The sequence below is a fragment of the Bidens hawaiensis genome, unplaced genomic scaffold (genome assembly GCF_021521415.1).
Source record: "Bidens hawaiensis isolate Kalapana, Puna unplaced genomic scaffold, B.hawaiensis_p1.1 tig00018244_1, whole genome shotgun sequence".
Classification (NCBI taxonomy): Eukaryota; Viridiplantae; Streptophyta; class Magnoliopsida; order Asterales; family Asteraceae; genus Bidens; species Bidens hawaiensis.
This window is the reverse complement of record NW_027492761.1, coordinates 336,961-476,973: the sequence shown is the minus strand read 5'-3', so window position 1 is coordinate 476,973 and position 140,013 is coordinate 336,961. Positions and strand designations below refer to the sequence as shown.

Here is a 140,013-nt window from a genome sequence, read left to right as displayed (position 1 = left end):
AATCTCGGCTTACCTAGTAACTGGAACGGAATTGAAAATAACGGATGCTTGGGAGGTGTTTAGTGCAAGTTTGCAGTTCTTAAGAGAGAAGTTTGAAGTGTGTTTGGGTGATAATTAGGTTACATATTTATAGGCAAACTCAAGGGAACACAATCCCTTGCTTTAGGGGATTGTAATCTTTTCATATCTAGGTGTAATGATGATAAAGTATGGAAATTATTATTATTTATTGTTTATTTAAAAGTGGAGTAGTGGATAAAAGATTTTGATTTGATTTGGTCAGGACATGCAGGTCTGTGGTTGGTGGGAGTAGGGTGGCTGACAGTTGACTTTTCATGTTACAGTGTGCTTTTTCAGGTACTTTTGTCAGTGTACAGTAAAAAGTGGAAAATCTCTGAAACACGCTACTGTTTCCTTTTGGGCGGGAGTAATTTCCTTACGTCTGGAGAATAGACTAAGTGTTCTGTGCGTATCACTTTGTGCGCATAGCTTTCTGCGTGAAGGACATTTCTTTGCTGCGGGTAGGTGCGTAACCTTCTCGCAGTTAGGGACATTGAGTTTCATTTGTAGATTCTCCAGGTGGTCTTGGTATTTCAACATAGTGAATCAGTCATGTTGAAGTCAATTCCATCTTGGAGCTTCAGACAAACTAGCTTTCAATGTTCCCGCCATGCGGGGAGGTTAGTTCCCTTCCGCACGCGCATAAACGATTTAGGATGCACCCGCCTTAGCATCGTGCGGGGATGGTCGACCCATTAGACACATAACGTTAAGTTACATGAAAACATAAAGCCAAAACATTCGCGCATGGCGCATATAACATATGCCCAAGCTGGTTCTTAACACGGTGCGCTCGCGCAGGGCGCACATAATATGCCCGCGCTGACTAACATGGCGCGTTCGCGCACGGCGCATATAACAAATGCCCGCGCTGATTCTAACATAGCGCGCTCGCGCAGGGCGAACATAACAATTGCCCGCGCTGATTCTATATGGCGCGCATAATATTTACAATCACCTAATATTAGGTTGATTACTTAGTTTAAGGGATTGGGAATTTACCGGGTGTCACAATTTGGGTTTGGCCCGGCATAATCATTTCGCCCATGGTGCGATGAAGACTCGGTTCCATAAAACGGATCATTTGCTACTGGTGGCTGGTACGATGACGTAGCCTGACCTCCGTAATCCGACCAGGCGACAGATGACGGGTACGAAAGCTGTCCATCGTAATGCGACACGAAGTACTCCTACCATACATAAATTAGAAATTCAAACAACAGTGCCAGTGGTAATAATTAATAATAATAATAATACCTACAATAATATAAAATATAATATTTTAATAATAAATAAGAATATTAAAATAATAATAAGATAACCGTATATTTACAAAAAGACTGTATGACAAAACCTGGTTCAAGTTTGGCAAGCCCGGCGAGCCAGTGTTACCATAAAACTGTTCGGGCTAGGTATCATACCCGACATACTCCTAACACAAACGTAATGCAGCATGTGTTAGTAAAAAAAACTACCAAATTCATACTAAATAAATATATAATGAAACCTGGTTCAAGTCGGGTAACCATGACGTGCCAGGCTGATCGTTAGCAGCGTAACCCGGGTCCTCCTCTGGAAATAAATGGTTAAACCAAGACATTCTGGGTATATATAGTACAAATGTTGTATTGTTTTTCGTTGAACGATGAAACATAGTGTCCAACAACAACATTTATAATAAAGAAAGGAAATGAGGGGAGCCAGCCTCCAATAATTCAGCAACATCAAGACGCCACGTATAGACCTATACGTGGCGTCTAAGGTACGAGTTGACAACCTAGCCCAGCCTTTGCAGGGCAGGTTGTAAGGGTCCTGAGACGCCACGTATAGGCCTATTCGTGGCGTCGTAGTCATAAAAAGACGCCGCGGAAAGGTCTATACGCGACCGATAGGGGAGCTTTTCTAGAAAAACCCACCCGCTTGTCTTGTTATGTTTTTTTTTTTTCTTTTCTTTTTTTTTTAATAATTATTATTAATATTATTTTAATTATGAATAATATATTATTATTCACAATTCGGCAAAGCGTGTTCGGTAGCAGGCCTTATATGGGAAAATTGACATTGCAAAACGACCCTTCAATTTATTGGCTGCTATCGTTATGGACATCTTGAATCAGTTACGGTGATTACCTGGGAAAAACTGACAGTGCCAAACGAACCCTTTCTTGGATGCTCTCGGTATCGGCACCTCAAATCCGCCTCTTCGATATCTTCAAACTCCAACGCTCTTGACCTTCGGCCACCACCGGCAACCGTAGTTGTGTTCACTCAAACACATATCAGTCGTCACTAAGCTTAAGCTTAGGCTTGTTATTAGTTTTATTTTTAGTTATGGGTATTCTAAGTTGGTTATGTTGCGTATATTAAAGAATTATCGGCTTTTATATATACGTATACATATATAGTAGATGTGCGTTATAAGAATTCATTGCGTCGAGATAACCAGCACCAGATCGAGACGCTAGTTTGATGAGTTTCAATCTCTCGGATCTGCGGTATACGTTAACGGCAGCTAGAACATGAGCCCATATTTTGGACAGATAAGTGGAAATTCGGTCATTGCTCCAACTCAATGAGCACCAGACTGAGATATTAGCCGGGACCTACCTGAATCGGTTGACACGTATGCTGACGTGGATTTAGGCTCCGTGCTGGCGCTGATAATAACACGTTTGCATAATACACAATGAAAGCACAAAACTCAAACAACAATCCATACAATAGCAATTCTCTTTAACGACCAGTCAAACAAAAAGAAGAGAAAAATAACGAAGACAATTGCTATTGTATGGATTGTTGTTTGAGTTTGTGCTTTCATTGTGTATTATGCAAACGTGTCAACGAATGCTGTAAACATACGTGTTAATATCCGGGTCAGCACCGAACCTAAACCCACGTCTGCATACGTGTCAACCGGTTCAGCTAAGTGCGAACTAATATCTCAATCTGGTGCTCGTTATGTTGGAGTAATGACCAAATTTCCACCGATCTGTCCAAAGTAGGGGCTCCCGTTCTCGCTGCCGTTAGCGGATACCGCGGATCCGAGAGATTCAAACTCATCAAACTAGCGTCTGGATCTGGTGCTGGTTATCTCGACGCAATGAATTCTTATACCGCACATCTACTATATATATATACGTATATATAAAAGCCGATAATTCTTTAATACACGCAACATGAACAACTTAGAATACTCCCAACTAAAAATAAAACTAATAACAAGCCTAAGCTTAAGCTTAGTGACGATTGATATGTGTTCAAGTGAACACAACTGCGGTTGTCAGTGGTGACCGGCGGTCAAGACCGTTGGAGTTCGAAGAAATCGAAGAGCCAGATTTGAGATGTCGATAACGAAAGCAGCCAAGAAATTGAAAGTTCGTTTGGAAATGCCAATTTTCCTAAGTAAGCCACTGTAACTGATTGAAGATGCCCATAACGAAAGCAGCCAATAATTTAAAAGTTCGTTTCACAATGTCAATTTTCCCAAATAAGTCCTGCTACTAAACGCCATTTATCAATTTTCAATAATAATATGTTATTGATAATTAAATATTACTAATATTAATAATAATCATAAATAACATTAATAATAACAAAAGAAAAGAAAAGAAATAAAAAAAAGGAAAAAAAACCATAATAAGACAACACTGGTGGGCTTTTCTAAAAAACTCACTAACATAAATATAACATAATACAATATAACATAATATAATATAATAATATAATAAATAATATAATAATATTATTATATTATATTATATTATACAATACGCTATACAAACGTACCTCCGAAAGTCTTGCGTCGCCACCTAACCCCGACATCTGACTCTCTGGCGTACATCAGGTACCTAATAATAATATATTTTAGTACTAATAATAATCTGAAACTAAATGCTTTAATACTAATAATTATATGTTTAGAATAAAAATAATAATAATATAATAATTAATATTTAATAATATTTTACTATAATTATTTTAATAATATTTTAATAATAATAAAAATATAATAATTTATATTTAAATAGTATTTAAATATTATTATTTTAATAATAATAATAATACTATTTTAATAAATACAATAATAGTATTTTATTTTACTAACAATAATATTTTCATAATAACAATATCTTAATAAAAATATTAATATTTTAATAGTAATAATATAATAAAACTTTTAGCGCTAACGGTAACCATACGAGAAATCTATTTTAAGTTTAGGAGGCCCGGCGAACTAGGGTTACCGTCAAACGGTCGGCGCCTAGGGTGGTGGTGGGGCGGTGTCCCTAGCAGGACGGTCGACATGTGGACAAAGGCATGTTATTGTCGGGCACTGCCTGCTACTGTTGTCGAGCCTGTTAACCTCCAACGTGCGTCTTTCACGACATGTTAGCCTCTAACGTAAAGAGTAAAGTGCTCATGCTTTCATTTTTGTTGTCTTCTTATGTTAAACCCACGTGATTCAACTATGTATATTTGTACATATGTATTTTTAAATTTAAAAAAAAGTGAAAAGATGTTGTCTTTTTATGTTAACCCACGTGAAAGCTGATTGACCATACTTTTACTGGCCGTGGTTTATATCTCAATCAACCATGGTTAACTTAAATCCCCATTTAAAGTTTAGGAGGCCCGGCGAACTAGGTTACCGTCAAACGGTCGGTGCCTAGACAAATTTCTAAGTAAACTATTCACCAAATCTCTGTCCTAACATCTACAACTATGTCCTAACATGTAAAAAATAAAGATAAAACGAAACCTGGTTTAACTCCGATTGACCGTTAGCGCCGTCCGGCATCTCCTCGTCCGACTCCGGAAACATACATGGTTCAACTCCGACTGACCGTTACCCGTCCGGCATCTCCTCGTCCGACTCCGGAAACATATATGGCTGTTGGTGTTGGTTGAATGAAGAGGGTGAGGGTTAAGAAAAAAAAAATAAAGGAAGAAAGAAATGGTAGAGTGGGAGGGGAGGGAGCCGGGCTTCAAAAATATACAAAAGCCAATACGCCACGTATAGGGCTATGCGCGGCGTATAGCCCGTACGATCCGACAACCCTATGACACGCCAGACTAGGACGTCAAATTGTACCCTAAAACGCCGCGTATAGACCTATACGCGACGCCTAGGGTGGTGGTGGGGTGGTGTCCCTAGCAGGACCCAAAATAAATTCTCAACACACATCAACCTTAGGCTGAGGGGTGTGGAGCGCGACAGGGGGGCGCGTGAGCCCATCCGCTCGCGCCCCGGGGCGCGAGCACCACACCACCGAGGCGCGAGAGGGGCGCGAGAGGGGCGCGAGCGCGGAAAAAGAGGCAGGCGCAAGAGGGGGTAGCGGCTGGGAATACGCGTGATTTTGTCTTGGGTTGCGTAAATAGAGCCGTTGGGCTCTTTGTTTACTAAAAAAAAAATTTTTTTTCTCTATAAAACCAATATCACATACCACCCAAAACCAATATCACATACCAATATCACATACCATCAACCCATTTTAACCATATCAAACACAACTTCACATACCAATATCACATACCATCAACCCATTTTTTAAAAATAATGTCGTCGTACTCGTCTGATTCCGACTCCTCCGAAGAGGATGATTTGCTTCTTCATGTAGGGAGAGTTTTGACCGCAACCGTGGTCAATCTCTTGCAAAATCAAGCCCATCAACCCGACTCCCGAGGGTTAGAGCACCACCTCGTGATCGTGATCGATCGGGTGCTAACGATACTTTGATGAGGCATTATTTTAGCCCTCAACCGGTATACGCGGAGTCGGATTTTCGAACTCGTTTTCGAATGAGCAGGCAATTGTTCACGCGTATAGCGAGTGATTTAGAGGCACGGTATCCCTTTTTTCAACAAAGGGAGGATGCTAGGGGTCTTCCCGGTTTTACCCCTCTTCAAAAATGCACGGCTGCTATCCGTCAATTAGCGTACGGCATCTCGTGTCAATTAGCGTCGTCTACACGTGTCTTATCCTACACAACATGACGTTAGAAGACGAGGGCAAAGCTATATGCCAAAACTACCAAGGTGACATTCCGCCACAACCGTCCACAATCAGTGATCAACAAAAACTTCATTACATAGCAAATATCAAGAGCCGTGAGATACACGGGGATCTTCGACATGAGTTGGTTGAACATTTGTGGGCGTCGCGACCAGATGATCTTGTATTAGATTAGTTTTATTATTAAATATTATTGTTTGTTTAATTTTTAGTATGTTTTTTTTTATTATGAATTTTCAAAAAAATGTGTGTTTTTTTAAATAATTTCTTGTTTTTTTAATAATACGTTTTTTTAATACATTTATAAAAAAATAAAAAAATAAACCGCTCGCGCCCCCTCTCGCGCCCCTCCACACCAGGGCCCGGGGCGCGAGCACCACAACCAACACCCATCTTATCAAGTTTCTCTCTCTGCCACACGTCACAATATTATTGGCTGGCGCCCCCACTCGCGCCCCCTCTCGCGCCCCCCACACCCCTCAGCCTTATGCAAAAATATACAAAAGCCAATACGCCACGTAACGGGCTATACGCGGCGTATAGCCCGTACGATCCGACAACCCTATGATAGGCCAGATTAGGACGTCAAATCGTACCATAAAACGCCGCGTATAGACCTATACGCGACGCCTAGGGTGGTGGTGGGGTGGTGTCCCTAGCAGGACCCAAAATAAATTCTCAACACACATCAACCTTATAATAATAACTTTAAAAATGGGAGTGTCACTCACTCACTCACAAGTCACAGTAGCGAATATTACCTCCCCAATTTTTGACCTAAACCCTTTTATCTCATCATATCCTCACTTCCCAAACTAATCACAACCAACCAAAACCAAATGGAGCTGACACTCAACCAGCTGAAGCAATACGACGGCACCAATTCCTCCAAACCCATTTACGTCGCCGTCAAGGGCCGCATCTTCGACGTCACCACCGGCAGATCCTTCTACGGCCCAGGCGGCTCCTACGCCATCTTCGCCGGCAAAGACGCCAGCAGAGCCCTAGCCAGGATGAGCAAGGACGAAGAGGATGTTATCGGATCGCTCGATGGACTCACTGAGAAGGAGATCGGTGTTCTCGATGACTGGGAGAAGAAGTTCGAAGCTAAGTATCCGGTTGTTGGATCGCTTGCTGGTTAATTAATCAGGTTTATTATTATATATATGTTTGTGGTGTTTGTTATTAATAATCGATTGTATGAATAATCGAAAGGTTAATGTGTTTGATTTGGGGACAGTGTTGTTTAATGTTGGTATGAATATATTGTGGTCCTTTGGTGTTTGGATCAGTTGTTGGAAGCTTGTTTTAAAGTTTTTATTCTTCACTTGCTATTCTTGTTCTTGTTCATGTTCAATACGATAAAATGAAGTAAAGTTTATGATGGGTGGTTCATAATTTTTTGTCAGCATTGTCATTTAAGGTGTTCTTTGTTTTGTTAAGGCAAAAACTGTCTCCGCAGTCAAATTTCATGTCTGCAACTGAAATACAGTATGATGGTCTAAAATCTGATTTTATATCTGCAACCGAAATGTAGTATTAAGGTCTGTAATATGAAAATATAATACCGTTTGTTTTATAAACTAGATATCGTCTGCATAAGCTGAAAATTAGTTACCTATCACACATATCACAGTAGTTAGAAGTCATTTACGTCTATAGACTGCTAAAATAATTGGTGGTGGTGTACGAACTGTGAAAGTGGATGGTGGGGATGGACAATTATGGTGGATGGTAACTTAGGTTTATTGGAAACATTGCTTAATGGTACAATGCTCAATGTTAACGATGCTTAGGGGGTGTTTGGGATTGCTTATTTTCACCAACTTATAACTTATTAACTTTTTAAAAAATAATAAAGTGTTTGGGATTGCTTATATTGTGAGAGAAAAAATTCTATAAGTTACACTTTTATAATTTATTAACTTAATGAAAAGTTAAAGATGTAAAATAAGGAATTTCTAACACCCCCTTGGTACTAACTAAGAAGAGGGGTTACTCTTAGATGAAGTTTCCACTAATGCATTTATTATACTAGCATGCATCCTTTTTCACAAAAAGCTGTAATGCTTTGAAATAAAAGCTGTGTCAACCCCTATTTAATGTTAGTTTTTGGATTTTAATCAACCACCCTATTTATCATAAAGAATACATTTTCGGTTTTTTTTTTTCAAAAACTTTATAATGATATATCTCGTATTCACACAAAATACTTTAATACGAAAGTGAGTCAGGCGATTCAAAAAACTTAACACTGCATTTTGGAAACCAAACTTGCAATGCATTAGCGCTATCCAACCCACACAAGATTATGGATGGGTTCATTATGCTGAATAAACTCTACGCTCAAATAGATCGGTTTGGACATTCGATCGGATTGGTTCAAAGCTAGTAAAAACTAGTTTGGCTCAAATCTTTTCGGTTTCATGTGAGAAGAAAAGAATCAAATCGGTTTGAAAACTGGTTTTTATCATGTTTGGTTCGGTTTTTCCCGGTTTCAACAGAGGAGTTCTCAAACCCATTACAAACTGACGATTCAGCTTATCTCCAAACTGGTTTCTCCCAAACTGATTTCTACATTGAATCAGTTTCGCTGAATGGATTTTGAATCCGAAACCGCTTTCGATGTGCATCTCTCTAGTTATAAAAAAAAGGTCGGTAAAAATGTTAGTTAATGAACCATGGGACATTGGGAGTTGGACTTTGGGACAAGTCATTGAGATTTAGGGGATAAAAGAAGCCCACGTAATGAAAGAAGCCCATATTAAAGACGGACCAAACCCATGTGTAACCTCTTAGGTAGATTGACCCAGCCCACATAAAAAGCTTCCTTAAAAGTCAATTTTTTCTTTATTCAATTTTCATTGTATTTATATAATTTTTATTTTCTAATTCCTATGTATATTGTGTAAAATCGAGGGCGTGTCAATTTGGGAAGACCATTTTATTTTCATGTAGTTTTGATTTTTTTTCTCCAAACATTCCCTTTTTGTATGATTGATCTAATAATTTGTTGGTTAAGTTATGAAACAAGTTTACCTTAAAGCCCGCGTTAGCTAAAAGTTGGCCACTTGGTCAGCTTCGGGAGTTTCCAAAGATGATCTTATGGACTAACATTGTTGTTTTCTCTGTGAGTGGGGGGGGGGGGGGGGCAAAAATGATGTATTATACGTTATTAGATGAATACCTCAAACGCTCTCGGTTTAAACCAACACTAGAGGCCCCACCTATATGGTGTGTTAGGCCCTAGTATGCTATGCTACCTAAGAGCATTCCCAACCCATCCCCTAAAATTATGTGAGGAGGGTTTATAAATTATAGGGTGGGGTTGTGAGTGTAAATTATAGAGTGGAGAGAGAAAATGTAGTGATTTTCTGTAAATTTAGGAAAAAGGTAGTGATTTTTTGTAAATTATAGGGTGGAGAGAGAAAACTGTAATGATAAATGTTTAAGAAAAATATTATTTAATTGAATAGAAGAGAGAAATGTAGTATTTTTTAGTGTAATTATAGAGATAGGGATGAAGAACAGGCTGGGAATGCTCTAACGAACTACTTGCAACCTTAATGTGACATAACCCATCTAATAGATTAAGTGAACCATTTTAAATTTAAAGGGTTTTTTTTCAGCAATTTTAATTTCTTAGTATTTTTTTGTGTGCCTTTCTATCTATCATGGGTCATAATCTTATTTATAGAATGCTTTCAAGTGTTAATCTATCTATCATGGGTCATACATCTTGTTGTTAGAATGCTTTCAAGTGTTAATAATATAATTTTAAAAGACAACATAGATTCTTGAAGAGAGATGTTGCGAGCCACTAGACAACGGTAATTACATAAATTTCGAACAGTCAAAAAATTATATTTGATGATGCACCGTCCAAAAAAAGTGTGTTTTAAATTGATAATCGAAAGTTAGGTTACAAAATGTTAAAATTGAGTAAATTGTTGACCTAACACGTTTGTTATGATTAATGTTTCATTCGAAATACCCCACTTCTAAAAAAAACTAATTTTTCACGTGCTTGTATTGACCCTCGTGTTGTGCTACCACTTTTGGTTCGTATTCATTCAACTTTATTTAGCATATATCATTGCCGGCCATGACTTGGAATTTGTAATTAATGGGGCATTATGAACCTATGCATTAAATCAATGGGGACACTCTCCTGAAGGAGGCGCATGTGGATAGTGGCATCGTTTTGGACGGGTATTGTGGGCACCTCGAGTACCCATCTCAAATAGTATTTAATGGGCATAATCCACCGAAAAAGGTAGCAATTAGAAAACAATCTTTTTACCGTTGGATACCTTTAAGAAAATTAATAAATTTCTACCCCTTTAAATACCTTTTCTCGTGTATTTAAATTTACACCAAAAATTCTCTTCATTCTAATTTCTATAAATCATTTTCAATTCAATTATTTTATTTCACTAGATGGATAGGAACTTATACTTTGGCATATACTTTATAACACCACTTTTCATAATGCTTCATCTTAACTTGATGAAATATATGATTCTGTAAGGAAACTCAAAAACAAACTTTTAATAATTAGAAAATCGAAAAATTATAAATTTACATTTTTTGACTCATTCATAATATAATGAATTTTCTGGGATAAAAATTTCACAAAATTTGCTTAAGTTTTCCAAAAACTCATGTTCTACTCGATTTTGGATGTGGTAACAAACGCATTGACACCCCTTTTCTCATTGCTTACTAAACTTGCCGAAGTCATTTTCTATATGGTTACATCAAGTTTCCAAACACCACGAATTCTTTTACAATTAAGTTGATTGTCATGCGAAATTTGTCAGATGAGTACTTCTCGACCGATAGAAAACTCCAATTTCTTATGGATGTTGTCGCCCAAGCCGAAGGTGAGGACACGACAGCAGCTAAAATGAAATGTGTTTCACATGATCGTGTAAGAGCTCACTAAACTCTAATGGAAAGTTATTTCGTCGACTCAACAAAACACGACAAGGGGACGTTTTGAGTAAGGTATCGTATGTGGAAGACATTGTTTCTAAAAATTGTTGAAGATATAGAAGCAAGATTTGAATTATTTCAAGAAAGCTTAGACAGGAGGATGAAAGAGATTTTCATGGCATTACAAAAATGCACCTCGGCGGTTAAATAGCTCGCAACCGGTAATTGTCTTGATGAATACGATGGGTATTTTTGTATGTCTGCCAGGACTTCGCGTGAATTCCTAGAATAATTTTGTAAGGCCGTTATTAAGTTATACAACAAAGAGTTCTTACATAGACTGACTGACAAGCCACAACATTTCACTTTTGTACCAAGCACATGAAGATAAACATCACCTTTCAGGGATGCTTGGTAGCATCGACTATACACATATCATTTGACAAATGCGTCCTATCATGTTACGAGGACAATATATGAGAGTATCATCAATAACCGACGATCATACTTGAAGTGGTGGCCTCAAATGATTTTTTGGTTTAGCATGTGTTCTTCGATCTTCCCGACTCAAACAACGACGTCAATGTTTTCTGACAATATTTGGTATTGAACAAACTATGGACTAGACTCTAGAGGAGAGGAGGTGGCAGCGACAGTCTAGTCACAGAGGAGCAGCGGCTGTGGGTTAATGTTTAAAACTCTAAAAACATTAAAACCCTGCTTAGACCATGCTTAAAAAAAATCCAACCAACAACAAGAACCAAATACAAGACATCCATGTCAACAATCAATGCCTTAGCTACTCCATCACTTTTCTAGTTTTGTTAGAGAGGTGCACTCCATATTTTATATATAGCATTACACTACAGATTTAAAACTTAGGGGTTTCTGTACATCCCGTACCTTCAATGTAAATCTCCCCATGCACTGGATAACAATTTTTAAAGTTAAATCTACTTAACGTGTTATGTGATTACCAGTTAGGACCGTCAAACGGGCTCGGCCGAGGGTGTTCGGGTCATGGGTCAGAAATTGTTACGAACAAAACGCGTGATCCAAAAAAAGTTAATTTGTTTCAGGTCTGGTTGAGACTGGTTACGCGAGTACCGATATCGGATGCATGCCCGATGTCGTGTTAGACGCACACTATCGTTGGGTTACACACATGCCGATGCAAGGTCAGGCGCGTACTATCACCGATTACGCGTTTGATGTCGTGTTTGCACACATACCGCACCCAGTTAGTATATATAATGCATGAGTGATAGGCAAAAGTAAGAGTGTTGATTTTAATAGTTTTACTACTTATAAAGAGCATGGTGCAAGCTTAAAGATGGGTAAAATGATCATTGAAACATTAAATATCACGTGTATTTCCATTTTATTTAAATTAGTAACAATTTTTACCTTTTAACTTTAATCATCTTTTATAAATTTTAAAAATATTTACTTGATTGCCCCTGTCATCTTTAACCCTCAATTTGACAACTTTATTTAAAATTCTTACTATTTCCTTATCTTTTAATATATTATGATATATATAAAAAAACCGGCTTACCGTTGCGACGCACATATTTTTGTCGACATTTTGAAATTTTTGCTCAATACCGACTTATTAATTATAATATACAAGTCTACTATGCATCAATGTACAAGTTCTTGAAGATTATGTAAAAACACTTAATGCATATGCTATAAAGAAACATGTTTCCTTAAATCTAACAGTTAGACTTCATCAATTTTTTTCCCTCAAACCACCCTTCTTTGACCATGTGATCATAATATCCGTCTTTTTAATTTGATATCTTAAAATGATCACTCTAAGGCTTGTTACTAGAAACCTGTTCCCTTCAATTTATGTGATAAGATTAAAATTTTGTCGTCGTCGTAACATGGTGCGGGCTTACTGCTAGTATGTATAAAAGATATTCTAAGGTTGGTTACACATGATTATAATTTATTACAAGTTTTATTTACTTTATTACAGTTGCCCCTTTCTTTAACATCCTACTAACCTAAGTAACATTTTGGACGGTGAGTTGTAAACAGAAACATGTTTTTTTTTTCCTTTTCATTCATCTTGAATTGATTAACTAATTATTTTTCTATCAAACTTTTCTTCGTGGTCCTTTTGATAATGCACAATTGTTTTCAATGTCAAGCCGCTACTTTTGTACTTTGTAGTGTGACTAGTGTCTAAAGTTCTTCCTTAAAAACACGTTTCTTTTATTCTTCTAAGTTGACCTTCTTTATTCATTCAACTTTATTTCAAATTATTCTCTCTTTTAAAAGATGGTCAATGGGTATTTGGCTGTAACACGCTTAACGAATAACAGGCAAACGTGTTAACATGTGACTCTTTTTAATTATGGTTTCATTAATCTAAGACCTAACTCTTCTGGTTATTTTCTTTTAAATAGTATTATGATAGTTGTGTCATCTTAATATGTCAATATGGCTTTGTTTTCTTATAGAAAACAACAATGGACCATAACCCGACAAAAACCAAAAACCATAATCGATTGTACATTTGTGTCGAAAATATATGCGTCGATTACATGTGCTGCAAGTAAGTTTGATATAGACGTAGCAATACGGTCTCTTTTGTGTAATGCTAAACTAGTTCTACTAGAATGATAATATAACTACTGCTAAAAATGGCATGTATGTATAATTATTAACGATTTTTAAACCATTACGTGATTATATAATTGGTGAGTAGTAATACGTGATTGTGAAATCCGTTACTCAATAATATATGGATCTTTTACGCCTATAAAATATGCTATGAGATTATTTATACTGATGCAATTACAAAGTATATGTTACGTGGTGGTGAAACATGCATGTTATGTAGTTATATCTGGACATCTATACATTCTCACGTTAAAATAAGTGTGTCAGTCTGTTCATATTTACATGTTTTTCCTCATCACATATGATACAACCCTTGAATATGTAGTACTCTTACCCAAACATAATCTATCAAATCGATTCACCATAGTTCGGATTTATAACTTTGATATTCAAAAGTTAGCTAAAAGTTGAATTTTTAATTAGAGTTAGAAACTTTTGTTTATATATGATTATTTACTGGGGGTGCGTTAAATACATACATGCTTTCAAGTATAGAATTATGAGACCCGTATAATAGACTTTTAAGTAGCACTTGGTAGGCATAACAAAAGTTATAAAGAGAACGAGCTAAATAGTTACACAACGTCTTCAATCACATTAAAAGTAAAAACGTACACATGTTTATTCCTTTTCACATTTTTAAACTTTGTTTCCATTTAACATTACACTTATCTAGAGCATCTTAAGTATTTAGTTTTGCATTGTTATTCCTTTTAAAAAGAAGGGGCATGATTTGGAGTACAGAGGAAAGATAATCGGACTTTTTTGAAAGAATGTCCTCAAATAGGTTTATGTGAACGAAAAGTGGAAAGAAAGGAGGATTATATTTTTGCTGATTTTAGGTTGCAAAAGGGTCATCTTAGGCATATGGTGTCCTAAAATCGTTTTTAAGACCAATAATAATTATTATGGCTTGTGAGTGCTCTAAGAGCATCTACAATAGTGAGTCTAAGGGGGTGTTTGTTTTTTCTTCAAACATCTTCAAGGAGCTAATGTCTGCAGGCGCGCAGACATTACCCTTGAAGACTGTTTGTTTTTTTTCTTAAAACAGATCTGAAGTTATCTTCTTTCATCTTAAAAGAAAAGCAAGGAAATCTTGCTTAAAACATCTTCACAAAAAAACCCTACTCTTCTCCCTTTGCAGCCACCCTCTCATCCACTGCTCCTACCACCGTCCGCCAACACCACCACCCACCGTACGCCGCCACCACCACCCCCGTACCCCGCCGCCACCGTCCACCACCATCCACCGCCACCACCACCACCACCGTCCACCACCCACCATCCATCACCACCACCGTCCACCACCCACCATCCATCACCACCACCGTCCGCCACCACCACCACCATCCATCACCGCCACCACCACCATCCATCACCCACCACCACCACCATCCATCACCGCCACCACCACCACCATCCATCACCGCCACCACCACCGTCCACCACCCACCATCCATCACCACCACCGTCCACCACCCACCATCCATCACCACCACCGTCCGCCACCACCACCACCATCCATCACCACCACCGTCCACCACCCACCATCCATCACCACCACCACCATCCATCACCGCCACCACCACCATCCATCACCCACCACCACCACCATCCATCACCACCACCGTCCACCACCAACCAAAACCATCCATCACCACCACCCATTGTCCACCACCACCATCCACCGCCACTACCCACCGTCCGCCGCCACTACCACCATCCACCACCACCACCTTCCACCACCCACCAAAACCAAATCGGCATGGCAAGCAAAGACTAAAAACTAGATGTAACTTGAATAAATGACTTCTATCTTGTGAGATAAGTTTGACAGTTATGCAGACAGTATCAGCTTATAAAAACAAACAGTCTTATATTTTCAGCTTGCAGATCTTCAGACCACATCTTCAGTTGCAGACATGAAAACAGATGAAATCAGCTTGCAGACAGTTTATGTCTGCAAAAACAAACAGCACCTAAGATCATGATCACATTAACACATGCTTGTTTTAAAAGGGTTTTCTCCATAATAGCTAAAACTAGCTTCAAAACTTTTTTCAAAATGACCTCTCATTTTCTTCCTCTCACATTATCTGTTTTCTTTAACATTTTTACACAGGAACGTCCCTCTACATTGTCTATCCACGTCCATTCTATCTATCTTCATAAAACCTAAAAAAAGACCTACTATGAATACTATGAATGGTCTAATAATGGTTGGCTGCTAAAATATATATATATATAATAACCAACAAGTAAAACCCTAAATTATAGTAAGAGTTCACGTGGCCATAGAAAAAGTAACAAATTTTGGTTTCGTACTTTCAATTTGTAATGACTTAAGCCATTAAGAGCTTAGGGTCTGTTTGGTATGGTGTAATAAAATGGGCAATGAAATGAAATGAACGAGGTAATGGAATGGATAATTACCATTCCATTGACATGTTTAATTACCATGTGGGAATGAAATGAATTATTAGTCTTTATTTTCTGATAAACTAGAAAAGCTGAAACAAAATAAAAATGGCAGTGAGTGGCGGTGGGATGGTGGTGGTGGTGGATGGTGGCGGTGGTGGGCGGCGGGTGGCGATGGGCTGGAGCCGGGAGCGATTGTTGGTGGTGGCAGGTGGTGCTAATAGTGGGTGGTGGTGGCGGTGACGGTGGTAAGCGGCAGGTGACGGGCGGTGGTGGTGGCGGGAGCGATGGTTGGTGGTGGCAGTGGTGAGCGGCGCTGGTGGGTGGTGGTGACGGGCGGCGGCAGAGGGTGGTGGTGGTGGCCGGTGGCGGGCGGCGGAGGTGGTGGTGGTGGGTGGTGAGAGGGCAATGGGTAATGGTGGTGGGAGGGTGGTGGAGGTGACATAGTGTGAAAGTGAGATGGAATGAAAAAAAAAAAGCAAATTTTTTTAGGGGGAATGGAATGGCCATGCTAATGAATTTGAGGTGTTTTAGAGGGAATGGAATGACCATGGTAATGGGTGATTCCATTCTATTGACCTACCAAATACATTTTTTTTTTCATTCCATCACAATGGTCTATTCCATTCTGCCTCTCATTCATGCATACTAATGCTAACTCCAGTTTATAAAGGGGTAAAATCGTCATTTAAAATGAAGTTAACAAAAAAAGTTAACTAAAGTCAACCTTAGTGCCCAAACTCGTTATAAAACTGAAAGCACAAAACTTAAATTTGTTACCTTTTATTTTTCTTAATACTCAAACTTGTCACTTTAACCAAACCACATAAACCCAAATCTAAACGTTTAATTAACCAAACAAACCGAAAAGAATAAACCTAGTCACCACCACCGTCACCAATTTCCAGTTGCTAATTATTAACCCCACTGATATCATATCACGCTTTCACTCTCTTTCCTTCTGTCTACATTCCAACACACTACTATTTAACTTCCAAAATCCCTCGAATATTATTTCTATATTCCAATTCATACAATCTATGTGGCTACAAACCCATCTTCACATCCTCTCAAACAACACACAATCATCCTTAATTCCCATGTCAATTCACTCCATGAGTTAATTACTCTTAACAATTAGACCAATTTGTCGAAACCAACGATGCAGTCATCATCTTCATCGTCATCTGTCACCCTAGAAACCACTAATACCATCAATTTACTATCCAAATTACCCACCTTCACATTCAATTCCAACACCCATCACTTGAATTCAAATGGGTACCCTTCAATTCTCCCCAATTTCACCCAATCCGATAAAAAAATCGGGCCTTTTTCGGCCTGCGGGCGAAAGAAGTCGTTAAAGATTGTGGGTTCTTTGAGTTCTTCAGGAACTGGAAGTGGGTCTAGTTTCAGTAAGTTGTTTAATGAGTTTAATAGGTTTGTTAGCTTCCATTGTGATAGGATTCCTCTTGGGTGCGATTCGGGTAGGGTATATTCGGAGAGTGAGTGTGGGTTTGGAGAGCGAAACGGTGGCGGTTTGGAGGATGGAACATTGGGGTTGAATGGTGGTTTGGTGGGTAATAATAATAAGAAGAAAGTTTTGATTTTGATGAGTGATACTGGTGGTGGCCATAGGGCTTCGGCTGAAGCGATTAAGTGGGCTTTTAATGAAAAGTTTGGTGATCAATATGAGGTTGGTTTGCTGATTTTTTATTCTTTGAATTGGTGGAATTATAATTGGGATTTGATTGAATGTGTTTTTGTAGGTGTCTGTAACTGATTTATGGACCGATCATACTCCGTGGCCGTTTAATCAGTTGCCAAGAAGTTATAACTTTTTGGTTAAACATGGTTCGTTATGGAGGATGACGTATTATGCGTCTGCTCCTCGGGTGGTTCACCAATCGAATTTTGCAGCAACGTCTACGTTTATAGCGCGGTAAGGATTCTAAATGAATCACCTTTTTATTGTTTGTTGTCTACATGTTTTATTATTATCATCATAACTGCTTTAACCGTCATTTCTAACCGGTTTTAAATTGTGTATGATGACAGGGAGGTTGCAAGAGGTTTAATGAAGTACCAGCCCAATATTATCATCAGTGTGCATCCTTTAATGCAGCATGTACCGCTTCGAATCTTGAGGTCAAGGGGTCTTTTGGACAGGATTGTGTTTACTACAGTCGTTACCGATTTAAGCACTTGTCATCCTACATGGTTTGTTTAACATCCCAAATTTTCTGTTAACATGCTGTTTTGAGTGTTGAGACTGTGCTGATTTTAGTTGTGTGTGTGATAGGTTTCATAAACTTGTGACAAGATGCTATTGCCCTACAGAAGAGGTGGCAAAACGGGCCTCAAAAGCGGGCCTCCAATCTCCTCAGATAAAAGTTTATGGGCTCCCTGTTCGACCCTCTTTTGTTAAGCCCGTTCGGCCCAAGGTTAGTAACGACTCTGAAGGGGTTGTGGTCGACACGGGGTGGGTTGACCAAAACACTTTCTGTTATAAAGTTTAAACTTTGTATATATAATGAGTCTCAAATGTGATTACGAAATGATATTATTTGAATAAAGTGAATTAGGAGGTTTATGCAGAAAATGCACATTGGGTGACTTTTGACATGTTTGACCCACTTGACTCGTTCCCTTTTAGAAATTTTCTTTATTATTATTATTATTATTTTTTGTTTTGCTTGTTTGACTTGTTAGAGATAAAACATAACTCAAGTCAACCCGACTATTTTCTGCAATTTGTTTTTGAATATTTCAATTTCTCTTTCTCTCAAAAGTCAAACTCCTAAATAGTTAAATCACAAGTCTCAAATGTGATTACGAAATGATATTATTTGAATAAAGTGAATTAGGAGGTTTATGCAGAAAATGCACATTGGGTGACTTTTGACATGTTTGACCCATTTGACTCGTTCCCTTTTAGAAATTTTCTTTATTATTATTATTATTTTTTGTTTTGCTTGTTTGACTTGTTAGAGATAAAACATAACTCAAGTCAACCCGACTATTTTCTGCAATTTGTTTTTGAATATTTCAATTTCTCTTTCTCTAAAAAGTCAAACTCCTAAATAGTTAAATCACAAGTCTCGACCTTAATTCACTACTTGCGTTTAGATTTGTTTTTCTTTCATTATCTCCTTTTGGTTTATTCAAAGTTCAAACATAACATCAACAATTTTCGACGATCAAGATTATCAGTGAAAAATGAAAATTATTGATTATTATGCAATCAGGCATCAATACACATACAAAATCTCTGTATTTTACAAAGGTAACAATTAACCAAACAAAACATTAATAGCAATTTGAGCTTAACCGAAACAAGGTTGGGAATAGTGCATGCTTTGACTTTTTAGGTCAAACTAATGATTGCATGTGTTTACATAGGTTGAATTGAGGAAGGAGCTTGGTATGGATGAGGATTTACCTACCGTGTTACTGATGGGTGGTGGGGAGGGGATGGGGCCCATCGAGGCTACCGCCAAGGCACTTGGAAACGCATTATATGATGAGAATCTTGGCGAGCCGATCGGTCAGATTCTTGTAATTTGTGGACGCAACAAAAATCTTGTCAATAAGTTGCTTTCAGCCGAGTGGAAGATTCCTGTTCAGGTGAATATCCCATCATCATTATCATCATCATCATGATATATTCATCATATCATCATTATCCTCATATTTAGCATGGGTTACCTATCATTTAACTCCTTATGGGTTATTTATTATTTTTAAAGTTGTATTTTTGTCATAAATTTATTTGGATTGTGTTAGAAAATGAGTGATTATAGTTTAAAGGTTATTAATTAATTTCAGGTGAAGGGGTTTGTTACTAAGATGGAAGAATGCATGGGCGCTTGTGATTGTATTATTACCAAGGTAATCGGACACTTTTGATTATTGCAAGGTTTCGACTTGGTAATTTAAGAATTATAATTTCATATCAACTTTTAGTAGTTTTTAATCTCTAAAATGGTTAATTGAAAAAATCCATGTGTCCAATAATACAGCTGTCAGTTCTTTGTATGCAAAAGATAGATCCTTGCTAATTTTGAAGTTGAAATATGACTAATTTGACTCTCTAAAGTCAAATCTCACATTCTCTAATGAATACTTATTTAATTTTATTTATATGTGTCTTGTAGGCTGGTCCAGGAACCATTGCAGAAGCTATGATCCGAGGACTCCCCATAATTCTAAACGGTTACATTGCTGGGCAGGTATTTTTTGTTATCAAAAGTTGACTTTTTTTTCTTAAATTTCTGCTAGTATTTCTATCTTTAGTTATCGGGTGTTAATAATAATAGAACAAGAAACAACCTTCATACTCGTTTACACATTAATAAGTCGATTTGGTTATGTTTTACCTAACAGATCAAATGGGTTAAGTTAAAAAAGGGTAAACGGGTCAAACAGATTGAAGCATCCAAAATATATTCAAATGTGTAAAACCCTTTAAATTGTTTTATGAAAAACCCTTTAAATTATTTTTGTAATAACTATATATTTTTAATTATTTACACATAACTACTTTTTAATCATTATTTTATTTATTTTGCAGGAAGTCGGGAATGTGCCATACGTGGTGGAAAATGGGTGTGGAAAATTTTCAAAGTCACCGAAAGAGATTGCAAATATTGTTGGTCAATGGTTTGGTCCAAAAGCACATGAGCTCAAAGCCATGTCACAAAATGCATTGAGTCTTGCAAGGCCAGATTCCGTTTTCAAAATCGTTCAAGATCTTCACGAGCTTGTTAAACAAAGAAGTTTAACAATGCAGTATTTGGGTTCAAGTTGAGATTATTTATTATTAAGATACTTGTGTAACTTATGCAATTTTGACTTTTGTTAGTAGCAAGTTATGCTTTTAAGGGATCTTTCCCACAAGCAGTAAACGCATATAAATACGTGTTTTGAATCATATTATTTATGTTGTATGATTTAGGATTTGAATGATTGCTGCTGGAAATTTGTAAACAATGTTCATGATTAATAACATCTATTATTTGGATGATTTGTAGCTTGTGGTTGTTGAAATGAGAGCCTATTGGATTCCTGGAACAAGCATGAAACTGGAATTTGCATACAATTTGACTGTTGTGGTCAAACTAGGAACTTTCTAACTACAATATAAGCATGTGAATTCATATTTTTGAATTGTGTATACAGCAAACTAGAAAAGACATGATCATGCTGAGACAACCTTTACGTTCATGACGTTGCGACATAGGTGTGAAGATGGTTATATAACTAACTGTAAGTTCAACAACAAATATAAGGATGGATATGAAAATCAAATGATATCTAGAGGTGAATACAATGGTTCAGTTACTATAGGATAGGTGTAATCTATCAGTTGAGTCATAAGTTTTAATAGAACAAAACCGAAAAATCTACAAATAAGTTGATAAGTATCTTATTAAACCCAGTGAAAAGAAATTGTTTACGAATTGCCAGTGGGCCATCGATGGTAATCTCTCTTCTGTCATGTGCTCCCTTTCTTCTGTCATGTTCTTTAAGAGTTGTAACTAAAGTACAGATCGATCGATCGATCTTTTTGAGTTATCAAACAATGATGGTTCATTAAAATAATGATGGCGCTGTTTTGTTTTCATGTTTGAAAACTGCTTGTTTAGATTTTTTTTATTTATTTCCTTGTTTTGTTGCCTTTTTGGTGAAAAAGGGATTTTTATTGTAGTAAGCCACAAGAAAGACTACCGTCATCAAGCCTAATCGACGATTAAATTGGTTATGTTCGGTTAAACAATTTTTGATTATAGGGTCCTATAATCAAGTTATTAAAGTTAAAATTACAATGACTAAATTGCTAAACCAGTAAACAACATCAACCAAAATGTGTTTTTTTCCAGTGGCGGGAACGAGTAATTTTTTATAATCTTTTAGGATTCATATGTCTGAAAAATGATTTTATACTTTTGGTGGGATCACAGCCTTCTGGTTCTGAATATCTGCTACTGATGGTTGTTGCAGACTTGCAGCAACCAAGGTCCACTGCATACTCTTCTTATTATTCGAACAGGCATATAGTGTAGATGGTATGGTGGCACAGGGGTTTTCAGTTTTCACTCTTGGTGATAATATGCTATGTGAAGTACCTTCTGGAACTCAACCTGTGCTATTTGTGCTTGAAAGGTTAATTTTTAAACACACGTCTTTTAAGCCGATGATATATATATATTCTTGCCATTTTAACTTCAATACCATCCTTCACCAGTAGAGGTGGAAAGTGGGTGGGTCCGGTAATCGGTTAAAATGTGCAACTGTTTTGTTCATGTCAAAGCAAACGGGTGGGTCGGGTTTACCTGACACGCTTTTTTATCAATCTTTTTAGAATAAGGTCGAGCCAAAATGAGTAATTTTGTTGTGCAGGTTGAAATAGGCCGAGTTGGGTTGATGTGCCAATGCCTTATTTACCAAGGGACCATCCACAACAAGTTCGTTTATCTTCGCTCCAAGCTTCACGTTGAAGACCCATTCAGCTTACTTGCAGGGGCATGCTAGCCGATTTATATAACTGGTTATATTATGATAGTTGTCATTCATTATCTAGTAATTATATTTATCAAGTATTTGAATACTATTTAGATAGATATGATGTTAACTCTTTTATCTTTGTAACCCCCCTATATCAAAGCTCCATAATCATTTGATTTAATTCAATGAGACGCTAATCCGTTTATTAGTCGGTTTTTCATCTTCTTCTGTATAAATACAGCAGGTCACAAATCAAGCAAAATCTTTAACATAATACACAAAATATGATAAGAACCTAGAGTATATAATTATGATTGTTTAAAGTACCATTAATCGATGGTCAGTCATCTGATTCAGAGAAATAGCTGGGCACTGGCATATTCGTTGGAAGCTCAGCTTCGAACCTGAGCGCCCTAACTGCTTGATATTTCTTTTGCTTATATGAACGACCTCTGGTAAATGTAATGAGGTATTTAACAAATCTAGTAAACTTGTGCTTGTGAATACACGTAAAAGACACATGAGATTGTTACATAGTGTACATCCTTTCAATGTCAACATCTTCGGTTTTTGTCAAGGTCTGCTCTGTTGGGAATTTCGGTTCATGAACGTTACTTAGCGTCTTAGGTTAAGTAACATGATTTAAGGAGTGGATAACTATAAACAATTAAATGACTTTCTATTCGATAGGTGTAGTTATTTGGGCCCGAAAGAAAACTAGCCCAAAATAATAATGTTTGGCTAAAGTATTTTTGTTAATTGAACATAATACATTTGGGCAAATATGCTTAGGCAACATGTTTATTAAACTCTTATAAGTTAATTAAATATATAAAATATAAAAAGAAAATCTATAAATTATGTTCGGTTTGATTTTTTGGTTTTAATTACATGCAAAATCAAAATACTAAACCAAAAGTTTGGTTTTAACAAATAAATAAAATAAAACCAAACTGTTTTAAGTTTTTTTTCCTTAAAAAAAGAAAAGAAAATTGATACGCATTCGCGTGATGATCCATGAACTATTAGTCTAGTAGTATGGTGTCCCTCTCACAAATATGAGGTGGTAAGGACAAATTTTATACATGCATGGTTTGATAGATTTTATATGAAAAAATTTGTTTAGAAAAAACGTGTTTATGTAATGCTGCGTTTGTCGCTTCACAATTTGTGACACGTCATTGCAAAATGCTAAAAAACTTTGATCAATTTGAACGTGGTATATATATATTTTCTTAATTTTTAAATCGTTTTGTTTTAAAATACATTTTATGTAGCGAAAACCAACTGAGAGAAAGATTAATATATTAATAAAAAATATATCTATCAGATATTTGACCTGGTTATTAGCTACAGTTTACTAATCTAATCTAACTATATATTAAAGAAACATGATTTTCCATATAGCATCATTCTAGGGCTTCCACATAGGATGCCACATACATGCCATGTGAGCAGTTTCCTATTTTTGAACCCATGACCTCATGTTTCAAACTAAAGATGTATACCAACCCCACTTAAGTAGTCATTGTGTTGAATTTCTTGACTTCTAAATGATATATTGTTAATTCACTTATAATTAATGTATTACATATAACAATTTTTTATTTTTATTATATTTTTCACCCGTGTGGAACACGGGCTCTAACCTAGTATAATAATAAAACAAGAAACAACCTTCATACTCGTTTGCCCACTAATAAGTAGATTTTGGTTATGTTTTACCTAACGGATCAAATGTGTTAAAGTTAAAAAGGGTAAATGGGGCCAAACAGATTGAGGCATCCAAAATGTATTCAAATGTGTAAAACCCTTTAAATCGTTTAATGAAAAACCGAAGTAGATTATTTTGTAATGAATATATATTATTAATTATTTACACATAACTACTTTTTAATCATTATTTTATTCATTTTGCAGGAAGTCGGGAATGTGCCATATGTGGTGGAAAATGGGTGCGGAAAATTTTCAAAGTCACCGAAAGAGATTGCAAATATTGTTGGCCAATGGTTTGGTCCAAAAGCACATGAGCTCAAAGCCATGTCACAAAATGCATTGAGTCTCGCAAGGCCAGATTCCGTTTTCAAAATCGTTCAAGATCTTCACGAGCTTGTAAAACAAAGAAGTTTAACGATGCAGTATATGGGTTCAAGTTAGTTGAGAAAATATATGTTGTTAAGGTACTTGTGTAACTTATGCAATTTTGACTTTTGTTAGCAGCGAGTTGTGCTTTAAAGGGATCTTTCCCACAAGCAGTAAACATATATAAATACGTGTTTTGAATCATAGTATTCATGTTGTGTGATTTAGGATTTGAATGATTGCTGCTGGAAATTTGTAAACAATGTTCATGATTTATAACATCTATTATCAGCTTGTGGTTGTTGAAATGAGTGCCTATTGGATTCCAGAAACAAGTATGAAAGTGGAATTGGCATACAATTTGACTTTCAACTTTTGACTTTTGTGGTCAAGCTAGGAACCTTCTAACTAGAATGAATATAAGAATGTAAATTCATTTATTTGAATTGTGTATACAACAAACTAGCAAAGACATTTGATCATGCTGAGACAATCTTTTGTGTATGTTCGGCATAACGTTGCGACATGGGCATGGAGACGATTATATATCTATAAGTTTAACGATAGATATAAAGGCGTATATGAAAATCAAATGATATCTAGAGGTGAACACAATGGTTTGGCTACTATAGGATAGGTTTTCTACGTGCAACTGGTTATATTTATGATAGATATGATGTTAACTCTTTTATCTTTGTAACATACCCCCCCCCCCCCCCCTCTCTTCCAATCATTTGATTTAATTCAATGAAGATGCTAATCAGTTTATCAGTCGGTTTTTCATCTTCTGTATAGATATTAAATACAATAGGTCACAAATCAAGCAATCTTTAACATACATAATACACAATATATTATAAGAACTTAGGGTATATAATGTTCAACAATTATGATTGATTAAAGTACCATTAATCGATGGTACCAAAGCTGGGTACCGGCATATTCCTTGGAAGAATTGGGAGCTCAGCTTCGAACATGAGCACCTGAATTACTTGACAGATAGACGGCCTCAGACTAAGGTCAGGGTGTGAACACCATAACCCCACCATCATCAAACGCTCGACTTCTTTTGCGTTGAATTCATTGTTCAACTTCTGATCCACACCAGAAAGCAGCTCAGATTTTCCATGGAAACCCCAAACCCGCTCAACCAACCCAAAGTATGAGTTTAGGTCAACTTTATCAGTTGCCCTTTTTCCGCAAGCTATCTCTAATGCAACCACCCCAAAGCTATACACATCCGACTCTCTGCTAGCTCTCCCGGTCATTGCATACTCAGGAGCCATATAGCCTAGAGTTCCGCCTAAACCAGTGGTTTTTAGATCCCTTTCGTTGTCCAAGAGTCCAGGCAATCCAAAGTATCCAAGCTTTGCGATAAAGTCGGAATCAAGCATGATGTTGCTTGCTTTGATATTCCCATGCACCACTCATTGTTCACGCGCTTCATGGAGATATAGCAATGTACCTGTGGCGATTCTGTACCTCATGTCCCATGTAAGAATACTTCTTTTGTAGAATAGATGATAATCAAGGCTGCCATTTGGCATAAACTCGTACACTAGCAACAACTGAGTTTTATCATGGCACCAACCAATGAGTCTCAGCAAGTGTCGGTACTGTAATCTACTGATGATCTTCATTACAGTCATGCACTCTTGCTTTCTTAGTTTAAAACCCTGTGAGATGTTATCAGCAACTACCATAATATCACGTTCACCAGATAAGTAGCCCTTATAGACGCATCTGAATTCTCCCTCGCATAACTTCTGGTCATTAGAGAAGTTGTTGGTTGCCCGGGCAAGATCTCTGAGAGTAAATCTTCTTAGTCCTGTTCCTAAATGAACATCATCATTTACTGATGTCAAGGCAAGTATGTCTCCCCAATCTTTTCGGTCCTGTCCCGGGCTTCCATATTCAAAATGGCCTTTAAGTGAACTAACGAATGACCATACTTGGTTGATGTTGATTCCTGGTCCTTGTGTTGAAGAACCCTTTGTTTCTTGAAATGACAATGCCCGGACAAGACTGCCTACAACCTCAGACATTGTTGGCCGCTGATTTGGAAGACTAAGCAAACATCTAGCTGCAATACTAGAGAATTCCTTCAAAGAACTCTTTGAAATATGGTCCCTCAAACTAGAACTAATAAGCTGAGTGAGTTTTCCTCGTTCGATCAGGTCTTGAGCCCATATTGCTAAACCCTCTTCCAGACTCTCGTCCAAAGCGGGCCTTCCAGACAACACCTCAACCAATACAACCCCAAAGGCATAAACATCAGATTTTCTTGTCAGTCTGCCTGTGTAGAAATAATTTGGATCCATATACCCAAAGGTGCCTTTGACTGTGGTGCTAACATATGTACATGCCTGATTTGTCGGTCCTATTTAGCCAATCCGAAGTCTGCAATCTTGGCATCGTAATTCTGATCCAACAGAATGTTGGAACTTTTCACATCACGGTGTATGACTCCTTGTCCTGTGCCAGTACCCGTGTGCAGGTAATCCAAACCATGTGCAGCTCCTATGCAAATCTTGAGCCGCCGAGACCATGTCAGATTTGTGCCTTTCTTGTGAAGATGATCATAAAGGGTTCCATGAGGCATGTACTCATAAACAAGAGCCATCTCTTTCCCCTCGTTGCAATAACCAATCAAAGGTGTGATGTTACAATGGCGCAGCTTTGAAAGCATTTTAACTTCAACCCAAAACTCATTCGCTCCTTGATGAGAATCATAATGCAACTCTAGATGGCGTAGAGAAAATTAGTTGGTCCATCGGAAACCTTCCCTTTGTACACCTTACCAAACCCCCTGTGGCCAATGCACCATTTTTCATCAAAGTTATCCGTTGCTGAACTGAGTGCAGACATTGGAAAGCAGCGGCATGCAGGTTGCTCGTCTTTGATGATTGCAGTTAACATCATTTTGAGTCGATACTTGCAAATACGAATCAAGCTTGTTCACTTTATGTTTTCCCTAAAACACGCATAATCAAGATGACTTGAATTTTATGCAATTATCACTAACAAAACAAACCACTTTTGAAATACTTTCTAGCAAACAACATTTTTATGTTCTGAAGTTCTGTTTTATCAAATTTAGTTTCATGATAAACACCATATTAAAGCTGTAAACAGGGTAGTTTAATTTTGTATCGTCTGATGATCAATTAAACCGTATAGATGAAAGTAATACTAGTAGGTAGTAAGATCATTATGTAAACATGATTATATCATATCAACCAGACCTCGACAAAAACCGAAGAAGTTGACATTAAGTAACAATCTCATGTGTCTTGTACGTGTATTCACAAACCCAACTTTACTAGATTTGTTAAATACCTCATGACACAGAAAATGAATAGCTAAATAGAGCTATAGATAATAGAATGATAGCTGTAGGAACACGTACTGAAATTAGACTAATTATTATGAACAAAGTGATCGAAGTTGAAGAAGAAAGCCACAAAAGCAAAAGCATGGCTTCCTTTTGGTGGTGGACGGTGGGGGGGGGGGGGGGGGGGGGTGTATCACAATATTTTATTTGATCCAAAAGCTCACTTTAATATGTATGTCGATTTGGTTTTGGGTTCAAACTTCAAACAGAAATTTCAGTTCTATGTCTATGAAACCCGTTTGGATTTCAGGATTGTGTTCGGTCCTATTCGACAGGTGTAGTTATTTGGGCCCGAAAGAAAACTAGCCCAAAGTAATAATGTTTGGCTAAAGTATTTTTGTTAAGTGCATATACTACATTTTGGCAACATGTTTATTAAATTCTTATAAGTTAATTAAACATTAAGTAACAAATGAAAATATGTAAGTTTTGTTTGATTTGATTTTTTGATTTTAATTACATGCAAAATCAAAATACTAAACAAAAAGTTTGGTTTTAACAAAATAGATAAAATAAAACCAAACCGTTTAAGTTTTTTTTATTTCTTAAAAAAGAAAAGAAAATTTATATGCATCCACCTAATGATCCACAAACTATCAATCTAGTGGTATGGTTCCACCTTCACAAATGTGAGGTGACATGGTTAAATTTTTACAAATGCAAGATTTAAGAGATTTTATATGAAAAAATTTGTTAAGAAAAAACATGTCTTTGTAATGCTGCGTTTGTCGCTTCACGATTTGTGGCCCGTCATTGCAAAATGCTAAAAAAAAGCTTTGATCACTTTGAACGTGGTATACATATGTATTTCTTAGTTTTTAAATATTTTTGTTTTAAAATACATTTTATGTAACGAAAACCAACTGAGAGAATAAAAAATAGGTAAATTAGATTTTAATAATCCCAACTTAATGCTGTTGACGGATAATAATCTCAATTTAGAAAGTAGTTGTCACCGATCCCAACTTTCACACCAATTGTTTGCATTGGACCTCCATTAAAAAAAAAACTTAACGACATAAAGTTTTTTTCCAAATTTCAATCTAAAATTTAGGGCTTTTGATCGGAATGAGAATACAATTCGATTGATGTAACCCTTACCTCAAAAACGGTGGTTCAAACGACTAAAAGACGCTTCAATTCCGGTGTTTAAACTTTTAACTGACAAAAATCAAGCTGCTTGAAGCACCATTTTCGGATAAGTTTTATATCAATCAACTCGTATCCTCATTCCGATCAAAAGCCCTAAAATATTATTTTGAAATTTGGGAAAACCTTAGCGTCGTTAAGTTATTTTTAACAGATGTCCAATAAAAACAAATTGTGTAAAAGTTGGAATTTGTGACAGCTACTTTCTAAATTAAGATTATTATCAGCTAAGTGTATTAAGTTGGGATTATTAAAATCCAATTTACCTAAAAAATATACATGTTAGATATTTGACCTGGCTATTAGCTACTGTTAACTAACATAAAAAAATAAAAATTTTCGACGGGACTAAATATCTCAATTACACGTACTCATGACTAATATGTATATCCTAGAGATTGTGACATTGATGTTGTTTATATTGGCAACTTGAATTTTTTATATGATTTTTACTCTAAAAATTTGTGATCTTTCATATCATTTTTTTATCTTTCTTGTATTGATTGTCTTATTTTATATTTTTAAATAATTCATTTATATAATATAGGTAATTGTACTGTGGGACTGTTTGGTAATCTTTTTAATGATTTTATTAAAAAATTACATCTAAATCAATCATCACTAAATGTTTGATCCATCAAAATGACACATATGAATTAGTAAGCAACCTTCTTGTTGGAAATTTTGGACAATAATTAATATTTATTAGTACTTGTTACTACTTGTTACTAATAAATAAATTAATTAATAGTGTGTCCAAAGAGTAAAGATGAATGCGATATCGATACTCTAAAGTGTGTAGTTGAAAACTTGAGCATTAGTAAAAATATATGGGTTTGTCCCATATTGGTAGAACGCTTGAGAGCTGCCTTAGCATTTTGGTGGTTGAACCAAGTGATATGTGTCGATTGTGTACCGAGTGTGTGACAAGTGTTATGGATGATGCCATGTTTCATGAACTCGTGATGAGTCATCAGCTAGGTATCGTCTCCTGGTTGTCTGCACTCCACATGCTGCCAAGTGTCAGACTCATTGGTGAGTCGTGAGACACGTGTCGTCATTTGCTTAATCTTGCGCCAAGTGTCGAAGTCATTGGTGAGTCATGGGACATGTGTCATCACATACTTAATCTTGTTCCAAGTGTCGCGTAGATAGCTCTGGATTGACACGTGTCACGCTGACTCATGACGGTAAGTTTCTATAAATAGCAAGTCGAGGAGTTCATTTAGGGCATCTAAAACTCGGATAAGTCACATCACGTATACACACTCGACCTGACCACACAACGCCAAACCAATTCGTGTTCTCAATTCCAACTCTCTCTAGATCCCGATCTCTCGTTACAAATAACGTTCGGGTGCTCGGGTAATCCCGGCAGTACATACTGCTTCGGCTGTTGTACCCTAAGAAACAGACGCGCTTGTGGAGGTTGTCCAAAATCTGTTTTATGGGACATCTATTTAACATAAATCCTCAGCCACGACTAGGAACCACAGTTTGTTCAGTTTTGCAGCTAGATGGCTTCGGGTGGTCAAGACAGGTTCACCAACCGAACAAGAAGACATGACTCGGTGATGATGCTCGGATCTCTGCCAACATGAGCTAGACGATGAGAGCACGGTTCTGGTACGATTTCAACACGATGAACAACTCGTCTCCTGTCTAGGTTTCAACTCGCAAAAGAATTCGGCATTCAAGCACAAGTTAAGACTTTAGTATGAGTCAAGTCATATGTATATGTTGTGTTTTATTAAGTTTAATTGTGTTTACGGTGTATGTACTACAAATTCCCAATGATACAAAGAGATTTTATTAATATTTTTAAATAAAATCGTGACCCATGTTCTACACTTCTTACCTATTAAGTTTGAAAATGAAGCTAAATGAAAGTTTTACTAATGTGTCCCTTCATATGTGTTTATAACCCTTAGTCTGCCACTCACGCACCACCTCCTCGGCCAACTACCACCAATCATCACCACATTAGCGTACTCAACACTGGCGCAGCACTTACTAACTCAAAATTTTTTAACCATTCAGGCCTCTTACTCGTTCTGCCATTATTGGTACAGAGATTACCAAACAATCCCGTAGTATTTATTTTGATCGAAAAAATATTTGGCCCCTCTTGATTTATGAACATGCCCTTGTCCCCTCTTAGTTACAAAACTTAACCAAAATCAAAAACTAGAATCACATGGTTCCATTCCAATGGCCATTCCAAAATCGCAGTTGAAATCGAAATAGGCGGTTGGGACGACCCATCGGCTAGCTCTTGAATCGAAATCTTGAAATCGCAAGTCGCATGCATATTGTCCAAATTCGAAATCACGGGTCTCAAGTTCTTGACTTGAAAATTGAAATCTTAAAATAAAGTGATTGAATACCATCTCTTGACGTACCGTTGGGCAATTGTTTCACTATTGGATATTAATAAAATATATTGATTTAATGATATTGATAGCTAAGTTTATGCATCAAATATCATCTATTGATCATCTAAATTTATGCTTTGATAGACAGAAAAAAAAATAGAATAAAATAATAATAAATCTGTGAAGAACATCACGTACAAAATCACATTTATGTATTATTATCTGGTTAGTTCTCTTTAACTATGAAACCGAGAACTTGCAAGATGGTCGGGTCAGACATGCTTGGATTGAAAATTGGTCATTGTTTGTGTTGGAATTATGGACCAGTTCGGATAAATCAATACGGCCAACCGAGTTATAACCCGTGAGAGTTACACCGTGAGGTAACGAACCATTAACCCGCTTAAATTAGTTAACCGGGTTAGACACTTTAACGAGATAAAATTACATGGAACGGGCTTTGGAGCAAGAGGTAGACTTATTGGCCCATTGGGTTTATAACTAATTAGATTAGTTAAACTTAATTAAAGGGATATATAAATATATGATATTTTATAACCTAAAGACTAATCCTAATAAGTCCATCTTCTTCCTCCTATACCCTAACCGCTGGGTCACCTTCACCATCGGCTACCGCCGCCGCCTGCTGCCAGCCGCCTACCGCTGCTGCCACTAGTCGCCGACTGCCGCCGCTGCCGCACGCCATCGCTGCTGCCGCCGCTATCCGCAGACTGCTGTCCACATACCACCGCCGCTGCCGTTGCCCTTGTGCACCGCCACCGCCGGTCGTCTGTCTCGTTGTGTCACCTAGCTCGTTTCGTTAGCCTTCGGTGTCTCAACCGGTTATTTATTAACCAAGGTAAACTTAAATATATCGTCAGTTTAATTATATATTAATAGTTCGACTCGTACTCGTATTGTCTGTAACCGGATCCTGTCGGGTTTAGTTTCGATGCTGATTAACTGTATACTTTCTGCTGCGTATAATTATTAATTAATGAGATTAATTATTATTTGTCACGTTTATTGAACCAGTTTTAATAAACAAAATTTTAACTTATCACTACTGAAACCTAACAGTTTGTACGGATTATAATGCATTAACTAATGAAAGCATAAAGCTACTTGGTTCAACTATGAGCTAAATTCGTCCCAGTAAATGCCTTGAATGTTTCAACATAAAGCAATCTCGAATATTTTTCTTAAAGTTGCATGATGTATTCCATTGACGCTAATATCATAGCTTTTTGTGAGGAATTATGTTCGAAACAATAACATGCCAACCAAAGATCTCAAGAATCTTAAAAGCAAGTTAGACAAAGGGAATATTTAAAGGATTAGATAAGAAAATGTATTAAATTCTTAGTGAGTTGGTTCCTCAAGACAAGTATTAGTCAACCCACGGTTAATATGAACAACTCGATTAAGGATCTAATGGTATTGGGGTGTTGGTTAACGCTTTTTCATACATACACTCATTTGACACATAATCTGAGGCCACGTGTGTTGTAAACAGTTTCTACGTGGAAATAAAAAACGTAACTAGTTAATTAGCAAATGCTGTATCGTAAGGATTTTTGTTTGGAAGCTTCGTAAACGTAAAATTAGATTTAAAATGTGTATAGAGTGTGAAATTAATATCACAATATTTGTAACTGATTAAAGCATTTCGATCTGTGTATTATGATTTTTAATTCTGTATGGGATGAGCAAATGCTTTAACATATTTGCATCAAAATTTAATATCACAATATTTGTAACAAATTACTATCACAATATAAAAGGATGCGTAAAGTACCGAATCAGGTAGTCAGTATCAATTTAGTACCCATTTTTTAGATTTCAAGATTGATACAGTGTAGATTATTTTCGATACCGGTATCGAGCTTATCTCTAGGCTGGAATGTTTTCTTTTTTTTTTTAATTACTCATTTAAAATCATTGGCGTTGTTTGCATAAAAAGCCGAACCAATAGAAACAATTATGTTTATAGCACATATATTTAACTGCATATATATGGCCCAAAATTAAAATAAAATTGAACAATGAAAGTTAGATACTAGGTTTGATTTACTCAATTGGTTATAAAGAGCATTTACATTTCCTTCATCATATTTTATCCTATAATTTAATAAAAATTTAAACTTTTCAAAATTTAATACTTATTTTTTAAAATCTCTCACAACCCATTCATTATTTTTTCCTGAGTAAAGTGTCATTTTCATCCTTAAGCTTTAGTCATTTTTGCCGGCTTCATCCAAAATTTTTTTTTTGTTTTTTCATCTGGACCACTGAGGTTTCATAATTCCCGCCAATTTAGTTCAAATCGTTAACTCTATTTATTTCTATCGTTAAGTCATGGGCCTTTCCATCTTACTTATTTTTTTAATTTATTATTTTATATATATCTTTATGCTATCATATTATATTTTATATATTCATTCATAAATCTAAAATTTAGCCATGGGGTTCAAGAAATTATTAAACATATCTGTATTACTACTCCATGAAGGCATCATCACCACCATCTCTTGTATTACTAGTCCATGAAGGCATCATCACCACCATCTCCGGCCGTCTTCTCAGGCAAAATTACCACCTCCTGTTTTCTCCTACTTCTGACACTAGCAAGCACCACCGCTATGAACATACACTCGCCGCCATTTAAACCCTTGACCAGATCGAAAACTTATAGACTCAACAAAAGTCTTGTTGGAAAATTTTTGTGAAAAAAAATATATATATGTTTAAACTTTGAATTATTTTATTTAAGGTTGTTAGTCAATTAGTCAAAACCATTAAAATGTCCTTTAATTTGGTCAAAAAAATTAAAGTTTTAGTTAATGGTTCCTTTAATTTGTTAAAAAAATTAAAGTTTTGGTTAATGATGGTTGAATGGTTTCAACTTTCTACTAGTATAAATACCAAGGGAGCTCCTTGGTTGTAGACACACAAAAAACACAAAATTAACACATTCTCTCTTGTGTTTTCTCCAACTTTCTCCTTAAAAAAATCCAACATTCTTGATCATCTTCATCATTTTCTTTAAGGTACTATTTGGGTGCTAGAGCCCTCCCCGGCAGTACATATTGCTTAGGCCATTGTACCCTGGGAAACAAAACGGGGAGAGACCCAGAATTTGTTTTAAGGGCCCCATGTAAAACACGATCCATATCCATGGTCACAAAGACTACGACACCATTTTTCTTCTACACCTTTCTTGCATTATTTTTTTTCAATTGTATTGTAATTTTGATATTTTTTCCGGTGTAATTCGTATTGTAATTTACTTGCTTTCCTAAATAGGTTTGATTCCTTATATTGTAATCATTTTATTAAAAGTGTTTTATTTTTATACGCGAACGGTTTCCTACCATCTTAAAACAATTTTTTTAAAAATCACCGTTCGTGTATTCAAAACATTCTCGTGTGACTCAAACTAGTTTTGTTTCACCCGGTTGTGTTTTTAAAAAACATTTTTTTTCGTTTATATTCAAAGGAGCGACTTTATAGAAACGGAAACCGGTTACAATTCGGATTTTTTAACGCTAAACTCTTGGAAAAAACCCATTGTTTGGTCCCTTCAAAGTTGGACTTAGAACACCTTCGGTGGATTAATTCTTGAGTACGGATTAAAAAGTTTTGTGTAACTTTAATTTAGCGGGAGCGACCACTATTAATATTTCCGAAACACTAACTTAGCATAGTTTGTTTTTCAGAAAAAATGGCATCACCATCATCGAGCAAGGTTACCGGTACGCCTTTGTCCGTTATGGTAGGAGCGACTACCATGGCTAATCACGCTGAAAAACCCGAGAAGTTCTCGGGTTTGCACTTTAAACTGTGGCAACAGAAGATGTTCTTCTATTTGACCACCTTGAACCTTGGGAGGTTCTTAACAGAATCCACTCCCCTAGCCACTAACGCGGAGGGGGAGACCGACGCTTAAACTTTGTGTGCGGTAGATGCGTGGAAGCATTCGGAATTCTTATGTCGAAACTATATGTTAAACGGTTTAGTTGACGCGTTGTATAACGTGTACTCTTCAATAAAGTCTGCCAAAAAATTATGGGAGTCTTTAGACAAAAAGTACAAAACGGAGGATGCGGGAACAAAGAAATTTGTTGTCACCCGTTTCATGGACTATAAAATGGTTGACTCTAAGACTGTAATTAGTAAAGTCCAAGAGTTGCAAGTTATACTTCACGACATCTTTGCTGAGGGAATGACACTTAATGAGACATTTCAAGTGGCAGCGATGATTGAAAAATTGCCTCCTAGTTGGGTCGAGTTTAAGAATTATCTTAAACACAAGTGAAAGGAGATGACCATTGATGATCTTATTGTTCGACTTCGAATAGAAGAAGACAATCAGAGAGCTCAAAAAGGTAGCCTAGTGGATGTTTACTCCATGGCTAACTTAGTCGAGTACGGTCAATCCTCCAAAGGGGACAACAAGGGCAAAGGCAAAGGTAACAAAGGGAAAGCGAAAATGGACCTTGGCGTGAAAAAAAGGGCTGTGAAAAAAAAGCCTCCATCATTCCAAGGACCATGTTACAACTGTAACGAGATGGGGCACTGGGCGAACCAGTGCAAGAAACCGAAGCGCAAGCGCGCACATTTGGTGGACGAGGATGACACTCCTCTCGTGGCGATGATTACCGAGGAAGCGGCTTTGATCGAGGAAGTGAACGTTGTGGGAGACGCTCCCAAAGGGTGGTACGTTGACACCGGCGCAACCCGCCATGTTTGCGGTGACAAACAACTCTTTAAGAATTTCAAAGAGGTGGCGGGTGACCAGAAGCTTTACATGGGGAATAAAGCGACTGCGGATATCATGGGGGAAGGCGATGTGGTCTTGAAGTGGACTTCTGGCAAGGAGCTCACATTGACCAAAGTTCTCTATGTTCCCAAGATTCGCAAGAATCTTGTCTCGGGATGGATGCTCAACAAGCACGGATTTCCCTTGGTGATTGAATCGGATAAATCTATTTTATCGAAAAATGGAATGTTTGTCGGCAAGGGTTATGACGACAATGCTATGTTCAGATTAAATGTAATTGTTGTAAAAAATTCTATGAATAAAATTGCAACTTCTATTTACATGATTGAGTCGTCAAATTCTAATTCTTGTGTTTGGCTTAGTAGACTAGGACACGTAAATTTTAATTCAATTCGACGTTTAATTTAATTAAATAGCATTCCATGTTTTAAAATCGATTCAAAATATCAATGCGAAACATGTGTTGAATCCAAACTAACGAGAAAGCCTTTCAAATTGGTTCAACGAATAACTGAACCCCTTGATTTAATCAACACCGATGTGTGCGATTTAAAAGCCACTTCCATAAGAGGTGGAAATAAGTATTTCATCACATTCATTGATGATAGTACTCGGTATTGCTATGTATACTTACTTAAAAGTAAGGATGAAGCAATAGACAAGTTTATCTTGTATAAAGATGATGTTGAAAATCAACAAAAACGGAGAATAAAAACTTTGCGAAGTGATAGGGGTGGTGAATATGTTTCACCATTTGCGGAAATATGCGCAAAAAGTGGCATAATACATGAGTGTACACCACCTTATTCTCCACAATCAAATGGCATTGCGGAACGAAAGAACCGTACATTAAAAGAGATGGTGAATGCCATGTTGATTAGCTCGGGCGTGAGCTATGACTTGTGGTGGGGAGGCTATTGTCTCGGCCAATTATATCTTGAATAAGATACCCCGCAAGAAAACGGACGTGACTCCGTATGAGTTATGGAAGGGTAAAAAACCTTCATACAAATTGTCACACCCCGACTTAGGGCCTGGATGTAACGCCCGTAGTTGGTACCTGTTTTGAAAATATATCTGAGTTGCGGGTTATTAGCGGAAGTATATGATTTTAATAAAATATTAATTTATTTGAAAATCTCTTGGATATAAATATCCAAGTATTTGGTTTACAAACCTTTGTTTATTCTTGTTTACCATATTTTATTTATTTAAAACTGAGCCATCTCTACCTGCGAGCATCTAACTTCATGAGTAACTCTTATTCCCTTGCTATCTAAGCTATACTTGCTTTTCCAGTAATGGGGGGAAAAATACGTCAGCGATATGCTGGTGAATCGTTGACTCTGAAACATTTGACTGACAAGATAGTTTTGGAACAAACTCAGCAGAAACGTCTCTTATTTCTAGGAACTTGTGCCACTGCCATACACACACAATTATGGTTCTCCAATAACTGATGCATATTGGAGAACTTTCGTTATGACTGTTTAGCCTGCGGCCACGTAGCCTTGATTGATAGACTAGACAGTTATGTTTGGATCTAGACACACGTGTACTCGGTCTGAGTTGCTTTTATTATCTACTTTGTGACTTAGGGATCACGTAATCCCTTAAAATGTAGAGATCACGTAATCTCATATTTGACTGACTGTTTAAGATAAACAACCCGTTTATCTGACTGTAAAAGATTTAACGTATTCACCTTTGATTGTGATTATTTCTTCTGAATGATGTGGTGATCTCGTTTGAAAACCCTTGTGAATGAATGATGATTAATCTATAATAAAATATGTTTGTATAAATACCCGGATCGTCTCTTGATCCAGCTACAGACCTTTAGTCTGGTTTGATAGCTTTAAACCTTGACTGGTCATTTGTTTGAATAAAATATTTAGACCCGTAATCTTTTCATTTGTTTACAAATCATATGTTGAGTTTCTTCTTCATGAAGAAACATCTATTGATAGGTTTCCTCTTCAAGAAGAAACTTTGAATTGACTATAACCCTGGTATGAAAAATCTTATGTTTCTTAATCATGAAGAAACATTATTTTAACTATAGCCTTTGCATGTATAATGCTATTGTAAACATAATTAGGATCAAGGTTTCGGGCTATACCCTGACTATGGTCTAAGCCATATAATATAATAAAATAATATTTAGGCAAAACCCCTACCTTATGCGGGTATTTGGAGTTTATATGTCTAAGCTTGTACGAGCAACACTTCTACTTTCTATCGCGTATCGAGGCGTACATGAAATTTTAATGAATTTGAAAGAAATCGTATTGATAAGTAATCTCTATGAAACTTGTGAGGCGTCTATTTGTGTCAGGGGCCCTGGATATGTAACTGCTCAAGATATCATCTTACCGCCTTATGTAGAAACTGTCGATAATACACAGCATATAGCTAGCTTAACGGAACCCATTGAGTTGGTTATTGGATTACAAATAGAGAAGAATCGTGGATATCTTATAAAAGTGCCAAATACCTTTCAAGATGGAAGTTATCCCATAGATCCTGTATTCATGCCTGTTCGATGTCTTTCCTAACGATTTACCCGGATTACCACCGAACCGAAAGGTTGAATTCCGCATAGACTTAATTCCAGGATCAGCCCCCATTGCTAAGGCACCTTACCGGTTGGCACCGTCTGAAATGCAAGAACTATCCAACCAGTTACAGGAGTTGTTAGATAAGAGTTTTATACGTCCCAGTTATTCTCCTTGGGGAGCACCGGCATTGTTCGTAAAGAAGAATGATGGAAGCTTTAGAATGTGCATCGATTACCGAGAATTAAGCAAAGTTACCATCAAGAACCGATACCCTCTTCCACGAATAGATGACTTGTTTGACCAACTCCAAGGGGCAAACTATTTCTCGAAAATTGACCTTCGATCCGGTTACCATCAAGTTAAAATCCAAGAGGAAGACGTGTCTAAAACGGCGTTCCGAACTCGCTATGGCCACTACGAATTCTTAGTTATGCCGTTCGGACTAACTAATGCTCCCGCAGTTTTCATGGATCTTATGAATCGAGTTTGTAAATCGTATCTCGAGAAATTTGTTATCGTCTTTATTGATGATATTTTGATATATTCGAAAACCAAGGAGGAACACGAGCAGCATTTATGAACTATTTTGGAGCTGTTGAGGCAGGAAAAGTTGTGTGCCAAGCTGTCAAAGTGTGAATTTTGGCTACAAAAAGTACAATTTCTAGGGCACGTTGTTAACCGACACGGTATCCATGTAGACCCGAGTAAGATTGAAGCCATCAAAAACTGGCAAGCCCCAAAGTTACCAAAAAGAAGTTCACTAATTTTTGGGTTTAGCTGGGTATTATCGGCCTATTATTGTTAACTTTTCAAGCATAGCCCAACCTTTCCGTGATGCGTCCCGGAAAGGTTTAGGGTGCGTACTTATGCAAAGAAACAAAGTCATAGCATATGTTTCTCGACAATTAAAGGTGCACGAGAAGAATTATACCACCCATGATTTGGAACTGGGCGCTGTTATTTTCGCACTTAAAATCTGGAGGCACTATTTGTATGGCACCAAGTGTACAGTATACACCGACCACAAAAGCCTACAGCATATTTTTGACCAGAAAGAGCTAAACATGAGGCAAAAGAGATGGGTAGAACTGTTGAACGATTATGACTGCGAGATTCGATACCACCCGGGCAAGGCTAATATAGTGGCAGATGCTTTGAGTAGAAAAGACATGATCAAACCACTACAGGTCCGAGCACTTGGAATGATCGTCCAAACCAGTCTCACCGAACAAATTCGTATTGCTCGAAACGAAGCTCTGAAAGGAGATCACTTGGAAGATGAAAACTTGCATGGGACCGAACAACATTTTGAAGAAAGAACTGACGAAATTCTATACTACAAAAATCGAGTTTGGATTCCCACTTTCAGCAATCTGCGTAACTTGATCATGGACGAAGCCCATAAGTCCAAATACTCCATTCATCCTGGAACGGATAAGATGTACAAGGACTTGAAGGAGTATTATTGGTGGCCCGGTATGAAGAAGGATATAGCCACGTACGTAAGTAAATGTTTAACGTGTGCGAGAGTTAAGGCTGAATATCAAAAACCTTCGGGAATGTTGCACCAACCGGAAATACCACAATGGAAATGGGAACAAATTACCATGGACTTTGTAACACATCTCCCAAAAACCTCCCGAGGAAATGATGCAATATGGGTGATAGTTGACCGATTAACCAAGTCCGCACACTTCCTTCCAAATCCGAACCACTTACACAACCGAGAAACTTGCTCACATCTACATCAATGAAATCGTATCCCGACACGGTGTACCCATTTCAATCATCTTTGATCGTGATAGCCATTTCACCTCTCATTTCTGGCAAGCAGTACAAGAAGCTTTGGGAACCCGAATTGACCTAAGTACCGCTTACCATCCCCAAACCGACGGTCAATCTGAGCGAACCATTCAAACCTTAGAAGATTTGCTTCGTGCTTGTGTACTAGACTTCGGTGGGAATTGGGATCAACATCTCCCACTAGTTGAATTCTCATACAATAACAGCTATCACAGTAGCATTCAAGCGGCACCGTATGAGGCGCTGTACGGGCGAAATGTAGATCACCCTTGTGTTGGACTGAAGTGGGAGATACCTAAATTACACGATCCGACTCGATTCAAGAAACCACCGACAAAATCCGTAAAATTGCAAGCAAATTGAAAATCGCCCGAGATCAACAGAAAAGCTATGCTGATGTTCGTAGAAAGCCGTTATCCTTTGAAATAGGCGACAAAGTTTTTCTGAAAGTATCCCCGTGGAAAGGCGTCGTTCGATTCGGAAAAACCGGTAAACTAGCCCCGCGATACATTGGGCCATATGAAGTCATTTCTAAGATAGGTCCGGTAGCTTACCGACTGAAACTTCCTGTGGAGTTGAGTTCTATTCACGATGTCTTTCATGTTTAGAACCTGAAAAAGTGTCTTACTAATGAAACCGAAATCGTGCCATTAAAAGACTTAGACATAAACGAAAAACTGAATTTCGCTGAAGAACCGGTGTAAATATTAGAGGGAAAAATAAAACAATTAAGACACAACAAAATTTTTCTAGTAAAAGTTCGGTGGAATTCACAAAGGGGACCCGAATTCAAGTGGGAGCGGAAATCCGAATTCAAAAAGAAATACCCGCACCTGTTTCCAAACAAAGACAAAGTTGAATAATCAAATTTCGGGGATGAAATTTTCTAACGGGGGGAGAATGTGACATTTGAGCCAAAACAAGGTACACCTCAGTACGTATTTACCGATTAAGCAAATAAACGCCTTTTGCGTAACAAACGAATGATTAACCGAACGGGTCGGGTTATGACCCAGATATCTCGGGGGGGCCATCTATAAGTGATATACGATCTATACAAGCTAAAATATTAGAAATATGGTCTTAGTTTGATAGCAAACAAGTTAAACGAAAATATGCTCGTTTAACTACCCGCTATAGATTTAAACGCGAAAGATAGTTACAAACCAAGCATTGTATCATCCGTTAAGCCGAAAAAGACTTACCAAACACTTATTTGAAATGTTTTAAGTGATCTGTGAAAATATTTTTGATTTTTACAAACATATGGTATGTTTTTATAATTTTACACAAAACTAGCCGAAAAACACTCGTTTCGCGCTGTTTAACGCACCCGATAAGTTTTTCGCGCCAAAAACCGAACCCGAACTAAATTTGGACCGGGCTTTTCGTATTTGGGCTTGAGAAATCAGAAACTTGGGCCAATATGGGCCCAAAATGGGCCCATGGAGCTCCGATCGCAACAGCAGCCCCCACCCCCCTTTTAGTTCTTTCACATATAAACTAGATCCAAGATATTTTCAACATCATTTTCTTGAAAACTCTGGACACAAGTTCTTCTCCAGCCAAAAACAAGGTAAAGAGGTCTTAAGTAATCGATTTTCGGCTTGTTTAAACTCGTTTAATACCATTAAAATATGTCTCGATTACTAAAAATCATTCCTAACCGTGTAAAAATCTTAAAAATGGTCCATAAACATGTTTTGATCATAAACACGGCAAGGAACCTATTTTGATAGTTTTTTTGGCCATAAACACGGATGAATGGGTTGAAACGGCGTTTTTACGGTTCAAAAGTTTGTTTTTCTTCCCTAGCTGAAACCCTAAATTAAGAGCAGTTATGTTGATGAAAAATTTCTTGGTTTGTGATATAGGACTTGTAACTAGATTTCTTAGAATCACAAGAACCTGAAAACTTGATTAAAAAGTCGGAAACGAGCCAAACCCGCTAAGGTAATGCCGAAACACTCGCTTACGGGCTATTTAGGTTAAGGTTGTGATGTGCATATTGTTAGCCCTTTAAATTTTTCAGGGAAATTAGAGACCATGTCAATGAGTCTCTGTTAAAAGTTGGTAATTTTTCGACCATCCGAGAATATTTGGCGAATTTATTACCGAATTGGAACGTTTATTTGGGAAAAATAGCTAAAATACTTCAATAATTATGAAAATTTTCTGGGAACTTATATTTGATGTATTTAGATCACATATGAATTTTGGGATCATTTTGAGAAGTTTGAAGGTGTTTTGTTTATATGCGTTCGTGTGAATTTTTATAGCCGAATTTTGGGCCGAAAAGAATATCGCACGAACTTTTTACATTTTGAAATTGATACAGGTTGATTTGGGACATGATTTGAGCATTCAGGAATTTTTGTGGAATTTTTGGAAATTGTTTGCGATAAACGGACGATTTTCAGGCGAATTATAACTGATAAAATGAATTCTTATAAATTAATAAATCAGTAATTAATTCCAGAAAAATTTTTATAAAAATAAACATATTTTAATTGATAAGTGGCTAAATTTTCATAATTTAATGATTAACCGTTAATTAATTATGCTAATTTGAATATTAAACAAATTCAGTTTTTAAAAAACCGGCAAGTTTGCGACTAGCGAATCTGCGGGAATATCAAATTACCAAGAGTGATCAAAAATCATATTTTTGGACTAAATAAGTAAAAACGGACTTTTCTATGAAAAACCTGGACAATCCGGATGGATTGTGCGCGTTTCTTCTTAAATTAAACTGAATAAACGGAAACGGGCTTTGTAGCTAATCCGGGACCCCAGTATGTGATCTTTCTTTATAACTTAATCATTTTGTTAACCAACACATTTACCCAAGCTTATTTTCCCATAACTGTTTTCTGAACGTGTAAACGAACAACTTGGCCCAGCTAGGAAAACGGGAATCTGAGCCAAGTTCGGTTTTAAGTATTAGACATTGAACAACATCACAACCTAAGCCTATTGCCACTTTCTGGGCGTTCCAGCTACACCCAGATTAGTTATACAGCCCAGTTTAGTATTGAGATTATAATAATATTAAAATATTAATATTATTATAATATTGATTATAGGAACTATTGATAAGCGGACCGAACAAACCACGAGCTGATACAGTACTGATAATCTACTAAACCGTGAGTTTCATGACCCCACTTCTAAACTGTTTTACGAACTTTTGGGGTGAAAAACATGTTTGCTTATATCTATATACTTATCTGAAACATGTGATGATGTGAATTATCTAAGTGCTAACACATGAAAGTCCCCACTAACACAGTGATTAACTTCGAGCCGGTGGCTTGTAAATAGTACTATTGGTTTGACAAACCTAGACGGGGCCAGCACGGTTGCTGAGACATTATCCCGTTTGCACATGTCCATATTTTTACGAACCAGCTATGTAGTGTTAGGCATAGCTACCGGGGCATGTTGTGGGCGGAAAGGGGCCACAGCGGTTGATTGAGCGTGGGAAATGGAGGCACGCAGCACGAACAGTCCAGGCTTCACTGTAGCTTAGCATAATTACATCACATACATCATTTACATACATACATACTTATTTCATGATTACAAGTGTTGACTTGTGAATACTAATTACTGATTTCTTAAAACTCGTGAAACTCACCAACTCTAGTAGTTGACTTGTTTTAAACTGCTTTTCAGGTGTACCTAAATCGGAATGATTGGGTGATCTGTTACTTTCCTGAAGTGTGTGGTTGATGCTATGTGAATAGAAGCAAGGGCGTTATTAGTAAGAATGTAAAGTTAACGAACTAGTTTTGTTTGTATCGCCTAGACTGTAAAACAATGATAGAACGAAGAAATGTAATATATTGTAAATTAGTTTGTAATGTTTCTTTATAAACAATGTGTTGATATCAGAGGTGTCTGTTACATTCCCGTTTTACGCTTACGCATTGTGCTAGTCGGGGTGTGACATTACGCCCATCGCCCGAGTCCGAGTCCTGCGCGTGCGCGTCAGGTGATTCGCACCCTCCGCTAGGACTATGGAGAGTGGTTAGCCACGTTAAAACATTTATATGGAAACTTGCTTCCTTATAAAAAGCTTCCATTTCTTTTCTTGTTTCCATGTGGGATGAAAGTTATCTTCCTTATTTATACCCATGTGGAGTGCTTCCATTTTCTTTCATCTTTCCATGTGGGATAGAATTTTCTCATTTCCTTAACATGAGATATCCTTATTTTTCTTATCTCATTTTTCCCATTACTTGTCTTATGAATATGTTAATTTATTTTAATCCTTCAACTTTCAAAGTTGACATTTTTAGTCCAAATTAAATATGGGATTTTCAAGGATGTTACACATATACATTCGAGTGTGGGGGTGCCTTGCCAAGGTGACGGTTCCGCCACCAAAGACACGAACGATAGGACCTAAAACCGTGGATTGTATATTCATTGGATATGCACACCATAGTAATGTGCATAGGTTTCTTGTACATGAGTCCAAGAATCCCAATGTACATGAAGGCACTATTGTTGAGTGGAGGACCAACGATTTTTTCAAAAATAAGTTTCCCTGTTTCAGGAAAACACATGCGAGTTCATCAAGAGCAGTTGATGAAGCAAGTACATCAAGAGCGATTGATGATACTGTTCATGATGAGAGACATGAACGACCCGAAATTGAGGAAGGTGAGCTTAGACGAAGAAAAAGACCAAGGATTGTAAAATCCTTCGGTCCTGATTTCGTGAGCTACATGGTTGAGGGTGAGCCCAATACATACCGCGAGACGGTTACCTCCACGGAATCACCTCAATGGAAAGTGATGTGTGTCTAATAACCCTATAATAATGACCCTCACAACTAAGATTTAATATTAAAACGAAAATCCTAAAACCACACACAACGGCAAGTGTACCGATCGCAAGTAGTATAGACCTAGGAAGTCCGAGTATCGAACACGTGGACACGTAAGACGCTAACGATTACTAACCCTAGACAAGACCTACCTTAGAATAATATTTAATTGGTTTTTGATTTCTTTTAACTTAACTGAACTAACCTAACTGACTGACAAAACTTACCAAAAATAGAAAACTAAACGGAAAACTAACTGTGTTAACTTAGGTTGGAGAAAAACGTCTACCTAGGTCTGAATCAAATTGTAGGCCTAACAAGCTAATGGATTGGATGACTTCAAGACACCGGTCCCTAAAGATGACACGACTAAGGATCGCTCGGGCTCACTGGATTACCTCTCGGTCTCACTCAATAAACCCTAACTACTCAAAATCGGCTAAAACGACCAAACCGGGAAATAATTGCTAACGTGTCCTAATGCTAGATCACCTCTCGGTCTCACCAACACTCGACCCTAATGGCTATGAATACTACACAACCAAGGATAGAGGAACAATTCAACTTAAACTAAAATAGATCAACTAGTCACTCAAAACACCTAAACCTGACAAGAAACGAACTCGCTCTCGCGCAATCCTTATTCTAGCATGTAAAGGCAATGAGATGACCCTAACTTCTTATCACCTCTCGGTCTCAAAGAAGGTGCCTAACTGCTGTACTTAAATCAATTAATCATGCAACAAAACCCTACGGTTGTTCCTACCGCAAACAAACCCTAAACACCAAGTCTAGAATCAAATAATGCACCAATCAATCAATACAAAACTAATCAATCAACACACGGGGTTTATGCAATAAATTAACCAATAATTCCAGCCCTTAAACACAACCTATTTGAAGTCTAAATCAAACTTTACAATAGCAAAATACGTCTAGCAATCAAACAATCCAACAAGCTCATCAAACATTAACGATAATTATCATTCCTAGGTAGAACTAACAAGTTTAGCCAAGAATCATAATTGGACAGCCATGAACCTTTAATAAAACCATTAATAAACTCATCTTAAACATCAATTCAAACATTCAATAATCAATACTAATCAATAACAAGTCAATATCTCAAGTAATTGCAAAACTACTAATCAATTGAACAAGTAAATCAAAGTATATGAACAATGAAAAAGGTGTAAGGATATGGATGATTCCAGGGCTGCTCGAGGCTGTAACAATTGATGATAATCGATCCCGGGGCTTGTCCTTTACTCCTTCTTCCTTCCTAATCCGTCAAAACTCCAAGAACCCTAGCCGAAAAAAGATTTTCTTCCCTTGCTCTTGCTGCTGCCTGCGATCGCAGCTACTGCTGCCCTCCTAGGGCTTTTTATTTTTTTTTATATATTATATTATAATGTAAGATTTGGGCCTCCATGATGCATACGGGCCGGGCCTTGAGTTTTCGTAAACCACTCCAAAAGCTCGGTTTCTTCTTCCTTGTAACCCATAACCTACAATATGAATAAACTTACGTAAAACCTATCTAAAACAAGTTAAAACATATAAAATATAATATAATACGTAGATAAAATGTACGGAGAATACGTGTGTTTTACAACACATCAGAAAGAAACAATTAAGAATGAGATAGATTCTATATTGCAAAATCATACTTGGGAGTTAGTAGATCTTCCGCCGAGTTGTAAACCCCTTGGATATCGTTGGATATTCAAAAGGAAGATGAAAGCCGATGGAAGTATTGATAAATACAATGCAAGGTTAGTGATCAAAGGGTATAGACAAAAAGAAGGTCTAGACTATTTTGATACTTACTCGTCGATCACGCGAATAACCTTAATAAGGTTGGTTCTTGCAATCGCGGCCTTACGAAATTTGGAAATTCACCAAATGGATGTAAAAACCACATTTCTAAATGGCGATTTAGATGAAGAGATTTACATGGAGCAACCCGAGGGTTTCTCCGCCCCAGGGAAAGAAGGAAAAGTATGTAAACTAGTCAAATCATTGTATGGTTTGAAGCAAGCTCCAAAACAATAGCACTTAAAGTTTGATTATGTCATGCTTGAAAATTGTTTCAAAATAAACGAGTGTGACAAATGTGTCTATGTGAAGGACACGCCAGGAGGTTATGTGATTTTATGTCTTTATGTAGATGATATGCTTATCATTGGGAGTAACGATACTATGATTAAATCTACAAAAAGATATGTTGAAAGCGAGGTTTAACATGAAAGACTTGGGTCTCGCGGACGTGATTCTTGGGGTTCAAATTACTAGAACCCAAAATGGTTTTATCTTGAGTTAATCTCACTATGTGGATAAAATTCTTGAGAAATTCAATAAGGATGACACGCGTGTCGCGTCAACTCCAATTGATACGACCCACCATCTATCTAAAAATAGAGGCGAGGGTGTTGCTCAGTTAGAGTATTCAAGAATTATTGGTAGTCTAATGTATCTTATGACATGTACTCGACCCGATCTAGCTTATGCCGTGAGTAGGCTAATTAGATATACTAGTAATCCGAGCGTGGAACATTGGAAAAGTATAACACAGGTTCTAAGGTACTTAAGATACACAAGAGACTATGGACTCCATTATAATCGAGATCCAGCTGTGATCGAAGGATACAGTGATGCAAATTGGATTTCAGATATAAAAGATTCTAAATCAACAAGTGGATATGTATTCACACTTGGTGGTGCAGCTATTGCTTGGAAGTCTTCTAAGCAAATGTTATAACTATATCCATGATGGAATCGGAGTTTATCGCCTTTGATAAATGTGGTGAAGAGGTGGAATGGCTACGTCAATTTATGGAAGATATTCCAATATGGCCAAAGCCTTTGTCGGCTATTTGCATACATTGTGACAGCCAATCAGCGATTGGTAGAGCCCATAGCGTGATGTACAACAACAAATCAAGGCATATTCGATGTAGACATAACACGGTACGACAACTACTCACAACGGGTGTTATCACGATAGACTATGTGAAGTCAAAAGATAACATTGCAGACCCGTTAACAAAAGGCTTAAGCAAAGAGTTAGTTAACAAGTCGTCAAAAGGAATGGGACTAAAGCCCATGGGAAAAGGGGACATGAGGGAAACCTAACCTAGTTGACTAGAGATCCCAAGATCTAGGTTCAATAGGACAACTTAATCATGAAACCAAGGGTGGTCACTGTGTGGGAGTACCCCAAACCAAACTAAAGGGCGTTGCGTGCGCACGCGTCTTAGTCCATTCCAATCAGTGACACATGTTGTAAGGATAAGCATAATAAAGGTTAATGATTTGTGGAAATCAACAAACCTATTGCTTTAATGATTCGAGCGAGAATCACCTATGTGAGAGAGAACTAGGGTTGGTTCGAATGGATTTTGGGGCAAAAATCCTAAAGCTCTCGCAGAACCAGGTTAGTGTTCCAGGACCATAATAGGACACGACAGTGAGGGGTTGGCCAGACCAGGGAGAGTGTTGTGTGAAGTGTATTGTCGTCTACATATATGGGGGTATGTTCAAAGGCATCGTGTCTACACACCGCTAGGAGACTAAGTATGCTTCACAAAGGAAGGTTCAAAGGGTAACACCTACCTATCCTGCAATGCTCAACCGTTGAATTGAATCTAAGAAACTTGCATGTATGGATTGATCTCAATGTGAAAATAAATGAGTTTTGTTTTCACATGTGGGGGATGTTGGAAAATATGTGGAAATGAATAAGTTTTGTTTTCACATGTAGGGGATTGTTGGAAAATTTTTGTGAAAAAAAATATATATATGTTTAAACTTTGAATTATTTTATTCAAGGTTGTTAGTTAATTAGTCAAAGCCATTAAAATGTCCTTTAATTTGATCAAAAAAATTAAAGTTTTGGTTAATGGTTCCTTTAATTTGGTCAAAAAATTAAAGTTTTGGATAATGATGGTTGAATGGTTTTAACTTTCTACTAGTATAAATACCAAGGGAGCTCCTTGGTTGTAGACACACAAAAAACACAAAATTAACACATTCTTTCTTGTGTTTTCTCCAACTTTCTCCTTAAAAAAAATCCAACATTCTTGATCATATTCATCATTTTCTTTAAGGTACTATTCGGGTGCTAGAGCCCTCCCCGGCAGTACATATTACTTAGGCCGTTGTACCCTGGGAAAAAAAACGAGGAAAGACCGGGAATTTGTTTTAAGGGCCCCGTGTAAAACACGATCTTCAGCCACAAAACTACGACACCATTCTTCTTCTACACCTTTCTTGCATTATTTTATTTCAATTGTATTGTAATTTTGATTTTTTTCCGGTGTAATTCGTATTGTAATTTACTTACTTTCCTAGATAGGTTTGATTCCTTGTATTGTAATCATTTTATTAAAGGTGTTTTATTTTTATACGCGAACGGTTTCCTACAAGTGTGTCTAAGCCACTGCTGCCGTTTTTCCGGCAAACTAAACAACCACCACAAACTGAAAATAAACCACCTTCAACTCTCTTTCTCCCTCTATAAAATTGACCACAGCCGCCGATAGATTTGAGATTTCGCTTCGTCATCCGAACCGCAAAACCTTCCTCGACGTGTGTTTGCGGTGTTCGTGTATGTCGAAGAAGCATGTTTCACCGCATTTGAGCCAAATTTTGAGGGTTCTTTTGGCCGGCGATTGAGCCATGAACAGTGAACTGTGGTGGGCATCTGGCAGCTGTTTGGTGTAGGGAGGTTGGAGTTTTCAGGATCCGGTGATCGTTTTATGTGAATGTGGAGGTTGGTGGTGGAAATGGAGGTGGCTAGAGCTGGTGCTGTGGCCAGTCATGGTGGTTCCAGGGTGTGCTGGTGGTTAGTGATTTGCCAATCCTAGGGTTTCAAGTTGTTGAAGATGACTAAGGGGGTGGGTGAGTTTTTAAAACTTGCTTATTTGCTATTTGTTTCTTGAAAAGCAAAAGATGTTTGGAAAAGCTCCTCCAAAAGCTTCAAATTGGAGAAGTGGCTTTTGTTTTTTTAAAAAGCAAATCAGCAAAAAAGCAATTTTAAAAGCTCACCCAGACACTCGTAAAAAATTAAAGGGGTTAAAAGATTAGTAATTACTTGTTTCTATTTAATTTTGTATTTTAGTATTAAGGGTAGTTTAGTAATTACACCTCATTTAAATTAAGAAATGGATGGAGTTAGTGATTTGGACGAAATTGGCAAAAATCGTGAAACTTTATTTTTTGCATCTCAACCATTGTTTCACAATTTTTGTCAATTTCGTCCAAAACACTAACTCCATCTATTTCTTAAGAACGAAAATGACACTTTACTTTTTTCTTTATTTTACTCAAAAACAATTACATTTTAGTATATTTCTTGTTTTATACAGTCAAAATAATTTAAAAAATGATAAATAGTAACTTCTTATAATTTAGAGTTAGGGTAAACAAATGATGGATGAAACAGAGTTAATTTTTAGTAGATTTTTTAAAAAATTAAATATGGGAAAGAAGATGATGAATAGGATGAGAATGCTCTACATTCCAAATCGAGCCAACCACTAACCGGCAAAACCGAACTATGAGCTAAACCACTTAGACCTCAAACCTGACAAAACAGACCATGTGTTTGGTTTGGATGATTCCGTAGGTTTTAATAGTTTATAAAACCCCCTTATCTTCTTGTTAATCGGCCGTCATAGTCGACCACCGTGGTTCTGTTGACTCGAAACCAATCTGTCTTGTCATACTCGTTCTAGACAAATGGTTAGTTAGTTGTTACAATAAAACAAAAATAATTCAAAAGCCACACAAATATTTTGTTTTCTTTCCTTTTGTAAATCACCAATCAGGCATCTTTTTTCACTTTTATTTTACAAATACAATGTGTCTCCCGTGGTAGACTTTGGCGAAGGTGCCTTTGCCGATGAGTCTGCCTTTCTCGTATTTGCCTCCTAATAGCAGTTGTTGCTTTTCGTCCTCCATTGTATTGTATTGTATCAGAGGTCTGTGAATGACACCATGGAGGAAAATTAGGGTTTTTTTTTTGTGTTTTTGGGTAGAGAATGGGCGGCACGAAGTCGGTTGATATTAATTTATTTGATTAGCTGGAAGATATTTTTTTCGTTATGGGATTAGATAAATAAGAATTGCTTATTTATTAATTATTATTTAAATAATCATGAATTGATGTTTTTCCTTTTTTTAAAGGTATCAAATAATTGATTTTTATTGAGTGGGCTCGTAAGGGTTACGGAAGAAAATTTATTTGGTTAGAATGGTTTGGTTCAATACATGCTCTAAGCAAACTGAGTTCGGATCAAGTCAATATCATTTTAAAAGAATATATTGACTTGGTTTTAGACAAAATTGGTTTTTGACAAAAACGTAGTTGAGTTGAAATGAGTCGTTTTTTAAAAAGTACTGAAATAGGTTTACCGACTCTATTTTAATGGTGGTTAGTGGCTACAACGATTGTGGTGTCGGTGAGGAGAACAGGGGTGGGAGTGGTGTCGAAGGCGGAGGCATTGGTGGCAATGGGTGGTTGAGACAGCGACGGGCGTGTTAATGGTGACGGTCGGCCATCTATTACATGAAATTATAATGCGTAAAACATGTTTGTTTAATGGTTGGAAAGAGTAATACCACTCACAACACAAGGTTTGTGGGTGCTTGTCCGTCCTCGGCAACCAACAAACTAGCATACAACAAATTTTGTGTTGTAGCGAAAGCTTGTTGGGAAGGAATAAAGGGGGAAGGAGGAATTTATGACCATGGGAGAGAACAAAGATTTAGCAAGTGTGTTCTCCCCTTTGCTTTTGATACCTCTAAATTCCTAGCCCCAAATGTTTTGGAATTTATGACCATGGTTCAGCGAGTCGTGCATGGTAATTCTTCAGACCTTAAGACTCAAAGCTTCATTTTCAGTAGGATCGGTTCAAAAGTGGGGTTATGACATAGCTTGTTACCTGTTTATCTACCACTTTAATGTAATCGTTTTAGGTTAATGAAAAAGTTATTTATTTAAAAAAAAAAAAAAACTATTGCTTAGAGCATTACCAGCCCATTTCCTACAATATATCCATATATATAATATAATTACATTAAAAATAACTGTTTTTACTCTCTCCTGTTTAATAAAATAATACTTTTTATACCTTTATCATTATATTTTCTCCTTCCTCCTCTCATAACCGCTTTTAAAAAATGTTAAAAAATTATACGGTATGAATAGAAAAACACCAAATTTAATTTTCCCATATAACAGTTTCTCTCTCTTCTATTCATAACCACTCATAACCATACCATATAATAACCATACTATATAATTTACAGATCTCCCTCACACATTTTTAAGAAACGAACTGAAAATGCTCTTTTATAGTATATAGCAAAATGAATCAATAAATTATTTTTATAGTTATCCCAAACAAAACTGATCAACAGTAAAGAGTCTTTTTTTCTTTTTTTTTTTTACCTTTATTTTATTTTATTTTATTTCATTATTATTATTATTTTTTTTTTTTGCGTTTGACTAATTTTAAATACAATGAATTGAGAGTTTTTGGTTCCGTATGAGACATCGTTACCACAAAATTATGTTTTATAGCAAAATAAATCAGTAGGAGAATTTGATCGCGCTTCCATGTATATATACATTCAAAAAAAGAAAAGGAAAAAAGTCACAGCAAAGCTATAAACTAATAATAAGTGAATAATAAAAGAGGATTTAAGATAAGAAAAAAAACAAAAAAGTATAAGATTGATCCGCATGTAATATATTGAACAATATCATGCTCCACATGTTCTGCCTTTCAGAAATACATGCCCTGTCCCTCTCCAATAATTCGTTATAGAATAACGATCATGGTATAAGAATTATAAAATAATAAGATAAAAATAAGATATTAAGATGCTCTACGCTAATGTGTCTTGTCCAGAATTTTACGGTTTCAATAATACATGTGCCATGTCTTATTCACCTTTAATTTTATTCTTTTAAGGATAACCACTGTATGTTTTAATAGTTTGTGTTTTGACATTTTGATGATCAAATCGGTTGTAGACTTGCAATTCGTATGATTTTAATTATTTAAGGAATAGAACATACATAAGATGTAAATTCAAATAATAAAATGTTATCGTTAAACCTACCACCCGACAATTTGCTGGTTTATGCTAGTTTATATTCTGTATAAACTAAACTAGAAGGCTAAATAAATCAGATGGAGAATATGTTGGGCAGCACAGTTTTAAACATTTTATTTATAATTTTTATTAAAACTCGATCACTATTAAGATTTTTTTAAAACTTTAACTCTTGCAAGGCTTGTATTTTTCTTTTCAACAGCGTTTGACACTACTCCATTATCCAAGTAAGCCTCTCTAAGACGAGATATAAATCGTTTATAATTATTTTGACGTTTCAATTCTAACTCACTCAATAACACCATCAAGAAGAAAACTCATAATAGAAAAATGAGTTTTGAGTCGGGATTCAAACCTGAGACCTTAAGAATCTCAAGCATTAACCACATCTAACGAAATCAAGTAAAAGTCTTATCAAGTTGTACACAAAGATTAATTCCTTATTTTAACATTTTTTATACAAACTTAAGCAGATTTGAAACGTATGTCAGTTGAAGACTTGAAGTCGTGAACATCAAGTGCAACTTATCACTGTCTTTTTAACAGTGTTTAAAACTACTCCCCAAACTCTAATAAGCCTTCTTGTGACGGGGTGTTCTCTCTACTGATTTTGATGCTTCAAGCTTCTACTGATTTTGATGCTCCAGGTTTGACTCACCCAAGAAGTAGGAACATCAACAAACCACCATGAAAAACCTTCTGAGTCAGGTTGGAACCTGAGATCTTATCAGTAGATCAGAGCATGTGCATATAAATCGTAAAGACAAACGTCTCACGTTAGTTGGTTTGTTTTGCTAAATCTAGTTTTGGCCAAAAATTTCCGCCAAATCAATAAATAAAAACCTTAAAATCATGATTCTTTAGGTCAGAAAGAAGACAAATTTGTGTATTTTTGACATAACATGGTGCATGGTAGAACCAGAACCAGAACCAGAACCAGAAACAGAAACATTAACTAAAGAATCCTTGAACTTGATACAATCCAAACAGTCTGAAAATGAAGACAAAGAAAGTAAAAAGAATCCAACCCTAACACAGGGATAATACTTGTACACTGCCACCACCAAATACAACCCAACCACTAAGAGCAGCATCCACTGTTCTGCGACACGGGTTGACCACGAATGTTGACCGTTGGAGGCTTTGAAGCATTCAAAGCTGGTTGACTAGCCATCCTACAATTATGCAAACCAAACATTAACTATTTGTAAACCCACTTCACCGTTTACCCGCTTTGACCCTTCATTTAATAAGATCACTTACCTATCTTTGATGGATGCAGTCATGGCCATGAAAGCCTGCTCAACATTGGTTGCATCTTTCGCACTTGTTTCCAAGAAAGGAATTCCAATTTCATCAGCAAATGCCTGTTTAATATTAGAAAATTAATAATTCATTTTATGAAATTAACAAACTGTAATCCACTTTCAGTTCTTCTTTACCTTGGCGGTTTCAGTAGAAACAACCTTGTTTGCAACAAGATCACATTTGTTTCCAACAAGAATCTTGTTGACATTCTCACTTGCGTATCGGTCAATTTCACTTAGCCACTGTTTAACATTATTAAAACTCTCTTGATCCGTCACATCATAAACCACCTGAACAAATACAATGTTTCACTATTCCTGTTAATAAAGGGAACTTTTTAAGTGACAAAAAAACCGCAAGTAAACCACTTACTATGATGCCGTGGGCCCCTCGGTAGTAGCTGCTTGTGATTGTCCTAAAACGTTCTTGACCTGCAGTGTCCCACTAAAAACGAAATCACGTTTGAAAATTTTTTTGTTAATAGTTAATACAATATATATATGCCTACTAAAACATCTAACATGGAGCTACAAGATCATAATGATATAAACCAAAATATAAACTTACTATTTGAAGCTTAATAGTCTTGCCATCTTGCTCCACCGTACGGATTTTCTATAATAACAAGCGTAAAAAAGGTCAAAATCAAACTTCAAGATCCTAATTTTAATTATCAATCCACACTAAGAAATTTTAACTTACAAAATCAACTCCAATGGTGCTTATGTAACTGTCCAAATAAGAATCATCCTGCAACAAGTTGAAAACAGAATACAAGAAAACTTGTCAATATCGTTCACTGTTCACTTCACTCACATGTGCATCAAGAAGTACTCAACATCTACAATCTTGATCTTAAAAGGCAAGGATCCATAACTTTTAGTCAGTGGGGGCAAAAGGCCATGTATGCCAAAAATGGATTGATCAAATAACGATAATTTATTTGAGTAGGCATCTTAAAATTAACTATAACCTAAAACTATAAATCTAATTAATCGAAAAAAATATACCGAGGACCAACTAAAACGATAGGACACCAATTAAGAATTCGATTTGCTTATCTTTTTGGCTTGCTTGACAACTACTCAAGACATGAAGTTAGCAATTCGGTTCAACTACTGACTTCTAAAAATATATTATTGAAGAATGACAGCTACAATATAACAAAATACGATAAATCAACAATTGTTAGTAAACATCAAAAAATAAAACAAGTTAATTAGATTAAGCAACAATAAGCAAATAAAACATTTCTTTCAATCTTAAGACATAATGATTAGTTTGTATTTATGCCTAAAGATCAAAAGAAGTGTTCAATTTGCCTATTTTGCGTAACTTCATTAATTTTTACAACTCTCTGATGATCGGTGAACATTGTTAATCTATCAAACTTTGTTATATTATAGTTCTCATTCAATAACAAATTTCCAATAGTGAGTAGTTTGAACTTTGAAGCCAGTCGCTAACCCCAGGCCTCAAGTAGTTGCCATGCAAGCCAAAAAGGCAAATTCTTATTTGTTTCATGTTGTTTTAGTTGGTTTGCTCGGTATATCTTTTAAATTCATTAGTTCTATCGCTTTAAGTTGCTGTTAGCTATAGCATATTTACCAAAATATGCCATCATTATTTGGTCGGTCCTTTTATGACACATCAGGCCGATTTTGATCGGTCCACGTTTTCCCTCATTGACAAAGTAATATTGGATCCGCCACTGTAAACTAGCATGAATATTTAATTGAAAGCATAGCAAAAACACATACGAATAGAAAAGTATCTTAAGAAGCTAATATCTAATCTTGGAAAAAGCAAACTTGGTACAAGATTCAAGCGCACTTACAGCAAACCTCAAAAGCAAACATGACTTTCCTACACCCGAATCTCCAATGAGCAAAAGCTTGAAAAGGTAGTCACTGCCAAAGATGATGATAATGGCAGTCAATAAACACATTTTATGAGGCCACGTGTGGTTATTCAACGAAGAAAACAACAAATCCAAAGGCACTATTTCATGTAGACATTGTACATATGGATTTATAAGGATACAATACAATCAAACAAAATAAATAAATATATATGTGTTTGTGCGTGTGTGTAGGGGCGAGTTAAAATACAAATTGAATTATTGTACAAAGCATGCGAACTGAAAGAAATATGAAAAAAGTGGCGGTGGCAATTTTGTAATTTATATCAAATCTAAAGAACACAAAAGTGACTCGTTCATCTGAGTGTTGCGTCAAGTTGCGATCAATAAATGCTAGCTTACTAATGAAATCGAAGCTTTGCGAATCATTGATTGCCTAATTGAACCTGCGAATACTAATCAATCTATTGAAGCTACCAAAGTAATTACGTAGAATAAGAAGATGGGATAATTACTCTATAGTGATTATGTTACTACTACAGAGTAATTGTTTAGTCATAACTAGAGTAATTATGAAATCACATATTTTGAATATGATGAAGTTTTGAGTATGTATTTACATAATTACTATACTTATAAAAGCAATTACTCTAGTTATATATTTAGTCACAATATTTAGTACATAATTACTCTATACATATAAAAGCAATTACTATAGTTATATATTTAGTCACAATATTTAGTACATAATTACTCTACTTGTAAAAATAGTTACTCTAGTTATATGTTTAGTCATAACATCTAGTTATATAATTACTCTAGGTTACATATTTAGTCATAATATCCAGTTACATAATTACTCTGGTTACGAATATAATTACTCTAATTGTAGTTAATAACTAGTTATATAATTACTCTACTTATTGTAACTTTTTATCTCTTCAAGCAAATCAATGATATGCTACGATTGAAGAAATCAGAATCAAACAAAAACAAATGGGTTATTTCAGTTGAAATCGAGCTTTGTTATTTCAATTGATTGATTTAGTTGATTTCATATGAACCCCTTAAAAAATTGATGATCTGTTTTTTAATATCAAGTTCTATTATAACTGAATCATGCAATTCAATTGATTTCATCAAACAACAGGTTCCAGTGGATGATACAAAGAAGAGGAAGCGATGGAGCGATTAGAGAAGTAAAGGTCGATTAGTATAGATTTTGCAGAAGAGGCGTGGAAACGATGGGTTGCAGATGAATGATAAAATAATCCTTTAATTACAAAATTGTCACTGTCAAATCCTTCAATTCGTACGATTAGTACATTTATTTTATTTGTATTTGATCCAAACCCTCTCTCTCTCTCTCTCTCTCTATATATATATATATATATAACAATAATAATCACAAGTTTACAACAAGAACATAACAAAACGTTTAGTTTAGAACGGTTTAAACTTATTTTTTGTTAATGCTTTCAAAGGAGGCGTAGATTCATAAAACCTTGCAAAGTTGTATTTCAAAAGATGTTACTTCACATAAGGCATCAACAAATGCTACCAAATAACAAACACTAGAAAACCATAACTACTCACATGGAAATCTTATTTGCTTTCTAAACGATAAAAAGACAGAAAAAAAAATCCGAAAGAACAATTGTGTGATGCACTTAACACCAAAGGTATTTAATTTCTAGACGTGAGCTACCAAATCTTAGAACCATTTAAAACAGAATCATAAGCACGTGAACCTAAACGTCACTTAATAACTTCGCTTCCAATACAGCATCATAAAGATAAGATTATGACTTAACAAATATTTGCCGTATCCTAATTGTATAAGTTAAACCATTAACTCAAGCCGAAAGCATTATCCTTTTTCACTTAATTATCAGACAACTTTGACTAAAGTCACGGCGCTTAACATCAGGCCTTAACACTGCAAAATTCAACCCCATTCACACGTGCGTCCAGCATCCAACAATCAATTCATAATATGATTTTGCAACGAACAATAAATTCTCATTTTGAGCAGCAACAACTGCTGCCTGCTAAAACAATATTCTTATTTTTAGTAGCATCTGGTAAGACCTAATTCAATTTCACATTTTTCACATAATAATAATTATGCTAAAGCATACAACTAAATCAAGACTGTGTATTTGTTATTCAATCATGTGCGATCTACCCTCTCTTTAACCCGGTCCAATAATAATCAAACCCGAATTGAAAAAAAAATCCGAAACCCTAACTAGCAAATATGTACGAGATCCAACCAAGAATATAGATTTAAAGAATAAGAACTTACTACTCAGGAGTCATGGCGGTTGATTATGAGGTTGTGTGCCGGAAGTTGTGGATCGGCGGAGTGAGAGAGAGAATTGGGGGACACGTAAACGAAACCAAGAAGCTAAATTATTATTTTTTTTTTCTTTTGGAGTTCGAGATCCGGGTATTTATATATCAGCATTACAAAATTATTATTATTATTTTTTTCTAAGGACCAACAAAAACTTGTATTAACCGAAACATATTTCACTCACTCTTCCATTTCCCACATACCGGATATACTACCGATGGGAGATGCACGTTCCGTTTTGCTAGTTGCGTCAAGATTGGTATTCTTTCCGTTTTTGATTTCTAGATTAAAATTTACATCTTTTTCGGAACCAATTATTCCATGTAATGCGTAATTAGAACTGAGTCTTTCTTTGTTGGCCGAATTCGTGTTCACACTTTTAAGATGTAAATGTCGTTTTGTTCCTCGTCTAACAGGTAACACCAGCAGTCCTAACCGAAGGCAAACCAGAATCACTGTATCCGGGAGTTATAGCATCCTTACTATTCTCTATATCAGCTCACTCACAAGTTCATTGAATTTATCTTGTGCCCAAGGTTTGATTACATCACCGTGCAAATTGCATCAAGGGAACAAAGTTTCATTAGGGATTGACTCGTTTGGTAGCAAGGTTCAAATCGGATCCCGGTTCATCCCAAAAGGTACGCTTAAGGCAACAATGATTACTTATTGTCTAATTGGCCTAGGATGCTCCACAATAGTATATCAGGCTCTTTAGAATGGTAAAGTACGAAACCTGATGGTAAGCAGGCAGTAGGCTATGTAAACAGGTTCATGCAGAGTCCAAGAGGAGTCATCTGAAGGTTGTAAAGCATTTGATCAGATTGTTAGAGGCACGCCTAACTATGGAATAAAGTATAAGAGATTTGCATGTGGAAATCTTGCGGGATGTGGTGATAGTTAAGCATTTAATCAGATTATAAGATACTGTTAATAAAGTATAATAGATTTTGTTTTATTTAATGGTGTGTGATTATTTAATTAAGTTAAGTAATAAAAAAAGTTATGAGTGAGCTTGGAACCTTGGAGTATATAAACTCCATAAACCTCTCCAAAGACCCAACACCGTCATTTCCATCATCCAAGTCTCCATACACACTAAAATACACACACAAGCACTCTCCTTAAAATCCATAGTTAGATCCGACCGAAAAGAGAGAGCATATTTTGTGCCCAAGCATCATCAAGTAGGTATGTTTTAATTAAATCGGGCTATATCATACAAGAAAAACGTAAAATTTTGTAATGTGCGAGTTGGTGAGTGAGATTCGGAACGAACAAGTACGTTTTGACCGTGTAATAAACAAAAGGATGAAGTTGTTATGACCCAGAAATTATTAAAATGGTAAAACGAGACATAAAGAAGGGTCACGAAGGAAAATGGTTGAAAGAATGGCAAAATGAAGAAAACGACGATCTGAATCGCATATAGAGCATAATCGCATCGCACATAAATGCGATGCGATTCGTTTGAAGATTGCGATGCGATTCGTTGAGCCATGCGATGCGATTGGTTGCATCCATGCGATGCGATTCGTTGAGCCATGCCATGTGATTGGTTGCATCCATGCGATGCCATTCATTGATCCATGTGATGCGATTGGTTGCATCCATGTGATACGATTTGTTGAGCCATGCGATGTGACTGATTTCATATGCAATCTGAATGGTTTGTATACTCAAATCGACTCGTTTTTCTGATTTTTTAATAATGACTTATTAAAGAAACTCAACTCGACCCCCAGTCAAGGCCTCTGCCCCTTGGACCCTGATAGGGGCTGCCGCCCCTATAACCCTTCTGCCAAGGGGCGCTGCCCCTAGATCCCCGTTCGTTAGGAGTTTCACTACCCTAGAATTATGATATGATTAGGAATATTAAGTGATGCTTGTAATTTGTACACAGTTAGCCATGCTCGGCTGAAAAAAGGTGTGACCATAATATAACAAACCATAATAAAGAATAAACTAATCAAAGAAAGAAATGAAGAAATGAGAAAGAAAAGAGAAGAAGTAAAATGATGAATGGAAAATGTAAAAGACAATTCCATCCCACATTGGTGGAGGGAAGAAAATGGAAGGCTTCCACCATGGTATAAATAGGATTTCTAACTCTTGTCCCACATCGCTAGATTACAAAACTTGTAAGCTCTTTATAAGGAAGAGAGTTCACATGATAATATTCTTATGTGCCAAATCACACTCAGTAGTCCTAGCGGAGGGTGCAAAGCACTCGACGCGCACGGGCTCGGGAGAAGTGCGATGGGCGCAATGTGGCGCTTTGATGGCGCACTTTGCACTTTGCACGCTCGCATCACGAAGAAGTATGCTTAAGCTTCTTCGCGATACGCGAAGATATGACGTAAAAGCTACACAACATTGACACATAGCCTGACACGTGTCACACCACGTGGCATAGCTAGGGCTGACTCGGCAACCTTACTGCAACTTCGCGATACACGAAGATTTCCTTCGCGATACGTGAAGATGCTCAAATTCAAGCATAAATAGGGCAGCAATCTGGATTTCACAAACTCGTCCCAAAAATCATACTTTCTCTCGTATTTCTTATATATAAGGCTAGTATTATACCAAGTAATTGTAATGGTACCTCTCCGATTGAAAGGAACTTTTATAACGCGAATCCAAAAGCTCTACCTAAACAAAGGTATGACATTGTGCTATCGTGTAAAGTTTCATGTCTCGTGATTATCGATATGATTATGAGTTTATACTCATAGAAATATACTACATTGTGTTTAATCTAGGTGTTTAACACCAGAAGGCTTGTTAAATATAAACTTGCAAGGTGAGACATTCGAAATTTTTGCATAACTCACATTTGCGTGACAATTGATTTTCCAACACTGTCATGATGCTTTTCCAAAACCATCAAACTCATGACGGATAGATTAAATATTTTCAAAGGATTTAAACTACATTACAGTGATTAAGTCTCTGTAGACTTACGGGATGGTTACTACTGGTATTGGGGTTTTGTATACAAGGCTTGCCTACTGGGCTATTACACGTTACTTATTGGAAAAGTGTTAGCCAATAAGTAATATGACCACAGTCACAGATACGGTCGAGTGACAAGTACCTTTCGGTAATTTGTAAGCAAGCAGATGTAAAAACATCTTAATGCTGTAACTGTAAAATGTGTCATTTATAAATAAATGTACTCACCAGTATTTCCTGCTGATCAAATATTTTTAAACATGTTTCAGGTGACTTGTTAGAGACAAAAGAATGATGCCTGCGAGCTTCCAGCTTAAATAAGTGGCTTGTCATCAGAATAAAGAAACATGTTTTGTAAATTAGGGTTTATCCCTATAAAACTTTTGTTTGTATAAAAATGGGTTCTTATCTCAGTTTATGAAATAAGAATTATGGTGTTTTTATAACTCTGATTAATTTTCCTAACTACGGTTCTGATGAAATATTCCGCTGCAAATTATTTTAATAAACATCTATACCACCACTCAATGTTCACGGCTCCCCTCCCGTGGTATAGGGGTCGGGGCTGTGACAGCTGAAGTGGTATCAGAGCCACTGGTTTAAGCAATATAGGTATTTTAACAATACCTAATTAAGTGTTAGGAAATAAATGTGTTAACCTATGTGTTAACTTATATGTTAACTTTATGGATGAAATTTTAACTACACATAAATACAAATAATATGATTTTCTTTTGGAGGTCGTTGTTTTATTGTTTTTGATTAAACAGCATGAGTGAGCTTATAGAGGCTTTTGAGAACATATCGGTCAGTACGGAAGAGATGGAGACAGTAAACCCAACAACCGAAGAAAAACCAAATGAACCAATGATATTCACTGCCCAGTCCTCGACTTCAACCCCAAAATCAACCAAAAAGAAGAAAATGATATATGGACTGGAGAAAAGGAATGAGAAAACAAAAAAGAAAGGTTATGACTCCAGTACCAAAACCACAACCACAAATTCAACCATCAACTGAACCACAACCCCCTCCAACACAACCTATCGCTGAACTTCCCATGGAAGAAAGGCTAGGCCGATGCCTAGATCAGTGTGAGTTCTTCCAACCAATAGTTAACAACATGGGAGCAGGAACCTCGACCAACCTAAACCAAAACCAAGAAAACCCGCTTCCCCCTGATGACCTCATAAACCAATCTCAATTTGAAGAATGGTGGATAAACGATTGGCAATTCCACACAATGACCACAAACCCGTACGCACCATTCCAGCCGGAAACTGCCAACTACCCCACGATGACACCGGAGCTGACCACACAACTCCGTCAATACGGGGAAGAACTTAATGAAACAGCCAACCGACTGAGAAACATCGGAGATAGCATGATCTGACGATTTTACGATAGAGAACCCTATATATAATATAACTAATATAATATATATATATATATATATATATATATATGTTTATTACCGTAATTTCCTCTTTGTATAAAAAAAATGGTGCGTAAGTAAAAATTATAGTGATGCATATATATAGATTAGATATAGAATATAGTGACGCATATGTACATATATATATATATAAAGAGTAAATGTCGCAAAGCTCGACGATTTTGACATATTCTGTGCCTATGTGTTAACATGTTTTGTGCTTATGTATGAATAATGCATTGCTTATTTTATTATTTAATTATGATATTAATATTCCTCCTTGTTTGAAATTCAGATATCAATCAAGTTTCTGTTAACAACCGTGAAAATAATCAAGAAAATGCTCTGAATATGAATGCTATTGACGATATGATAGCCCAAATAATTGCTGAAGCAATCCCACAAATTGCTGCAGCTATTAGACAACCAGTAACTGTCATTAGAGATAAAACCGAGAGCAATAAACGAAAATCTGACACTGAAGCTAGTAATAGTGTGAATGGAGGAAATAAAAATAAACAACCTCAAAAGTTAAAAACTAATGGTTGTACTTACAAAGATTTCTTGGCCTGTAAGCCAACCGAAATTTCTGGAAATGAAGGAGCTATTTCAGCACTACGCTGGTTAGAAAATACAGAAGCTGTTATAGGAATTAGTAAATGTGCTGAAGAAGATAAGATATTATATGCTTCTAATCTCTTTATTAATGAAGCATTAGAATGGTGGAATACAATCCTCCAGGCAAAAGGAAGGAACATAGTTTACATTATGACCTGGGGTGAATTAAAAAAAATAGTAGAAAGAAAATTTTGTCCTCCACATGAAAGAGAAAAGATTGCTACTATGTTCTTGAACCACAAGATGGAAGGTGTGAAATGTCGTGAGTATACGACAAAATTCTTTGAATATGCAAGAATGGTACCGGCTCTGGCTTCGCCAGAAACAGTACTAATTTCTCGTTATATTTGGGGATTAGTAAGTGAAATCCGTGATCTGGTAAGGCTAAACCTCAGACTATCGAGGAAGCAGTTGAACTAGCCAATACCATGACAGACGGATTAATCCGAACACAGGAAGAAAACAAAAAGAAGAAATTAGCCCAGAAGATTTCTCAAGAATTCCGAAAGAAAGGGGCATGGTAAGCCTATGCTCAGCCTTTCTGTAAGGTCTGCAGAAAGAGGCATTCAGAAAGATGTGCTTTTAAAAAGACCAAATTCTGCAACTACTGCAAGATGGCTGGTCATACAGATGAAGAGTGTAGAAGAAAAGAAACCCGTGTTTGCTATAATTGCGGAGAACCTGGCCACATCCGTCCAGAATGTCCCAAGTTGATAAAGGTGCCTGACAGTATAGCTAGGAATACAAATGGACCTAAGAGGGACGCACGAGCTTTTCAGCTTACTGCACAAGAGGCAGCAATGATTCCGGACGTCATTGCGGGTACGTTTCTTATTAATGACGTTTACGCTAAAATACTATTTGATTCCGGAGCAAATCAAAGTTTCATAAACAAGAATTTTTGCCAAGTCCTAAACCAACCATTAACAAAACTTAAACAAGTTTGCATAGTAGAAACAGCCAATGGAAATTCCACTTATATTCATGAAGTACTTCAAGGAGAAAATATAGACTTATTAGGTCACAAGTTTAAAGCAAATTTGATAATGAAAGCGGCAAATTACTTAAGAAAGCAGGGTATAGTATATATGATTTCTGTAATCTTTAGCACCAAAGGAAGGGAGCTAAAAGAAATTCCGGTAGTATCAGAATATTCTGATGTCTTTCCAGAAGATTTACCGGGACAACCGCCTGATCGTGAAGTAGAATTCATAATTCATGTAATCCCAGGAACATCACCAACTGCTAAAGCGCCGTATCGCTTAGTGCCAACAGAAATGTTAGAATTGAAAAAGGAATTAGACGATTTGCTAGAAAAAGGTTTTATACAACCAAGCTCATCACTATGGGGAGCACCAGTGCTGTTTGTTAAAAAGAAAGATGGATCGATGCGTATGTGTATCGATTATAGAGAATTAAACAAGGTCACAATTAAGAATCGGTATCCCTTAGCGAGAATCGATGATCTATTTGATCAACTTCAAGGAGCTCGATATTTTTCAAAGATCGATTTACACGCAGGATACCATTAGTTAAAGGTACAAAAAGAAGACATTCTTAAAACTGCTTTTAGAACCAGATATGGTCACTACGAGTTTACAGTTATGCCATTTGGTTTAACCAATGCACCAGCTGCATTCATGGATATGATGAATCGGATATGTAAACCGTATTTGGATAAATTTGTGATCGTCTTTATAGAAGATATACTTATTTATTCCAAAACTAGTGATGATCATGTCAAACATCTTCATACACTTTTAACACTATTGAGAAAAGAGAAACTTTATGCTAAACTCCTAAAGTGTGAGTTTTGGTTACAAGAAGTGTAATTTCTAGGTCACTTGATAAATCAGGAAGGTATTCATGTTGACCCTGCCAAAATAGAAGCGATCATTAAATGGGAAATTCCTAAAACTCCTACAGAAATTCGAAGTTTCTTAGGATTAGCAGGATATTATAAACGCTTCATTCAAAACTTTTCCCGAATAGCAGTTCCGTTAACAAAGTTAACATGTAAAAATGTTAAGTTCGAATGGGGATATAAGCAAGAAAAAGCTTTTGTAACTTTGAAACAAAAATTAACAAATGCCCCAATACTTGCATTACCAGAAGGAACTGAAGATTTCACAGTTTGTTGTGATGCTTCCAAGTCAGGATTGGGATGTGTATTAATGCAACGTGAAAAAGTTATTGCTTATGCATCCAGACAATTGAAGAAGTATGAAGAAAATTACACAACACATGATTTAGAATTGGGAGCAATAATTTTTGCCCTAAAAATCTGGAGACATTATTTGTATGGCAGTAAGTTTACTGTATTCACAGATCACAAAAGTTTAATGTATATATTTAGACAAAAGGAGCTTAACATGAGGCAAAGACGCTGGATGGAAATTCTTAGCGACTATGATTGTGAAATCCAATATCGTGAAGTAAAGGCGAATGTAGTAGCCGATGCATTAAGCAGAAAAGAGCACGAGAAACCTAAAAGAGTACGAGCTCTAAGAATAGAACTTCAAATCAATTTAATTGATGAAGTGAAAAATGCTTAAAAACAAGCAATGGAAGGAAATAACATTGCTGATGAAAAAAGAAATGGTACAATTGACCAACTGACAAAAGGAAATGATGAGATCCTCCGAATGGGGAATAGAATTTAGATACCAATCATTGGAAATTTACGAGAAAGGACTCTCGAAGAAGCTCATAAAACCAAGTATACGATGCACCCCGGAAAAGATAAAATGTATCAAGATTTAAAGAAAACCTATTGGTGGATAGGAATGAAAAATGACATAGCTAATTATGTTTCAAAATGTATAACTTGTTTACAAGTTAAAGCTGAACATCAAAAACCATCAGGATTACTTCAACAATTAGAAATGCCAAAATGGAAATGAGAATTAATAACAATGGATTTTGTTACTAAATTACCAACAACGAGAAGAGGTAATGACACAATCTGGGTGATTGTGGATAGATTAACAAAGTCAGCTCATTTAATATCATTGAAGGAAACTTTTAAAATGGAACAATTAGCTAAACTGTATGTAAACAAAGTTGTCTCATTACATGGAGTTCCATTATCCATCGTATCTGATCAGGATAGCCGTTTTACTTCTTATTTTTGGAAGAGTTTCCAAATAGCATGGGAACAAGGTTAAACTTGAGCACAGCATACCATCCACAGACTGACGGTCAAAGTGAAAGGACCATACAAACGTTGGAAGACATGCTAAGAGCTTGTGTGATAGATTTTGGTGGAAATTGGGATGACCATTTACCATTGATAGAATTCTCTTACAACAATAGTTATCATACAAGTATTAATGCTGCCCCATTTGAAGCACTTTATGGACGAAAGTGCAGAACACCAGTGTGTTGGGCAGAAATAGGAGGAAAACAATTATCAGGTCCTGAAATCATACAAGAAACTACTGACAAGATAATTCAAGTCAAGGAAAGATTAATGACCGCACGAGATCGTCAGAAGAGTTATGCAGATCATCGACGCAAACCATTAGAATTTCAAGTTGGAGATAAAGTGCTACTAAAGGTATCTCCATGGAAAGGAGTAGTCCGATTTGGTAAGAAAGGAAAGTTAAGTCCAAGGTTTGTTGGACCATTTCAAATTATTAAAAGAATTGGACCAGTAGCCTATCAGCTGGAGTTACCAGAAGAAATGGCCGGTAAACATGAGTATTTCATGTAAGCAACCTAAGGAAATGTCTAGTTGAAGAATCATTAAAAGTACCCCTTCAAGATATAAAGGTAAACGAAAAATTGAAATTCGTTGAGAAACCATTACAAATTGAAGATAGGAAGATCAAGAGTCTCAAGCATAAAAAATAGTTCTTGTCAAAGTAAAATGGGATTCAAAACGTGGACCAGAATATACTTGGGAATTAGAATCAGAAATGAAGCGGAAGTACCCACACCTATTTCAATAGATCTCGAGGACGAGATTTAAAATAAGAAGGGGAGACTATAACAAACCATAATAAAGAATAAACTAATCAAAGAAAGAAATGAAGAAATGAGAAAGAAAAGAGAAGAAGTAAAAGGAAGAATGGAAAATGTAAAGGAAAATTCCATCCCACATTAGTGGATGGAAGAAAATGGAAGGCTTCCACCATGGTATAAATAGGATTTCTAACTCTTGTCCCACATCGCTAAATTACAAAACTTGTAAGCTCTTTATAAGGAAAAGAGTTCACATGATAATATTCTTATGTGCCAAATCACACCCAGTAGTCTTAACGGAGGGTGCGAAGCACCCGACGCGCACGGGCTCGGGAGAAGTGCGATTGGGGCAATGTGGCGCTTTGATGGCGCACTTTGCACTTCGCACGCTCGCATCGCCGCGAGACTAAGGGCCGCCTTAGTGTTTTTGCAACTTCAATCTGGATTTCACAAACTCGTCCCAAAAATCATACTTTCTCTCGTATTTCTTATATATAAGGCTAGTATTATACCAAGTAATTGTAACGGTACCTCTCCGATTGAAAGGAACTTTTATAACACGAATCCAAAAGCTCTACCTAAACAAAGGTATGACATTGTGCTATCGTGTAAAGTTTCATGTCTCGTGATTATCGATATGATTATGGGTTTATACTCATAGAAATATACTACATTGTGTTTAATCTAGGTGTTTAACACCAGAAGGCTTGTTAAATATAAACTTGCAAGGTGAGACATTCGAAATTTTTGCATAACTCACATTTGCGTGAGACAATTGATTTTCCAACACTGTCATGATGCTTTTCCAAAACCATCAAACTCATGACGGATAGATTAAATATTTTCAAAGGATTTAAACTACATTACAGTGATTAAGTCTCTGTAGACTTAAGGGATGGTTACTACTGGTATTGTGGGGTTTTGTATACAAGGCTTGCCTACTGGGCTATTACACGTTACTTATTGGAAAAGTGTTAGCCAATAAGTAATATGACCCAGTCACAGATACGGTCGAGTGACAAGTACCTTTCGGTAATTTGTAAGCAGGCAGATGTAAAAACATCTTAATGCTGTAACTGTAAAATGTGTCATTTGTAAATAAATGTACTCACCAGTATTTCCTGCTGATCGAATATTTTTAAACATGTTTCAGGTGACTTGTTAGAGACAAAGGAATGATGCCTGCGAGCTTCCAGCTTAAGTAAGTGGCTTGTCATCAGAATAAAGAAACGTGTTTTGTAAATTAGGGTTTATCCCTATGAAACTTTTGTTTGTATAAAAATGGGTTTTTATCCCAGTTTATGAAATAAGAATTATGGTTTTTTTATAACTCTGATTAATTTTCCTAACTACGGTTCTGATGAAATATTCCGCTGTAAATTATTTTAATAAACATCTATACCACCACTCAACGTTCACGGCTCCCCTCCCTTGGTATAGGGGTCGGGGCTATGACACATAAACTTCGAGAGGAACAGGATTCGGGTGAGTTTCTAGCCCCCTTTCTCTGTTATGTTTTTTTGGAGTTGTGTGCATGCTCTATGTGATAGGTTAATACACTTGTTATATTTGGTAAGTGTATGATATGTGAATGTGTATGTATGGACGTATATTGCTAGAATGTATGTATGGATGTATGGTTGTATGGTTTTCCGTAAATAAGGGACCAGACGCTAACAATATCTGAGATAGAAGAGACCAGACCCTAATAATATATGAGATAGAAGGGACCAGACTCTAATAATATCTTAGATGGTAGAGATAGTTACGTACGTAGTATGAAAGCATGTATGTATGAAGGAAAGGTAGGCCGATCAAGTATGTAATATGTATCTTCAGATGCATATATGTAAGTATGTGAATGTAATACATGTTGCCTGGTTAATTAAAACTCACTCAGCGTAGCTGACTTTTAGTATACACACAGGCAAATAGACTGAGGCAGCTGGCTTGAGAAGCACATATGATAGAAGAATAAAGAAGCTGGCATCTGAAGACTTAAAGTTAAAATGCTTTGTGATGTTTAAACTTATAAGACTTGTTTAAATGTTTTGTTTTTATTTGAGATTTTGTAATGATGTTTGAAGTTTTAATTATTACACGCTAGTTTTAATTCACTATAATATATAGCACTGTGTTTGAGTAAATCCAACACCCAATGTAGGGCACCGGGATCAGGCCTTACAACTGATGGTGGCATTTGGCAATGGTAATAGTACCGTAGGGAATGTGTTTTATTACAATGATTTTTGAGTTCCTGGCATTCTCATAAGCAATAAACTATTGCAAGGTCTTCTTGTTAGGCATGGTGTTTATGGCTGCAGCCTATCAGACTTTGTGTTTACAAGGGTTGATTGAAGAAATTACAAGAAAAAGACAAGGAGTTGTGACATTGTTTGTTGATAATTAATCAACTAACGCTTTAATGAAAAACCTCTTTTTTATGGAAGAAGCAAGTACGTTAACACAAGGTATCATTTATAAGGGAATGTATAGAAAAAGGGCATTTCCAAGTCATAACTTATAAATGGTAGTTTTCAAAGGTTAGATGTTTCGATAAAAGCATTACATATAGAGTGAAATTGTTGAAATAAGATTCTTGATGAGAGTAGAAGATTTACAGAATGAGATTTGGAATAAAGGGGGAGATTGTTAGAAGTATATGGATTGTTTTGTATTAATTCCAAAACTTATGGGCATTTCTATAATAGTTCATTATGTTTGTTAATGACCGGTAGGGCTTTGATTATAAAAGCCTAAAGAGATCGTTATTTATTATGTAATTATGATTACAATTTGACAATCAATAAATGTTTCGTTCCCTAATTCTCTCAATTCAATTATGTTCTTGATTGTGTTCTTGGTACCTGATTGATGTTGATCGTACACATATATGCTGTAAATTAGCATTTTCATAGCAACAAGAATTGATAAAAGTTGTTTCTTATTTATCCACAGTTTCACCCGATGTTGCCGATGAAAAAAGCGGATTTGGACAAATAGAATGTGCCTCTACAAGAAGGTTTACATTCATCATCGCCACCACCGCAGTTGTAACATTCCGAAAATTTTCATTTCCAATTTTGAAAATTTATGAAGTTGAGGGACCAGCTAGTCATCTAGTTAAAATAAAAACATAAAAGACTCGCGAAGCGACATATGGATTATGTCTAATCGGCATGGAATGACACATGTTAACACCTAATGACATGTATCCTCATGAAAAGACACGTGGCTGATAATTAATCAACATGAAATGTCACATGTCAGCACATAATAAACGAGACATCACAAAAAACGATACATGTCAAATTCTAGTCACACATCGTGCTTACTCATTAAGTTTCCTAACACTATAAATAGAAAACTACAGAGTTCATTTTCTTCATCCAAGCTTGAATATACATGTTAAGTTACCAACAATAAGAAGTAAAGGAACATAATCAAGTGTCAATGCTATCGACGAATGATTATCAAAGAACTAAAAAGGTGAATACGCTCTGTAACACCCCAGAAAATCCCATATTTATTTTGGGTTAAAAATGTCAACTTTGAAAGATGAGGGAATCAAAATATTTTCAAGACAGGTAATGGGATAAATGAGATAAGAAAAATAAAGCATATAATTTTAAGGAAGTAATAAAATTCATCCCATATTGGTAATTATAAAACTTGAAAGCTCTTTATAAAGAAAAAAATTTTCACAGTAATATTTTTATGTGGCTAATCACTCACAGCAGTCATAGCGGAGGGTGCGAAGCACCTGACGCGCACGCGCACGGTCTCGGGCTTAGGCGATGGGCGTAATGTGGCGTTTTGATGGCGCACTTTGCACTTCGCATCGCCGCAAGCCGCCTTTAGTATTTTTGGAAGTAAAGGTACCAAAAAGGAAAATTCTTAATTTTCTTTCCTTCGTGCTACACGAACGGACATGGAATTAGCCCTTCACGCTACGTGAAGCAACCTGGATAAAATTAGGGTTTAACTGGTTCGCGCTACGTGAAGCAACTTGGATAAAATTAGGGTTTAACTGGTTCGCACTACGCGAAGAAACGACTTATGACTCCTTCGCGCTACGCGAAGTAACTCCTGCATGAATGGCACGTTAGGGATGGCTGTAACATCTCGGATTTTCCAAACCCGTACTCGTTTGCGTTTAACCCGACCCGGGAACACTTTAGATCTTTATTATTAATCAAAAACCAAATATTTATGAGTAATCGAGTTTTCTAAAGTTCACTTAAACCCCTCATAGTTTATATAATGTTCATTTCTTCTTTACTGCATAACAAGTTCAATATTTGACCAATAATCAAACCACAAGGACTAAAAGCGTCAAAAATAAAAAATCTCCACCCTAGTTGGCCGGAGCGTCGCGTGGGCAGCCTCCCCACCCCCGTCGCGCGGCGCCATGGCTGAGCTGGGCAGATTCGTTGTTCGATCTTGTTTCCTATCTCGTTTTTGGTATGCAAATCGTGTATTTTAGGCATAGTTGAGTGAATTAAGGACCAGGTAATCATATTATAACTAAAATACAAGTCCTAAATCGTTTATTACTGATTAAGGGTGTATTTTTCGGTTTATTTTAATGATTTTCTCATTAAAACCATATATTATCACTTAAACGAATGACATGTCCATATTTGGTTTGTTTTTGCTATTCTTATATAAACAAGTCCCATTCATCTGCCACAAAACTTTACATGAACCCTAGAGAACCTACTCCAGTCGTCCTACCCTCTGTTCATCATCATTCTTCTCGGTTTTTGCTTATTTGGTTGAAGACATACTCTTAAACGTTTGACTTTGCATGCGTGTGGATCATTGACTCGTCATATCTCTTGATTCTTTCACTTTTCGAGTAAGTTGTAAACATATAAATTGTTCATATATATTCCCTAGTCAACAACCTTCAATCAATTTCGGTGGTTGAAGGGTGTTGACTGGTCAATTCATTTAAAACTCGATAAAGGGCAAAATATTCAACTTGTTTGACTTTATGTTTTCTCATACTTCTGGTCAGATTCAACGGTCGGTCCAGATGACTTTTATTCTCATACGAAATTTTAAGGCTACTGACCAAAATCCGACTTCTGACTCGCTGTTCGGATTCTGGTCAGTACCAGCTCGCTTAAATCTTAAATATAACATAACTTAAGTTCTAAACGTCCGTTTGGATTGATTCCAGCAGCCACGAGTTCGTTTTTAATTATATTATCAGATCTCAAAGTTTCAGATTCTGATTGTTCATATCGTTTGACGTGTAGTGGACAACTCTCTTATTTGTTAGCTGTTTAATCGCATTTATTAATCGCTTGTTTTTAATCTTAGGTGAGTTTTATTGTTCCCCTATTTTACTCAGTTTTCTAAAACTTTTTGGGGACATATGCGTACATACAAACATACATACATATATACATATATATTGAATTGATGTTGAAGTATGGACACTTAGAGAGACCTTAGGGTTTTAATGAAGACAAACATGAATTTAAATTTGTTATATATATTTATTTGAATTGTTTGTTATATTTGGATATTGTGTGTACATTTGAAATAAGATAATTAAGTAGATATTGTCATTTATATTTATGATAGTATCTTCGAGCTGTGAGCAATCGGATCACGCCATGACAATTCCGCCTTAGGTTGGGGTATGACAATGGCAATGTAACCCGAACCGGATGAGAAAACCCGAAACCCGACATAAATGGGACGGGTAATGCCCGACCTATTAGGGTTTAGGATTAGTTTTGAAATTTTTCACGGGTTTGGGACGGGTTTGGGATTTCTAATATACCTGATTACCCGACCCGAATATCCGATAACATAGACCCATTTACCCAATGTACCCGATATAGCTTATTATATTATATATATATACTATATTCCAAATATATTATTTGTCAAAACTTGTTTATCCCAATTATTTGGGATATTTTACCTTTATGGTAACCATCTTTGTAATTGATTAGTTATATTTTGTCAAAACACGGTAGAAACCCGACGGCTTTGAGCCGGGTATACCCGACGGGTATTTTATCAAAACCCGATAGGAAACCGAAACCCGATGGGAAAACCCAAAACCCGGCCGCTAATTACCCGATTAAAGCCTGACGGGTTTAGGACGGGTTTGGGATGGACTTTTATAACCGGGTATGGGTTTGGGAAAGACCCATTGCCATCCCTATGACACGTGTGAGCAAGTGGCAGCACGTGGTGCCACGTGGCAAACCGTCTGATGACTCAGCAAAACAATGGTGGTTCGCGCTGCACTAACTAGGATGAGCAAATTCGGTACCGGTACCAGTACCGAAATCGGTGCCAAAATTTTGAGTTTCGGTATAGGGACCGGTTCCAATACTGGTACTTCACGAATTTTTAGACGGTACCGGTACCAAAAGTTTGCGATTTTCGGGACTGGAACCGGTCGGTACCGGTACGATACCGATCTCATCCCTAACGCGAACGGCCATAACTCTCGTCCTTCGCGCTACGCGAAGGAGCACAAAAAAAGCTATAAATAGATTGGGTTACGGCACTTTCATTCTCACACCCAACCACATTTTATTTACACGTTTAACCTCCGGAAGCGTGTCGCATCTCGTAGAACGTGCCGAGCTCCGAAGTTCTGACGGTTTAACTTCTAGAACGCGATAGAGAGTAGAAGTGCTGCGGGTTAACTCCGAATACCCGTGTGAGGTAGGGATTTCGCTTAAATTATTATTATTTTATTATTATTATTATTATGGCTTAGACCATAGTCGAGGGTATAGCCCGAACCTTGATCATAGTTAAGCATAATATAACTTTTCTTAGGCAAAGGTATAGTCAAAATATTGTTTATTCGTGATTAAGAAACGTAAGCATTCACACACAAAGGGTATAGTTAAAATAATATTTCTTTATGATTAAGAAATATAATATTCATTCAAGGTTATAGTCAAGTAATGTTTCTTCTTGAAAAAGAAACCCAATATAGATGTTTCTTCCTAAAGAAGAAACGTAGCATATAATTGATGAATAAACAAAAGGACTAAAGGTCCAAATGTTTTATTTAAACATATGATTTATCAAGGTTAAAGCTATACAAAACAGATTACGGGCCTGAAGCTAGATCGTTGATCTAGATATTTATATAAGATTAAAGATTATTCTCGTACTATAAGTCCGAGATAACTATCAATCAATCAGAATCAGAAATCAGAAATAGGAATCAGTAACAGAAACTGATTACAGACAGGGGTCAGTAACCGAAACTGATCATAACCAGGAATCAGTATCAGAAACTGATTACAGTCATTAAGGTGAATACGCCCTAAACTTTTACGAACTCTTTAAGAGTCAGAATGTTTGCATAGGATCTATGGATCCTTAAAACCTTGTGTTACAATAATAAGAAACGAACATACTCTGTTAAAAGTATACATGTGTCTGGACCCATTCATACATGGTGACTCGGAGTTCCCCGAGGCCATGCATATCATCAAACATGCATCTGGAAGTCTACGGGACTGTTCAGAGAAATGATATTGTGTATATGTTTTAATTGTACATGTACTTAGGCCTTAGGGTAATTTTTTCCCAATTACGTTGGGTGCCTAATGAGTAGTCACAAAGGTATTATTGTTGATATCACAATGGTATTGAAAAGACTTTAAAATAGAGTCAGCTTCATTCACCGGCTGTGTGTTGACATATTGTTCCCCCTCATTTCAGGGAAACAGTAAAGGTTAGAACAGACAAGCAAGACAGATTATAAGATTGGAGATATAGTCATTAGATGTTATCTGATGGCTCATATATTTTATTCAAAATATTATAAAGAATTATATTTTCAAAAGACATGTATTTGAAATATTAAACGGGTACTCAAATCCCGAGTTTTCAATATAATAATATTTTATTCAAAAGACTTATGATAAAACAAACCCGTAACTCTGATATATTTACAAAACAAATACCAACTAACGGGTGTTGCGCCTAGGCCCTAAGTCGGGGTGTGGCACGCTCAACCTTCTATAGCATGAATACATTTTTCATTACGACATGAATACATATACCATTTTACAAAGTACTTACTCTTTTAAAAATATGGATATTTATCCATCTTTAAAGAGTCAGAAGAGAATTTACCTGAGGGTTAGTTCAAATCCTTGAAAACATTTTGATATAAGGTAACAGTTAAACACTCAAGCTAAAATACTGATGTATATAAACTGATACATCTTTTCAGCACTAATTTATCTCCAAATAGGCATGATATCAGCAATAATATTAGAATAAATAACCACTAGTGTTTATAATTTCTATTTCTAGGTAATTATAGCCTTCAAAAATAAAACGAGCTAATATACAAAGAAAAACGAAGAAAACTGTGAAAACCGACTCAACACACCCTATGTTAAAGCAAGGCATGGCCATGTTACAAGCATATGAGGAAAGTACAAAATCCAGAAGTCACAACATGACCCATGTTGACACCAACACACTCCATGTTGAATGTACAAAAGGAAACGATAAAAACTGATGAAAACACGGGTCATGTTGACATCAACACGCCCCCTGGTGATAGTACATGAGAAAGGACAAAACAAAAGCTTCCTGGCTCACCACTTTCTGCGCCCAGACTCAACACGAGCCGTGTTCTCTCTCCTGCTGTACTTTCTGACAACGACCATTTAACACCATTAACACAAGCCGTGTTGACACCCTTTATTTGCCTATAAATACATTGCCATTGAATGCACACAATACACATTGAATACACTATCAAAAACACTTAATACACTTCACCCACCTGCTTTCACTACCATTAATAAGGGAGTTATCCCATCCATCCACCTTTGAAGATAAAGGAGATTAAGCTTTTGGAAGAAGTCATTAGTATCAAATATTAGTTATCTAAATTGGTTAGGTTGTTTTAATTTAATCATGTTTGTATTTATTACCTTGATGTATAGTATTATGCTTAGTATTGGCTAAACTTTCATTTTATCATCTTGGTTTATAATGAGTCTTAACTAAAGTTTAATAATATTGACTAAACATGTGATTGGTTTATAAAAGTAAAGATTATATTGCAATTATCACTTGATGAGGAATGTAAAATAACTCTTAAAAGAGACGCCAAGTGCCGAGCTTGATGATAAGCCGAGGAACTGCCATTCTTGTGAGGCCTTGATTAATAAAATATACATATTAAAAGAGACACCAAGTATCAAGCTTGATGGTAAGCCGGGGAATTGTCATTCTTGTGAGGGCTTGGTTGATAAAACTTAAATCCTAATATAACTGTGGACCATAATAATTGATCATCTTTAAAATGCCAACGTCGACAATGGTGTGCAAACGGATTGCTGATGTTTATCCACTAGAAGTGGTTGATTACTTGTCAAGTGAGTGTGTAACAAAATCTTTAAAAAACTCCTGGGTGGTTGTTATATAGTTCTATAATTATTCAAGAGTTGTATGGGTTGATGTGCTTGAAGTAGTCTAATAAAAACGCGCTAATCTAGACACTAAGTAATAAATTCTAGACTCTTAACTAAACTAAAACTACTAACCGGCAAGTGAACTGATCGACTCTATTACAGCTAAGTAAGTCCGGATATCGAACCCACGAGACTCTTTAAATTACGTAAACCAGCTAAATTAGACTCAACTACAGACACGACTATTTATTATTGGGGGGTTTTACTAATATTAAACTAATATTAACTTAATCACTAAGACTTAAAAACGACTTAACCCTGGACTTAATTCAAATGATGACAATATAACTACCTAGGCTAGAATCCCATACATTTCAGTTATCAATTAACCCGGAATAATACTTAGTTAAGGAACTGGGATTGTAAAATAGACACTTATAAGAAAACCCTAACAGGACCCCTGACCCTTCTAAAGAGAAACCTATGGATTTCTAACAAGTTTTAACGCACACCAGTATTTAAAATCAAGTTCGCTTACGGTCACCTAATTAACTACGAACTAATTCCTTTATACGAAATCCTACCTTACAGCGCGGAAATCAAAGGCAGTCTAATATATTCAATTGACTCGATAGACAAAGTTAACCGATCAAACCTAGACGGACTTCTTATGAAGAACTAAATATAGCAATCCTGATCAACAAAGACCTTTCAATAACCTTTCAGCTATTTAGGTTAGTAGCACACTTAGGTTTATTTAATTAACAATTATTATTCCTATGATCTTAGTGCACATCAATCATAAAATAATCAAAAACACAAAGTAATTGACCTAATAGCAACCTATCATAATGACAAACAATAATTAAGGCAACTATGGAATAATAATAATTAATCAAACAATCCTAAATATTCATATGCATCAATTTAATATAAGTAACCTTTTACTAGTTCATAAAACCATAACGATAAATAAATCCCAAGTCAAAATCAAACATCAAACAGGTTCATCATAAGCCTGGGCAGTCTATAATGTTTAACCTAGCATCTTAAAATCAAACAAAACAATAATAGATGAAATCATGGCGACAATAAATAAGAACGAAAGAATAAAGGCGACAAAACCCGGAGTCTTCGTCCTTGAATATTTAAGCACTTCGCCGGCTGATTCATCGACTCCAAAGCTGCCGGAAACTGACCTCGGACGCCTCGGAACTCACCAAATTCGTCTGGAACTTCAGGGTATGATTAATGGTGAGTTTAGGGGTCTTTATATAGGCAACATGGGGTCCAAAAATAGGTTAAGTCGGCAAAAACGGAACATTCTGGAAATCTGGCACCGCCATCACCCGCCGCGCCGCGCGGCGGGCTTTTCCCTCCCCGTCGCGCGGCGCACCGGCCAAGGGGGGGGGGTCTGGTCCACTATGCTGGTCCGGTTCACTCCTGGTTCGGTCCGGTTCGTTTCCTGGCGCGTCGGTTCTCCGGTTCGGCTTGTTTTTGCTCCTTTTTCGCCCTCTTTTCACCGGAATTAAAACCTAAAACCTAAAACATAAAACTAAGTTAGTAGTATACAAATCTTACGAGAAACCGAACAAAACTAATAAAATAATAAATAAAATATACACGGGATTTATATATAATAAACGTTCTATCATGGGTTAATACTTGGTCATTCAAGGTTAAACATTTACAACTTAACTAATCTTAATTGGTATTTTAAGTATATTACAAAGGTTATTTTTACTAAAATATCAAGGATAATTCAATTAGTAATTTAGGGGATTGTCTCATCTATAAAGTAAGTCATCTTATGAATACTTATTATAAACCAACTTGCTTATATAAAATGATGTTCTTGTGAAGATCATGAAGTTATGCATATCTCTTTATTTACCTATCATGGAATAACATGACTCAGGAATAAGGTGCAAATAGTACCGGGTCCGATACTAGTTCTAAGTTTTTAAGAAAACTGGTACCTATACCAAGTATTTAAGAAAATTGGGATTAGAAAATTTGGGATAGGTGCTAGCAACCATTTTAGGTTTGTGAATGTGCTAGTAACCATCATTTTGGGCCATTGAACATGTGTGCTTGATGCTTGCTCTGTTTATGGTATTATTTGAACTACCTAAAAGTTACTTTATGAAAATTCAAATGTGCTTGATTGTAATTCTTACTTGTGTCACTCTGTTACTCTAATTATCAATTTGAAAGAAAATATGTGACCCATAACATTAAGATAACAAAGAGTTTACTTAGACAGGCGCATGTGACGACAACACAAGAATGAAACGATTGACGACTTTTGACTGAAAAAGGATGCAACACTTTTGGTGATTGATTAGAAGACAATAGCCACTATGTGCCTAGGAAATTATTCTCTATGATGTTTTGTGGTTTCTTCGTATAATCATTTATCATTCAGATAGGTAACCAAATAGATAAATTCATTCAGCAAGAATAGTTTAGAGGGGTAAAATAGTCATTTTGTACAGTTATTCAGATATCCAACCAAACAAACTTAATTGGTTCAACACTTATTGGCTCAGAGCCTCTTAACCATTCAGACATCTTATTGATTTAACACTTAATGACTCAGCACTTGCCAAACAATCCCTAAATTTATCTCTGAACCATTCAACTTCAATTTTGATCCGAACGAGTAAGAGGACGATAGAACCATTCAGATGTATGATATTAACAAACCAAACACCCTCAGCTCCAAGCGAACCAGACATTGTCCTCTTAATAGGCTTATTTAGACCTAACCAAACACACCCTGGAAAAGAATCATGCACAATTGCACGTCTCATGTTACAAGTTTTGAAAGAGTAATAATTATTATTATTGTATTTAAACGACAATTAAGAATTGAAAATTTTACAAAAAAGTTTCAAAATTTAAACCCCAAGCGGGAAGATTGATTGGTCAATACAGAGAGAGAGAGAGAGATGGGTGAGGAATCATCGAAGAAGATGGCGGCGATGAGTTTAAATGAGCGTCACAATCGCTTCCTCACCGCTTCTCATTCCAAACCCACTGCTTCCGGTTTCATTTCTGGTATAATATCTAAACCCTAGATTTCTATCTAATGCTTATTCATCTATCTATCGTTGATTATTCTACAGAAATGAAGAATCCGGATCGCCATATGGACTACGACGCTCCTTCTTTCGATATCGATTTCGATTCGCCTTCTCGTAACACTCTCTATTTAATAGCGAGCTACTCGATAGTTGCTAAACCCTAATTTTGACATTTGATTGAACTTCAATTGCAGCAACTAAAGCCATAGACCAGAATTTTTCCTCTGTGGAACCATCTGCTGAAGGTGGAGAGAAAGAGAGTGCACCTATCGATGAGCCTGAGCTCACCGATTTAGATGATTATTTGTCTGGTATCCGGCTCTTCTCGCTTTTCTAATTATGTATTTAGATGCTGTACTGGTTTTGCAACACAAAGAGATTAATGTAGGGGTGACCTTATATTGGTTTCACACTACTGAAACCGAAAAGTGAAATTTGGTTATTGCAAAATCATTGATCGCAGCCGGAATCGGTTTGGTTCGGTTAGTTTCGGTTAATAACTAAATCACACTTTGGCTATAATTTTTGCTTAGAAATGCATGAAAGGAAGGTATATACACGTAAAATGGAGGTATAAATACATGAAACGGAGGTATAAAGCATGAAATATAGGTATAGAAGCTAGAAATATATGAAAATAAGAATGGTTTGGTTTGGTTAATATCGGTTAAACGAGGGTACACAAAAAAATTGATAACCGATTTTTGTTTAAATTGGTTTTTGGTTTATTTCCGTTCGGTTTAAGTTAATGACTTATTAGTTCAGTTATTGCTCACCCCTAGATTAACGGGCTTTCAAAAAATAATAAACCTAAGTGAAAAGACTTGTACGTTCTGTATATGTTGTCACGTGTATGTTTTATGTCTTACAGACGAAGCAGAAAATGTTTCATCAGAAGTTTTGAATAAAGACAAATTCCAGAGTGTTGAGTCTTTTGGTGAACCTGGTAGTTCCAGTGTGGACGACATTGATTCTCAACATGGTAAGCATATACTTTATATATTATGTAATGTTTGAGACTTGTGAGTATTATGTTTTGGAGTTTGTTAGTGTGTATGTGTTTGCTAAACCCTAATTTTGACATTTGACTGAACTTGAATTGCAGCACCTAAAACCCTAGACGAGAAATTTTTGTCTGTGAAACGATCTGATGATGGCGAAGAGAGTGCGCCTATTGATGAATCTGAGGCCACCGATTTAGATGATTATTCTTCTGGTATTGGTTTCTTTTTGGTTTTTTAATCATGTACTTAGATGTTGTACCGGCTTTGCTTTACAGCTTTCTAAACAAAGAGATTAATGTAGGGGTGAGTATATATCGATTTGGTTTGGTTATTTCACACTATCAAAACTGAAAAGTGAAATTTGGTTTTTGCGAAATTTATTCATCTGAACCGATAACCGAAATCGGTTTGGTTCGGTTAGTTTGTTTATTGTTTGATTCGGTTAGTTTCAGTTAATAAACGAAACCAGACTTCGGCTACAATTTTTGCTTAGAAATACATGAAAGGAAGGTATGTAACTATATACACCTAATATGAAGGTGTGTATACATGAAATGGATCTATAAAGCATGAAATACAGGAAGGAAATGGAGGTAAAGATAAGAATCGTTCGGTTTGGTTAATTTTGGTTAAACGATGGTACACAAAAAATTGATAACTGATTTTTGGTTAGATTGGTTTTCAGTTTGGTTTAAGTTAACGACTTAATGGTTCGGTTATTGTTCACCCCTAGATTAATGGGCTTTCAAAAAATAATAAACCTTACTACCTTAGTGAAAAGACTTGTACATTCTGTATATGTTGTTATTGTTGCCACATGTACCTTTTATGTCTTACAGTTGAAGCAGAGAAAGTTCCATCAAAAGTTTTGAATGAAGATGAATTTCAAAATGTTGATTCTTTTGGTGAACCTGGTAGTTCCATTGTAGATGACATTGATTCTCAGAAAGGTAATTGTTTTATTTATATACATGTAATGTTTGAGAGAGTATTTTATTCTGGAGTATGTTAGTTTGAAAGTGTTTGTGAATACAGAAGGTGACAAACATCAAAAAGTGAAAATTCATGGACGAAGGAAGCTCTGCAAGGTAGTGGTGAAGGACAATGATGAGGAAGATGGCGGATTCCATGATGTCAAGTCTGATTTCTCCGCTGGTGTTGCTGATTTTGACTCGCCAAGTCCTGCAAAAAATAATGAGGACAAGTTTGATGGTGGTGATGAAATTAGAGATATTCTTAGCAATTTAAGCTCAAAGTTTGAGTTTTTATCAATTGAGAAGGGAAAACGCCCTGTCAAGGAACTTTCAAGCACCTCTGATTTATTTGCAAAAGAAAAGTTAAATGAACAGAAGCCAGTTAAAATCTCTGATCATATAGATGTTGAAAACACTTCATTTTCTTTTGCATCTAAGCGGTCTGACTCACCACCTAAGGCAACTGCCACTAAAATTGAGCATTTTAAGGATGGATATGTAAAGAATCAAGCAAGAAAAGCTGTAAAAAATCAAGAAAGAAAAGTTGAAAGTTACATTCATCTTCAGAAAATCAAGGATGATGATGACGATGACGATTGTGTTGTTACAAGTGGTCAAAAGTTTGTTCAAAAGGTGGAGGGTAGTAGGCATGAAAAGTTTGTTCAAAAGGTGGAGGATAGGCATGAAAAGTTTGCCCAAAAGTTGGAGTCTGATGATTCAAGCTCGGTTTATACACTGACTGATGGCTCTTCTGGAAATGAAGCACCATTTTCTCTTAGTAACCCTAAATTCAACTTTACATTACATAGTAAAATTGCAAATATGCTATACCCTCATCAACGTGAAGGTTTGAAATGGCTTTGGTCCCTTCATTGTAAAGGCAAGGGTGGTATTTTGGGTGATGACATGGGCCTTGGAAAGACCATGCAGGTATTCACTTTCATCTTTTTTGTTCATGTTAGAACTTAAAAGTTAAAAAGACCAATGACTTTAATATTTCATGTCATTTCAGATATGTGGTTTTTTGGCGGGGTTATTTCACTCCAAATTGATAAAGAGGGTGTTAGTTGTTGCACCGAAGACACTGTTGCCCCACTGGATGAAAGAATTAGGCGTGGTTAATCTTTCGAGGATGACACGAGAGTGAGTTTGTTTGATGAATGGTGGTATCTTTTTCACATCATAAGCTTTTTGTTCAAATTTGAAACCTTAATTTCTTTTTTCACTTTTCAGATACTTTGGGGCATGTACAAAAGCTAGACAGTATGAACTTCAGTTTATACTCCAGGTAGTTTTTGACACAATTTCTTTTACTCATAGTTGATTCTGTGAATTGAATCTCTTTAATATCTTGATTTCTTTTGTAGGATAAGGGTGTTCTTCTTACTACTTATGATATTGTTCACAATAATGTGAAAGCTTTATCTGGAGACTATGATGAGACAGGATGATGATGTGACCTGGGATTACATGATTCTTGATGAGGTATATTTCATTTTTGTATGATGTATGCGTTCAATTCACATGGTTTCAAGTAACTTTGGATTTTTTTCCTGCATTTGAGTTTATAATTCTTCTTGCATCATTCAGGTCTTTTAAGTTGCTCATGTATGCAGTTTTTTAAGTTGCTTTATTAATGAAGCTTGATTGTTACTGTAGTGCTCATATATATGGTATAGTTTTTATTGTCATATTAAAAGTATTAAAAATGGAGAAAGGGTATTTTGGGAAATTCAACATGTTACAACTTGAACCCTTTTTAACCAGTTACCCAATCTACCTATTTTGTCATTTCTACAAATCATTGGTGGTTACATGGGGTTTATTGTCTACAGATTTTGCTTCAAGCTAGAAACATTTTGCACCAGCACATTATTTTCTTTGATTTCTTCTGAACTGAAATTTATTTATTATTTTGAACATCTAAACACAGGGCCATCTTATTAAAAATCCTAGTACACAAAGGGCTAAAAGTTTGCTTGCGATACCTTGTGCTCATCGTATTATAATTAGTGGCACTCCACTACAAAATAATCTTAAGGTATGCATCTTGGTAATCATGCCATCTGTTATTCATACCAACATTTTTGATGTTTTTATTACACAATAGTTTGTATCTAAATCTCGATGTTGATCTTTTTTATATCTAATCTAGGAACTATGGGCCTTGTTTAACTTCAGTTGTCCAGAGCTTTTGGGTGACAAAAAATGGTATGATTTCATATAAGTTTGTTTTGTTTATAAAATGTTTCTTACACCTAACTACTTTTTCATTCTTTTGTTATGTTCTTTGTTATGTTTATGTTTTTCTCAGTTTTAAAGAAAAATATGAATCAGCAATCCTTCGTGGGCAGGACAAAAAAGCATCTGATAGAGATAAGCGCATTGGTTCAGCGGTTGCACAGGTTATAGTTTTTTGATTTTTTGCAGTATATTTACTCCAAATAACTAAAGGTTCATGGACATTACAAAAATAATCTTTTGATATGACTGGATTTATAAGAATTGACATGCTCAATAGTTTACCAATCATGGTTTTATATCTACTTGACTGTATCTGATTACATAACATTAAGTAACATATGCAATTTTAGTAAAGTTTATTTACTTTTGGTGTAACTCAACACAGGATTTAAGAAATTGCATTCAACCCTATTTTCTTCGCCGCCTAAAAAACGAGGTGTTTCGTGAAGATGGTGATTCCAATAAAGCCAAGCTTTCCAAAAAGAATGAGATTATTGTTTGGTTAAGATTAACCAGTTGTCAGGTACTAACAAATTAATAATTGGTGACAGACTATAAAATTTCATATGAATTATATAATTGACACTCTTTGATTGCAGCGTCAACTATATGAAGCTTTTTTAAACAGTGAGATTGTTCTTTCAGCCTTTGATGGCTCACCCTTGGCTGCTATCACGGTATTGTAGTTGGTTTGTGTTTTACATCAATTTTTCAATTTGGAAGTCACATTATTTTGTTTTTAATGTTGTTGCTTAATATAATCTAATAGATATTGAAAAAGATATGTGATCATCCACTTCTGTTAACTAAAAGAGCTGCTGAAGATGTTTTAGAAGGGATGGAATCGATTTTAAATCAGGAAGATCATGGGGTTGCTGAAAAACTAGCAATGCACATTGCTGATGTGGCAGATAAATATGAAATCCGGGAAAATAATGACATTTCATGCAAGATTTCCTTTATTGTATCTTTGCTGGTAAGAGTATTATCTAGTCTCAGTCAGTTATTAAACATCGTGTTATATAGCGGCAAGTGTGATGATTCTTTTTTAATTTCTGTTACAGGAGAATCTGATTCCTGAAGGTCATAATGTTCTTATCTTTTCACAGACTCGCAAAATGCTTAATCTTATTCAGGTTTGTTTCAAATTTTTGTCATTTATATTGTTATATGCTGCAAAACACTTTTATAACATCTTTAACTGTTAGTATTACCAAGTTATTTACTATCAATTGGGTCGGTTTGTTGAATTGTGGAACCCGAACCTGACCTACAATTTTATTCGTGTAAAAGATTTAAATGTTAACCTGGATATACATAAATTCATGTCATCCCAAACACAGGCTCGTTTAATCTGAATCTAAACTTTTTGTTCAAACCCAAGATAAATTACCCTTTATTTATATTATTGATAAATGATTATTTTATTTTTATCAATGTTTTGTTTTTTAACAAAAATGTGTACAAAACCTTTGGAAAGTAAAAAGATAAAAACCTTTGATAGTAAATCAATTCATTTATGATAGTAATTGAAGAGTCTAGAAAGGAGAGTTAAATTATGAAACCTAAACAAGTCAACCCTAACACAACCTGTTATTAAACGGGTCAACCCAAGCATGACTTTTTTTAAAACAAGTTATAATTGCCAATCAAAAACCTGATTAGTCTTGTGTCGTATCAATAATTGCCGCCCTTTAGTTATTACCATCTTAAATATGATTGCTGAACTTGCTATGTGTTGTCTGGTTTCCATCTCATCGACAGAAATTAGCGCCTAAGCGGTCCAGGCAAGTGCTTTTAATAACTATGCCTAGTTATATTCAGTTTTCACTTGTTTGGCCCTTGTGGTACCGTGTATAAATAAATATGTTGAAATCTCCATATTTTTTGTACTGTTTAAGAAGTTATTAGATTTCTAGTTTTGTTTGATTTTTCTTTGTACTTAGGATGCTATTAGCGCACAAGGCTACAAGTTCTTGCGGATAGATGGTACTACCAAAGCTAGTGACAGATTAAAGATTGTCAATGTAAGTGTTTCTTTATTAGTAACACACTAATATAACTTTAATCGTGTAATACATATAAATATGACATGATTTTAACTACAGGATTTCCAAGAGGGTGTTGGAGCTCCTATATTTCTTTTAACTTCTCAAGTTGGTGGTCTTGGACTGACACTTACAAAGGCTGATCGTGTAATTGTCGCTGATCCAGCTTGGAATCCGAGGTAGAGAAAGCCATTGTTGTCTTTTGACTTATATTGTGAAATTTATCTTTAACTATTTTGCAGTACTGATAATCAAAGTGTGGATCGTGCATAGCGTATTGGACAAACAAAGGATGTTATTGTGTACCGTTTAATGACCTGTGGTACTGTGGAAGAAAAGATATACAGAAAGCAGGTAAAACATTTTCCAAATGTTAACATAGTATATATCCATATTCTTATTTTTTATATTTCGTGTCTGATATTTTTAAGTTAACATGACAGATTTACAAAGGGGGTTTATTCAGAAGTGCTACGGAACAGAAAGAGCAAATTCGTTATTTCAGTCAACAGGTGAATACCAGAAAGTTAGATATTATTATCTGTTCATTAAATGGAACACGTGTGGGTTTGATAACAGTTCATAACGGGTTGGGGGTCAAGTTAGGTAATCTATTTATCAGTGGGAATTAGTTGATCTGTAACATGACAGTTTATAATGGGTTCGGGGTCAAGTCAATTTAGGTAATCTTTTATAATAACCAATGCCAATTGTCATAAATGGTCATAAGGCTTGTAAACAAACAGACAAACACTGAAACACATATTGAGCATGCTCGTGCTCCTTTTTTTTTAAATTTAACCAAACAAACGATCAAACATGGACAGTTAAACCAGCAGGGTTTCTTGTTCATTTACGATCATTTGTTAACAATTTAAACGGATGGTTCACAAATGTAACTGATCCAAAATGAGTTCAAAGTAAATGTGTACGTGTTGAACCTAAAAAGTTATAAAACAAAACTACATGTAATGGGTCAGAATAATTTAAATGAATAATTAATGAACATAAACAAGCGAACTTAAACAAACATACATTAACGTAAACAAATAAACATTCATGAACAAACGATACATCTAGTTCATTTAATAAGCAAAACATAAACGGACTTTTCGTTGAACGTTTCATGAACTTTCACTTAACGTTTGGCTTGTTTGCAAGCCTAATCGGCATTATAGATATATTGTTTCAGTAGTAGCCTTTTTTTAATGAATGATTTTATGGTAAATAATGTTATTACATATTTTTTAACCATTGGTGCCATAACCTGAGTCAACCCATTCTTAATTATACGGATCAAAATTGCTACATCAGTGGGAAACAATAAACATGTGTGGTTGTTATCACAGGATCTTAAAGAGCTTTTCAGTCTCCCCAAGCAGGGTTTTGATGTCTCGCTTACTCAGCAACAGTTGCATGAAGAACATGATAGTGAACACACAATGTATGTAATCCATTCAGTTGTTATTTTATATAATTTCTTTATTTGATAACACAGTTACCAGTATTGTTTTTTTATAGGGATCCGTCTCTCAAAGCTCACACTAACTTTTTGGAATCTCTTGGTATAGCTGGTATTAGTCACCACATTTTGCTCTTTTCCAGAACCGCCCCTGTGCCAGTTGTAGAAGAGGAAGAACTACCAAGGTAAACCTCTTTCAACCTTCAAGGGCATTCTGGGAATCAACTTTTTAAAATTTGACATAAGTTTTTGAAACATGATTTTTTGAATGGTCTAGGATTAGGCAATCGACATATGTGGGCCAAACGTATTCACGTCCCTCGCATGAACCAAATGTCGATGCGTATGTTTTTTCATAATCTCAATATTTCTACTTTTTTATACTTATGTTTTGTTTTAGTGTTTTATTATTGTTTTTATGTTTAGCAGTGCTCAATTTGCATTCAATCCTAAGGATGTTGTGCGAAGGAAAAAATTTTCTCCAAATATTTCCAACAAGTTAACAGAATCGGAAATCAAACAACAAATTGACCGCTTATCTCAAATTTATGCAAACAAGGTAATATTTGATTATAATCTACAAGTAAACTAAGCTCTTGTTCGCTTCATTTCGTTTGTTTTTATCATGTTACACTTTTTTCCATTTATATAATGTGTAATTGTATTCATGAACCATTGCTTTGTCATTAAATATTTACCGTTGAATTTTTGTGATTGGTGCAGGCGATGGTGGCGAAGTTAGGGGACAATGGGGCAAAGATACAAAAGCAGATCTCAGAGTTGAATTTGGAGCTCAATAAGCTTCGTTTGTCAAAAACAGGTGAAACAGAAACCATTGATTTAGATGGTGATTTCAATAGGGTGATAAATCTTTAAATGAAACCATGAATATTTTTGTGAAACATAACCTCTATGTTTTTGAAAACATTTAACTCAGTTTGATACATGTTCATGTTCCACTGTACACGAGGCTTTCATGTTTTTGATGTTTCCAAGAAACTGATTATTTTGGCTATATATCAGATTTGGGCAATTGGGCAAAATTTGGTTATTTAAATATGCTATGTTAGTGTTTAGAAAAACTTACAGAAATGAATTATGATAAGGTATATCAGCCATGAGTAAAACACGGAGTAAAAGAAACAGTGATGGTAGATGAGGCTCTTTACGGATGCTTAAATATGCTGTGCAGCATTTAACTAAGTGCCTCGACCTGTTTTTTGGCCAAACCAGAATAACTAGATTCAATGTATTACATACCTAGTTTTCCTTTAAATCGGTTCTCTCAAATGGTCTCAACTTGTATATACTTTATACTGACTTTAAACTGGTGGGATCCCATTGGATCTGAACCGGTCTTAACTTGGAAACCTCCTAACCTATGTAATAGACTTGGTTCGGTTAAAAATCAGTTCCAATATGAAAATCCCTAATCTATTGAAATTAATCTTATTAAAACTATAGAAATGAATCTTATTAAAACTAACTTTATTAATCTATTGAAGTTAATTGGTTCCTGTATGAAAATCCTTAAGGGGTGTTTGAGATTTCTTTTGGAGCCTACCTTTGCATTTTTAACTTTTTATAAGATGTATGGTAGTGAAAAATAAGAGTGGGTCAACAAAATTTTTTGGTAGAAAAATTGCAAAAAGTCACTGCTTTTGCCAAAAGTAAACGGAGGGTCTAAAAAGGAATCCCAAACACCAACTGGACCCAACTCACTATCAATATTGGTTACATACCGGTATAATAAACTATAATAGTTAAGACTATCGTTATTGGCAACCTAAAGGTTGGCAGTCATCCAAAAATTGAAAAAAAAAATAATAATTAATTTAAATTCCCTACCTTGTTGCTCCACTAAACTAACCCAGGTCGTTTATTTTCTATAAAAAGTGTTTTGACACTTGGGTTGATTCATAGGTTGTTGATTTAATTTTCTTTCATTGTCTTTTCAAACAATTAGTTTTATATCTAACTATTAAGAGTCCCCTGTGTTGTGGGGGGCAGGGTAGTCAAATTATAACCAAACAAGTAAAATACAAAATCGATCACTTAATCAAATTGTTTGACAATAGTAATTTTGTTACCATTGTAGGGGACTAGGGGTTGTGAAACATGGTTTTGTCATTTATCTATTACATAACTCTTTTATCGATGGCATTACTTGACTCTGGCTGTCGGATTTAAAGATTTCTAAGTTATAAAGATTTCCTTGTTCATACCTTGAAAACAACTTATTTTGATTGAATATAAAAAGCTTGAAAAGGGTGTAATGAATTTAGCAATAATTTTCACAGCTAACTAAATCAAAAGGTCGACCAAAGTTTACCCAATACTCGTCTAGTAACTGAAACCATGTTTAGTATTTGTGGTAGTCAACTTACGTCTAGTTTCAGTATTAGGTAACCCAACTATTTTGGAGCAGAAAACAACCATAATGTTACCACGTTGCGGGCGGTAGATTTGAATGTTGTTTACGGTTTGTGACAAAGCAAAAGAAACCCGTAAACATTTAAAAATGGTAACACAACTAAAATCGTAAATGCATATAACCAAACTATAAAACAAATCGAAATCAAGGCTCAGATCTCCAGTATGGCTGCAACGTTGGTTGCCTCGCGAAACAGCGAAGTGTCATCATAGCCTATAGTTATACTAAAGATTCAAGCGATAAACCAACTGCAAGGGTTTCAAATAAACCCAAGAATCGATGCACTACCAACAATATGATATATGCAACAATTAACAACAGCTCAGGCAAGAATCTTAGCCGTGAATGATCAAGAACGCATTGTTGCATTAAAAGTGCAACTGTCCTAAGCTTTATTATACAATTACAAACCACAAAGATCAGACATTGCAAAACGACCCCACATTTTTTTATTTAAAGTTAACATAAACAAACCAGACCAACCTTTATCATCCAAAATCAAAATGGACTCAAAGTCGCTATGGCTAGCATAGCCGGCAACAATTGACAACCACAACTGACGACTGCCACCACCACTCTACCGCCACCCAAGGATTCCGAAACGATAGACAACGACCAACCCGCCACCATGCCAACGCCACATAGGGTTTCGAAATGGAATCCAATAACGGTAAATCCGCCCATTGAACCACCACACTACCGCCATATACGGCTTCCAAATGGTAATACCGGTGATTGGGTGGTACATTGTCCATAACCATAGGCAACACCGGTGACAGAGTGGAAGTATCGATCATAACCCAACAACGATAAATGGTCGACAATTGCTTGTTCATGAGATTCCTCCTCAATTATTCTTCTAGAGAAACCAAAATCATTATCAAGCTGTAAGGTCCTGTCCCCGGTAACCCTATTTTGGTGTTGGATTTACTCATAAACACAGTTCTAAAATCAGAGTTAATTAAAAACTTTTCGCGGAATACTTGATATTAAACATTCTTACATAACATAAGTACTTGTCTTAACAAAATACATTAAGTCTTAAACAATAACATAAACGACACATGAATCTTCCGTCTTCGATGCCAGTTTCCATCCATTTGTCACGTGTCCCACCTCAAGCAACATGCCTCATCATACTCACCTGCGTGCATACTAAAAGTCAGCTACGCTGAGTGAGTTCTAGTTAATCAATTAACATACATTACATTCATACCATACTCATACGTGTCTGGAGATACGTATTTATACGTTATTTACTATCACTTCTTTCATACATACTTTACATATATGCATAAGTTCTTACATACTTTCTTTCATGAAACCCTATGGTATACCATAAGTTATTCTATCTTAAATATCACAGATATTATAAGGGTTTGGTCCCTAACATCACAGATATTATAAGGGTCTGGTCCCTAACATCACATATATTATAAGGGTCTGGCCCCTTCTGTCTCGAATAACCATACCTTTATCATGCGTGTATACTTTACATATCTTCTAGTTATAAATATATACGTACTCGTTCATACAATCATTATGTAACAATACATTCAATACACAATCATACACTTACCAAATCAAGTAAGTGTATTATCTACTACATAGGAGTATGCACACAGCCCCAGAAACATAATAGATATAGGGGCTAGAACTCACCTGGAGTCGGTTTCTCTCGCTGTTAATGGTAATGCCCTTCCTTAGTTGCGCACGGCTAACTGTATAACATATTACACGTATCAATTATCCATTACTACTACTTCCTACATCTAAGTTAGTGAAACCCTTAACTAACGGGGGCCCGGGGAACAGCTCCCCTGGTAGCGGGGTCTAGGGGCGGTAGCCCCTAGCAGGGTCCAAGGGGCAGAGCCCCTGGCTGGGGTCGAGCTCCAGAAAATGAATTTTATTTTCACTAACAGTCCTTTAACAAAAATGCATCAGAAAATGAATTTCATGAAATTTCGCATGGAAGAATATCGCTTCGCATGAAATTTCACTTCGCATGACTTTTTCGCTTCGCATGGAATTTCGCTTCGCATGACTGTGCGATGCGAAATATGCGAAATTATTGATTTCGCTTCGCATGGCTCTGCGATGCGAAATTCCTGCCTTTCATCGTTTTTACCATTTTAAAGCCATTTTTCTCCGTGTTTCCTCCTTAGGACTCGATTCTACTCTTTTTATGGGGTTTGGGTTGTACCAACTTTGTATACCCGTGTTTCTCATAGTCCAGACGTCACCTTTTTTGTTCTATAATACGCCCGTGAGGCTAAAACTCACCAAGTTCATGTTTTTCTTACATTTCACAACCCGATCCATCATTACATCGGTTTGCATGTCGATTCTAACAATAAAACTTAACCCTTTTGCCGAAGCTTACCTTTTTGCTCCGGGTTCGGTTCAGATCTGGACAACCCCGAAGATTTGGACGTTTTCTTGATGTTTGAGATACTCGAACACCAAGATCTTCCTTGCTTTAGCCTGGATTCGGATTCGGGTCTTGAGAGAAAATATGTGTGTTCTTGAGTGTGTGTGTGTGGTGGAAGGGAAGAAAGTAGTGAAAGGAAGGAGGGGTTGGGTTTATATAGTGGACTATGGGCCCCACAACCCACTCACACTTCTAATTCCATTTATTATCCAAACATTAACACACTCAATTAAGTTAACGACACACAGTTAATTATAGAACTTTCTGTTATTTATAATTCTCATAAAAGCGAATGTTACACAAGCTACAACAAAAACCAATGACAAACAATAACATATATCATCAACATTGAAAAGTAAATCTCAGTTCTGACATATCATTATGTCAAATTAGGTATCCAATAATTGCAATCCGATTCAATTTGAGACACCATGACCCTCGGTTCCCAATTCGAACCACGCAACAGTAGATGAACTACAAGAAAACACTCTTTTAGACACGATGCCGCCCCCAAGTAGAGAGAGATAATAGAGACGCCGCCGCCATAGACAACTGGTAATGGTTATCCGTCGGCCAAAGCCGATGAAACCACTGCCGGGAACCGTTGGCAACAACAGGCAAACACTCTCTACCGGAGCCAAGGAATTACTAAGATGAAGAATAAGAATAAAATGACCGTGGCGAGAATACGCTACAAAACAGAGAGAAGGTAACCGAGTATAAGGCCCAATAGAAACATAGAAATATGGTAAACAAGGAAGATTGAAAAAGCTATGTATAAACCATGTGTCGCACCCAAAACCCAAACTTCTGGTTACAATCACTCAAACACAATGTACAAAAACTATAGCACAAGTCTCCCGATATTGTATATTTATAAATTTGCTTTTTGTTCAGTCACTTACATCATTTACCTTTTTAAAAAAAATTACAAAAACACACTCTTGTTTATTTTTTTAAAACTTTCTAATATAAACTTTATTAAAAACGAAGCACCGTGAAAAATATATTTTATAATAGTTTTTGAAGGCTAGGTTGGATTGGGTTGCAAATGCAGATAATCTAATAATTAGTTTCGATTAATGATCGGTTTCAATTTTGGTTCGGTAAACCGGTTCGAGTTCGATGGCATAAATAAATCCCAACTTCCTTTCTTCTACAACACATTCCCGTTATGGCATTGCGACTTACCCACTCTCGCATCACATCCATTTTCTCCCAAATCCAAATCCAAATCCAAATCCTTCTTCTTCTTCTTCTTCATCACATTCGTCCATTTTCGAACCCGAAACCATACCAAAACCCTCACTCGAACCATCGCCAGACGCCGACTTAATCTCCCAAATCCTAATCCAACACCACAACCCTTATCACACCATGGAATCCACCCTCCAACTCACAGGCATCACACTCACCCAATCTCTCGTTACCCAAACCCTAATTCGCCTCCAAAACACCCCCAAAATCGCCTTACCATTCTTCATCTACACCAAACACCAACCCAATTACACCCACAATACTTCCACATACAACCTCATGATTGACATTTTAGCCAAAGTCAGACAGTTCGATGCCGCCTGGCAGTTAATTATTGAAATGGACCAAATGGGGTAAACCCTAATTCCACAACTTTTTATGTTTTAATCCGTCGGCTGGTTTCTGCCGGGTTGACCCGACAAGCGATCCGGGCGTTTGAGGATACGGGTTGCTTTGTAGACCATGACCAAAACCAAGACCAACAGCCGATTGATGATTTTTACTTTTTGTTTGATACGCTTTGTAAATATGGGTACCCGAAAGTGGCTACTGAGGTGTTTAATAAGTGGAAGAGCTGGAGGTTTGAACCGGATGCCAAGGTTTATACGATTTTGATATCCGGGTGGTGTAAGATTAATAAGATTAAATTGGCGGAGAGGTTTTTTAACGAGATGTTGGGTAATGGGATCGAGCCGAATGTGGTTACGTATAATGTGATGTTGAATGGAATGTGTAGACGGTCGAGTTTGCACCCGGATTTGCGGTTTGAGAGGACGGTGAAAGGTGCGCATAAGGTGTTTGATGAAATGCTTCAGACAGGGATCGATCCGGATGTGACGAGTTACTCGATTTTGTTGCATGTGTATAGCCGGGCGCATAAGCCGGATGGGACGCTTGAGGTGTTGAAGATGATGAAGGAGAAAGGGGTTCAACCGTCACTTGCGTCGTACACTTCGGTTGTGAAGTGTCTGTGTTCATGTGGGCGGATGGAACATGCGTACCAGGTGCTCGATGAAATGCTGCTGAACGGGGTTACACCGTCTGCTGTGACGTATAACTGTTTTTTTAAAGAGTATAGGGGTAGGAAAGACATTGATGGTGCGTTGAGACTGTATAATAGAATAAAGGAAGAGTTGGGTGTTGTTATACCTGATACACATATGTATAACATACTTTTAGGGATGTTTATACTGGTGAAGCGGTTAGATCTTGTTAAGGAGATTTGGGATGATATGAAGGGTTGTGGGTCGGGCCCGGATTTGGATTCGTACACGTTGATGGTTCATCATTTGTGTGAGAAGGAAAAGTGGCAAGAGGCGTGCGGGTATTTTGTTGAAATGATCGAGAAAGGGATTTTGCCGCAAAAAGTGACGTTTGAAACGTTATATAAGGGGTTGATACAGGCTGATATGTTACGGACATGGTGGAGGTTGAAGAAGAAGCTTGATGATGAATTCGTGTCGTTTTCTTCCGAACACGAAAAATATCATTTTAAACCTTTTAAAAGATGAATTTCTGGCTTCCTTGATTTTAATTTTTGTAGATGTAGTTGTAAGCTCACATGCAATGAAATTGTACCTGTTGAGAAACTATTTAAATGCTGTTGCATACATTTGTCAAATATGACTAGTTACAAGTTAGATACTTATATGACTATTATGATGGTGATATAATTTTTTAAGAAAACTATTTAGGAGGTGTTATGAAATTTGAGTACTGTTGGTAGGGATGATCACGATTCTGTTTTGACGAGAATATGGGTTGAATCGCCAACTACAATTTTGGCAAATGACAAACCAGATCGGTCGTCCAGGGCCTGTTGGTTCGACGTGAAAAGCTTCACCCTGACCCCCCAGCGGTTATAATGTCGTTTTAAAAATTTGGAAGTGGCTGCTTGACACTGTGGTTCATGCTTCGAACCTTAATAAACAGTTCTTATAAATATTGTGTAATGTGTAATCTAGACTTCGTCATCATTTTTATCAAGTGGTGTAACATCACTTATTTTTGAGACAATCGCTTCCACTTTACGTTCTGGTTCTATGGGTTTTGGCTAAAATTCTATGCCGAATTGCCAACTACAGTTTTGAAAAAGGACAAACGTAACCAGCCAGGTTGGGTGGGTGATCGGCTACGGACTTAATGGTTTGGATTTGATGGATGAATACATTTTAATTTTTCAAAATCATTAGTTAAAATAAAAATTTATAAATGATAAACATGGTTAATACTTAATACCTATTCTATTGTCTTGCCACCTCACCTCGTGTTACAATTGCATGCATGCACGGTCCACATATATAGTTAAATAAATCTCACTAATTAACTCAGTTTGATTAAAGATTGAAGAATTAAGATGAAGAGCAGCCGATGCAAATTATCACCCAAATGGATTCTTGTTTTCAGCATCTTCAGCTTCGCATTTGGCGTCTTCTCCACCAACCGGTTGGTCTCAATCCTTTACTCAAATCTCTATTTTCTTATCCAAATCTAACATTATATTTATTATATGATGATGATGTGTAGGATATGGGCTCCCCTTGATTTAGATGGAAAGGTTATGCGCAGGCGAGAACAAGAAATCAAAATTGTGTCTCATGATTGCATCACAAACAAGGTTCTCGATCATTTACATTTTCAAATTCATCAATTCTTACCTTATGTGATCTTCATGGCTTCGGTTCAGGATAATGATTTATTGGAAGCAATTCAAAGATCTGATGAAGCAATCCGGTGAATAATTTTATTTAATAATTAGTTTTCTTGTTTTGGATTAAAGGGTCTAAAATCAAACATATGAATGCTGTTACAAATATCAGGTCACTTGGAAACTCAATTTCGAGGCTGCGAATGGAGCTCCCCGGTCTCCAAAATGTACCCGAGAAAGTTAATAATGACAACCGGCAAACAAACAAGACGGCTTTTGAGGAAACAGGAAGGAAAAAAGCATTTGTGGTTATTGGGATTAACACTGCTTTTAGTAGCAGAAGAAGGCGCGATTCGATTAGAGAAACATGGATGCCTAGGGGTACTTTCGTCCTTTCATGTTTGCACCAAGATAAAATCATATCAACAATCAAATGTTTTCTCTAAAAAATGCATTTTTGGAGGGTAACCATGTTTAGGGTTAGATGTTTGGACTCTGATAATGTATGAATCTTTGATATTGACTAGGTGAAAAGCTAATTCAGCTCGAGAAGGAAAAGGGCATTATCGTCCGTTTCATAATTGGTCATAGGTGATTCTTGCTTTCATTTATTTACAATGAATGATGCAACACCAGCTCATTTTCATAAGAATGACAAAAAAGTTATATGGTCTTTGATTATTTTGTAGTGTGACATCTAAAAGCATTTTAGACCGAGCAATCGACTCTGAGGACTCACAACATAAGGACTTTTTGAGGCTTGTAAGATACTCCGCATTTATTACATATTAACACTTCAACTCATATTAAAAGTTAAGTTATTTGATATTATTAGATATTATTATGACGCAGAAACATGTTGAAGGGTATCACGAATTAACTGCCAAAACAAGAACGTTTTTCGCCACTGTGTATGCCAATTGGGATGCAAAATTCTATGCCAAAGTGGACGATGACGTTCATGTCAATTTGGGTACACAAAGTTGCAAACTTTCATTTGGGATTTTCAAGTCATCTATAGTTTTTGTATTATCTTGAAAACTTTTAAGCTAAAGTTACTTATTTTCCCATTATCATAATTTTGCAGGCATGTTAGCTTCAACTCTTGACCGGCATCAGTCAAATCCTCGGGTCTACATTGGATGCATGAAATCTGGGCATGTTCTTTCTCAAAAGTATTTCCTGTTTTCCATCAAAATTTTAATATTTGAAAGTGAAATTAAACAAAGATGCTTGACTGATAGTCATCAAAATGCTTGACTTTGGTGTTATGTAGGAATGTCAAATATTATGAACCTGAATATTGGAAATTCGGTGAGGAAGGAAACAAAAATCTTCGGCATGCAACCGGACAAATTTATGCTGTTTCAAACGATCTTGCTAAATACATCTCCACCAACCAGTAAGAATCCGTTATTGTTTTTGGTTGATGTCTTTCAAATCGTGTTCTTCCATACAAATTCGAAAAAGAAAGCCATATAAATATGATATTCAAAACTTTTAAATATTCGTTATATAAATCTTGGTTTTAATGGTATTTGTATGAATTAATTACACGGCTGGTCCTTGTGGTTTGGCCATATTGCAACTTTAGTCCCAAGTTATAAATGTTACTACTTTAGACCAACTGTTTGCATGAATGTAACTGAGTAATGCAGGGCAATACTACATAAGTATGCGAATGAAGATGTATCACTTGGCTCTTGGTTTATTGGTCTAGATGTTGAGCACATTGATGAACGAAACATGTGCTGTGGGACACCTCCTGGTATGTTGCTTCTATTACATTTTTGTTAGAACTTAGAAGAGAGTTGAAGTTTGACTAGAAGTCAAAGTCAAAGTTTGACCATGAAAGTTTTGAACTTTATGTAGAATGTGAGTGGAAAGCAGAAACAGACAATGTGTGTATTGCATCATTTGATTGGAGTTGCAGTGGGATATGCAAATCTGTTGAAAGAATTAGGGAAGTTCATAAGAAATGTAGTGAAAATCGCGCTGCACTTTGGAACCGACCAACATTTAAAATTGGAGATGCTAAATTGACCGACGAAAAGACGAGTGAAGAACACACGACAATCATGGGGATGACCACAGTGAATGATTTCTCTCAGGGCAGTTCTTGTAAGACTCCATACAAACATATGTCCCAAGAAAGAAGTCCCAACTTTGTTTCACAACATCAAAAGCTCACCGCTTTTTTAAAGAATTTTCAATTTTCACACTGAAAATGTTTCTATTTTCACATTCTCTGGTAGCATGTGGTTATGATTTCATAATCAATGCAACAAAACATTCATTTGAGTTTGAAAGAAAAAATAACTGACTATACACTCAAAATTCAAAAGTGGACTCTTTGGTCAAACTAGCATTACATCGCACTATGCTGCTTAACGATACCTAAGTCACATAGTGCGATAAACTGAATACATATACATAGAGAGATGCTCGATACAAAACCAAACAAAATCAAAGAGCTGCATAAACACTTATAAATATTGCTTAAGCATGATATATCGGTACACAGGTATTATTATCTTAGTGTCAAATACTAGCTTGAACACTCTCTTTCACATGTACCCGAGACCCACCAAACATAGGTATTAGCGGATATAACCCTCAATAAAGATTACAAAAAACGGTAAATGTGCCTAAAAATGACTCAATAGTTATACTAAAGGAACATAAACCATACAATACATCAAAATGGCAACATTTAGCTACAAGTTACTTCTACTGCAAGTTTCTTCGTTACGTCAGGGCAAATTTCCGTCTTGAAATTATCTTTGCTTAATTCCACTATGCACTCGTTCTTATTCAAGCATAGCTGCACATAGAACAATAAACATGACACTGCAATACGGGTGGAAACACATAAACCCTGAAAGTGATTGATTACCTTTTCAAGAATAGAGGTGGAATTAGGATCATGGCAATCTCCAACCGCATATGATTGGCAAGTTCCGGTAGGAGTTCCATAGCTAGCAAACTTGAAAGATGAAATTTGCGTGTTCATTGGGCATTTCAACTCCAAACTTGCTTTGCTTTTTTGCATATTGTTGGTAACAAAAGAGGGGTGATCATCGGCTACATGAGCACAAAGAGTGGGTAGTTTCCGTCTTGAGAACCTAATTTGAGTTGGGTCTCCACCTTTTTCTTCAAACATCACCAAAACGTTACCCGATGGCTTGAACCAAGATCTTGGAACATGGTACCTAGGATGACAATGTCAATAGAACCAAATAAATAATAATAGCCATTGAGTAAAGGTGGCGATTTCAGTTTTCAGTTTTTAACAAGGGTTGATTTAGGTTATGTTATATTTCTAACATGCCAAAATAAAAGAAGGATACAAATGTAATGAGTCGAACGCTCAGAAATCACTACAATATATTTTTAATGCATACAACTAACAACCTATTATGAGGTTCTAGTCAAGAAGCTGAATTTAATAGTAATCATATTTAGCACGCGCAATATTATAAATTTTGTTTTGATAAAGATAGACTAAGTTTTCTTGGTCAAGTATCTGTTTGACCCAAAACCATTTAAACGCATTATTTATTATGCTCATTTTCGCACCTTAATCATTCAGAGACATCCATTTTTTTACCATTTCTTACCTATTTTGACCCAAACCCATTTGGACCCGTAACCTATAATGCCCATTTTGACACCTTTATCATTAGACATATTTTTATCATATCTTACCCATTTTGACCCAACTCATTTTGACTTGTTACTATAAATCTAAAATGCTCATTTTGACACCTCTTGTCATTTACATGTCTTTTTATCATTTCAAAACAAATGAGATTTTTGACTTTTGGGGTCAAACGAACAAAATCAGCACATCAAGACTGACATGAATACTTTCAATTGCACAATCTTGATGCATTTTTACGCGACTGACTGATTTAACTTCTTTGGAATAAAGGTATTTTTTTTGGCTATATTATTGCCTATAACTATCAGTTTTTTTCTTGTATTTATGGGACAAAGGAGAGGCTGCTAGTTACCATCTTTGTGAGGCTTCTCCGCACCCTTTATTGCATTTGTCGGGGTTAAACTTGCCTCTATAATCACACGCTTTAACACACTTATCGCTTGGAGCCTTTCGGGGCCAATATCTTCCAATTTGCTCTCCATTTAGCCATGCCAACCCCTTTCCCATGTGAACCATGTCAAGTCCAATGGGTTCATCGCCAGGTGGCGCATCCACAATGGCCTACAAGATTCAATAATAGTAAAACATACCAAGAAAATAGTCCAAAATAATTGAAACTAACAGAACCTAAGCATTTGTTGCATACCTTGTACCATGTCAATGGCTGATTTTTAGGAGGCCCAGAAACCTTGGTCCAACTCACATGTTTTGAAGCATCCGCATCGTATAGACTTAGATGCTCCCCTTCTAAACCCATCTGCAAAAAACCAGAAAGAAGAAAGTCAAACCTAATATTTGACCAAATTGACTATCAAAAGTCAAAGGTTTACACAAAGAGTGAACCTTGTAGGTCCATGTGGTGTTAGATAAGTCAACGGTTCCATTCTTTAAACCTATAAGTTTCAAACTCGTTAAACCAGCTCCAACCCATTCGTAAAATGATCCTGCATTCTATTAAGCGAGCGGTGTAAACATTAATAAGACACATAAAAATGAAAATATTTAAAAGAATAAAAAAAGTAACTTACTTGGAGGCCCACAGTCATGCTCAAAATAGCAATGTCGTTCTTCCCCGCCTTTAAAGAAACCGGGCCTTTAAACTTGAAGGGTGAAACGGTCCCATTTCCCGATGCACTAGCTAAAAAGATATTACTTGAGGGTATAAGTTACAATCGCATGAGTGGAAAAACTTAAACAAAAAAAAAGTCAAACTTCTTGAAAAACATGTTTGACTTTCGACCTTGAAGTATGCCATTGACAAAGGCATGGAGGGCATGCCCCTTTGACTCAATGAGGAGAGTTGGTTTGTTTCCTTTCTTTAAAAACTCTTCATTCTCATCAACAAATAATCTGCAAGAAACATGTAATAACCTCCATTAATATAGACTTGTACAGGTCAAAGTTCTTTTAAAACATTTAACTTAAAGTTGAAGACTTATTAAGTGCTTTCAAAATAAATATAAAGTATCTTCATATACACACAAACAAACCTAGTTGTAAGCCAAAGGTAATCGGTAGTATCTTTTGTGGTATTGATGTGATCCACAAAACCGTTGACAGTAAAGTCAGCTTCTCCCCAAATTCCGGCTTTCTCAACAAATATTTCCCAATTAGATGCTTTCAAGTCTTTGTTTGGTGATGCCATTGAAGGCTGCAATAGCTCTGGTACCATTTCAACGGTAGAAGTTTGAGATCTAACCTGCTTAAAAACATGTATAATGTCATTTTTGACTTTTAAGGTAAAAAAGAAAAAAATAAAACTACTTTTGAATCCTAAACTTTGAGCACAACTGGTGTTCTTTTTCTAGTAACTCTATATCATTAGTTGTAGTACTGATAATCTATTCAAAACTTAAAATGCATAGCTCTTGAAGTCAATTTCTAAGTGCATAACCCTTCTTTATATATTAGCAGGTTTGACTATCAAAAGTAAAACATGAAAAAGAAGTTACCTTGGCGGTATTGAAGACAACATTTTTACAGTCAGGAAGGATGCTGACTGACCATGCTGGCAGTGTATATGAAACATTCCTAAACTGCACCGTTTTCTCATTTTTATCATCTAAGTTAGCAATAAACGCAGCACATGATGTTCCTGATTGATCTTCATAGACATCTGCCTAAAGTTTGGAAAAAAAAGAGTAAAAAAATCACAGTTTAACAGTTAGTTAAATTATTAAAAGGCCAATGCAACACTTTATGGAACAAGGTCAATAGCATGAATAAGTTGCCATAGTAACAAAGGGCAAACATGTAATTTCGCTTGAAAAGACGAACCTCTTGTTTAGGACCAAGATTAACTAAGGTTGGATTGTTGTTCAACAATGCATGTTCACACATCTTTATAGCTTGATGAAGCTCCTTGAGGTGTCCCCATTTTGGAAACCTTGGTAACCCTACACCCCATTTCAAGAAACCAGTTAAAAGATTATTCAAGAAGTCAAATTAGCTTACTTTTTGTTTCAAAACTATTATGCATGCATTATATTGTTTAAAGAAATATTTATACCTCAATGGAGGAGGATAAGACACTTTATAATTAGAAAACAAATTGTGTCACATATGCACAATATATGTTAGTTTGACATTCAAAGTTAAAACTTAAAAGTCAAAGGAAAATACAAAAGAGTTTCATAAGCTAAGTAGCTAACCATATTCATCAATCGGTGCATCATAATCATAACTAGTAGTGATAAACGGCCCACCAGACGTACGTCCAAAGTTCGTCCCACCATGATACTAAACTCAACAAGAAAAAAAATGTTGAATTCAAACACACAAGGAAATTATGCAGTGTACTAATATTAACAATTGCATTAATGAACTAATAACTCATCAAAACAATACCATATAATAATTATGTACACTTCCTCCTTTTTGAAAAAATCGAGCAACAGCATACGCAACATCCTCAGGGGGGCGATGAGGATCTCTGCCACCAAATGTTTTGAACCTATGCCACCATAACAAAGATACATAGGGGTTTAAGGCCAAAAGTATAGAATTAAATTAATTTATTTGTAGATTGTTAAGAAAAACTAGAGTTAAATTACTTACCACCCGGGCCAATTTTCGGTCCAGATTTTGGGCATGGTTGGATAGTTCGGCTTGAAATCATCACAGTAAAATGAATTGCAAGTATTAATCTGTACAGAATACATAATGGTCAGTTGGGCTACAAGTATTATTGAGTTATATGCAGTTATGCATAAGGCTCATGGGACCCTTACCACTGGATCGGGAGCATCCCATTGCTGGCACATTATCCACGGTACACCTGTATTTTGGGAAAGAGCCATTTTAGCTGCCCATTGAGTGTATGATTTGCCACCTTCGCCATATGCAGCTTCATAGTATCCATACTCATTTTCCACCTACAATAAGTCAAACAAAAAAATTGACTTTCATAATAAGAAAGGATTGTGTAGTCGTGTCATCATGCGGTGTTAAAGAGTTTGATCAGTACTTGCCTGTGCTAAAATAATGGGACCTCCTTGCGATGCAAAAAACTTATCTTTCTTCATCATATTCACAATTAGAGTTGTGAAGTTTTGCATGTAATGCTGCATTTTGCACCAATAACACACATTCATATTTTGTTCTTTAGTTGTAAGGAAAAATGGTCATTTATAAAAAAAAAGTAACAGAAAAAGTTACACCAATTAGTGGAAAGGACGAAAAGTGTGACAATATATGAACTTTGTACTTATTGAAGTTAAGGGTAAAATGGCCATTTTTAAAAACACTAACAGAAAAAGTTAACCCAGTTAGTGGAAAAGACAAAAAGTTAACAATATATGAACTTTAGAGATTTTTATACTTGTTGAAGTTCAGGGCAAAATTGTCTTTTGAAAAAAAACTAACAGTAACAGTTAACCCTAGTTAGTGGAAAGGACAAAATGCGTGACAACAAATACGAACTTTAAGGACGTTTTTTGTGCCTAAAGAAGTTAACATCGGTTAGTGGAAAGGACGAAAAGTGTGACAACATATGAACTTTAAGGACATTTTTGTACTTAATAAATTTAAGAGCGAAGTGGACATTTTTTTTAAAAAATTAACAGAAAAGGTTAACACCAGTTACTGGAAAGGATGAAAATTGTGAGTTTGTGACAATATATGGAATTTAGTACATTTTTTGCACTTATAGAAGTTAAGGGCAAAATGGACATTTTCAGAATAATAACAAAAAAAGGTTATCCCCGGTTAATGGTAAGGTGAAAAGTGTGACAACATATGAACTTTAGGGACCTTTTTGTTTGGCAAAATGGTCATTTTTTAAAATAATTTACAAAAAAGGTAACACCAGTTAGTGGAAACGACAAAAAGTGTGACAACATATGAACTTTAGGACATTTTACGTACTTATTGAAGTTAAAGGACACGAACTGCAAGTTACCTTAACTTACCCAATATATTATTCGATTAAAGCTGGTTATAGTTAGGTGTTTTTATATAATCTCAATAATCACATCTCTAATGAAATTTAGAAGAAGACATTAACCAATTTCACACCTTGAACGGTTCGTTGTCAGTTCTGAAGACGGTCCCAGGCACATAATGTAACCAAACAGGTATACCACTGAATATTATACAATAAGTCATTAAGAATTTAATACAAAAACTCGATATTGAATTAAATTAAGAAACAATACCCGAAGTTCCATTCTGCAGCAACGAACGGGCCGATCCGAAGAATCAAAAGCATACCTGCATCTTGAACTATCTTCACAAATTTGGGTAAATCATACCTTCCACCAAAGTAGTACTAATAAAACCACATCAGGAAAACACATAAGTCAACATTAAGAGTTAAGACAGTTGAAACTGGAAATTGTAATTTTTTAAGAAAAGTCTAGGTGAGCTCATTTTGTAAAAAGACTGAAATGCCACTCACATTTCCTGGTGACGGTTCATGTCCGTTCCAAAATACATATGTTTCGATGACGTCTACGCCTCCTTCTTTTGAGGTTTTTACCAATCCGGGCCACATCTATTAATAACAGAAAGTTGTATAGTTAAGTAAAGCTTCTTCATTTCATGGAAAATCTTAATCTTTCTGAAGAATGTGATTTAAAAAAAAAAGCAGATTTAATGAAGAAACCATGAAAAAATTGATCTTTATGAATTATCTGATTCCACAAAGCACATAATTTTAAGTAAAAATGTTAACTTTCCATATGATAACATAAAGAATAAAGAAAATCAATATAAAGCAAGACACTAAATATCTATCTAGCCCATAATTACTAGTCAAATGGCATACATTATCCATAAAACCCCTAAATTTTATAAAATCAACAAATGTAACAACTTTAGCTAAAAATTAGGGTTAGTAATATGTCCACTCTGTCAACACAAGTAAAAACATTACATGTCAATAACTAAATATATCAAGTTATCAACTAACTACATCACATCCCATTTTGTTCACACTATAGCATCATTATCAATTCCCAAATTAAAAAACCTAATCCATATTACCAAAACAGATCAAATTCCTTTATAATCTGACTCATGAATAAACACATAAATGATAAATATAGCACCTTTAGGATAATAATATTTCAAGAAACTCCCAAATCAGTAAAAATAAAAACCCCACAAAACCAAGAAACCCAAATCACATCTCATTAAATTTCAAGACTTTTGATGAAAATGAGTTAAATTTATGAACTTACAGCAGGAACACTACGAGGGTAGTGAATAGCAGCAGAAATAAGCAGCTTTCTTTGGCCATCAATGATGAGTGAGCGGCTATCATAAGTCACATTGTTAGCTGCTTCTGCAAATGGCGAAATGTACAGGCATACAAAGCACAAGAGAAGAAGCAGAGTAGAAGCAGATGAAGAAAGCTTCATCCTTTGAGTACAATCTTGCTGAAAGGGGGAAGCTTTATAATATTTTATTATTAAATCAAAAGATCTGATACAATTATTTAAGTTTGCACATGTAAAGGGTCTAATTTTGTCAAATGATTTTCTTGATTGGTGAGATAAAATAATAAGAAGAAGAAGAATTAAAAAGAAAACAAAAGGTGGATGGGTGCCACGTATGTTGATCTGAGAAGATGAAGTAGTGGGCCCCGGCAGCAAGGACCAACCGGCAGCTATATTTATGAAGATATTTGTATTATTTGTATTCTCTCATATTCCCAAGAAGGGAAGAAGGTAAGATACAGAAAGATTGGTCACTTAAACAGCTCATGTGGTCTGAGATTGGATTCATGACGGTGGTCGTCAGAGATTTTGTTGATTTTTGTAATAATAATAAAATATAAAGATAATTATAAAAAATTGAAATGACTAAAATGCTGGTGATTCTGGATCGTGAATATGAAAGAACCTAAGTTGACAAGTCGATCAAGTTTTAGTTTTCTCATTGTAATCTTACTAATATATTAAAGCAATATGATTCTTTTCATATGTCCTTATTCTAGCCTATCCACATAGGATTCCATGCAATCATATTTCCATATCAATAATTTCCACACATTCACAATTATTTTTAATCCACTAAATTAAAATCAGCATTCCAATTTAATTCAATTAATTCTACAATTAAATTAATTTATTCAAATTAATGCAGTTAACTCCATGATTAAGTCTATTTATTCCAATTAATTATCACCTTATCAATGATTTAATTTACTCTTTCCTCCAGTGAATGGTGATCAAACCGAATGTTCTTTAGTTTTATTTATTTATTTATTAAGAAATGACATGAAAAATGCTATAAAAATATAGATATCCCCGAAAATTATTTATAAAAAACACTCTAAAAGAAAAAAGAAAAAAAACATTTTTTAGAACAATTAGGAACATTTAAAAAAATTTAAATAAAGCTGTTTACAAAAAGATTTTCAGAAACTTAATGTGATACAGTTTAAAGCTGGTATGTATTTGTAAACTTAGTTTTCAATTAATATTACAAAATATTTTACTAATATGTGTTTTTTATTTTTTTCAGGTCTAATGGTTTATTTATGCTATATTATTTCTAATTTATTGCATTGTTTATTTATAAAGTATTTTCTTTTTATGTTATAGACATAGTTTAATATCTTTTGTAACATCTGAGGGTAAAAAACTTATGTCAAATATTTGTGTTGACTGAATGTGTAGTTTATATTTTATATTGTTTGTTGATATGTTTTTCACATGTGTGTAACACGGGTTATTATCCTAGTATGATTAATATGATAATATCTTGGTCACAAAGTTAGTGTTAGATTATAAATATTGGGCTTGGTTAAAGACTTTAGATGCGTGATCAATACAAAATTATTGTAACGAGGTTTTGAGTTAGTTTTCTCCTGCAATAATAAAGTGTTTGATCGATCTTGTGCCTTGATAAAATGCCTTATTATGTTACCTTAATCTTAATGATACAAAGAAAACTGATCGCGAAGATAAACGATGACCGGTCTGGATGATTTTGTGGTTTTAAATCGCCGTGAGCATTCCTAATAATGAGTGAGTTATCCAAATGGTATTTAATTGCTATCACACCCTAATGGTCCTCTTCCATGCTCGCTCTTTCCAACGCATAGATCACTTTTATTGTGGGTAAAAGTCCAAAGATCATGACAAACATAATCCTCATAAGGATCCTCGCAGTGCATCATGATCACGACAGATGACAGTACACACTCAACAGCTATCGATATTTATTGATATTATCCTTTCACCATTGACTTGGTCATGCAGGCAATGACTAGTTACTAACTCCTAGATGAAGACTCGGTCAACCATTAAATATAAGAGATGTTGGAGGCCATTACAATTGTCACACCCCGACCAAAGGCCGCGAAACATGCCGAGGTGTACCGATTGTCCATAAGCACATGACACTAATTAAAGTGACAGTATTTAATAAACTCATTTCATTTTACAACATCGCAAATGTTACATAACAATTATCCATAAAATAACCATAAACAAGATATCACAAAATATGGCAAATTTGATATTGTTCATTTTTACTAATATCCTAAGGTCTTTGATGTCGTTTTCTTCACAATCATAAATCAACCAAGATGCAAACATGTAACATTTCAGAAAATAAAGTTTGTCAACACAAAGGTTGGTGAGCAATTCATAAGTTTAATCATATTGGTATATAATAAAAATAGCCACAAAACTTGCATACGAAACGATAAATAAAAGTGGTAATTTGGATAAATAAATATCGCTAAACACATTAGCGACACCTAGGGGATGCCAAATAGTCTAGGATTTTATAGTTATCGTTAATTACATTACGTTAACGACACCTTGCTATAAGGGGATGCCAGATAGTCTAGGATTTTATAGTTCCACCAACCAAAAGCGATAAACACATAGGCATATAAGCATAGAACACCAAATCGAGCAATTATTTAGGTAAAGTATACAACTACGTTTGTGGTTTAAGATTCAAATATAAAGCATTTTGTTGAATAAGTATGAAATGTCACCCCCAAAATAAAAGACGGAAAATGGGGTATGAAGTACTCACCTTCAAGTAGTAAACTTGAAAGATGATAATTTGGAGATTTGTCGGAACGACGAGTTTAACGCATAATGCCTAAAAAGAAAAGAAGTCTTGAATTTAGAAAGGTAGTCTTGAAGGTCTTTAAACAAAATAAATGTTGAGAAATGTAAATAATTAAAGTTTAAGGTTTAAAATGTAACTATTTAAGGATTTATAATAATAACCCTTTAAAAATATAAGTTTGCTCGAAACCGGGTTAAAGTATCTAACCTTAATATTTACTCAACCTATGTTAAGTAATAAGGTGGGTAAAATGCAAGAATGCAAATCTCTTTGGAATGAAGATACTAAAACGGTTTTTTTTATCGAGTGTTCGGGTTGTCGGTTCGGGTCTTGATAATTGGTCAAACCCAAAGTCAACTTTCCAAAATATTGAATGTTATGAGATAACTCAATAAAATTTAATAAGACTTAACCAAGTATGTAGTTCCATTGTTTTAGAACTAACAAATCACGTTAAGCGAGTGTTCGGTTTTGTCGGTCCAAACTTTGTTTTGAGATCAAGTTGGATCCAACATTTCCAGGTACTTAAGAAAATATTTAAAAATCAATTTGTAACTATTTTTAAAGAAATATACAAGTCTTGATGGCTAAAAAAAACACACACACTTGTGTGTCTTAAGCGAGTAAGAATCGGTTTGGTTCGGTTTCCATCTCACAACAAGTTCATAGATGGTTTCCACATGTCCAAACACTAAAGAACTTGTATAATAATGTACAAATAAAATACTTTAAGTTTTACAACCAAAAGTTAACAATAAAGTCTTTAAACAAAAGTTTGGTTTTCGGTTCGGATCGTGTTTCGGGTTAAGACCGAGGTAAGATTCTATAAACCCATAACCATAGAATTTGTAAAAATGATTTTAGAAACTTAGATCTAACACTAAGTATGTTTAAACAATTATTTAACAAAACTAGTAACAAAGTTCGGTATACGGTTTAGAGCTATTTACGGTTAAACCGAAGCATAGACTTTAAAAACCCATAACCATAGAACTTGTAAACATGACCAACAAACTAAAATAAGCAAGATTAATATGTATGAACAAGTTATATAGATGTATATATATCAAGGACACGAAGTCCTCAATGAAGCCTTGCCTTATGGGGTCCGAAACCTCATCGACCGGAATCGGAGAAGTAACTACCAAAGGTAAACAAGGGGTGTATATTATATATATGTTGCACAACCATTAACAAGTATTAATAAGGCTACATAAACTAATTAAGATGAAAGACTAAAACCTTCAAGAACACTTAAGAAGATAACCTTGAATCTTTGACGTTTGAGAGATGTTTTTTTTTGAGTTGTAGCAAGGGAAAATGAAGAGGAAATGTGGTGTATATATAGGGTAATGTTGGTGGTCAAATATGGATGTGAGACACAAGAGTTTTCATGCAAAATGGATCAAGAAAAAAACACAAAACAAAAAAAAATAAATAAATAAATAAATAATAAATAAATAAATAAAAATAAAAATAAAAATAGGATGTTTTCAAGACCCAACAAGTGTGAAACAATATTATAACATAAATCCATCATTTTGATTATAACATAAGCTTCGGTTTACAAATCGGGTCGGTTACATAATAAACAAATACAAAAACGAATACAAACAAGACCCGAAATTGACGAATGTCACAACGATCGGTTTATGATGAGGATTTGCAATCCTAACGATTCCAGGATGCTCGCCACAACAATCAATGCATATTATTACTAGCTTTACTATAAATAGAAGAAGCTTGATCACATAAAACACGAATAACACACTAATAGCAGCGTCATAGCAACTTCCAACCTTGTAATCACCGGTTTTAATTAATATAATTGAGGTAACGAGATAGTTTTCCCCTCCCGATGTTTTAGCCGAAGATCCTCTAAAGATCAAGGACTTTTCCTCACTATAATGTTGTGTCACTTGCAACATTTACTTATTATCCCGTTTACAACATCAAGCATCATACCTCATAATCAAAGTTTAGTTACTTGATTATTCTTGTGTAATTTTTGACCAAAACAACTTTATGCTCTTATGTGTAGGGGTTGTTGGTCGGTTTGGTTTCAGTTTATTTGATTTGAAGTTTATTTCGGTCGAAAATATTTACCAAAAGGGTAAATATCTTGCGTTCTTCTTTTCTCATTGGTGCTTATCCTGCGTTCTTCCCTCCTTATTTCTTTTTTCCTGTTTAAGTGTGTTCATTTCTCGTACATGTTTAATGAGGCGAAAATAGGTGTGGTCAAACTTTGTCGAGGACTATGTTCCATAGAACTATCATAGTTGCAAAATGGTTATGCAAAATGGTAACTAGTCAACGCAAAGATTAAGTGAAAATTTGTAGAAAAATGACCACAAATGGTTGTTGTATCACTATTTGCAGCCTCATGATTTGTTTTATATTTGTTGTACTCACGATTTCAAAATTGTTTTTAACCTGAAAACCAAAAATAAAAATTAGATACACAACTTCTATAAAAATTCATTTGAAATCATTTCAAAAGAAAAGGATAAATAAAACAAAATAGTTAATTTTTTTTATTGTAAACGAGAGAAACAAAAATATTTTAAATAAGCATATAGACATAGGGATGCATAATAAAATGTGAAGAATTTTAGAAAAAGAAATAAATTTGAAAAAAAGATGATTTTTAGTTAAATTTCAGGGTTGGATGTGGAATGAGATGTGCATCTTCTAAGAGCATTCTTAATTCATCCCCCATCCTGTTATATTTAATTTTAAAGTTACTATATTTTTCTATTTTGTTTAATTAAATAGTATTTTTTGTATATTTATCATTCCATTTTCTCTTTTCCTCACTTACAACCACTTTCAACAAATATTAAAAAGTAAATTGTGGCAAAACAAAGTTTCCATAAATTTACAAAAAATCACTACACTTTTCTCTCTTTTACTCACAATCCTGTCCTATAATTTGTAAAATTTCCTCACAAATTTTTAAAGAATAGGTTAGAAATGTCCTAAGTCATATGATCACCAAAATCGAGATACATGCCATGATCACCAAAATCCATGTTAAGAAGAAATTAATTTTAAGAAAATTATATATATGTCAAATATTATAAGTTTATTAGTATTTATAATAAAATAAATGAACATTAATACAAATCAAAAGGATACGTATTCAAATGCTAAAGTATTTCGACATTTAATGTTCATTTCTTTAATATCATAGACATAACAATCATTTAATTATTGTCTTCCGAGGCATCTTCGTAAAAAACAATGAAAATCACATAAAAACAACGAAAATGGGTGAAAACAACGAAAATCTGCCCCTTTGACCTAGTAGTACCAATCTAACCGACTAGAACAAGTAGGCCCGAGTATATTCGAGTCTCATTTTTTTGTCTGCTTGAAGAAAATTAGTTTAGTTACATCCTAGTATTGAGTAGGCTCCGAGTACTTGATCGCCTAGGTCGAGTTTTACAACAATGGATATTCTACAATTGAAGATGAAGATTGCAAGACGCTGAAGCTGGGGAAGTTTCACTTTGTTTTTTGAATGCTTATCTTTTATCATGTAGTTTTTCATATTTTATCGGTAATGAAATACAAATTTCTTATTATTAAATAAATGCATATTTATTATGTGTCTTTTATCATGCACCAATCAGCCGGTGTCCCGATGATTGAATGCTATGTGTCTTATGTCCAAGGCTTGATGCAAAACTACTATCGAGCCGGGGGTCTCACCGAAAGCAGTCTCTCTATCCTTATAGGGTAGAGGTAAGGCTGTCTACATCTTACCCTCCTCAGACCCTACCATAGCATTGCTATTGGTGGGATATACTGAGTACGACGATGATGATGAAAAAAAATTCTTTATATTTTTAAAAAACTATTGGGATTCAACAAGTGCGCTGTGACAGATATTCTGCATCATGAACTCGAGCTATATTGTTTCAGTTCTTTACAGTATCGGCATTCACTATAGCAAACAAAAAAAAAACCCCAAAAGATAAAGCTGTAATATGATCAAAATGATATCCACATGTGTGCGGTTCTTTTTTTCTAATTATTTAACTAGATAAATTTTAAATGATGTTTTTCTTTTATGATATAACTAAGATTCTATTGTTATTTAAGTTGTAACTAATTTTACAAATCTTTGGAAATTATCCATGAAAATTCAAAAAACAAATTCGTGGGCCTGTTAAATACTTCATTTGGGCTAAGGAGGGAGGTGGACTGAGTGAGAGGTATGAGGGCACCAGCCCAAAAAAAACAATTTCGACACCCTGCCAACCCCACCTTGTTGTATAAATCGTTTAACAAAACCAATCATTTATTTTTTCTTCTTAAAAAAAAAGTCACTTTGAAGCAGTCAACTGTGAAGGAGTGCTTCTCGAAAGAATTTAGAAGATCCGGTCTAAGTCATCCTGGCAAATTTGTTTAACTTTTCACATTTCATGGTATTTGAAATTGGTTGATTAATAATTCGTCTACATTGTAATATTCAATTAACTAGTAAAACTAATATTTTCTTGTAGTCATGCTATATGCTAGTTAAGGTTAAATTAATGTTGTTTTGACAAAGTCATCGTAGTATGGACAACTGGTCATGGGTTTCCTTTTATAGTTCCTTTATTTTACACGTCATAGACACGTTCTTATGTTAAGTTGTATTTGGATGTAACCTCAGCCTATGGTCGACAACAGTACATATAATAAAATGTGTTGAAAATCCTTGTGGCTTGTAACTCGTTTGATAAAACGAGCCGATCTCGAACCAAGGTAAGCCCGCTTGCTTGACTTGTTTAAATTAAGCTCAAATTTTATTAATTTTTTAATGGCAAGCAAAATAAAAATTTAAAAACTTAGCTAGAGGCTTATTTATAAAATTAAATCCCATTTTGAGTTTGATTAAATAAGGTCTATTGAATGATTTAAATCCAATAGTCCAATACCCATTAACATATAACAACAATAATAATAAAAAAACGGCACTTACCTTGATTGAATCGCTGCAACTTTTCTCGTCGGAACCAAAAGGTCGCTCGCTGTCGTTTGCTACACTGTACTTGCCAACCGATATTAGCTGGTCCTATAGGATTTGTTGATAATCCACATATATAGATGAGATTTGGTGTTTTCAAGTATCTTTTAAGACTTTAGCAGGACGAATTCTCGTTTCGACACTTGCATTTCTAGCTTTATATTAGAATCATAAAATCGAATAAGCAAGAGCCCCAATTAACCTTTTCCTATCTTTTGGAAGTGGATTAAACCTTGTAAAATTGCAGTAATTATAAGAATAATACGTTACTATCATACTATGGATATACTAACAATCGATTGAACAATCTAACTAAAATATTAAAGCAATACATGTTTTACACTTGTCCTTTAAATATGTCATCCACATGGGATGCCAATTAATCAATTTTCACTTATATATATTCCACCTAATTAACTAATTTTTTAATTACCACTCCTTCAATTTAATACATTTTTATGTTAAATCATATGACAATTAATGCATTCATTAATATTTAATATTTATTAATTATCTCAAATAAACCAATTATGACTTTTTTAGAATTATATTATTAACAATTTATAATTATCTCAAGTTAGTTATTGCCTAAGAAATAATAACTGGTTTCTACATTTTGATCAATTTGCTGGATTTTTTACATAGGCGTTACGAGTTTACGGGTCAAAAATGTATAATATAATATTAAAGCAAGATGATTTTTCCACATGACATCATTCTAGGGCTTCTACATAAGATGTCATGTAAATGTCATGTGAACAGCTTCCTATTTTATCATCTCTTCTTCTAAACACAATATGTGACACGAACCCTTTTAGTTATGTTATAACCCGTGACTCAGTTTTTTATTATTTTTTTAACCACCTGTGTATCACATGGACTCTATACTAGTATACAATAAAACAAATGACAACAAGATTTAGAAGTTACCATAATAAATAATTTAGACATGTAGAATTTTCTTGGTTATGGAAGTCATGTTAATATTGACGATTTCTTAAATATCAATAGACTGAGTTATAACTACAACTTTTTTTTAGTATTATACAAAATTATAACCTTGTGTAACCATCTTGGAAATTTCAACCCCACCCTTTTCAATAAATTTAATATTAAATGAAAAAGAAGTTTAAGAATATTTGTATAAATAGAGCTGCTAAATCCTATAAACGTATCTCAGCATTTTGAACATATAGACTTCACAATGGCATCAAAACTCTCTTTTCCATTTTTATGCATTTTCTTTTTCTCTCTCTTTGCTATACCCGTCTTTTCTCATTTACATCCGAATGGGTTACTTGATAATAACACGAGCCAATCGCCTTTCGAGTTTCTAAAAAACATGCAAGGGTGTCATAAAGGTGACAAAGTAAAAGGCATTCATGACCTTAAATTCTACCTTAGTCATTTTGGATATCTAAACTATCAAAGCAATCCTAATGTCACAAATCCTAAAGAAGACAATTTTGACGACGAGCTTGAAGAGGCCATCAAATCGTACCAAGTCTTTTATCATCTCAATGCCACTGGAACGCTTGATGCTCCAACAGTGTCTAAGATGGTCAAGCCTCGTTGTGGATTTCCTGATAAGGAAACTCATCAACATAGTGACAAAACTTTGCATACAGTCTCACACTATCAATTCTTTTCAGGCAGACCAAAATGGCCTAAAGATAAAAGGCATCTAACGTTTGCTTTTGGATCACGTTTCCCTACCCGATTCATGCCCCATGTTGTACGGGCTTTTAGCAAATGGGCTACTGCTTCTCAATATTTCACATTTTCACGAGCTATAACGTATCAAAGTGCTGACATAAAGATTAGTTTTGCACGTGGATCTCACGGAGATGGGTCTCCGTTTGACGGACGTGGGGGAGTATTGGCTCACGCCTTTGCCCCTACAGATGGAAGGTTCCACTATGATGCGGATGAAAGTTGGGTGATTGGAGCGGTCCCAAATGCTTATGATATTGAGACTTTAGCTTTACACGAAATAGGACACCTACTTGGACTTGCTCACAGCGAAGTTGAAAATGCAATAATGTGGCCTACCTTTACATCAGGAGTAACAAAAGGATTGAATTTCGACGACGTCCAAGGGATTAGGGCTCTATATGGCAATTAGCTTGCTCTAAAACTGTTAAATTAAAAGATAATTTTTTGCTTTCATGTGTTCGTTTAAAAGGGGAATAAAGAATGCTGATTATTTCGAAGTCTATGTTTCCCTTCATTATAACAATATAGTAAAAAAAAAAAAACACCATAAATATGACAATGAAAATATATTTAGTCAGTAAACTTAGTGAAAGAAGAATATAAAATAAAAATCAATATTGTACGCCCATTTCATTTTATGTTCACTATGTTTTGGCCCTTAATTTTAAGTCATTATATTTTGGCCCATTTAATTCACTATATTTTGCTTCTAGTTTGTTTTCATTAGAACATCAAAACCATTGTAAGAAAAGGTGTGTTAGTAACTCAAAACAAGTTTATTTCCTACGCTTATATTACAGACAATTATAACCCAAAACAATTTTCATTAGCTACCATTCTCATTCACGACTCACGCTTATTATATAAACATATTACAAAACTATAGCTCAAACAAGTGTAGTATATGTAAAAAACTAGAAACTATATAGTGCCGTAGTCTCGTAGGCCAAAAATATTTGAACTGAAACTGAGGAGTTCATCAAACCTAAGGAACACAAACCATAATTAAGTCAAAGAATTTATAATCTTAATAGCTATTGTTCTAGCGGCATATGTATGTAACCTCGAGGATACAACTTACGTATGAGATAAATGAATAAAGCGGGCGTTCCACTAGTCGTGTGAAATTTTACTATAGAAAAGTGAAAAAGTCTTAATTATAAGATAGATATTACATTTTTCTTAAACGGTATATAACTAAGATTAAATAAAAGTCTTTTCATATAAAACTAATGATTAGAATTACACGGTTGCTGATGCTAGACTGTCGCCATCTAGTAAAAAACTATTAAATCAGTGTCCTAATCACCTTAAACTAGTTAGGGTAAGTAGGGTGTCGAACCACGAGGAGTATGTGGTCAGTGTGCAGTGAAATCGATTCCTAACATTATGAAGTGAATTTTATCAAAGTGCTGATCACACTAGCAAATGAATTTGAGTTTTATAATAATCAAACAAGTAATCAAGTATTCAATCAATCAGACAAAGCAAATCACACCCGGGAATCCAAGTAAGCAACCTAACAGCAAACTCATGCACTTAACTATTAAACTATCTTGTGTCAACTATAGACTGACTAACTGGTCAAACCTTAGGCATCCACGCTCGCTAACATACGGCACCGGTTATCAAACGGTCTCTGCCAGTGTGACTCAGCTAAGGGCAAACATATGCTTTCTTGAAATTAACAGGTTAAGACAATCCTACGAGCAATTATTATAGCAATCGACAACCTAATCGTTCAGATCGAAATAAACCTAAACCAACTGATTATACGAACATACTAAACATCAATATTCATAGATTAACATCAAAACAATTACAATTAGTTGTTCTAGTACATGAGAAATAAACTGAAAGATTACAAACTATACATCCGGGTATGACTCGAAGGATCTAGCCGCGTCTCGGCATCTCTCGGGCTTCGGTTATGATGGATAAGATCATGTACGGGGCCTTGAGATGATTGGGATTAATGGTTCTCCTCCTTGCTGCTATAAAAATCATCTGGATAGTGAATAATGGCGTCTAGGGTCGTCAAAACGAAATATAAAATCAAACCCTAACTTTCACGCTTCTGGGGACCATCGCGTAGCGCGATGGTCTCCTGTCCTGGTCCATCGCGCTACACGATGGACCAAAAGTCAACGCCAATCAATAATTACAGGGCATCGCGTAGCACGATGCCCCACCTTCAACACCCATCGCGCTACGTGATGGGTCACTTCACTCAGCAAGTCCATATTAGTGTCTCGATTGGCATGCTGGACATCCCGGGTCTTCATTCCGTGCTCGTACAGGTCCAAATTAAGCGCGTTAAGTACCTGTGACCTGAAACACAATAAACACGTATGAAGTACCAAAGTTCCTAAACTAAACGATTAAAACGAGTATGTTAACACGTCAATATATGTACAATTAAACCGAACATCACATCCCAAACTTTTATTTTGCTTGCCCTCAAGCAAAACTCTAAAGTAGAAATCAACCGTCATCATAGGTCAACTAATTATCACCATTAATACTAGTAAGGTTTAAGGTCATACCCAGTTTCCTAATACTAGTAAGGTTTAAGGTCATACCCAGTTTCCCAGACTGACACTTTCTAGATTGATAACCCACAAATAAAGTTAATGCTACAATAAAACCCTAGAATCGCCCCGACAAGTGTACTTTGTTTCCGGTTAGGGCATACATGTTCACACCCTAATATGAGTTACAACTTAATACGCTTGCAGGTCAGTCTTATATCCACCCATTAACCACCGGTTGCATAAAGACTCTGACTAAGGTTTTGCTGAGGCTTAGGTTTGGGTGTGGATTAGGCTTATTTAGTGACTCAGGTGGATGAAACCCAGTTAAACAAACCAATATACAGACTCACGAATACAAACGAACTAATTACACAATCAACTGCTGTTTACATACTCAACTGCTTAAAACAACTGAAATACTAAACTGATAACTTCTTTTTGTCTTTTTGCTGATTTTTCATTTTTTTTAAACATCAATAACTGATATTTACAACTTTGAACTTTACAACTTTACAACTCGTCTGACAAATACAACTCGAAATATATACAACTCGATAACGAACTGGATTTCATCACACGGGTAAAAATAAAATAATGGCCAAGGCTGAAATGGTATGTAATGTTCAGTTTAGCAAATGAAAAAGGAATATGGTCCAAACAGGCTCCTAGGGGATAATGTCGGGTAATGAATTTATTTAGTGAGGAAATATGTACGGAACGGGTTTTCTAAAGTCCTAATCTCCATATAGGTGGTGGTATTAAGATCTCGAAAAGCATGTGACAAACAAGTTCTAATTCTGTAAAACATACCAGTTTCCCGCAATCAATAACAAGACATGTTTTATATCTATTATATAATATGTGTATTAAGTATAGGGGCTAATCTCACAATATGTTTGGAAATAAAGGCTGCCGATATGAAACATGTATACCCGTCCCCTTGACTCGTTATCCCCGCCTAAACGATTCCATTTTCAACTTCTCATTTTAAAAACATTTGTTGGGAAAACTATCGAGAAGCTGAAAAACCAACCATGACCAAAAACCTATAACTTGGTATTAATAGCAATAAGTGACGGTTAATAACTTAAGTTTCTGAATACTCTTCGAGGTACTATTGGGCTAAAAATTTTCAATTTTCCCTCAACCCCACACTTGAGGTTGACATTGTCCTCAATGTTAAAATAATAAAACAAGTAATAATCATTTGGGGTACAGGATTGAACTGACAGTTTAACTACTTAAAAACTCAGGGTACAAATGTGATGGGCTTAAACAAAATATACAATTACATTTCTAAAGAAAAACTAAAAAAATATAAAAAATAACAAAATAGTTTATGAAACCGAAATCACCTAATAATAATGACAATGCAATGCTAAACTCAGCCCACAACTCTCAACGTACTCGTGACACACGTCTCCACTACTGACCAATACCGACTAACCATATCTGCACAAATCTCGAGACATGTATAAGCAACCACTCACAAGTATAACGATTTAGGTCTTTCGAGAGTTAAAAACATTATCGAGCCGAGTTATTCAGTTTCATAAAAATTTTTGTTAACCAATTAAAAATAAAAAAAACCTAACTCACTTTCGTAGGAATCACGATTGCATTTAGCGTATGCAACAAGCTCTTTAAACCCCCCGGTAGCCCGTGTGGACGAGTGAGGTCTCGTGAGGGTTTATAGTGAACACACCCACAAAGTTCTAAAAGCAACACAAACAAATATACAAATATATACAAATATACAGATTAAATACAACAGACAAACATCACAAGATATATATACAACTGTTACCCAACCGGTTACCCATACATGTTTTCCCAATATATAATATAATATAATACAGCCCAGTTGAAAAAAACAAAATAAATGGAAAAACAACCCAAAACGGTAACCAGTGTCTGCTGCCATCTACTCACCTCCCGCGGGGTCACGCTGATAAGCTGCCTGACCCGAGCCAGATGCCTCCGCCTGATCTCCAGCACTCTGATGTAGCTGTAAGGATGCTGGGATCGGTACCTGCAGATGAGTAAACAAAATGCGAAAATACTTGTCCTGGCGGGCCATGTGTGCCCGCATCTCCATCTGCTGCTGATGTATGCTCTCGAGTGTGATTGGCTGCTGCGGCTGCTGCGTCTGCTGTGGCTGGCGGAGAGGATGCTGCTGCTGTGGTCTCATGATGCGGGGGACATAGACGGGCTGTTTGTGAGTTGTAATGCCCATCTGAAGCGCGACAGCCGTGTCTGTCCCCGGAGGTGGTGGTGCTTGAGGACCCTGTCGGACTGGGACTAGCGTAGCTGGATCATGAAGCTCACAAATCCCGGCCTTTCGGGCATCCTCCAAAGCATATGGGGTCGAAGCAGGACCTGGGGTAAAATAGTCACGAGGATAGCGATCGAATACCCCCAGGCTCTCTGTAATGCGAGTGATATAAGGACCCATAGATAACTAGGCTGATAGGCCCTACCAACCACGGCTCCGGGAGAATGACGCGAGAAGTAGCGTCGCTATATTGGCCTCCCGGCCCATGATCATCGATAGCAATGAAAAACGATTAATGTTGCTGCACTTCTCGTGGCCCGAATAACGACCTACGATAGAGTAGGAAACAATGCGGTGAAGGTATTGGTGGACTGGGTCCCGAATGGACGACTAGAGAACGGAGCTCGAGTGGGCCCCGTCCGCTATCGTGGCCCAAAACTGGCCCAACTGGGCCTCTGTCAGCCAAAACTCTCGATCAGTCTGCGATCGGAGAGTATAACCCCGGGCGCTCATAAGGAACGCCGGGGTCAGCACCTCCTTGGCGGTGTAATAGCCAGTGGCCACGGCGAACTGAGGCACGGACATCTCGTATGTCTGCCGGCCAAGGGCGAATGGCACCGCATGGGGCTTGGAGAACTCGGTGAGCACATGTCTGAATGTGGAAAAGAACTCATGTGTGAGCTCGACGTATTGCGCTGAGTCAACCGTGAGGACCTGAACCCATTGAGCGCTCAGCATAGCCCGGAAGGCCCCCTCATGGCCCACTGCACTGAGCAGTGGCCAGTCGATCGTCCTGTGTCGGAACAGCTGCATCGCCGCGAAACGACGATACAAAGTCTGCTCCTCCGACAAAGGAGCGAATCGAAGAATGATGTGAGGGATCTGGTTGCTGTCCCCCATGATCGACTTCCAAACCGTATCGGGAGTGATCGGGATCTCATTCCCGTCGTACCTGATAACCCGTGGTGGACGCACCACGGGCTGCGGGGGATCCGGAGCTCCATTCGGACGCGCAACGGGACCACGTCGTCCCGTGCCTGCTGGTCTCTGTCTCTTGCGCTCGGCGGTGCCAGATGAAGAACCTGGAATGTCTGACATACTGCACGATAAAGATAGAATATTAAATAAGATATGAAAAATGAGAAAAATTCGGGATATCCTATTTATATCTAAAATAAAACCAGGTTTCTCCGCCCGAATGGAGATTGAGTATGGGCAGATAACCTAAATACGTTTAATGCTCAAAAATCCCAAAACACAACACTACACATGACTTGACTTGAACAAAACTGACTCGAACGAACAAACACAACTGACAATTGTCTCGAAAAACGTGAAACACAACAAACACAATCGGGATTAACAAAATCAGGCGGGTCGGACCTCGAAATTCATTTATATTATTATCATATTATTAAATTAAATTATTATGTTATATAAAAATATTATTAAAATTATAGATTAATTCATATTATATATTTTATTATTAAGATAATATGTTAATTTAATAGATATTATTATTAGTAGGTAAAATTTTAAAATATTATTATATTAGATTATGAATTATTATAATATTAAATTATATTAATTTATTAGAAAATATTATTAATATTATTATTACTATTAATTAAAATATTACAAAATTATATGATATTATATATTATTAAAATATTAAAATTCAGCTTTTTTTATATTAAAATAATATTATAATATTAAAATATATTAAATAAAAATAAAATATTAAAATTTCTTAATTTTCTTTATTTACTTTACTTGTATTATTATCAGTAATTTAGAATTACGAAACCCGACCCATATCCGGACATTTAAAATCTCCCCGACTAAAATCAGCCCCGCCAAAATACAAGCTGCCAAAAACCAAATTACAACCCCTAGACTGACATCTCGACCAAACTCGAATCACAATTAATTGCATAATCTAACATAAACATAATTCGAACTCGATTAACACCTTCACCAAAACACCCTTACCCCAAACCGAAACCCGACACAAAAACAACTCACAAGCCGGAATCCAATTTCGAAATCAAAAATTAATCTAACACTTACCTCGAAAATCGGGAAGTCAATAGAATCAATAGAGGGGAAGTGACGGTGGTGGGATAGCAGAGGCGGTGGTATGACTGGTGGTGGAGGATGATGATGACGGTGGATGACGGTATCTGACGGCGGTGGTCGACGGTGGTGGATGGTGATAGAAAGGGAGGAAGATGATGATGGTGACAGCAGTGGTGACTGGATCAGTGGTGGAGGTTCGGCAATCGACGGCGATGGTGGTGTGCCGGAGATGAAGATGGTGATGGGAAACGGTGGAGAAAGAAACAGAGAGATGATGGTGGATGGATGATGATGATGGAAAGAGAGGATGGTGGTGGGTACCGTGCCTGGCGATTACGGCGGTGGTCGGTAATGGTGGTATGGAGAGAGAAAACTGAAGAGGGAAGAAGATGGTAGGAGGTGGTAAGGCCGTGAAGGGGTGTAATATATATATAAATATTATTACTATATTATTATTAAAACATTTTTTTATATTTATATCCGGACTATCCAGGACCCATCGCGTAGCGCGATGGGTCATGCACAACAACGTTGCGCTACACGACCTAATATGGCCAAATTAGGGTTTGGACCCCATCGCGTAGCGCGATGGGGTTAATCTGGCGTAATCGCACTACGCGATGACGTCAGATGCCTGGGATGTTCCAGCTACCATCACGTATCGCGATGGTTAACTGTCCAAGGCCATTGCGCTACGCGATGGTCCCTAGTGAACAGAAAGTTTTTGCCGATTTGGGGTCGGGCATTTTCCGACCCGGTCACTCTTCGACATCTCGACAACACCTTGAACACGTTTCCGAAGTTGGAATTTGCAATACGTACCTGGAACGCCACGAAATTGACCAAAAGCTTACCGAACCTCCATGATGCACACTTCACCAAAAACTTCCCCACACTTGGGATTTGCTGCACATAACTCGAGATAAAAGTCAACCAACGACTCGACAAAAAGAAAATAAATTGGAACATACTTACAAACCCCGGGTTGCCTCCCTGTCAGCGCTGAATTGCGTGTCTACATATCGACAATGCCTCGAATGTTTCACGTATTTTCATAAACCGATGAGGTCACATTGAGGCTCACCGATTCCTTGTCAACCTTTCCTTTCCCTGTTACTGATTCCTCATCATCTTTCATCTTACTCACTCTCTCCGTCCAACCTTTCTTCTTCACGCTACCTTTCAGCTCGTTCCTGTCAGTTACAAAACATCCATCTCTTGTATGATTTGTGCATGATGGTACACACTTGTCAACAAGAGGGTTAGTAGAATTTTCAAACAATAATAACCTCTTAACACGGTTCCCACACTTAATTCCCAAAAATCCCTCAGCACAATCAATTACCGCATGTGCTGTTGCAAGGAATGGCCTGCCCAGTATGACTTCAGATTGTTTAATATTCCCTTTAGCATAATCAAGTACAAGGAAGCCAACTGGGTAGATAAATTCATCCACTTGAACCATTACATTAGTAATCATGCCCCGGGGGTGTGTATGAGTTTGATTCGCCAACACAACGATGGTGTTTACACTTTCTAACGGGCCAAACTCATACTGATCATATAAACTACCGGGCATAACACTAACACAAGCTCCAAGATCTAGAAGTGTCTGATCAGTTTTAAACTCCCCAATTTGAATTTATAAAAATGGCACTCCCGGGTCTTGGAGTTTACTTGAGGTGGTACTATCATCCACCTACTCATCCTCTGTGTTGATCAATTTGATATTTAAACATTTTTCACAAGTGAAATATTCACAAAAAGTTGATTCATCTGAGTTCAATTTCAATTCATTTTGGAAAATTGTTTCCTTTTGACCAACATAGTTATTCTCATCACTAACATCATTCACTACCGCCTCAACAAACTGTGCTGGTGAATCAACATCAACACAAGTAATTTCAAAATGAGGTACAAGACTTACCGCGTTGATGTGCACACTATTACCTTTCTTAGAGCTTGAACTGGAATGTTGCGGGTTTACTGTGGTATCGCTCGGTAACTGACCCGCATTCTTCTGAAATCTCGCTACATCCGCTGCAAGCTGACCGATCTGTTTCGCCATAGCCTCTGAAGACTTATCCCTCAACTCGAACTACTTCTACGTTTCCTTCTGATTATCTGACACAAGCTTTAACAACGCATCGAGTTTTGAATGTACTGACTCATCTGTATTACCCGAACTACCTGAATTACCCTTCTGCTAGTCCTGATTCTGATTACCCGATGAACTGTTACCCTGGTAACCATCTCTATTATATCCTCGACTGTTATTTTGACTGTATGAACCACCCTGACGGTAGCTGTTCTGCTGTCGGTTCTGACTGGACCCCTGAAAGTTCGGGTTTGACTGACTCGACGCGTTCCCGTATATGAAATCCGGGTGATTCCTTAGGCCCGGGTGATATGTATTTGAATTGAACCATTGGCCCTTAAAATCCCCGTACGCGTAACTGACTTCCTCCTCGTCGGGGTACTCGTCATCATCATCAAACCCAGGGCAATTTTCTGTCTTATGCCCCAACTCGCCACAATCTGCACAAACCGGGAATTTCACCACGACCTTACTAACGTGTTTCTTTTTCTCTTTTCGATAACCCGCGAGTTCTCGTTCCAACTCTGCAATTCTGTCTGACTCGCTCGAGGTTGATTTAACCGATCTGGTGACCCCAACTTTTCGTCTTCGTTCAGCGGCTGCTTCTGACTTGGAATCCTCACACATAAACTCAAGGAAATCCCAATCGTCCTCTTCGGGTTGATTCAACAACTGACTGTTACAAGAGGCTTTCAAATATTTTATGTCTTCATATGTCAACCCGTCTACGAAACATCTAACCAATTCCCACAACTCAATCTGGTGGCGCAGGCACTTCCTGATCATCTTCTTATAACGAGTAAAGGGCTCATTAAACAACTCACCCAGTAACTATGTAAAATGTCGAATCTCCATCCGGGCTTCGTTAGTCTTCGACTGTGAATAATACTCATTAAGGAAAACCTGCTGCATCTCAGCCCAGCTCTCAATACTGTGCATTGGTAGTGAGTTGAACCAGTGCTTTGCTTTGTCTTTTAGTGAAAACTGGAACAACCGCAACCGAACTTCATCCTGATCGTATGTACCATCACCGATAGACTCGCAAATGGCTGAAAAATCTGAAAAGTGTGAATATGGGTCTTCCAATCCCAGTCCGTGAAAATGGGGAACTATGTTGATGTAGGACGGACGGGACTTAAATGTCGGTTGTCCCTATACGTGAACCTGTAGGACAATCTGTGAGGCACCATCTGAAATAGCCGGTCTGAACCGACTGTGAACACCCTGAACCGGAGGCCCATAATTCCTATGTCTGGCCCTCGGTTCCTCAAAACCTCCCCGGTTAACCTGAATCGGTTGTCTTCGTTCCTCCCGATATCTTCCAACTCCACCTCTATCTTGATCTCTCCTCCACCTGTTACCCCTCACCCTAACCGGTTCCTCAACCTCCTCAATCTCTTCAACACGCAAACCCGCACCATTATTTTTCGGCTCAAACCCGTCATTCCTTCTAATCCTCCAATCATTCCCATTACTGCCATCATTCCTTGGTTCCTGTTCCTCCTCACTCCCTCTTCTTCATCTTCAGTATGAACACTGACGTGGTCAAAATCTCGAATAATCGGCTGTCAGTGACGAGGGGTGTTGTTCGGGGCTGATGGTCCGGGTCTGTCATGGTTTCGGTTTTGGTTTCTGGATTGTCAGGCTGAATTTTAGGGTTGCTGATTTGTATTTATTGGTGGAAACTGGTCATTATTGGGTGGATGTTGGTTATTCGGTGGGTTGAGTTCGGGTTGGAAAACATTTATCTAAACGTTCAATCTCTGGCTCGTAAATCAATGGAGAACCTCTTCCTGAATAGCGGGTATGCATAAACATGTTACCTGCGCAAATAACACACCCCGCGTAAAATGGGAAAATAAAATAAACTAAGCTAAAAATAAAAATAACAACTAAATTAAACTGTACTAACAAAGAAATCAATTAATCACAAAAACACTAAGCGCACTAACTCCCCGGCAACGGCGCCATTTTGATTCTAGACTGTTGCTATATAGTCAAAAACTATTAAATCAGTGTCCTAATCACCTTAAACTAGTTAGGGTAAGTAGGGTGTCGAACCACGAGGAGTATGTGGTCAGTGTACAGTGAAATCGATTCCTAACATTATGAAGTAAATTCTATCAAAGTACTGATCACACTAGCAAATGAATTTGAGTTTTATAATAATCAAACAAGTAATTAAGTATTCAATCAATCAGACAAAGCAAATCACACCCGGGAATCCAAGTAAGCAACCTAACAGCAAACTCATGCACTTAACAGATAAACTATCTTGTGTCAACTATAGACTGACTAACCGGTCAAACCTTAGGCATCCACGTTCGCTAACATATGGCACCGGTTATCAAACGGTCCCTGCTAGTGTGACTCAACTAAGGGAAAACGTATGCTTTCTTGAAATTAACAGGTTAAGAGAATCCTACGAGCAATTATTATAGCAATCGACAACCTCATCGTTCAGATCGAAATAAACCTAAACCGACTGATTATACGAACTTACTAAATATCAATACTTATAGATTAATATCAAAACAATTACAATTAATTGTTCTAGTACATGAGAAATAAACTGAAAGATTACAAACTATACATCCCGGGTATGACTTGAAGGATCTAGCCGTGTCTCGGCATCTCTCGGGCTTCAGTTATGATGGATAAGATCATGTACGGGGCCTTGAGATGATTGAGATCAATGGTTCTCCTCCTTGCTGCTCTAAAAATCGTCTGGATAGTGAATAATGGCGTCTAGGGCTGTCGTCAAAACGAAATATAAAATCAAAACCCTAACTTTCACGATTATGGGGACCATCGCGTAGCGCGATGGTCTCCTCTCCTGGTCCATCGCGCTACGCGATGGACCAAAAGTCAACGCCAGTCAATAATTACAGGGCATCGCGTAGCGCGATGCCCCACCTTCAACTCCAATCGCGCTACGCGATGGGTCACTTCAATCAGCAAGTCTATATTAATGTCTCAATTCGCGAGCTGGACTTCCCGGGTCTTCATTCCGTGCTCGTACAGGTCCAAACTAAGCGCGTTAAGTACCTGTGACTTGAAACACGATAAACATGTATGAAGTACCAAAGTTCCTAAACTAAACGATTAAAACGAGTATGTTAACACGGTAATATATGTACAATTAAACCAAACATCAGTTGCCAGAGCCGGCTCGTGGGTCAACGAAATGAAGAAAGGGCTTTAAACACACACTTAAGTTAGATCCTCAAATAAAAAAAAACATTATATATAGATATATATTTAATTAGCAGATTAAAAACAAAATAAGTATTGGTCTTGTGGCAATCTTGTGTGTTGTTTAGTTGCAGGACACAGGTTCGAGATTGGTTATCAACACTTTTCTTTTGGTTTTTAATTAACACAATTGTTTTAAAATGGCCACAAAATCTCATTTCAATTTAGGCCTCCAACATCGTTAAGCCGGTCGTGACGGTTGCTATAGTCGATGGATATACAAATAACATTCTTTGCTTCATGAATACAACTATGAGTCTTCTATTTATTGTGTTTGTGTAGTTAAATTTGTGGTGGCAATGGTACCAATCTCATACTACATCCCAAACCATTTTTCATCATTTTTTTACATTCTCACATACACGTTTGTGTCATATCATTTCATCCCACGATCATCCCAATCCATTCCAAAACCATTGCAACCATCCTAAGCCATCACTTTCTAAAAATTAAAATTTTCAAGATATACAAACATAATTAAAAATAAATTAAAAAACAACATGAGCCTTTTTAGAAACATTTTGGGCGTGTTCGTTTCACGTAATAGAATGGAATTGGAATTGGAATTTGCATAGGATTTGGAATTGGAAGGAATTGGATTTTGAATCTGAACATCCAACTGGAATTGGAATTTGAAGGAATTGAAATCCAATTCCATTCTTGATGTGTTCGTTTGACAAATGAATTGGAATCGTTTTTTTAACAAGGATAACGGCGGAAACATTTTAGTTTTTTAGATTTTTTGTTTTTTATTTATATTTTGCGTTATGATTTTGATTATTATTATTTTTTTTTGAATTTTTTAGGGTTTTCTATTAAGATAAAAAACCCCTCAAAAAAATATTCAAAAATAACAATAAAAAATTCATAACTCAAAATAAATTCGAAAACAAAAAAAGTAAAAAAACTAAAATGTTTTTTATTTATATTCGTTGTTCTCGTTAAAAAAAAAACCCCGAGAAAAGATTTCAACGAATTCACTTGAAATCCTCCACATTTTGGAAGGATTTAGAATCCCTTTATTAAAAGGAATTTGAAAGAATTGAATTACAATTCCTGACAACCGAACACACTAAAATAGAATTAAGATTCCAATTCCAACAAAACGAGCACGCCATGTTATGGGATTTTAATTCCAATTCCTTTGAATTTTCACAAATTTTGTGAAACGAAAGCGCCATTTGGGTTTGTTAGGAAAAAATGTTGGCTTCTAGAAAAAATATGATTTTTAGATGTAAAAGAAAACCCTAAACAAAACCACGTCTTTTTCATCATATGTAGGCATTACTGGTATGTTACCACCTCTTCACCGCCATTGCTCCGCCATCATCAGACATCACTGCCACCACCATTAATCATTAACACAAAAGGTTAATTTGTTAAAAAAGTAATAAAAAAATAGGATTAACTTCCGACGAGGGTTACGGCTGAAACGAGTTTAATTGCTCTGTTATTGATCATTATTACCTGTTATTTTTATTGATTGTTGGTCGCATGTTTGGTCTAAATCAGTTATGATGATTTAATTGAATGATATTGTGAATGGGTGGGTTTTAAGGGCCGCCGGACAATTTGCTCGGCCGCCAGAGGTTTCATTGGAAAACCGGGATGGGAACAGGGGGTTGGGTAGGCTATATATTAAATAATATGATTTAAATGAAAATTACGCAACTAGTCCATGCACTTTCAAGATCTTTTAATTTAGAAATAAAAAAATATCATTACATTTTAAACCTTGAACTTTAGAATGTTATTAAAGATGTTTTAAAATATAATTTACAAACTAGATTTCGAACTTTGAAATGTGTAATAATAAGTTATAAAGTTTGGATATTATATTATACCAGTAAAGTTACGAATTGTTTAACTTTATTAAACACTTTAAAAATTCTGGAGTTTCGTGTATTGAATAAAATGAAAAGGAATCGAACGAATGATAAACGTGACTCATCGTGAATATAATATTAATGATGAATAATGAACCAGAATATGCGTAAACGATAAATCGGGTCGATTTAACGAATTCAATAAAAATCAACGGATATAAAATACATTAAACGAAACTTGATATATATATATATATATATATATATATATATATATATATATATATATATATATATATATATATATATATATAAACAAAACCGAAAATTTAAAATGGGTCGGGTTTTCGGGTTTGAAAAGTAACGAATGCTACATACGAACACCTGCTAATGCTACAGAAGTGCAAATCTCGACACACGCTAACTTTAGCAGAGTGCAACAATAGGCACTTGCAGCGTGAGGGAGATGGTCAGCTGACTAGAGCCAACTTATTAGCCATCATGCTACACGACGTTTGGTTCCAAAATTTTCCGCACTACGCGACGGACAAATTTTATGATTTTACTATTTCATACTTCGGAGTCAACGACTCATTTATATAATAAGTTACTAAATGTTTTATGGTGGTAACAATCAGGTAACTAAAAGCTTATGGTATTGGAAGAAGATCAGGTCGTGATGTGAGCCAAACACAAGAGTCATTTTCGTTGCTTCATAATTTTTTTGAACTTAATCCTATATTTATGGATGTTAAATGCTGTTAAGTTGCTGTCACTTATGCTGGTCAAGTGTAATATAAAAAATATATAGATGTATATTTCTATTATTTAAGGGTTTTACAATTGCCACCAACCTTAGAGCATTCACATTTAGGTCCCTACCATATATTCATATATATATCATATAATTACACTAAAAATCACTACAGTTTTTCTCTCATTTTCAATTAAATAATACACTTTTATACTTATATCATTATCATTTCTCTTTCATTCACACACAACCATTTTAAGAAAATATTAAAATATTATACTGTGTGAACGGTGAAACCCCAAATTTAACTTCCCGTATAACACTTTCTTTCTACTCTACTCACAACCACTTATAACCATACTATATAATTTACAAATTTCTTCACATATTTTTAGGGAATAGTCAAGAATGCTCTTATGCCATACCCATAGGAAGCAGTTGATCTCTACTAAGTATCCAGATGGGATATATTATTATAATTTACAAGTAGTATATAAAATATTGTTTGTCGAAATATTAAAAAACTAGCTTTAAAACCTATGTGATGCACGAGATGTTTAAAATAAATACAATTAAGCTATAGAAATTAAATGAAAAATTAAACTATATTTTATTGAATTAAATAGTTTTATAAGTTCAAATTATATTTTCTAATGGAATATTCATACGAATACATGGTGTATTCTCACACAATTTCTTCATAATCACGATAAAGATGCACTTAGTGATTTTATAAGTTGTAATTATATTATTTAATAGAATAACGAATTATAACAAAAGGTGATAAGATGTTTCATTATGAATGACATAAAAAAACATTATGTATAAAATTTACATGAATAAAACACGCTTTAATATTACAGCTTCGAAAGAGATAGATGAAAACTCCATGGGTCTATGAAGGTTGAAAGAATATGTGAGAATAAAATTGTTATTTTTTCATAATTTCTTCTTGTCTTTATCATCTTAAACATATAAATATTGTTCTTTGAATTTTATTACATTCATCTCCAACACTCAAAAGTGTATATAAATTGATTTAATAAAAAAAGGGAAATCAAATTTCATTAAAGATATAAATATTTTGATTGTGTTAACATAAATATCCACGTATTTTTTATTCCCTCTAATTCATGTAATTAGTTATTTAATTAAAGGATGGATTAATATGTTTTGATTGCACTTGCATAAATATATTTTCATTAAAAATTATAGAATAGCTTGAGCGGAGAAAATTTATGCTATGAATAAATCTACAAGTGACATGCGTCCCCAATTATGTTATTTTATTATAAAATAGGTAGATAGATGTATAAAATAAATTTTGGTTATGATATTAATATTGAACTCAATTTAACTTAAAACATTTATTATTTTCTTAATAGTGTTTTTAATGAATTCCTACTTGTCATGATTTTCACAACAATTATTCTTGTCAACAAATTTCTTTAACTGTTAATTTATGGTTTTAATTAGTATGTTTTAACCAATCTATAATTTATTATTTTAACTAGTATGTTCTTTAAGTATATACTTTTTTTCACCGGTATTAATTCCGAATTAACACACGCCTCTTTTTGATATATTCACCAACACATTTCGTGTTGTTTAGCTTGATATTATTTCTCTGGTGATTACTGTATTTAATACATGTACCTTTTAAAAAGTTAAATAAAACTTGAAAAGGAATTTTATCAACTGTTGATCTCTTACATGTACTATTTTTGTACATCCATTTACTTGAATCATTAATATTTATTTTATTTAAAGAACATCTTGTGTTTGTAATAAATTTTAATTAATGATCATTTTGTAACGTCATGTTCCTTTTAACCTTTTTAGTGACGTACCTTTTTTTAAATAAAATTTGAAACCACGTCTAATAGCTGGTTGAGATTTTCTAATACAAGATATCAATCATTCATACTTATTTTGACGCTCAAAGCCTAACACATTCACAAACCCATCAAAAAGGAAACCAAATTAATATTACAAATTAATATGATTTAATAAATGCATAAATCATTATAAAATATTTAATTTGAAACCACAAACAGTAACTGATTAAATATTAATATACAAAAAACAAATAGCAATAGGATTTGAAAAACATTGACATAAAAGTCATAATTAAACTCCCTCGGACATGTAAACTTGAGTTTTCTTGTTATAATTAAAAAAATATAAGTATTATAAAACATATAATGAACCTTGTGTTAATATCAAGGAAATTTAAACATTCTCAATTAATTTGGAAATAAATAATAAATAAATAAATAAAGTTATGAATGTGGGTATAAATAGAGCTAGTTATTCCAATAAACATTTCTCATAATTTTGAGCTTAGTCTTTGAAATGATGCTTAAACTCTCTTTTCTCGTTTCATGTATTTTCTTTCCTTTTCTCTTTTTTCTACCGGTCTTTTCTCATTCTCAATACCCTCGTTTACAGCCAAATGGGTCATTGAACGATAGCAGAAATCAACAGTCGTTCGGGTTTCTTAAAAACATTCAAGGGTGTCGTAAAGGCGAGAATGTAAAAGGCATTCGAGACCTCAAAATGTATCTTAGTCATTTTGGATACCTAAACTACCAAAACAACCCTAATGTCACAAATCCTAAAGAAGGTCATTTCGATGATGAGCTTGAGGCCGCCATCAAATCATACCAAGTTTATTACCATCTCAATGCCACCGGAACACTTGACGAGCCAACAGTGTCCACGATGGCCACGCCTCGTTGTGGGTTTCCTGATAAGGAAACTCATCAACATAGTGAGAAACCTTTTAATTTTGTCTCTCGCTATCGATTCTTTCCAGGAAAACCAAAGTGGCCTAAGGGGAAAAGGCATCTAACCTATGCTTTTGGATCAGGTTTTCCTACACGATTCGTGCCTGCTGTTGCACGTGCTTTTGGAAGATGGGCTACTGCTTCTCAGTATTTCACATTTTCAAGAGCTGAAAGTTATCCAAGTGCTGATCTAACGATTAGTTTTTCGCGTGGTTCCCATGGAGACTTCCCCTTTGACGGGCCTGGTGGAGTATTGGCGTATGCTTATGCCCCTACAGATGGAAGGTTCCACTATGATGCAGATGACCGTTGGGTGGTTGGAGCAGTCCCTTACGCTTTTGATGTTGAGACTGTAGCTTTACATGAAATAGGACACCTACTTGGACTTGAACACAGCCAAATTCGAGATGCAATAATGTGGGCTAGCTTTAATCCGGGAGTAACCAAAGGATTGAATTTTGACGACATCCAAGGAATTAGAGCTCTATATGGCAGTTAGCTTGCTCTAAAAATGAAATAACAGAAATAAGTTAATGATTGTAGTGTGCTCGTAGTTAGATGGAGAATCACTAGTGGTGCCTGATTTTAAAGCAAAGTGTATGCTTTCTTTCATTATAAGTTATAACATTACAAAAGAAAACAATGATTGTTGTGACTTTTGTTGAAGGTTTTGGTTTTCGTTTTGTTTCGGAATTTTGTAATCTTAAAAAATATTTGATCGTCTGGAACGCCTATATATATAATCGAATTCGGATTTTCTTATGAAACTCCTCCGGGACCAATTATGATATATATTGGAAGGAAGATTAGCTTGAAGTTCATGCACCAAACTCATTATAACAACAATTCATTTCTTTACCTTATATACGTAATAACCATGGTATTTGATATTGGATTGAACATAGTTTTGACTTTTGAGTTCATGATCATATTTAGTTAAACTAGTGATTATGGCTCTTTATTTCTGGTTGATATTTGTATTAACAAAAATTGTGTATTCATTAATAACTCACTAATTAATTAATCAAATATGTAAAATGTCTCCAATAAGCCTTTGAATTAAGTTTGATGCATTTACATCTAATGTGGTATTAAATGTTTTTATGGAATATTGTTTTGAAACAACTTTTATACAATGTATTATTATTAGTTTCATCAGAGGGGCTAACTTGATATACATACTGTATAGTTTATGACACTTATGGGCGGACTTTTAAATGGTGAAGAGCGTTCCCCCCCCCCCTCCCAAAAAAAAAAAACTATAAATTTAGGTCATTTACGTTGAATAATTTTAAATTTAAGAAAAAAAATATATGATATTTTAAATGTTCAAGTCCCCACCCTTTCTACAAATTATGTGTGTTCAAGTTATGCTATTAATGACACGTAAAACAATAATCTATTATAAGGCTTTTATAGTTTCTTATTTTATAACGACATAAAGCTTTATGCTAATTGTATAGCACATAAATACACAAATCGATGACTTATGGCAAAAACAAACCATAACCTCTTTATTGTTATTTATGTATTTTTATTTCTAATATGTAGCTATGCGTAAATTCTAATCATGGATAATCGTTAAAATCTTAATTAAACGTTCTAGTGCAAATTACAAACTTAATGATCTTGAGAAAAAACAATTCAAACCATCAAATTGAGTTGCTAAAGAAGTAAAAACGGCTGGTTCCATCAACCCACCCAACCCAACCACTTCGCTTTGTCGTTCTTTAAAACCACAGTTAACGATTTGTCTTAAAAACTTTTGTTAAAACCGGTTAAACTGTTATTTGTATGTTTATGTATTCATATGATCTCTACTTAGTACTCGATCAAATGGGATAAAATATTAAAAAGAGTCCAGGTACGATGTTGTTTGCCATAAAACGAAAAAATCATGTGGGCACGTCATATAAGTTTTCTTGGTTATAATTGTCAACTCATTGACTATTTCGAAATGATAACATTTTTTAATTGTTAAAATTCACAAAGAACCTTGTGTCAACATCTGAAAATTTTCAAACCCTTTTATATTATATTTAAAAAATAAATAAAAAGTTAAGAATATTAGTATAAATAGAGCTTCTAAGTTCTAAATCCTATAAACTAGCTTGTTTCAAAATTGAATATAGCTAGTCATGGGGACTAAGCTCTATTTTCCCTTTTCATGTACTTTAATTCTTTCTCTCTTTGTTCTACCCGTATTTTCCCATTTTCCATATCCTGACTTACAACCAAATGAGTTATTCCATAATAACACAATTCCATCACCTTTCGGGTTTCTTAAAAACATGCAAGGCTGTCGTAAGGGTGAGAACGTAAAAGGCATACACGATCTTAAGAAATATCTTAGTCATTTTGGGTACCTAAACTACCAAAACAACTATAATGTCACAAATCCTGAAGAAGATCATTTTGATGAGGAGCTTGAGGCAGCCATTAAATCATACCAAGTCTATTATCATCTCAATGCCACCGGAACACTTGATGAGCCAACGGTGTCCAAGATGGTTATGCCTCGTTGTGGTTTTCCTGATAAGGAAACTCATCAACATAGTGATGAATCTTTACACACGGTCTCTCATTATCGGTTCTTTCCAGGCAAACCAAAATGGCCTAAGGGAAAAAGGCATCTGACATACGATTTTGGATCACGCTTTCCTACACGATTCATGTCTCCTATCGCACGAGCTTTTAAAAAATGGGCTATTGCTTCTCGATATTTCACATTTTCAAGAGCTAAAACTTATCGAAGTGCTGATTTAAAGATTAGTTTTGCACGTCGAGCCCATGGTGATGGAGCCCCCTTTGATGGGCCTGGTGGAGTATTGGCCCACGCTTTTGCCCCTACAGATGGAAGGTTACACTATGATGCGGATGATCGTTGGGCGGTTGGAGCAGTCCCAAATGCTTATGATATTGAGACTTTAGCATTACATGAAATAGGACACTTACTTGGTCTTGGTCATAGCCAATATCAAAATGCAATAATGTGGGCTACGTTTAGGGCAGGAGTAACAAAAGGACTGAATGTAGACGATATCCGAGGGCTTCGGGCGCTATATGGAAGCTAGTCTTTTCTAATAAAAAGGAAACTTAGTCATTTTCGAAGTATGAGTGTTTGCTTTCTTTTATTGCTACAATGTCGTAACATGCGTCGTATTTGATGGTTGAGTTTTGTTGAGGGTTGCGACATTCCTAATAAATCATCATTTCGTTTTATACTTTTTTTCTTTTGTAATTTTGTTCCCTCTTTCGTAATAACAATGCCTTGGAGTGGTGCTAAAGTTTCAACCTCCAAGTGATGATCCATCAACTAAAGGCCTAGGAATTTGTTTCAAGTTCTTTCAATCAAACTACAACTTAAATGGGGGAAATAAAATACAATAAGTTTGATAATTATAGGCCTAGGAGTTTGTTTCACTGGGGGTGATGAAGGGCGGGAGCTAATAAACAGATAATAATTTGAAAACTCACAAGGAAGAAAACTAAAACTGAGTATCAAAATATAGACCCAAAACCGACCCGAACCAACTTTATTGGTGGGTTTAAGTATGACACCTCAGGCCATGGTTGAAAAATTGAACAGTATGAAATTGACTTCTTAATAAACACATATCAAAGGGCTTGTATAGTAATGGTGTTCGTCCCAAGTGTTGAGAGTTCTAGCTAGTCCGGCCTATGGTGGACAACTGGACATGAGTGTAAAATCAGGAGTAGGTTTAGAAAATATGTGAGTTAGATTTTTAAAATATAAAATATAAAACAAATAAACACACATGTATATATATATATATATATAGAGGGTAGAGAAAACTAGAAAACTCTTTACTAGAGGGTTATAATTGTAATTTGACTTTCCAATAGGTTTTAATATACAAATTCCCCTGTACAACATTCCCTTAGGCTGAGGGGTGTGGGGGGCGCGAGAGGGGGCGCGAGTGGGGGCGCCAGCCAATAATATTGTGACGTGTGGCAGAGAGAGAAACTTGATAAGATGGGTGTTGGTTGTGGTGCTCGCGCCCCGGGACCTGGTGTGGAGGGGCGCGAGAGGGGGCGCGAGCGGTTTATTTTAACATTCCCAAGCGAGTTAAAAAGGTGTAAACACAAATATTATTGTTCAAACCCACCCAGGGTGTCCAGGTTCATCCTCCCAACAAAGTTAATATATTAATCACCATTCCACTAAACCAACTAACCCATTGTCTTGTTTGTCTTCCTCATTCTTCCTTCCAACCTGCATCAATGGCGGCCATGACCCATCTTTCAATCAAAACCCAATTTCATCCCAAGACCCACAAAACCCATTTCAATTTCAAACCCAATTTCTCAAATTCGACCACTTTAATCTCATTCAAACAAAACCCAGGTGAGCTGCTGATAACCAACTCAACCCCACTCTATCTCAATCTATTCTACACTTTCTTTCTTTCTTTCATAGATAGATACACACATATATATATATATATGTATCTATCTCTCTGTACACACATATATATGTATCTATCTCTGAAAATTTTTTTTTTTTAATAAACAAAGAGCCCAACGGCTCTATTTACGCATTCCCAGACCTCCTTCACGCTCCCCCCAGCCGCTACTGGCCTTGCGCCTGCCTCTTTTTCCGCGCTCGCGCCCCTCTCGCGCCTCGGTGGTGTGGTGCTCGCGCCCCGGGGCGCGAGCGGATGGGCTCAGGCGCCCCCTGTCGCGCTCCACACCCCTCAGCCTTATGCGAAGGACTCTCCCAGACATCTACATATCATGATTCCACACAGCTTGATGATTAAGAACCCTAATTTATCAAATATATTGAACATCGTTCCTCTATTTGTGCTTATTTATGCCTACACGATCGTTAATCGTCTCTCGAGCTTTGATTTCAACCATTGAACATGGAAATTGAAGGTATTTTTGGGTTCAGACATTTATCTTCCTTAATATACATGTTTCTACTGATTTTCATCTTTTTCTGTTAAATTGATTTAATAGCAAGTTCTACAAGCAATAATGATACTGTAATTTCAGAATTTTGTGATTCTAGGTTAAAAATGATTATTACTCAAGGAAAAAACCATAATTTGTATACTTCATGTATTGATTTGATAGTTTAATCCATTATCCATGTGTTGATACATGATTAGGAGATAACTTAGTACATTAATCACCATAGATGTATGCATTTGTGATTTAGGTGTGATTGTTGTTTATACTTGTTATTAGGGAATCAATTTAATAGAACTCTATAGTTATGCAATAGTTTTGATTGGTGCACATCAGCTGTTTGATGAAATGTTTCATTGAAGTTACGCTCATAAATCATAATCAGTTGCTTTCTTGATTATATAATGCATCTTTCATGATAACTTTATTGTTGTTGTACTTACCAATATAATTTTTGAATAGGCAAATTAAGAATGAAAAACACAACTATGAAAAAAAAAACTCCAATGTTGAATTTGTTTAGCATCTGAATGTTTCTAGTAGTGATCTGTTTTTCTTTTAAATTAGTTTCATTTGTGTACTAACTATTAAATGGTTCTGCTTAGAAAACTTATGCTATATATATTTTCAATTGTTTCTGGTCTTTGTAAATGAATATTAACTAGTTCTTCATGAAATATTATGTTTCGGGTGCTACTGATGATGAACAATAACGGCCATGCCATATTACTGTATATTTTAAAGAGCGAATCGGGACTGAATCAAAAACTAATTCAGATAGCAAGTTTGTGTATAAATGAATTGATTGAAGCTAAAGTATTGATGGAATACCTGATTGGTTGATTGTTTTGATGAATTAAAGCGTTGATCGAAGAAGTCTACTATTAGCTCATGTGGTAAATTATAGAAAACTTAATCAAGGCTACATGTATTTAGTGGGTTGGGCTTGTTGGCTGCATGAAATTAAGGGGCTACATGATCGGGTTATTTCGGTTAAACTTAGTTTTCCAAGAACCTAATTTGAGATCGAATAGATAATCGAATGTGATAAAATCCAGGACCGAAATTCTCTACTGGTCAGGTCGGTTAAGCTTCTTTTTATCCAGATCAACAGGTAATTTCCGGTCAAGCCTGAATCTGCACACCGCTAAATCTACTGCAATATCTATGTAACACATATATGTAATATAATTTTATGTACTGCATATATATAATACAATGCACTAACATGATTTTAACACATTTTTCACAATCAATGCCACAATGTTTATACATACGCGTAATGTTATTATTGTGTCCTGCTACTTATATTTTCAC

General features: G+C 35.9%; 9 protein-coding genes and 3 pseudogenes across 11 annotated transcripts; 8 read left to right on the top strand and 4 right to left on the bottom strand.

The window, feature by feature from the left end:
• Positions 1 to 6,862: 6,862 nt before the first annotated feature.
• On the top strand, positions 6,863 to 7,223 carry LOC143555666 (putative steroid-binding protein 3). The gene has a single exon (XM_077045183.1). It carries the CDS (start codon positions 6,913 to 6,915, stop codon positions 7,213 to 7,215), a length of 303 nt encoding a protein of 100 aa, XP_076901298.1. The 5' UTR covers positions 6,863 to 6,912; the 3' UTR covers positions 7,216 to 7,223.
• A 9,979-nt stretch (positions 7,224 to 17,202) lies between these two features.
• Positions 17,203 to 24,730, top strand: LOC143555674 (monogalactosyldiacylglycerol synthase, chloroplastic-like). 2 transcript variants are annotated; one of them, XM_077045190.1, is made up of 8 exons: positions 17,203 to 17,762; positions 17,836 to 18,008; positions 18,125 to 18,286; positions 18,369 to 18,510; positions 19,469 to 19,693; positions 19,895 to 19,957; positions 20,224 to 20,298; positions 24,494 to 24,730. In XM_077045190.1, the coding sequence occupies exons 1-8, from the start codon at positions 17,229 to 17,231 to the stop codon at positions 24,728 to 24,730; spliced, it is 1,611 nt and encodes a 536-aa protein (XP_076901305.1). In that variant the 5' UTR covers positions 17,203 to 17,228. The 2 variants fall into 2 exon arrangements, with proteins under 2 accessions (XP_076901305.1, XP_076901304.1); XM_077045189.1 differs by lacking the exon at positions 24,494 to 24,730 and adding an exon at positions 20,640 to 20,876.
• Positions 24,731 to 25,563: 833 nt separating this feature from the next.
• On the bottom strand, positions 25,564 to 26,049 carry LOC143555683 (L-type lectin-domain containing receptor kinase IX.1 pseudogene; annotated as a pseudogene).
• A 28,467-nt stretch (positions 26,050 to 54,516) lies between these two features.
• LOC143555665 (ras-related protein RABD2c-like) lies at positions 54,517 to 59,194 on the bottom strand. The gene is made up of 8 exons (XM_077045182.1): positions 59,162 to 59,194; positions 56,830 to 56,902; positions 55,695 to 55,742; positions 55,560 to 55,607; positions 55,365 to 55,436; positions 55,127 to 55,282; positions 54,948 to 55,051; positions 54,517 to 54,859 (listed from the first exon to the last, which is right to left on the bottom strand). Exons 1-8 carry the CDS (start codon positions 59,173 to 59,175, stop codon positions 54,766 to 54,768), a joined length of 609 nt encoding a protein of 202 aa, XP_076901297.1. The 5' UTR covers positions 59,176 to 59,194; the 3' UTR covers positions 54,517 to 54,765.
• A 21,407-nt stretch (positions 59,195 to 80,601) lies between these two features.
• Positions 80,602 to 89,454, top strand: LOC143555682 (protein CHROMATIN REMODELING 24-like; annotated as a pseudogene). Its single transcript, XR_013139245.1, has 27 exons — positions 80,602 to 80,686; positions 80,755 to 80,826; positions 80,907 to 81,023; positions 81,584 to 81,694; positions 81,818 to 81,928; positions 82,556 to 82,666; positions 82,752 to 83,323; positions 83,360 to 83,620; positions 83,703 to 83,833; positions 83,924 to 83,978; positions 84,058 to 84,175; positions 84,624 to 84,731; positions 84,846 to 84,901; positions 85,005 to 85,095; positions 85,320 to 85,457; positions 85,534 to 85,611; positions 85,704 to 85,910; positions 85,999 to 86,070; positions 86,881 to 86,961; positions 87,043 to 87,161; positions 87,225 to 87,336; positions 87,426 to 87,494; positions 88,332 to 88,426; positions 88,504 to 88,629; positions 88,722 to 88,787; positions 88,874 to 89,003; positions 89,168 to 89,454. The product of XR_013139245.1 is annotated as a protein CHROMATIN REMODELING 24-like (transcript).
• A 5,029-nt stretch (positions 89,455 to 94,483) lies between these two features.
• LOC143555664 (pentatricopeptide repeat-containing protein At2g13420, mitochondrial pseudogene) lies at positions 94,484 to 96,077 on the top strand (annotated as a pseudogene).
• Positions 96,078 to 96,922: 845 nt separating this feature from the next.
• LOC143555673 (beta-1,3-galactosyltransferase 7-like) lies at positions 96,923 to 99,564 on the top strand. The gene is made up of 11 exons (XM_077045187.1): positions 96,923 to 97,011; positions 97,093 to 97,183; positions 97,253 to 97,299; positions 97,386 to 97,594; positions 97,741 to 97,804; positions 97,903 to 97,975; positions 98,066 to 98,186; positions 98,301 to 98,388; positions 98,490 to 98,615; positions 98,872 to 98,981; positions 99,086 to 99,564. Exons 1-11 carry the CDS (start codon positions 96,923 to 96,925, stop codon positions 99,436 to 99,438), a joined length of 1,371 nt encoding a protein of 456 aa, XP_076901302.1. The 3' UTR covers positions 99,439 to 99,564.
• Positions 99,565 to 99,738: 174 nt separating this feature from the next.
• On the bottom strand, positions 99,739 to 104,268 carry LOC143555672 (beta-galactosidase 3-like). The gene is made up of 14 exons (XM_077045186.1): positions 104,108 to 104,268; positions 103,935 to 104,023; positions 103,725 to 103,830; positions 103,529 to 103,616; positions 103,155 to 103,273; positions 102,830 to 102,997; positions 102,368 to 102,576; positions 102,118 to 102,227; positions 101,906 to 102,015; positions 101,721 to 101,828; positions 101,524 to 101,634; positions 101,230 to 101,438; positions 100,110 to 100,425; positions 99,739 to 100,037 (listed from the first exon to the last, which is right to left on the bottom strand). Exons 1-14 carry the CDS (start codon positions 104,174 to 104,176, stop codon positions 99,927 to 99,929), a joined length of 1,923 nt encoding a protein of 640 aa, XP_076901301.1. The 5' UTR covers positions 104,177 to 104,268; the 3' UTR covers positions 99,739 to 99,926.
• LOC143555681 (beta-galactosidase 10-like) lies at positions 104,241 to 106,738 on the bottom strand. The gene is made up of 6 exons (XM_077045193.1): positions 106,559 to 106,738; positions 105,775 to 105,870; positions 105,533 to 105,645; positions 105,393 to 105,459; positions 104,344 to 104,440; positions 104,241 to 104,251 (listed from the first exon to the last, which is right to left on the bottom strand). Exons 1-6 carry the CDS (start codon positions 106,736 to 106,738, stop codon positions 104,241 to 104,243), a joined length of 564 nt encoding a protein of 187 aa, XP_076901308.1.
• An 8,897-nt stretch (positions 106,739 to 115,635) lies between these two features.
• LOC143555663 (metalloendoproteinase 2-MMP-like) lies at positions 115,636 to 116,635 on the top strand. The gene has a single exon (XM_077045181.1). The coding sequence runs from the start codon at positions 115,637 to 115,639 to the stop codon at positions 116,555 to 116,557; it is 921 nt and encodes a 306-aa protein (XP_076901296.1). The 5' UTR covers position 115,636; the 3' UTR covers positions 116,558 to 116,635.
• Positions 116,636 to 133,324: 16,689 nt separating this feature from the next.
• Positions 133,325 to 134,257, top strand: LOC143555662 (metalloendoproteinase 1-like). Its single transcript, XM_077045180.1, has one exon. The coding sequence runs from the start codon at positions 133,325 to 133,327 to the stop codon at positions 134,255 to 134,257; it is 933 nt and encodes a 310-aa protein (XP_076901295.1).
• A 1,639-nt stretch (positions 134,258 to 135,896) lies between these two features.
• On the top strand, positions 135,897 to 136,843 carry LOC143555661 (metalloendoproteinase 1-like). The gene has a single exon (XM_077045179.1). It carries the CDS (start codon positions 135,897 to 135,899, stop codon positions 136,830 to 136,832), a length of 936 nt encoding a protein of 311 aa, XP_076901294.1. The 3' UTR covers positions 136,833 to 136,843.
• Positions 136,844 to 140,013: the final 3,170 nt, after the last annotated feature.

Excerpts from the sequence above, each read along its gene's own strand:
- LOC143555666 (XM_077045183.1), top strand. The coding sequence starts at position 6,913 with ATGGAGCTGACACTCAACCAGCTGAAGCAATACGACGGCACCAATTCC.
- LOC143555674 (XM_077045190.1), top strand. The coding sequence starts at position 17,229 with ATGCAGTCATCATCTTCATCGTCATCTGTCACCCTAGAAACCACTAAT. Across the intron at positions 18,287-18,368 it reads AGCACTTGTCATCCTACATG|GTTTCATAAACTTGTGACAA; the intron begins GTTTGTTTAACA and ends TGTGTGTGATAG. Across the intron at positions 18,511-19,468 it reads TTAAGCCCGTTCGGCCCAAG|GTTGAATTGAGGAAGGAGCT; the intron begins GTTAGTAACGAC and ends GTGTTTACATAG.
- LOC143555665 (XM_077045182.1), bottom strand. Across the intron at positions 55,608-55,694 it reads GCACCATTGGAGTTGATTTT|AAAATCCGTACGGTGGAGCA; the intron begins GTAAGTTAAAAT and ends TTGTTATTATAG. Across the intron at positions 54,860-54,947 it reads ACTGCATCCATCAAAGATAG|GATGGCTAGTCAACCAGCTT; the intron begins GTAAGTGATCTT and ends GCATAATTGTAG.
- LOC143555673 (XM_077045187.1), top strand. The coding sequence starts at position 96,923 with ATGAAGAGCAGCCGATGCAAATTATCACCCAAATGGATTCTTGTTTTC. Across the intron at positions 98,187-98,300 it reads TGACGTTCATGTCAATTTGG|GCATGTTAGCTTCAACTCTT; the intron begins GTACACAAAGTT and ends ATAATTTTGCAG. Across the intron at positions 98,982-99,085 it reads GTGCTGTGGGACACCTCCTG|AATGTGAGTGGAAAGCAGAA; the intron begins GTATGTTGCTTC and ends AACTTTATGTAG.
- LOC143555672 (XM_077045186.1), bottom strand. The coding sequence starts at position 104,176 with ATGGCTCTTTCCCAAAATACAGGTGTACCGTGGATAATGTGCCAGCAA. Across the intron at positions 102,998-103,154 it reads ATCTTGGTCCTAAACAAGAG|GCAGATGTCTATGAAGATCA; the intron begins GTTCGTCTTTTC and ends TCCAAACTTTAG. Across the intron at positions 102,228-102,367 it reads TACCTTTGGCTTACAACTAG|ATTATTTGTTGATGAGAATG; the intron begins GTTTGTTTGTGT and ends TGTTTCTTGCAG.
- LOC143555681 (XM_077045193.1), bottom strand. The coding sequence starts at position 106,738 with ATGAAGCTTTCTTCATCTGCTTCTACTCTGCTTCTTCTCTTGTGCTTT. Across the intron at positions 105,871-106,558 it reads ACCCTCGTAGTGTTCCTGCT|ATGTGGCCCGGATTGGTAAA; the intron begins GTAAGTTCATAA and ends TGTTATTAATAG. Across the intron at positions 105,460-105,532 it reads GCTGCAGAATGGAACTTCGG|TGGTATACCTGTTTGGTTAC; the intron begins GTATTGTTTCTT and ends TATAATATTCAG.
- LOC143555663 (XM_077045181.1), top strand. The coding sequence starts at position 115,637 with ATGGCATCAAAACTCTCTTTTCCATTTTTATGCATTTTCTTTTTCTCT.
- LOC143555662 (XM_077045180.1), top strand. The coding sequence starts at position 133,325 with ATGATGCTTAAACTCTCTTTTCTCGTTTCATGTATTTTCTTTCCTTTT.
- LOC143555661 (XM_077045179.1), top strand. The coding sequence starts at position 135,897 with ATGGGGACTAAGCTCTATTTTCCCTTTTCATGTACTTTAATTCTTTCT.